Here is a 143,790-nt window from a genome sequence, read left to right on the forward strand (position 1 = left end):
CACACATATGTTCCCTTGCTATAGCAATGCTTGCTAGCCTCAGTAATCTGTTGTAATGTTTTTGGGAAGTTGCATGTTATTTCTTGCCAAAATGCCTATTTTCTCACCAAATGTAAAGAAATCTCTTACAGAAAAATGTGTAATTTTTCTCTGGACATGAAGTCAAGGTACTGAAGAATCAAAGAGCTTGGAGCTTCTAGACAAGGGTGTAACAGGGACACATGGACCAGGAGCCACATACTTAATCCTAAAGGAGCAGGCAGACATCCCTCATTACATGTCTGAACTTATGCTGTATATAAAAAAAGGTCTTTGTTTTCTCTGTCATGCAGAACTGTTATGTGGAGCCTCACAGTGTTGCTCTTGATCTCTGCTTGCTGTGTATCAGTGATCATGAAGTGCTGGACATCTCTGCCCTCCAGCAGCACCAAAGCTCCTCTTCATCTCCTACGTCACATATTTGGACTGTTTGGTGAAATTTGCACCACTGTGTCTTAGGGGACATGGGACTAGGGGTGGAACTTGATGGCAGGACCTCTCTGATGGTCCTAGCTCCAAGGTGACTGTTATCTTACATTTGTTTTCACAATCAGTATTTGTTTTATTACTCTTGTATTGTTAATTTTAGTAATTGTTTTTTGTACAGTAATGTTTCTAGTAGCCAAAAATATTTACTGATATAATCTGCAACTTATTGTATCTGTTGGAAAGGTCAACTGTGTGTGGATCAAGGGGTGGAAGTTAGTTATCCTGGCCGGAAGATCATTGTACATCGAGGAGTTAGTGATCCACAAAACAGCTGACCTGGGATGGTCCAAGCCTGTGCTGTGCTGTACAGTGTTGCACATACAGCCTGGTTTCCCCTCAGGCCATGCCACGCTGCACACGTTCCCTTGGCCACAGGATGAACTTATCCAGCTAATTGTAACAATGAGTCTGTCATCAGCTCCCACTCAGCACAGGCGATCACACCACCTGCATGGCCTTGCCTTCATCTACAAGTGCAGCAAGGAGTTCTCATGAGAATATCCTTTTTGTTTGACAGTAGAAATAATGAATAGAAATGTTTTCTTGTAGGAAAATCCCATAAGAGCTCAAAAAACCACAGTGTTGGGTAACCTTTCCACTGACATGATCTACATGGTGTGCCTTGCTGGAGACTCATCCAATGCTGCACAACTCAGGGCTCCTGGCATCTGGAGGGATGTGAAACTGTCTACACTATCCTCTTTTTTTATTACAGTGTTAGCTACAATAAATGTCATTTTAAGTGATACTTTGTAGAGTCTGAGTGCTTTTCTTACTGGGATCATAATGAACTGGCACATCCTGGTGCCAAAACATTCAGGTGTTTTTCCAGAAGCAAGTCCATAGTTTTAAAAAACATTAGATTAGCCACAATGATAATATTACATCTTCCATCTTTATGTGAATCAGATACAAACTGAGAAAAAAAATATTCCTGGAACCTTTAATGTCACTCATCCTGTAAAATGTTTTGTGCTCTTTTAAGGCCTCATTACTTCCTTGATCCCCTTCCAGAGGCCAATCAAATAGTATGTAGTTTTCTGTTCATCTTTATCATTTAATCAGTGGATTGGGACCTCATGCCTCCCTCTACTCTCAATGTATGAGTAATTTTTCCATCTGCTTGAGAAATGGAAGGCAGTGAAAGACAAAGAATTCCTTATAGCATGTATCGCTATAAGAGCTTTTTTTGTACATTAATTCATTCTTCATGAGTGATACATTACTCACATTCCCAGACAAAACTTAACATCCTGGTCCAAACAGAGGCCTGCATTCATCCAAGGTGCCCAAAAACACTTTCAGGAAGGGAAGGTTCATAGAAATACAAAGTGCATCACCACTGGCAGGCAATGGTTGGCTTCTCACAACAGAGCCATGATCCAGCAGACCGTGCTCTGCCATTTAGCAGAGGATGCAGGGTACTAGAGACACAGTCAACCTGTAACTGTGCAAGTGGGTTTTTTTCCTTCACAGAAAATCTATTGTGCTTTACAGACAAGAAGATTTGTTCCAGAATTTCTGCAAGGACTCTCCCAGGTCAATACCTGCTCCATCTATGGACTGCAGCAAGGATTTGGGTACTGGAATTTGGGGTGAGAGTCATATTTATATTTAGATTGTGAGTGCCAGATAAGCAAAGTCATGCATTGAAGGTTATGCACACACTGATGTGTCATAGGCACTACAATGGGTGCACAGTGATTTTCAGAGTTCCTCAGAGAACAATAAGAGTTCTTGCTTAATAAAAAATAAAACCTACTCAGTGACTACCACCTGCTCTCATGGTCTCACAACCTCTGCTGCCCCGTTCCAATGCGTATGTACTACCCTTGGTAAGAAGTGCCAGGAATGAATTTGCAATGGGTAACTTACTAAAGCCAAGGTCATTACATCCCCTACACAAATTAGACAAATTAATCTGGAAAAGTTTTTACAGACCTGCATCTCCCTGCACTCAGTTAGGAACTAAGAAGGCACACTAATTATGAGCAGATATTTTCAGGGCCTTATTTTGCTCCATCATATCCAAAATGGCTTTTCACATTTTTTTTGTGAATGGAGGCAGTAACAACTTTCCTTAGTTTGCACAAGCAAACATTCACTCTAAGCAAAATGAGAATTTCTCCCATCGTTTATCATATACTGCAGAATGAAATCCTTGGATGGTATTCTTGCATTTGATGACGCAAGTCTGTCCAATTTCTTGCACCACTCAGGTCAGGTCACTTACTCAGGTAATTTACAGGGGAATGGGATGTGTTTGGAGAATTTAGTTTATGACCAAAATGGCCAGCAATTGTCTGGACTTCAATTACCTTCAATGCTAGGGAAAAAGTCACTTCTTAAAAAAAAAAAAAAAAAAAAAAAAAGACAAAATGAAAGTATTTGTAACTAACTGACATCAGGAAGCAACAGTTTTGAAGGCTGTGATTGATGCCCTGAATAGCTACAGGAATGTCTTTGGCCATAAAATAGCATCATCTTCTGTAGTGTAAGCAATTAGTAGTATTATCTTTCATACCTTATCCCTGCCTCCAAGGAAAAAAAAATCAATGAAGGTCAACATTACAGTGAAAATCATACTTACTAATATGCTGAAAACTCAAAGGTAAACCAGACTGTAAAAGCCCAAAGTAATTCTAAGCAGCTAAGCTCAAACTACAGGCACTGCTGGGCAGTATGTCACATTTAAATTTATTTCCATACTTTGACACACTTCTCATGTTACAGTACCACACTTTTTATCCTCTTGTCAAAAACAAAGAGAAGAGTAAAGTCATTTGCTTCAATGACTAAAGAGAAAACTGTGGATTCACCACCACCAAACCTGGGCACTGTGCCCTTTCTGGGCAGCAACAGAGACCCAAAGGCAATACCTTGTGAAGGGAGAGCTATACAGGTAGGGAGAGGAGCATCTCAGACGCATCAGCTCAATGGAATCATAGAATCACAGAATTCTTTTGGATGGAAAAGTCCTCTAAGACCACCAAGTCCAACCACTGACCCAGAACTGCCAAACCCACCACTGAACCACATCCCCAAGTGCCACATACACTCGTCTCTTCAACACCTCCAGGGGTGGTGACTCCCTGGGCAGCCTCTTCCAGTGCTTGAACACCCCTTCCCTGAAAAAATTTGTCCTCATATCCAATCTAAACCTTCGCATCGTGGTCGACATTATACTTCTAGTATTGTGTCCAAAGCTGATGGGGTGGGGGGGTGTGTATGTGTGGAGAAAACGCAGACTCTCACACTTCCGTGGGGTTTTTGCCCATGATCGCTTGTTAGGGAACGACTAAAGGCCTGAATGCATAGTTTTGCCTTTAATTTTTATCGTAGCTATTAGCTACCAGTTCTCTTTGGTCCGGTGACAAAGTCCACCAAAATCCTCCAGCGCTCAGAACCGCGAAGTCCTCGCCCCGTCAAAGGGAGAAACTATTATTATTGTTGTCACTGTTATTATTATTTAAAATCAATACAGAAGTAGATAGGAAACGAGCAGAAAGCCCGGTTTCGGGGCGGGTCCGTGAGCGGTGAGTCACCGCCGCCCCACCCGCCCCGGCTCCGCGGGAGCGGAGGCCATTTGGGCGCTACCGGCCGCCGTAGGCGTAGCCACCGCCGCCGCTGCCGCCGCGCCCCGGCGAGGACGTGGCCGGGACAAACCGCTGCCTTGGTTTCTCCCGGGAGCGGGCGGGGAGATGTCGGGAGCCAGCGGTGCCGCGGCGCGGAGCCGGTTCGCGGTGGTGGGCGGCGGCATCGCGGGGGTCACCTGCGCCGAGAAGGTAAAAGGGGCCGGGGCCGCGCCACCCCCGCCGCGCGCGTGCGCACAAGACACCGCCCCCCCCCCCCCCTTTCCCGCCTTGCCCGCGAGCGCGAGCCCCCTCAGGGGCTGTCGGAATGTTGTCCCTGCGGGCGCCGACCCCGCTCGGCTCCAGGCGGGAATTGTCCCCGAGAAACCCGCGGTGGGGAGGCTCCCCGGCCCTGTGGCGGAACTTCGGGGCCCCCACCGGCCCCGTGCAGCATCCTGGGCCGGCCGTGCGCTGGTGGAACCGGGCTGCGCGGCTGACGGGACCGCCCGGGTGCCTGCGGTTACTTAATGCCCCTCACAGACTCACCTTGTGAGCTCTCGTAAAAACGGTTCACTAGAGTTACATAGTTACTGCGTGAGTATTCTCGTTTATACAGTTGTTCCATATTGTGGCCTACCTGCCACCCTCATTTTTTACAGATATTTTGTCTCAGTTGAAAAAAAGCCAAAAGCCAAACCTAGCCCCGGGGCTGCGGTGTTGTAGTATAATCGTATTTATCTGTCTAGAAGTACTTCTCAAGAGGTTCAAACTGTGCTACGAACAGCCCGATAGGGTTATTTTGAAGCAGCTTGCAATTGCTCCATAAAAAGCAGGCTAAAACTTCATAGGTGCAGAAAGCTGGCGTTCTGTGTGCTGGTCCAGAGCTCAGGGAGGTGCAGGAGCCCTGCAGGATTTATTCCTCATAGTCACAAAGGACTCTGCTGCAGCCAAGGTGAAGGCTGCTGTGCTGCTCTCCTTTTTATAAAAATACTGCTCAGTTTTTACTGCATCAGTTTTTTAAGGCCATACACCTGTGGAGCTTGTCCAGTTCTCTTCAGCTCCCTGTGAGCAAAACCTCTAAAAGTAAATTAGTCCTGTTTCTTGGTTTCAAGGTTCTTGATGTCTTTTAGGTAACAGTAACTGGAGGTAATTTTGTACCTGTAATGTGGAATGAAATGATGTGCGTATTAGTTCGGTGAAGAATATTTTATCTGCTAAAATACAGAGCAGTTTAAAGACTGTGTTTCGGATGTATCTGTTCTCTGGTGATGTCAGGGTCCCTCTGGATACCACCCCTTTCCTCTGGATCACATCCCTTCCCTCCAGTCAACAGCACTGCTTGGCTTGGGTTACCTGTAAACTTGCTGAGTTTAAAAGGGGAACTCTCTTTTTGGCTTGGGGCCTTAGAAGTCTTGTGTTACTTAGTAGCACCCTGAAGGTGAGAATCTGTTAAATAGCATTTAAAATACCCAGTAGAAATCAGCATTTCCTCTTTCAAAAACCTGTAAACAATTAGTCACTGCTGTGCAATAAGAAAAATGTGCGTCCAGCAACTGGGTGTCTCCAGACACCACATGATCACAGTCTGTTCCACAGGTTGGCCTTTGGAATACTGTGGGAATAAAGTAGTCCTTTACAACATGGCTGCAGTTCTTGAAGGTGTATTTGTGTGTGAATTAATTGAAATGCTGGGTCTCCAGATTCTCTTCATTTCCACAAACTTGAAGTCATATTTATTACAATGGGATTTTACAAGACTAAAGTAATGCATTAACACATATTACTTTTCACCAGTGGTTTTATTGTCTTAAAGTCAGAATCTGATGGTGACTCTCATCACTTTTCTGTTTCTTTACCAGCTGGCCACGGAATTCCCCTCAGAAGACATTTTTTTAATGACAGCTTCCCCAGTTATAAAAGCTGTAACTAATTTCAAACAGGTAAGAGAGACTTGATTTCTCTTATGGCAAGACCTCTTCAAAGTTTATATGCACAGATAATTTAGAACCCAGTTCTGAAAATGCCCATGACTTTGAAATTGTTTCCACGTTAATGGGATTGCAGTGGTGTCAGTAGGACTGATGAGCTATTTTATAGTGATTCAGAATCATTAGTAACTGGTGAGTATATTCACACCATTTGAGTAAAGGTTGAACTGGGTACTCACATGGTTGAAGTGTTTTCAGAGTTACTGAAGTTTTATTTCACTGCTTTAGAAGTGGGTGCTCCATTTTAAGCACTGAAATGGTGTCTTGGTCTTGCCCATGGTTCTCATGGTGTGTTTGAACCTGGGACAGAATCAGACTTCTGACAAAGTAGCAAAAGAAGACATAGCCTTCTGGGAAGTTTCCTGGAGGTTCATCTATGTCTCCAGCACTGGTGATTCAGTGACCTCTTTCTTGCTGGTTTGAAAAAGAAAATAAAATCCCTGTGTGATTCAGATTTCTGGCTAGTAGGTTCATTAGGCTAGTTTTGCAGAGGTACTCAGATCTTGGGAAACACTGCTCTCTTCCCCACTCTGAAGGAACTTAATCTCTACCCTTAGGGTTAAAATTCTCTGTGGTACTTTGACTCTTTAACCAGGAATACGCATGAGAATATTCTGTGTAGAAAAAGGAACTTTTAGCAGTAACATAACACGTTTTCAGGCAATACGGGCTTTACACTGTGAAAACTTCTTTACTGGAAATGAACATAACACATTCTGTTACCAGCTTTAGAAAAAGAGAGGGACAAATGGTCCATATTTTTAAACACCTGTCTTTTTCCTACAGGTCTCCAAAACACTTGAGGAATTTGATGTAGAAGAGCAACCAAGTTCCATATTGGAAAAACGATACCCCAATATTAAAGTTATACAGTCTGGAGTAAAACAACTGAAAAGTGATGAACACGTAAGCTAATATTTTCTTTTTATGTATTTTTTTCAAATTATTTGTATAAAAAATAATTTTGGAAGCAGTTGAGTGTTTGGGGTGAGAAAAATTCTGGGTGAGAACATTCTGGTTATCGAAGTGTTAAGTTAGCAAAATTAAAAGAAAATACTTCCTAACTTTAATTCACTTATTGCTTACACTGTTTTTCAAGTAGAAATATGTACAGGGGACCAAACTGTCCCATCAAAAATTACTTGTTAATTAAGAAGCTGTATCTTTTAGATTTAAATCTCTGACACCTTAGAGATACTGCATTGAATATCTGATTGGAATAGCAGGGAAAACAGCCAATGAAACCAATGCTGTCTGTCAATATAGGAATGTGAAAACTCCTGTAACCCTTGAGATGTTTCTTATTCCTAAATTACTGTTTCTTGCCACAAGAAACCAAAATGTTAACAACTTCGTGATACCAAAAAAAAAAAATAATTCTTGGAAGAACCAGCATTTCCACATTTTCTTCCTTTCTTTTAGCAGGAAATACATTGGAAGTATGAGCAGTGTACAGCATGTGCAGATCCTCGTTAGCATCTGTGTCAACATGTTATCTTTCACCTCAGAATTTATCAGAAACTCACATTCAGATCCAAAACTGGTTTTGCTCGCTTTAAATCTCAGAGATGTGGTTCCAGTTGGATTCTGATAATGTTCTGAATTTAATTATATTCTTACATGGTTATTGTAAGATGGTGTTTTAGCTCAGGTCTCTGTGGGTGTCAATAATTCATGTAATTGGAGGATCTTTTGCCCAAAACCTTTAAAAACTCTCTTTGTGCAAAACGACTATGGAGCTTCTGGTTTGTAAAACAACAAGTAAGGTCATAAAATAGTTGCATTTAAGATTTTATTTTTTCAGAATGACATAGCTTTAGTGCCTCCCCTTTTTCTTCAGCAAAGAACAGAACTTGCAGCAAAAACCAGAATTTCTAAACTGTGTCCCAGCCTGTGCCTGGTTAACACAGGCTGACTGCTGTTGAAATGTTTAGAATGAGATTCTTAATTGCTAGTATATAGTAATCTGCTTCTGTTACTGGGGCCAGGGGGACATTTGTCACACAGAAAACATAGTTTTCTTTTAGCACAGCTAGTGAGTACAAAGTGCCACCAAGTGGTTGGTTTTTCTTGGAGTGCCCTGTGTACTTGCCATTTTATTGGTCATATACTTAGGTCTGTGGTGAGTGTGCTCACACAAATAAATGTCACACAATCAGTGGCTGTATGAAGGCTTGCTCATTAAGAAGCCAGTTACAGCTTTTAATATGTGCAAATTACTCTGACATGAAGAAAAAAGAAAGCTGAAGTTCTCTTAGATGTCTTCATTTAGGGGAATTCTCTTAAATGAATTGGGTTTTCTTTTTTCTTAATTTTTAACAGAAAATTTTCACCGAAGATGGGAAGGAATACGTGTATGAAAAACTTTGCCTGTGTGCTGGAGCAAAACCAAAATTAATTTTTGAAGGAAACCCATATGTGTTAGGAATCCGGGATACTGACAGTGCACAGGTAAATGTGTTCTGGACTTAGAAGTGTTTAATGTGGTCCTGCATCTGGTGCAAAATGCTAAAAATCATTGTGGAGTAAAATGAAGAAACAGAAGATGATGTTTGTTATTATACATCCTTAAATAGGAACATTTTCAATAGCAGAAAAATAGCCTTATTAATACCACTTAATAAATTAATTAACCACTAAATTTGTTAAGTTTATAGATAGCTCATACACAGTATTTCTAACATGATAATATAGAATAAATTATATTCTTTCACCCTTCAGGCAGAATCCAATCTGAAAATATAAAGAGAAGTAGGCACCTGTAGAAACTTCCCTGGGAAGGTGTGTCTGGTTCTTACAGTGAAAAGCTACTGAAGGAACAGTAGGACAGAGAATAGAATCCAGGATACTTCTAAGAGCTCTGTCTAGTCAGCTTAAATGTAATTATTTAATTCCTGTCTCAGTTTGAGGCTTGTAAGGCCATATCAGTTACTTCATCCCTTCACAGGTTTCATGAGCTTCTGTTACAGATCTCAGCCTATGTGTGCAGCATTAGACTGAGAAAATCAAAATAAGACTAAGAGCAAGAAAACATTGAAAAGGGTATAATTCATTGGTGTGAAGGAACATGATCAAAGTTGTTATTGACATTTTTCCTTCCTTAATGCAGGCTTTTCAGAAGAATTTGGCTCAAGCTGAGAGAATAGTCGTGGTAGGAAATGGTGGGATTGCCCTTGAATTAGTGTAAGTAAACAACTAAGATTTTGAAAGATACATATTTAAACAAAATCTTCAACAATGCACCATTAATTCTAGTGAACATGAGTTTGGGAGATGGTTGACTTTCAAAATCGTAGCTCTTAAAGCATTTAGTAGCAAAACTGATTATTTTTTTCTCAGTATAGTGGTGCTTACTGTCACATAAAACAGTGGTGGTTAATGACACAATTAGGAAAGCTTCCAGAGAAGCTTTGACACACAGATATCAAGAATATGCAGTTCATGTTCCACAGAGTACAAATGAGATCCACATGCCTGGTTTTAGCAGGGGGCAGTCTGGCAAAAATGCCAGAACTTCTTTTACATTATGGGGAGCAGGAAATACTAAATAGTATTATTATTATTATAAATTTTACCTGCCTTCCCTTACCCTCTGCCCTGGTTCAGTCAAGGTTGTGCTGGTGAGAAAGTATGACCTGTCAACGTGAGGAGATTTTTTTTTTAATGGGTTCCTTATGTAAATATTTAGAAGTGGATTTGATAGGTTTAAAAGTCTTGAATCCCTTTAGTTCTGGCTTCTGGAAGGGAACTTGACACACTTCTAAACATGTTGATTTTCAGGTAGTCTGTCACTTTATCCCTTGTTTACATGTCCACAGGTATGAAATTCAAGGCTGTGAAGTCATCTGGGCTATCAAGGACAAAGCCATTGGGAACACTTTTTTTGATGCAGGAGCAGCTGAATTTCTCATTCCAAAGCTGACTGCTGAGGAACGAGAGACTCCAATCGAGTGTAAAAGAACCAAGTACACAGTGGAAGGTGTGGTGCTTTAGAATCCTGACACAGCAGCAGCAGCATTTGATGTTAGAGTCCTGAAATCAGTTAATTTAGTAATGTTTTGTGCAGTGGAAGTGCACATTTGCCAGCAAGCAGACATCAGTTTAAATATGAGTGATTAAGCTACAAAAAAGTGTGTACAGTGGGTCTCCAGAAGCTGCTGCAGTTGGGGGCTGGCTGGCTGATAGTGCAGGCACATAACAGGGGCGTGGTTGTTTCAGAGGCAGTGAAGTAATGAGAGGTATGAAGTTGAAAAGTGTTAAAAATACTGGAGTCTGATTTGTCTGCAAATTAATGTGTGTTTTTTTGGATATTACACGCTTTTCCCTTCCCTTTTGGCAGCCCAATGGTGTGTCTGTTAACTGAGAATCCTTGTTGTGAATTCTGTGGGCAAGCAAGTATGCACACTAAATCTGATATGTTCCATCTGTTTCCTTCAGGAAGCCAGGAAAAAGAAAGACCTACAGCAGCATCTGACAAACTGGGCAGTGCCTTAGGCCCCGACTGGCACGAGGGCTTACATCTTAAAGGGGCTAAAGAGGTGTGGAACAGTCTTGCTTACACACTCATTTGAATGTTGCTTTAACTGGATGAGGACAGAACACAAAATGTCACCTTCAGGGTTATTATAAAAATAAAAATAAAATGTACTCGAACCGGTTTTCCTGTAAGAAGTAAACAGCAAAATACATTAACGCAAATAAAGTAAAATTTTCTGCTTCAGGAAAAAGGTGGTTAGCTGGATCCACTGGCATAGTTTCAGCAAGTTACTCTTCAGACTGAAACATAAATGTTGGCTTGCATATTTCTGTAGGACTGGTGTCAATCCTAGCTTTGATCAGAAGCAGTGGTACTTCTGTTGTCCTGATTTTTATCTGCCACATACACATTTTCTTATGTGCAAAATAGAACAGTAGGATTGAACATCAGCCTCCCATCACAGCAGATAACAAAATGCAAAATCAGTAGTGGACATGGGCATTGTGAAGAGTTTCATGTTTGAAAAAAAAGTAAAAATCCTCACATTGCATATTTTTTATCCATTTTTTTATTTATTAATTTCTTAGCTGTTAGGTATGTCCATCTGTTTTACATTTTTAGAAATGACCTTTTAAAGGTGATCAGTCATAGATCCTACAGAAGTGGCTTTAGAAGACCAACTAAAGGATGTTTAGGATATTCAGCAGCTTAATTGGTGTTGGTTTGGCTGTTGAAGGCTGTGGAAATGTTTCTGTAGTGGAGAATAAAACAGTTCAAGGCCAGAATCCACAAAATAGTTCAAAAAACAGGGAACTCCACCTTCTGTCAGGTTGATGGAATAGAATATATGTTTTTACAGCTTTTACACCATAAACTTAATATTGTTAGCCAAATTTCACTCATGATAGAAAAATGAAGTATTTGGAATCCTGAAAAACAGAAAAGATGAATTTACTGTTTCTGTTCTGATAAGTTTTGAATTCTCTTCCTGTAAGCTCAGGGGAACTTGAATGTGTTTTCTGGCATGCCAGAAAAATCATGTGTCTGAAAAAGCAGGTAAATTGCCATTGGCTATGGTTAGACCTGTGCCAAAAAGAGGAAAAAGTGTGGGAACCTGGCTAACCTGTCATGCTTTAGGATGGGATATATGGTGAGGTTTTTTTCCAGTTTAGTAAAGTCAACTTAGGTGAAGGTATACTTGCTGTTAAAAATCTTCTTATTGCTAATGGTTATGTTTACAATTTTTCTTTAGTTTTCTCATAAAGTACATATTGAAATATTATGTGAAGTGAAGAACATACACTTACAGCAAGAATTTATACAACTGCAGAGGACTTCTTTGACTTTTCCTAAAGAAGAGAAAAATGTAGAACCAGATCAGGGTAAGTGCCAGTGCTGATTAAAAATAACCTGTTGAAGATAAAGCAGTGCTGGAGCATGTTTGATCTTGTTTGCAAGCAAATACAGATTTGGAACATAAAACCTTTATCTCTATAAATGGGGGTCTAGCAACTTACAGCATCAAATTGATGGGCTACAGTTAAATTACAAAACTTCATGGGTCAGACCCTTTTTCCATAAAATTTCACTGAAATCCTGTATGCAGAACATTCCCTCCCAGTCCAGTAAGGTCACATTTTAATAGTCTAGTTAAAACAGAGGGAAAAAAACCACCAACATTTTGTTTGAAAACTGAAGTAAACCTTGAAAGTAGAAGAAAATAGCCCTTGTTTCATGAATAATTCTGTCTATAAATTCCACTGAATGAAAATTAATATTTTAAATACATTTGAATAGCCAGTTACTTCCAGCATGAGATTCTAGGAAGTCAAATCTGATGTTTTTTGCTTTTGAGGCATCTCCTGTACATCTGTAAATTTACATGTAAAAGAATATTTGGCAATTGCATACTTCAGAGAACAGCCCAGAGGACACAGTATTATCTCCCTACAAATAAGGCCTTTGATTTAGGAAAATTCCAGAGTCTTAATAGTGGGAGTTGGAGCTAAGCTCCAAAATGGTTTTTTTTCCCTCTAATCCTGAGTGAAGGTAAGAAATGTTATACATAACCTCTGATTATTTTTTTTTAAATTTTTCCTTTTCTCTACCTAAGCAGTTATCTCGAAAGATTTTTTTTTTTTTCTTTTTATTTCACATCTTATTATGAGACATAATAAATAAAATAATTTCTGTTGGTTACATTCTCAGGGCAAAATTTTCCCCTTTTTCAGTGCTGTGGCCTGTATATGTGGAATTAACCAACGGAAAAATTTACGGATGCGATTTCATTGTCAGTGCAACTGGAGTAGTGCCAAATGTTAAACCATTCCTGGATGGCAATAATGTAAGTATACTGATTTCTTCTGGAGCTTAAGTTGCTTTTTAAGTAAGGTGATTGAAGCTTTATGCTTTTTTTATGTTTCTGTTCTGACATGAAATACAGATTGCTAAAGGTTTTGAATATTGTGCAGCATCTCAAAATAAGGTATGTTGATATTGAAACATCCAGCATTAGAAAAATGTATTTTATTTCTGGTCTTGGCTTATTATGTTGCTCCCCATCTGTATATACACAGTATATATCCAGTATAAGCTCTTAAACTAAGCCTATACAAATAGAGAAAAACACTTGTATAATTGGCTGATGTGGCAAAAAAGTAGAATAATTTTTGTGTTAATTCTGCAGCGTATTCTTATCTTAAAAATCTTAACATCTTCTCCTGGGAAGGAAGCAGTTATTTCCAGTATTCCTCATCTAGGACACTGAGCTATAGCAGTGCTCATATTCACCAAGGGAAGTCACACTGAATCAGCATCCAAATGTGGATGATTCCAGAGTTCGTAGCTGCCATGAGAATTTTCAGCCTTTGGATCATTCTCTGTCCGTGTTCAGTGTCCAGTTGAACCCCACCCAGCTGCTCACTGGGTCCCCACAGAGGGGAGGGGAAACAGAGGCACAGGAGTTAAAAGTGAGATTTCTCACTTTGAGATAAAGACAATTTAAGTAAAGCAAAAGCTGTGCACACAACCAAAAACATTTCATTCACTGTTTTCCATCATCAGGGAGATGTTCAGCCATTCCCAGGAAGGCAGGGTTTACAGCCACGACAGTTACTTCAGAAGACAAGTGCCATAATTATGAATGTCCCCCTTTCCTCCTCCTTCCCCCAGCTTCTCTTGCTGAGGACATCATGTGGCTTGGGGTCCCCCTTTGGTCAGTGGGGTCAGCTGCCCCAGCTGGTTCCAATCCCAATGTCTTGTGCAGCCCCAGCCTTAGAGCTGAGAGGGCAGCAGGAGAAACCAAAAAGGTCTTGGGTAAGCTCTGCTCAGCAACAGCTGAAACATCCCTGGGTTATTAACACTGTTCTCATCACAAATCCAAAAAATAGCCCCATACCAGCTACTACTAAGAAAATTATCCCAGACAAAACCAGTATGTTGGGGTGTTTAGTGGTTCCATCTGATTAGGAAGTAAAATGCTATGCTCTGATTAAAGCAGAAGAAAATGCTGAAAACATAGATCTGATGTTGACCCATGAGAGACTTCCAGGCCTGCATTATAAGGACAGATCAGGAATTAGGTTTTTTGCATTGGTATTTTCTCACCTTGGCAAAAATACAAAATGAAATCTTAAGACTGGGTGTCCCCGTAACACACGTAGCGTGATTTGAAATTTGGCAAGCTCTGTCACTTCCCTGCCTAGGTATGAGTAATAGTGTTTTAAAAACCTGTGCTGTGTTCTAAAAATAACCTTAATGCTCTGTGCCTTCTGTGGAGGTCTTGCCATTTGGGATAGTCTCATGTTAAATAATAAGGTAACAAAGGAGATGATCGCTTAATGGGGATGAATTGAATGACAGTTAAAATTATTACTTCTCTCATTGCTGACCTGTGCAAATACTTCAGTTTGCTGTAGGGGAAGATGGAGGACTCAAAGTAGATGAACACATGCACACGTCGGTGCCAGATGTGTACGCAGCTGGAGACATCTGCACGGCAGCCTGGGAGCCGAGCCCCGTGTGGCACCAGGTACATCCAACCCTACGAGTGTCTGAGACAGTCAGTCTGGCCCACAGAGCAAATCACACACTGTGACACACTCCCAGGAGGGAAAGTCTGGGCAAGTAGTTAATCCTGGGTGTGTTGATGACAGGCAACTTTATTGGGGTGGCAGGAAGCTGAGCTGTCCAGCCTTCCTGAGCATCCCAGGCAACTATCAGCAAGACAAGAGGGCATGGTCTCAAGTTGTGCCAGGGGAGGTTTAGGTTAGATATTAGGAAGAATTTCTTTACAGAGAGGGTGGTCAGACATTGGAATGGGCTGCCCAGGGAAGTGGTGGATTCTCCATCCCTGAAGATTTTTAAAAAGAGGCTGGATGTGGCACTCAGTGCCGTGGTCTAGTAACCGCAGCGGTAGTGGATCAAGGGTTGGACTTGATGATCTCTGAGGTCCCTTCCAACCCAACTGATTCTATGATCCCAGAAACACGCAGTGAGCACTGAGGAGAGCAGTGAGTGTCGGCCTGTGCGCAGCCACACGTGTCTTGTGATTGAAATCTTTCCAATTTTCTTCTCCAGATGAGACTGTGGACTCAGGCTCGGCAGATGGGATGGTATGCAGCAAAATGCATGGCAGCAGATACTGTGGGGGAATCTATTGAAATGGATTTCAGCTTTGAGCTGTTTGCTCATGTTACAAAATTTTTCAATTACAAGGTAAAGTAAATTCAGTCTAATGGTCTTAAACCACTGGGTAACACAGGTTGCTAGTTTATATTCACTTGTTAACACTGAGCAGGTGCTTTAATATTGACAAAACAGTTTTCTTTATGTGGTAATTAATGTTAGCTCATATTGTCTCCATTCACACTAACCTTGAGTGCAGAAACTGAAAAGAGCAAAGATCTTTACAGATACATTACAAATTGCAGTTGGTGAATGACAGCTGATCTGCCTTGTATCCCTGTGTATATTCTATTTCAGAAAGACTCTGCTTATGGATAAATTCAACACAGTTCAGCATGATAACTGGTTTACTATGGGGTTTTGTGTATGATATTTCAAGGTGAAGAGTTTTGAGTCTGTTGCAGGTTTTGTTGTGGGAGGGTCCCTAAGGACAAATTACGTCAGTCTTTTGAGGCCCAGAACTGCTGGCAGCAGAAATACTAAAAGCCACTGCAATGTTCTTATGATTGCTTTTCCTTTCTCCTTTTCCTTCTGTTAGGTGGTGGTTTTGGGGAAGTACAACGCTCAGGGCTTGGGCTCAGACCACGAACTGATGCTGAGATGTACCAAGGGACAGGAGTACGTGAAGGTTGTGATGCAGAACGGCCGAATGGTGGGAGCTGTGCTGATCGGTGAAACGGACTTGGAAGAAACCTTTGAAAACTTAATTTTAAATCAGATGGATCTTTCAGCCTATGGTGAAGATCTCCTGAATCCAGATGTCGATATAGAGGATTATTTTGATTGAACAAAACCTCATTTCCATTTTGTATAGTTTTGATACAGAGTAAAATTGTTTTCTCAGGATTACCAGAAGTGAGGGATAGACGCAATTCCCCATTAAGATTTTGTGTTGATCTTGTCAAAATACTGACTGGCAATTTAATCTGTGTAGAAGTGCAGCAACAAAAGCAAGTGGGTTGGTGTTGGCAAACACTTTGTCTAGATGAGCATATGAAAACAGGGCTGTAGCAGCCTCAGCAGCACACAGCGAAAGCCACGTTTTAAGATAGTGCTGCATTCACTGGAACGTGAGGGAGCCTTTTTAAAGGCAATATAAACATGTTAAATCCCATGCCTGCCTCATAGCTCCCTTCCCTAAACCACCCCTTCCACCTGCTGTGGTTACCAGAGCCCAGTTTCCCTATGGCTCATTTCTGGACATGTCCCTCAGCCCATGAGCTGCCACGGGAGCCAGGATGCCTTTATGTGAAGGTGTGGCCTTACCTGCCGAAAGCTCCTCTGGCCTTGGGCAGGCTGAGTCGTGGCCAGGGTCGGGAAAGCCTCTGCTTCCTCAAACCATGTGCTCAGGTGAATGTTTACAAGCAGTCAGGCAGCCTGTTGCCATCCCACTGGCACCACTCCACTGCTCACACCAGTGAGTACCTGCCACAGCTCTGTCCAGTTGGCTCAGATGAACAGTTTAGGATACAGGATGCTCAGAGCTCTCACCACCTGGAATATGGGCTGCAAATGCACAGCCAGATGGATGCCTTATCCTTTGTTGTTTTCTTTTTTCCCCCCATAAGTTTATTTTTCAAATAAATGTATTTACTGCTCAGCTAAGTACAGAACACGTTTTCCATGATGAGATGTCAAGTGAGAGCAGCTTTTTCACTGTTTTTCACTTCAGCTCTCCAGTTGTAGAGCTGCACTGGTGCATCCCATCCCGGCTCCAGTAGGTGGGCTGAGTGCACTCCCAGGAAGGATAACACAGCAGCACTGGCAGGGGTCACCTGCAGCAGTTTTCCCTGGAAGGAGCCTGTGGATCAGGCTGTGGTGTCCAGCTGAGGTGGTAGATGGTACAAGATGCCATTTTGAATGGCAGTCCCAGATCCTGATGGGATTCGTGACAGGCACTTTCTACATTTGCTTAATGAAAGTCTTCTTGGGCAACACAGGTCCTGGTCACTTCCTGCCTGCTCCTCTTTACCCCTGTCCTGCACATTGATTCCAGGAAGGAATTTTTGCAAGTATAGACTCCCACTTTGACTTGATATGATGGTAACTAAATTACAACTAGTGACAAAATATCTACTACTAAGTGTCCAGTGGGGGTTTAAGCTGTTTGTTTTCAGTAGTAACTGTGGCTGCATGTTTAGTTATGCAAGATGCACTTTAATAATAGTGATGTGGCTGGACAGACCTGCTTCAACCAAGCTCCTCCTTTTTTAGTTGCTAGGCTTAATTTAGTGCCTAGGTGATAAAGCCCAACAATTTAAGCTATGCTTAATGTCCTTTATAGATTTCATAGGGCCACCCAGGGACATGGGTTGTTTCATTCTAGCTTTTTGTTTGGTTCTGCACTTGCTACTTGGGACCTGCTCTTTATTTAGTGTCACACTGGGAACAGTTTATTGTACTCCACTAACTGCAAAGGTTTCAATACATATTGAGACTTCCCCCAGAAAAATCACTCTAAAGAGAATGACTCTTTTTAATTAAATTAATTCCAAGTTTTGCAAAGTTGAATGAAATACTGAGCTTTAGTCACTGTCAAGATTTAATCAGAAAAAAAAGATGAAGGACATGAATGATGTTTGGTTTATATTTAAGTTGTTATACATGTAAATGTTAGGGGATGGGGGGAGAACCAAAATGCAACCCCCTAGAACTTAACATTTATTAATGAGTTTGAACTTGCCTTTCTAATCTTTGGCTGCCAAGACCTTAAAAGTCAGTAAATAAATAAAACTGAATCTAGCACCCAACCTCGTGTGTGCTGAGCAATGCTTGCAGTCAGCAGGAGCTGGTGGATCTTTACCAGGCTGCCAGCACAGCCACTTGTTCCTGGAAACACTGATATTCAAAGGAAGGCAGCAGGGATGTATTTCTACAACTGGACAGTGGGCTGATAATCTTGTCCAGACTCAAAAGGTCACCTGAGCCAGGTGACCCTGAGAGTGGTGGTCAACAGTGCTGCATCCAGTTGGCGGCCTAGTGGTGTCCCCCAGGGATCAGTGTTGGGCCCAGTCCTGTTTAATATCTTTACTGATGAGTTAGATGAGGGGATTGAATCCACCATCAGCAAATTTGCAGATGACACTAAGCCATGGGGGAGTGTCAATCAGCTGGAAGGCAGGAGGGCTCTGCAGAGGGACCTGGATAGGTTAGAGAGTTGGGCTGACTCCAGCAGGATGAGGTTCAACGAGGCCAAGTGCTGCATCCTCCACCTTGGTCACAACAACCCCCTGCAGCCCTACAGGCTGGGCACAGAGTGGCTGGAGAACAGGCAGGCGGAAAGGGACGTGGGAGTTTGGATTGACAGGAAGCTGAACATGAGCCAGCAGTGTGCCCAGGGGGCCAAGAAGGCCAATGGCATCCTGGCCTGGATCAGGAACAGTGTGGCCAGCAGGTCCAAGGAAGTGATTCTTCCCCTGTACTCAGCACTGGTGAGGCCTCATATGGAGTGCTGTGTCCAGTTCTGGGCCCCTCAGTTCAGGAAGGATATTGAGGTGCTGGAGCAGGTCCAGAGAAGAGCAACAAGGCTGGGGAAGGGACTGGAGCACAAGTCCTATGAGGAGAGGCTGAGGGAGCTGGGGCTGTTCAGCCAGGAGAAGGCTCAGGGGGGACCTCATCACCCTCTACAGCTATGTGAAAGGAGGTTGTAGCCAGGTGGGGGTTGGTCTCTTCTCCCAGGCAACTATCAGTAAGACAAGAGGGCATGGCCTTAAGCTGTGCCAGGGGAGGTTTAGGTTAGACATTAGAAAGAAATTCTTTACAGAAGGGGTAATCAGGCATTGGAATGGGCTGCCCAGGGAAGTGGTGGATTCTCCATCCCTGGAGGTTTTTCAGATGAGACTGAATGTGGCACTTACTAGACCATGGCACTAACCATGGCGGTGGTGGATCAAGGGTTGGACTTCATGATCTCAGAGGTCCCTTCCAACCCAGCTAATTCTATGATTCTATGAAATATTTTTCCCTTCCCTGCTGGAATTTTTTTTCGATACTTGTTTCCCTGTTTGGTTTTTATTTAAAAAAAATGCAAAAAAAATTACTAAAGCACAAACTGAACTTACTGCATTGTCCATGGAGAAGTAAATGGGATTAGATCCTAAATGTAGTCTGTGAAACTCAGTCAATAACCACTGGTTGGTCAACTCCACCTGCCTCCAGCTTTGGCTTCTTTGCTTTTAAGTTTGACCCAGAGCCAGGCCGCTTGTGCTCCTGTAACTTCTTCCCCCCTGAATCCTGGACAGCCTTTGAAACAGTCTGAGCATTTTTGCTGCTTCCTTTTGAATTCGAAGGTTGAGATGATTTGACCTGTAAGTTATAAACAATTCTGTTAGAATTCTAACATTGTTTTCCTTCTTTTTCCACGTTCCCACACAACAGAGAAAATTCTTATGCAGTCTGTTTTAAATCCTGTTGATTGCATTGCTACAAAAATACTTTGAGCAGATACCAAACTATTGAAATAAGCTATAATGGAGCAGATATCTACATAGCAAATCAGTAGAGATATAAATACCTTGTGAACACTCTTCCTGTTTGTTATCCCCTCTATAGTGATGACGTGAGCCTCGTTTCTCAGCAGATGGGCTTTGGGTCCCACCTTCAGGTAGGATATTGTAGCGAATGCCGTGAAGCTGAAGTCTTCCCTGCATGAATTTTAATTCAGTGTTACAAGGGAAGGCTGGAGACAAATACAGGCTTGACCATGCAGGGGGAAAAAATCACAGAATCATTAAAAGGTTGGAAAAGACCTCTAAGATCATCAAGTCCAACCATCAGCCCAGCACCACCACTAAACCACATCCTTAAGTGCCACATCCACACATCCTGTGAACACTTCCAGCAATGGTGACTCCATCACTTCCCTGGGCATCCCATGTTCAATCTTGACAACCCTTTCCATGACAAAAGGGGCACATGAACCCTTCTGTTGAATGTTCCAAATACCAGCTTGGTTCTGGCTTTATTTATTCAAGTGGACAGTCAGTTAACTTGGAGCCAGTCTGGTCAACACTTAACATAATTCAGTTTGTGGACCTTTACACACACACTCAGATACCTCTTGGAAGACATGGAGGAAAATGAGGAAAAAAAGATGTAGTAAGTCATCTTCTGACTCTCTTAATAGTATAAAAAAAGTCAGCTGTACAAACAGATGCAAAAAAGAATTAAGACAACAATAAAATAAAAGGATTAAATATTTGATTTGTACATATTCTTGGAACTTGTAGAGAAGACAAAACACTGACAGGACTGTTATTTTCACTATGCTTAATTAACATTTCTGGGTACCACTTTCCACATTTGCCAGCCTGTCCTGACTTAGACTTTATGTGGGCAACCCCTTTTGCTTTCCTTATCCATGGAAGGTGAACGAGATCTATATAAACAGCAGACTTGTCCAAAATGAAGTCTGCTGCAGATTTAAAGGTTTAACCTGAATATAGAAGACCACAGCTTTTTAAAATTGCCCAAGATGCAGCACTGCAAATGTTCCTCCAATTTTTGAAGTGGAAATATAGCAATATGTGTGAAATTTTAAAAATACATTAAGTGCACCTGAAACAAAGGCTAAAAACAAGACTGTGGAATGTATCCATTAATGCTATACAGAAGTAACGAAAGAATAAAGAAAAAATGACTACTAGATGTTTAAAAAATTCAAAACAAACAAAACAAAACTAGTCATCTTACTTCAGATACTGCTGCAGCAGTAGATGGGCAATAATTCTCTCCAGTTCCTCTCGGGGGTGCTTTGGTGGAGTAACTTCAGCCACCCTGAACTTGGACACACCTTTCCCAGACCATGCATCAATTAGTTTCAGTGGGGTGAGTTTCTCACTCATGCTTTCAGCTTGCTCAAGTATCTTGATTAGATCCCTGCAGTATCCTGTTACATCCATCTTCTCACATGCTGCAGATAAAAGTGAAAGAATATTTAAATAGCAAGTTATCTATACTTATTTAGATACTATCTAAATAACTATAGATAGTAGTATATATGCATGTATATACTTTTATATATTTAGAGATAGATAAATACGTGTCTGCTGCATAATAGCAATGTTTTGGCTTGGTTTTTTTTTGTTTTAAAACTGTAACTTAACAAATAAAGCTGTAACTTTCCCCTCTGACCATTAGGATATATTTGTACTCACATCTGTCTTTCTACTTCATTATTGAAACTCCAATCTGGCAAACATTTCTACTTGTATTTAATGTTACAAACCACACAGATTATTTCAAAGAAGCATTTAGGAAGCACAGAACCTGCAAGGTGGCTACTATGTTACTCTACAGCTGGATCCCTTTTCCTCACCCACAGTGTTTATTATGATAAGATCAGAGAGCACAGAGGCAGTGAAGAATATAAGTGAGACATTTATTCTCTCAAGACACTTATGGACCAAATGAGACAGAAAAAAAGGTATTAATTACATTATAAAAATAAGCTTCACCAATAATTATTCTAAGCATCAACACATAATGATCACCCTTCTTGTGCATGATCAGATTATGGCACAGAATTACCCCAACTGCCTCCTCCAATACTAAGAATTAAGTACTGAAAAACGAGTACTGCTGCAAGGTTTCCTCAGACCTTGCTTATGTATCAAAAGGCCCTGGGGGTGAACCAGCAGTAAACAGGATATATTTCAACTATATTTCACCACCTGGCTCCTGTAAGCCTTAGGTACAAGCCAGTTCCGTACTCCTCCCAACCTCTGATCACAGTATAAATTTCAAATAAACCCCATTTCTAACTAGAAGATAACAAGACATTGTCACTTGCATGATTTTGCAGAACAGTTTTATTATATAATTAACTGTATAAAGAAAAAAAAAAGTTAAATTTTTGTCTACTTTACATCTCAAAACATTTAGATGGAAATTAAGTCTAGTTATGAGAATAGCTTTGAGTACAGAGTTGTTCCTAAGTTTTTTCAAGTGTTCATCACTTATATTATCCAAATCCTTTTTGCAACAGGTATGTGATATGTGCAAAATACCATCTCCTCATATTACAAATATAAACCTGGTCCTTAAAGAATTATAAGGTGGTTTTGTGTGTCCAGTTAGAGATGCCCAAGACCAATTTTCTCTTGGCACTACTTTCAGTTTCTAGCTTCTTATGGGCTTTCCTATGCCTAAACCACAGTGCTCACTTTATAAATGCAGCAAGAGATGTTTTGTGCATCTTTTGAGACTTTCAGCTTTCTGACAAGTACCAAAAATGACAATTAAAGCAAGAATGAGCTCCCTAACAACCTCAGGATGTTTGTGGCCAAAACAGCAAAAGAACTGATGTCCCAGAACCACGTTCTAATGAAACCATCCTCTTATCATGCAGCTGATCTTGTTTCAGCTTATCTTCCAACCTCCCTCTGTGCTTTCACTCTTATGATCCCAGCTTTTTTTCAAAGAGCACAGGCTGGACACACATTGTGCTGTTAGGGCTAACACAGAGCAAAGCCCTGAGTTAGTGTGCTCTGCTGTTCTGCACACCTGTCATGCACAGTCCTGACACAGGTACAATTCTGAGCACGTGGCATTGAAATCCTCAGGGATTTTACCAGGGAAATAGTGAGAGGATGTGCAAACTGTACCTTCTCAGAGCCTAAATATGAATAGTTTGGCATGCAGAAAGCAAGGGGCTCCTCCTCAAATAAACCTTTTACACCCCAACCCTAAAACAAAACCTGACTCCTACCAGAATCCTTTTTAAACAGGTAAGCCAATCTTCCCTTTGCCCCAGCTTACTTTTTGGGAACAGGGGAACAGGTGAGACTGAAGGATACCAAAGTGTTTGTCAGAAAACCACACCAGGAAGTATCCTGCTAAACACCCTGAACTTGGCAACACCAAGAGCTGAAACACATAACGAAATTTGCGCCTCGAAAACAGGGGGTATTATGAGCACAGTTCACAAAATTTGCTTATAGTTTTTCTAAACTAGATATATTTCTTTAAGCCATCTTTTCCCACGTTCTCTGTCTTTTACTCACCATTCTCTCTGCAGCAGTTATCACACATTCTGCTGCAGTTTGCAGAATCCCACACCTCATCAAAGTGATGGGCTATGAGCACCCGGCGACACCTGGGAGAGCAGAGAGGGACTGTGGAACCCAAGGGTTATATACCATGAAAATAGCAACAAGAGGGGCCCTTGGGACAGCTCATATCTCAAGACTGGCATGAAGAATTATCTCAGGAAAAAATCAGAAAACAAATAGTGCAACACAGTATTCCCTGTCAGTTATGCCAACAGGAATAATGAGCTAACACTGATGTAGAACAGTTTGGTTAAAGCAGAAAAGTATAATCTGCAATTTCAATAGAATGAAAAATCCTAAGAATATGAACTCATTCTTAGATTGAGGCTAACAAAGCCCACAACATGGATACAAGTGTTTTCCATGAAGTATTCCCAATAGCTCAGTGCAGTAGATAAAGCATTAAGCACATGTGGATTCCTATACGGCCATTAAACATTGGTACATTACAGTAAAAACCAAAGCATTCCAGTTTTTCCTCTGGATGGGATTTGAAATCCAAACAGTGTTGGTTGACAGGTATTTCACTTCTTCCAAAATTTTATCCTGAAGCTGGCAAGTTTGTTCTTGTGAGTGGTTTTGTTTGGTGATGGGTTGGGCTTTGGTTTTGTTTTGCCTTTTTTTTTCAAATGCCCTCTAAAGAACCTAACAAAAATAGACTATTTAAAGACTAAGCAACCAAGCCACCACAGTAACTTACTTGTTCATATTTTGGCAGTAAGATACCATATCATAGAGCTTCTCTTGCCCGACATTTTCCATCACTACCATTGAGCTGATCCTGAATATATCTCCAAAACCATAATACAAAATGCAGTCAGCTTTTTGGTCATCTCTACCTGCAATGCATTAAAATGAACACAAAATTAAAATCTCAACCAATTGCCCCTCAAGGTCCCTGAAAAGCTTTCTCCCATGTAGATTCAACTCTGCTTTTGAAAAAGCAACGATGCAGAAGATCAAAAAAAACAGAACACCACAAAACATTTTTTTAGCCATAACAGCTATTTATTTCTGCTATACACTGACCAATCCTTAAAATTCTCTGCTCCATACTCCCCATCCTACTTGTATTCTTGTGGCCACTGAAATTCATATGATGACTAGACATCATCTAGAGACAATTGGAGCAAATCACACATCCCAGTTTCTAGACATAGGAAAATAACTAAAAAATCATACATCCATTCTGGTAAGCCATTGATTGTCATAAAAATCAAGTAATTAAAAAGTGCTGAGTGAAAGGCTGGGTACCCAGTTACTCCTGGTTATACTGTAACCGAGGCCTGAGATCATGAATGCAGCTTATATTTGCTTTAAAGCCTCTTTACAGAGGCAGAGTGTCATTATACACTTTGAAACCTGTCTCAGAGACAAGAGACTTTGCACAAATGGCTGAAAAATTGAAGTACAATTTTACTGGTTTAATGGATGTAAATGGTGGCCTTGCAAGAGCCATTTCCCACCTGCACGTCCACTCTCTTGGTAGTAGTTCTCCATGGATTTGCTCATAGAATGATGAATTACAAACCTCACATCAGGTTTATCAATTCCCATGCCAAAAGCAACAGTTGCCACTACAACCTGAAAAAAAGAGATTAAGAAACCATCAGGGTATCAACACAATTTGTTTGAATGAGACATAAGTCCAAGAAAAGTATCTACTTAACCTGGATTTGATTTGCTGCCCATCCTTTATGAACTTTGGTTTTATATTTAGCATCCATGTTTGCATGGTAAGTCCCTGCCTTGATTCCCAGTTTCTGCAAACTCACAGTAACCTGCTCAGAATCCTTCTGAGAAAAACAGTAAACAATTCCTGCACAAAAGTGAAAGATCCATCATTGTCATGCCTTGAAAAAGCCAAACAATCCCCAATAGTTAAAAACAATTGTGAGAGTTTTATTAACTGAAAAATAATGCATAAAAAGGATTATACAGTCTTTGTGCCTATTCAGTCTGCAGTATTTGTATCCATGAAGGAAACCTCAATTATCAGCTTGGACTTGTAGGATAAAGAAGAAATATGGTTGTCAATCCACATAATCATGGAAGTGTTCCAGTAATGTTAATGGAGGACAATGCTTATGAAAGCTTATGTAAAGAGGTGCTGTTCCTCATGACATCTATGGCATCTCACCTGAGGTTTCAGATAAATCTGCTTTTTGTCATTAGTCAGTCTAGGCTAAGTCAGGGATTACACACAAGGCCATGATGATCTTGTGATCATCTTGGCACAGCTCCTTGGAAGCTGCTCATCACATCCACAGAGCTCACAGCAGAGACAGGGATAAACTGCTGCTCCAGAAAACCAGGTTCTGTTGCCTTTGCAAGATGTCCCTCCTCTGAATTTGCAATACATAATTCACTGATTACACCAAGTCCAATTTACACAGTTCTGCTTTCAACACAAATCAACCTATAACACCCACTGGGGGCACTAAATAATAGATGAATCTTATAATCAAATATGAAAAAGAAGCATCCAAGATACTAAGTCTCCTGACACAGATATTAAATTACACATGTACGATTGCTTTTATGATCTAAAAAATTCCTGTTATTCCTATCTATGTGAACATTGTTCTGTATACATCAACATTCTATTTCAATACTTCAGAAGATACAAGTAGGCAGTAAAGAGATTTAAACACCAATAAATGAGGAGAGAAACTGTTCAAGGTATGGATCTTACAAAATTTCATTTATTCTAATGCTGGATCTTTAATGTAATGTGAAGGTAGAATTTATTTCTTTACACATTTCAGGATCAGTTGAAAACATCCCAACATCTGTAATGTTCAAGATTATGAAAAATAATATGTGCACTTTTTTTGACATTTTTTACCTGACAGTCCTTTGTATCTTCCATTAATGGTTTTAACTATGTCCTCAATGAAATCTTCATTATTTGAAGGCTTATGCCGAACCTCAGAAGTAAAATACACACACATCAGAGTTCAAGTGGGCACACATTGTGTTAAACAATCCTGTTATTCTATTTCTTACAGTATGACAAACAAAAATATTCCACCATTTAACAAAAATTCTTTTTGTGTACACTCAGACTACAACTCAAAAGTCCATAGAAAAACAAATCCGTAAGTTTTCCTCATCATCAAGAAAAATAAATGAACCTGTGGCCAAACTGAAAATACAGCATGACACAACAACTTTTGCCATCAGGGGACATATTTTCCAGCAGGTTGCAGCAGTTTGAGCCTGCTGCCTGCCTCTCTCCTGTACACACTGCTGTCTGCTAAGCCTTGCTCACACAGACAGAGCAGCCCAAGTCCCTCAGCAGAGGACAGCAGGTTCAGCAACATGAAGCAATCAAATAACACCATCATTCACTAAAAAGCTGTTGATTATTAAAATCTAGTCTAAAAAAAATGTACTCTAAAACTCATCAGCTGTACCTTGCAGGAGGCAACACGACAGCAGTGCAGCTGAACAAAGACCTACCTCATAGTACAGGTTGGGCCGGTTGAAAGAGGCAGTAAAGGTAATGCACTTCTGAACATGCAAAATTTTCTGAGCATCCTTTAAAACATGATTTGTAGCTGTTGCTGTCAGTCCAATCAAGGGAGTATTGGGAAACTGTCTTTTCAAGATACCAAGAGACTTGTAGTCTAAGCAAGAAAAAAGAAAAAAACAAATGTGGAAATGAAGAGATTTCTCTCCACAAATCCAAATTTTAAAAAATGTATTTATGTAGATAGCATCCAGTGGGATAATACTGCAGTTACCAAAGTAGACGTCTTCTAATTCAATTTTACAGAATCACAGAATGGTTTAGGTTGGAAGGAACATGAAAAAGTATCTAGTTCCAACCCCCCTGCCATGGGCAAGGCACCTTCCACTAGACCAGGTTGCTCAGAGCCCCATCCAACCTGGACTTAAACACTTCCAGGGATGGGGCAGCCACAGCTTCTCTGGGCAACCTGTTCCAGTGCCTCACCACCCTCACAGTAAAGAATTTCTTCCTAATATCTAGTCTAAACCTACTCTCTGTCAGTTTGAAGCCATTCCCCCTTGTCCTGTCACTACATGTTCTGTAAATAGTCTCTCTCCATCTATCTTGTAGGTTCCCTTCAGGTACTGGAAGGTTGCAATTATCAGACAATTCAGAAGGCAAGATATCTGGAAATAAAAGTTCTTCAAGTCAGGAAAATGTGAGTGGCATCACAGTAACCAGCATTTGGGTTATTTTGCCAAACAGCTTTTGAGTAAACAGAGCTTTGCTAATAAATAAGCAATGTGGAATTTGGATACATAGACCAAACTGTAATAAGGAAAGATTTTAAAGGCTGAATACTGACAATTATTTGCTGCCTTAAAACAGAAATGCAGCCAGAGGTGCATATCCAAATGGCACATTGCCTGTCATGGCTCTTAGCTCTGACAACACCGTTTAGCAAAACTGCAAAGGTTGATTTTACAGTCCATATTGCTTCAAATCAGGTTTTCTTTCAAAGGCAAAGAAACAGTAACCAATAACAATATTCTACAGCTGCCAAGACAGGGAAGAGACTGAAGCACACTTTCTTCCCCTGCAAGTCAAGGGCATTTGTTTCCAATTGCTTTAGAGGTGGTTAAAATATATCTCATGTATTTACAAAGTGCTCTAACTCTGTCACCCAAAGTGCCAGGGAGCAGTGCACAGAATGATACTTTTTCATGTAGCAGTAGATAACTGTATTGTCCATATTAGAGACAGCAGCCAAAAACGTTGATTTTATGAAGCTCCAATTAAAGTGAAATGAATAAGGAGTTTTTCAGAACACTGACAGAAAAATCTAAGTTGAAATCATCCCTATTTGCACACACTTAGCTCCTGGGCAAGGATACAGTCATTTGTGAATTAAATTCCTTGAGCCAACAGAGGTCCTAGTGATAAGGAATTTACTCAACACATGAAGAAAGCAGCTTTATTTCAGGCCCAACTCATTATTTGTTGATGCCTGAATAACCCTGCAGACTGAGGAGCATACCAGGCCTGAAATCATGGCCCCACTGACTACAGCAATGGACCTCATCCACAGCAACACGAGCCAGACGCCCGGCCTGGTAAGCCTTCTCCAGCTTGGACATGAACATCTTGCTCTTTGCAATCTTCTCTGGGGTCACATATATGAGCTTCAGTTGTGAATTCCTGTTTAGCATTTCGCTGTGGACCCACTTCACGTGTTCCTGTTCAAAACAAAAGGAGACATCAGCGGGTAACAAACTGGGACAGCACGCTCAAGTTGCTTAGTGCTAAGCCTCTTATGAGGTGATTAGCAACTCAGAAGGGGTAATTAACAGAGACTGACAAACTGTTACACGGTATTTACCACTACTATAAGCCTCTGGAGAAGATCATTATATATAAAATGTTCATTTTAATACTTGGAAAATCTACGATGGAACTTTGAAAAGGCAGAGTATTGAATATTTGTCTTTGCTTCACCATGTGGTATCAGTATTTTCCCAGTAAACTGTAACACTTGGCAGTTGGGATAATTCTGTGCCATTATCTGATCATACAGTGGAAGCATGATCATCACAGAATGATAGAGTGGCCTGGGTTGGAAGGGACCTGAAAGATCACCTGGTTCCAACCCCCCTGCCATGATAATGTACCAAATATGCCAGTGGTACTACAAGTGTAAAATAATTTCTTGCACACAACCATGGTCTTTATTACTGAGTTTTCAAAGTGCTTTGCCTCAAAGTAGGCTTCAAGTTTGCATATTGCATCAAGCCACTGACTTAGCAAATCCAGTGTCACGTGCAAAGTTAATGATCCCAGCCTCCTGGTAGTCAGGAAAATATATTTCACTTTGAAAAGCAATTGACTAATAACAGACTGGGAAATAAGTTGCTTTTTGGCCTCTGGATCGAACAGCTTTCCATCCTAAAGAGAGATAAATAGTTATGTCAAAGCCTGCAGCGCTCATCATGTTACTAGTGGACAAAAATCACCTACTCCAAGTCTAGAAACCGAGTAAAAATTTACAACACACGTCAACCAAAGGTACTTCACATCCTCTAAACAGCCCCAAGAAACCTATTTATTCCATGGAAGCTGTTGGTGTACATGTTTGTTGATGTCATTAAAACAAGAACACAAGATGCTCACTCACGTTACCCATATCACAGCACCTTGCTGGCAAGATACTGTTGACAGAACAGCATTAGCTGGTAAATCTGTGTCATCCATTCAATATTCACAAGTAACACAGAGGTGAGACACCAGCACACACAGCACAAAAACCATGAAAACTTGGCAGTTAAACATACCTTGCTGCTTGAGGCATTTAATAAAGCTGCAGAAATACCAAGCTGTTCCAAAACCATGAGCTGATCTTCCATAAGAGATATCAAAGGACATATCACGAGTGTGAAACCTGTAACAATCAATCATTGTGCCAGCTGAACACTTCACATGTCACAAATATCTCCTCTAATACTTTTTACTAATGCATCAGCCCTGCTCTCAAGAAACTGCCAAATGTAAGCTTAAGCTTCACACACAGCAGCAGATTCCCCTCCAAAATAGCTGACAAGTGAGTGCCAGGTCACACTGGGATAATTCTTATTAAATGTCCATCACATGCACCTCCTCTTAGGATCTAGACCACCAACAACTGAGCTGCAACAAACAGAGTATAAAAATCAATATACAAAACAAAGCCAAGTTGGATATCTGAGTCATGAGGTAAATTTACCACAGAACTAAGCAGTGGTAGGTAATGGTAAATTTGGTCTTTGTAAAGAAATACAGTTCCATGCAATTGGATGGGTTATGTAAAAAAAAACAACAAACAACCAAAACCAAACCAACCAAAAAAAAACACAAAAAAAGCTTAAAAACTAGAACTGGATATTTATTTTTAAAAATTAATATCCCAAATAATCTGAAGCTCAAGCTTCAGAGTGGAAGAGACAAATAATAGATATCCATACTTTAATAATTTACAGTCTATGTACTGAACTAAAAAGGAAAGAAGGAAAAATAGTGACAAACTTTTTAAAAGTTCTTTCAGTGTTTAATAATAAAACATATTGAGTAGAATCTTGATAAAATACGTGCCTTGGAGATATGATTTAGATTTAAATAATTTAAAGCAGCTATTGCTCCTTCAGAGAAAATAAAGAGAGTAAAGCAAATATTTCTAGCAAATCTATCTCATGTAGTTGCTCTTTTTTCCCCCCATACTGTGATATCAGACACCAACATGGTGGTCATTTTCCAAATACCTATAAAAGAGAGAAAATAAATGCATTTCTTTATGTATGTCCTTTTTTTTTTCCTTACATACCATCAGAGCAGACAGCTGGTAACTGGTAGCAAAGGCTCTTGCCACCACCTGTAGGCATTACAAGAAATATATCCTTTCCTGCCATTGCAGCATTTACTGTTTCAAGTTGCAGTGACCTAAACTTCTGGAGTTTAAATTTGCCCTGCAGTGCAGTTTTTATCTTCTCAAACCATGGAAAATCTGTTAAAGGGAAAAAAACCACAACAATAAACATGTTTCATAAACAAGATGAAATAGAAGAAGGAAGGGTAATTTACAAATTCAATAATTAAATCAGGAAGCAACACAACTTTAAGTGCTAGGAAAGTGTTTAAAGATTCAATAATGGCACAGAAAAAGCCACACACAGCCTGAGTCCATTTGAACCAGTTTCTAGGGTGGACTTTTGGAAACTCTATAAAATGTAAACTCAGTCCACCCCCAGATCAAAGCTCTCGTTGCACATAAATGTGAACTAATGCAAAAAAAATCACAAGCAGATGAAGAACTTCAAAGTCCTAACGACCACGTTAACTCATTAGTCCAAAATTAACTGGAAATGAGAAGCCCACCCTGCAAATAAATCAAACCAGACCCTGAGCCCTGCAACAGTTGTCCAAATGCTTCCATCATACAAATGCAGCAATTACAAATAGTATAATGAAGGAGGGATGCATTTTTTTTCCATATATTCCATCAATAATAAGCATTTATTAAAAAGGTGGGGGGGGAAGTTTAATCTTCCCCAAAATAATCACTCCAATGTATTTTCTTCAATAAAGAGCTAAAGACTGCATTATTCAAAGAGATAATATTGTAAAAACTTAAATTTCAGATGCAGTGGTATGAACTATTTTCATACCATTAAAATTAAAATGCAGAAAAGCTGTGGGAACCCCAGGTTACACCACATGCAATACAAGAATTAAACTCTGGGACATTACAAAGAAGTTTACAAAGAGCACAGCCAAGATCCCAGGCCCTCTATACCCAAGAAAAGCTTCCTACTGACTTCCATGAGCTTTATACTGGGACTAAATTTAGCTACTGCTCTTATTCAACATGCACACAGCATGGGATTGCAAAGATGTTGGTTTTCAAAGCACAAGAGGAGAGAATTAGGCACAGAGCCACCCAAAACAAATAATTTGTTCAATAGCATCAATTTGCAATTATAAAGTATCAGTATTCTTACATATGCATAGCAGTTATCTCAAATATAGATAAATATGGATTAAACTACAAAATAATTTCATTTTAAAAAAAAGCAAAAAAAGCAAATACATACAACAGATACAGACATTTCCAAATTGCAACTGAAGTAAAAAAGGAGGGGAAAAATAATTAAAATATCTGAGTCAAATTTGGCAAGGCATAACGTGGTCAAGACCCACCAACTATCCAAGACGTCGTTTAATGTTGAACTTGAAAATACAGCACTTCTAAAAGGACAGCAGCCCTCAGACCACCATGGGGCACTTGCCTCTTGCACTAACTCCACCATACTAATGTATTCTACATTAATTTGGCAGTCAGCATCCACCTAATTTGCATTAATTTGGAACAACAGTGAAGCTGCATAACCCATGTCAAACACCACCAATGTTCTACCCACTCAAGCAGGAAAGAACTCAGAGTGCAAAACTGTTTTTCTCAAATCTTGAGACGATCCAGAGCAATTATTTTTAGAGCACAAAGTGGGGATGTAAGTATTGTGATACCACAGAATCACAGAATATTCTGAATTGGAAGGGACCCACAAGAATTGAGTCCAACTCTTAGCCCTGCAATATAATTTAAGTACACAGGCATTGCAATAAAAATTTACTCTAGGATTCTTAGAGCAAATCAAATCAAGTTGTGACTTTGCAACAAGGACAGAATAGAAGTAGTTGTGACAAGCCATTCTTGTAGTAATTCTGCCCAGAACTCAGATTAGTATTTAGAAATGTCCAATGAGTACAAACATTACCCCATGTAGGATAGCAGGTCACCCAGCTGATGAAAATTAAATAGGACAATATAATTATCCAAACAAAACTCTCTATGAATGCACTTTCCCCTACTGAATTAGTTTACCTCTCTGTTAAAATATTTGAATTTGACTCTGCAAACCTTTTTTGTTCCATGCCTCGGCTGAGGTTTCAGTGTCTTTACTTCCACCTGCCTCCAAGTCTCCTGAGGACTGTTTTATCAGATTCTTCACTCTCATCTTCTTTTGAATGAGTTCCTGCTGTTTATCCACAAGCTCCTGTATCTGCATCTCCACTGCTTGCAGCTCATTCTCAATGGAAACCAGCACCTCCTCTAGCACTGCAGGGAAAAGCAAGGTGAAGGCACAGCAGAGGTTTCAGTAACGTGCTAATCCCAGTTTTAAATTGCATTTAATTTGTTGGTTGAGAACAATCCCAACCTAAACATAAATAAAAAGCATCTGGAGAAACAGACAGCCTGACAGGGGCACTGAGAAGATGATAACATCTAACAGTGTACATGCCATGTAAAAATACCTGTCAAGGCTTTAAAACTTATTTCTTCTATTAGTAGGTCTTATATACACAGGTGTACTGTGAGTTATCATCTCTGATACACTGTATGAGAGATATGCAACACTATTATTGCCTGTGTTGACTAATAGAGAAAAAAAATAAAAATCCAGTTTCTCAAAAGCAGTGCCTCTCCAGAGAAACACCTGGAATTATTTTCTTTCCTGCAGCTGCATGTCAAGCAGTGGAAAGCACACTGCAGCCTGATATTAAAGCTGCAAGAGTTCCAATGAAGACAAGGATGAGGCCAATCCCAAGGTGAGCAACAACATGAGAACATTGTTAATAGAAAGCATTTACATGTGAGAAGCAGCATTAACCTCAGCAAGTTAAAGTCTTCTGGGTGTGGAAATAGGGACGTTTCAAAAAGCTACATTTCACACATCAAGATCTCCCTCCTATGCAGGACAAGAGGATCTACTGAACAACAAGGTTTGGATATGGAGAAAAAACACTTTTTTGAAGACAAGTCACCCTTCACATCTGAAAAAAGTGAGTAAATACTCCCTAAAGTCTTGGGTTACATAAGTGAATTTGCCTCTTTACATCCTATTACGCATCTGTGTGAATTACAGATTGCATTCTAGAATCCAGTCCTCAGGGTTTAAAAGAATAGCTAACACACACCCCTGAATGCCAAGCATGTATCACTATTTCAGAACCAGGTCAGAAAATCATAAGAAGAAATTACTTCCTCCCCCAACAACCCCCAAAATAAGAGATTTTGATCCAACCATAGGAGATATGATAACGTGCTTGTGGAAGCAAAAATGTATGATATGGAAAAAGATATCCTCATTTCAAATGGCACAAAATAGGGACATTTGTGGGACATTTGTCTTCCTAAATGCCCACTGTTACCTCAGCAGGAGTTAAAAGTATCTTAAAATATGAAGCAGGTTTTCAGAATATTGAAAACCAAGTAACTTCTTTGACAAGCTTGATTGTCATCATAGTATGGTTTGGTTTGGAAAGTACCTTAAAGACTATCTCATTCCAACCCCTAGCCATGGGCAGGGACACCCCCCACTAGACCAGGTTGTTCAGAGCTCCATCCAACCTGGCCTTGAATGTTTCCAGGGATGGGGCATTTTGTTTTAGTTTTTATTTAAGAAATAAAAGTTATCCAGTAAAAGAAATTTTTCCCTCAAATTTGAAGTATAATAGGATAGACCCCACAAACTCAGGAGACAGTGTCTGTTAGCTAAAAGAAAGCAAAATGAACATATTGAGTACTAAGTGTGGATTACCTGCAACAGCTGTCATCTTTGGAGATTAACAAATGTTATCCTTGGGAGACCTTATTTAACCAAGCAGCTGCTAACTAAGAAGAAAATAAAAATCAATACAATGCTGTATTTTGTAAGCAAACTTTCTAAACTTAGAACAAGTTTACTGCAAGATTTTCTTCATTAACATCGGTATTAACAGTTTAAGTACTGGTTCATTTAATCTCCTTACATAAACAAGCCCCATTAGATGACAACTGCTTTTTCCCTTCTGCAAAAGGGACAAACTCACAACCAATTCCCAAGAAAACAGCTTGACAGCCTTCTAAATGAATCCAAGTGATAAGTATCCAAGCCATAAATTTTCTGAGAGTCAGACACAGACCAGCCACTCACATACCTTTGACCCATCTTTTTATTTGTCTCTTCAAATACTATTTCACAGAAAAGCCTGAACAAATTATACTGATCCCCTTAAAGAAGCAGCCACCATAACACCTAGAGAATCTGCTAGGAGGATGGAGAAAGGTAGTTTGGTTCAGAGAAGGGGGATTAGTTTGTATTAGATCATCAGTGAAATTAACTTCAAATTCTATTTATTGGCTCATTTTTTGAACAACATTCTTTGTCATACCATATGGTAACAATATCAAACTTAAGAAATTTGATGTTCTCTCTGTTATTGAATTCTGAACTGTTATATATATGGAAGCCAAGGGGAGGTGAAAGGGAACAAATTCAGCAGATCCTCACTATCAGCTGATTCTACCATAACAAATATTTTACTGCAGTCCTATAAACGGGGAGAAAATACAGATTAAAGATAACACGTGAACAAAACACTGGCTTTGCCAGAAGAGGTTATGATTAAAAGTAAGTTAAAAGTTCCCACTTCAGAATGAAGTTGACTGTTGTATAACTCAGCAGTGTCCAGGTCACACACCAAATTTGAGCTACACAGTTCTGTCTTTATACCACCTGTCACTTGCACAAAGATATATGGAAACATCAGTGTCCCCAAAGTACAGAGCAAGCAGGGACATCCAGAAAAATCAGTAGGAGTGGCACAGACACACTGTAAAATGCATTACACTACTGCTATTGCCCCCAGTAAACATGAACCTCACAAGCATCACTGGGCTGAGAGCCCAGGAAACAAGAGCCATTTTCTTATCCAAGCAGTGGGAAGGGAATGAAACTATGGAAGTTTCCCTTTGTGCTGCTAAAGCTCCACAAGTCTTTGATTTAGTGCCTGTCTCTAAAAGCAGTAGCTCAGCATATCTTAGAATTCTGTACCGCCACTGCCAACAAAGACCCCTAAGTGCCAACTGACTCACCCTGAAAATTTAATATGAGGTCATAAAACTTAAGTTGAACTCAGAGCTTATACACCACAGTGGAGGAAAAGCAAGTGGGAGTATCTTGCCCATCTGGCAGATTTACCCCACTGTAAAAACAGCTCAGCTCCTGTGAATTCATCCCATTTCTAAAGAGCCCATGAGCAGGGAAGAGGCCTCTGAGCAGACACACAGTGGCCTGAGGCAGACAGGTAAGTCACCAGCATCACCTCCCACCCTGCACTGACAGAAAACAACATCCCAGCACTGGAAACTTTGTTACCCCTCCTTCATCCAGTCTCCACACCAAACCCCTCCTGCCCCAACCCTGAGAAGTGATGGTAACAGAGGGTTATCACACCCAGAACCCTGAAATTACACAAGCAGGATGTGTCACCTCAGCAGGAGTTCAGCCGGGTACAAAATCCCCCATACGGATATCTGGGAGGGCACCTTAAAAGAAAAACAAGAAGAAACTACTAAGAGGAGGGCACAAAAGAGCCAAAGCGACAGCAGGGAGGTGGAAATACAGGGATATTGGCAGAATCATGGAATCATGAAGGTTGGAAGAGACCTTTAAGACCACCCAGTCCAACCGTCCACCACTGTAACCCCTAAACCGCATCGCCCAGCGCCACATCCAGGGATGGCGACTCCATCGCCTCCCCCGGGAATACATTCCAATGCCTGAATAACCACACGGGCCGTCTCAGCCTTTCCCATCCCGAACATCAGCCGCGGGCACGGGGCCGGCACGGCCGGGCAGGGGAGCACCTGTTGGCGGGGCGGGAGAAAGGAAGGAAGGCAGGGATGGAGGGAGGGAGGCTGCCGGGGGAGGCAGGGAAGCACCTGCTCGGCAGGTGAGGGGCAGGGGAGAGCGGGATGGATGGAGGGAATGATGAACGGAGAGAGGGAGGGAGGGAGGATACCAGGGAGAAGCAGAGAAGCACTCGCTCATCGGGCGCAGGGTGGAGTAAGACGGATGGAGGGAAGGAGAGAGCGAAGGATGGAGGAAGGGACAGAGGCTGCCAGGGCCGGGCAGGCGGAGCAGGACCCTCCGCACCTCGCTGCCGCTTCCTCAGGCACGTCGGGTTTAGTCCTAGCCCGGGCCGACGCCGCTCAACCCACGAGTTAGTGCGGGGACACGCTCCCGTATCCCAGTCCCTTATCCCGGTCCTCTATCCCGGTCCCACCTGAGCCGCCCCAGGCCCCGCCCCTTCCGCCGCCACCGCCCCTCGGCCAATCACCGCGTGGCGCCGCGTCCGCGCGGCGATGCAAGGCGGCCGCTGATTGGCGGCGACCCTGCCCAATGGGCGGGCGCGTCTCACCCGGCGGGTGCGTGTTTCCGGAAGACGTGGCCGCTCCCGCCGATCCCGATCCCGCCGCTCCCGGTCCCGCTCGTCCCGCTCCCGCCGCCACCATGATCTCCCTGTCCGACACGCAGAGTAAGCTTTGCCGGCGGTGCCCGGCAGGGCTGGGGGCGGCGGGGCTGAGGGGGGTCACAGGGCCCGGCGGGCCCTTTGTGCGCGGCGGCGGCTCCGGGAGCGGATCCCGCTGATCCCACGGGCACCGCCGGGAACAGCGGCGGGGTGGGAATGATCCCGGGCCGGCGGGGCTCGCCCAGGCGCACCCCCGCGCTGTGGGAGCCGCGACCGTGCCGGGAGCTGGCAGGGAAGGCGGCGGGTGGAATGGGATGTGGGGATGCAGGGAAGGGCCGGGCCCTCCCCTCGGCAGGGCTCTGTCACCGGCGCTGCCGGCGTTTGTCGGGCTGCGAGCGCTGTGAGAGCCACAGGAGGTTTGGGTTGGAAGGGACCTTGAAGATCACCTCATTCCACCATCCTGCCGTGGGCACGGACACCTCCCGCTAGACCGGGTTGCTCAAAACTCCATCCAGCCTGGCTTTAAACAGTTCCAGGGATGGGGCAGCCACAGCTTCTCTGGGCAACCTTTGCCAGTGCCTCATCAGCCTCGCAATAAAGAATTCCATCGTCATATCAAGCCTAAATTTCCCCGCTTTCAGTTTGTACCCCTTGCTTCTTGTCTAGTCCCTGTAAATAGATGAATGAAAGCCGAGGGGTAAACAAAAGTATCACTTAGCTCGAGTCCTCCCGTGTGCCTCCCTGTGGGCGTCAGTGGTTTGGAAACAATTAGGTGCGAGTGGCTTCCCTGCATTTCTGGTGCTGTTATCACACCAGATGTTTGCAGGTGACACTGAGGGGGCTGTGAGGTGAGGACGAGACACTCAGTCTGGAGTGGGAAATAAAAACTGCTTGTATATGACTAGTTTTGTTTTCAGTGAATAGAAGTACTTGGAAATAGATATGCTTAAGGGGAAAGTACAAAGAAATTGAAGTAAAGAGGTTCATAAGTGTGCCCTTGCAACCAGGAGGACCAAAGGGATCCAGGGGTGCATTGGGAAGAGCGTGGCCAGCAGGTCGAGGGAGGTGATCCTGCCCCTCCACTCAGCCCTAGTGAGGCACATCTGGGGTGCTGTGTGAAGGTCTGGGCTCCTCAAGGCAAGAGGGAAATGGAGCTGCTGGAGAGGGTCCAGCAGAGGCCACAAAGGTGATGAGAGGTCTGGAGCATCTCTCTAATGAGGATGGACTGCGGGAGCTGGGCATGTTTAGTCAGGAGAAGGTTGACAGGAGATCTCATCAATGCACATAAATATCTCCAAGGCGGGTGCCAGAGGATGGTGCCAGGCCCTTTTCAGTGGTGCCCAGTGACAGGACAAGGAGCAATGGTCATAAACTAAACCATAAGAAGTTCCACCTCAATGTGAGGAAGAACATCTTTACACTGAGGGTGGTAGAGCCTGGCACAGGCTGCCCAGGGAGGGTGTGGAGTCTCCCTCCGTGGGGCCATTCCAAACCCACTTAGTCATGTTCCTGTGTCACCTGCTCCAGGTGACCCTGCCTTGGCAAGGAAGTTGATCTTCAGAGGTCCCTTCCACCCCTGATGATTGTGTGATGAGAGTTTAAGCTGCAAGGTAAAGGAGACTGTTAGGTTTTTGATTTAAATTAACATCTCATGCATGATGCATTTCTGGCCTGATTGCCACAAAAGGAAAGGAGTTTGCCTGATAAGCACCACAGCATCAGTTATGAAGGAGGGTGTGAAAAAATGTAGAAAAAAAAGTTAAAATAGCTAAGTTTGATAGCAGAATACTGGAAATGGAGGTACTGGAGTGCCAGTCAAGGCCAAAGATGAAGACAGGCAGCAAAGGTTAGCAGCATCCAGGGTCAGTGATTTCTTGAGAAACTTGAGTGCTGTGCTCTGTTAGTGGGATGGGTACTAACCCTTTGGGTTACTTTAGAGATTTTGGTTGAGTAAATCCATGTGGGCTTTGCTTTTGTTCATTCCCTAACCTGTCCAGAGTATTCATTGGGAAAAAAAAAAAAAAAAAGAAAAATATCTTCAGGAAGAGATTCACTGTTTCCTAGTTCCTCATTTGGGACCTTATCTAGTTCCAGTGCTGACAATGTAGGCGTTAACTGACAGAGCCAAGACAGTAAATAAAACTCTATGAAGTTTAGGGGGTTTTATGTGGTATTTTTTCACATTTTTTTCTGAAATTCTGAAGATTTTTCATCAGATGTTTTTAAACTCACTGCTGTCTTTAAAAATATAGAGTTAACCATAGAGTCACTGGTGGAGTAGTGTGTCAAATACCTGGAGAGAACCACTGCATTGGTTGATGCTTGGAAAATTAAATTTGCAGCTGCAGTCTGGGGCATAATTTTTAAACAATGTGTTGAATGGTGTTATAAACCACCAGTAACTGCAAAAGAATGCACTTAGTTTTTCTCCTAGCAAATTCAGTTTTCAATACTAAAAAATGCTGCTAGCAAAATGATAAACATCGAAACTTTTCATAATCTGTAAACTCCAGTAATTTTTTGTTTTCTGAGAGCCTGTAGTGCACATTTCCATGTTATTTTGTGCTCAAAAGGCAGAGAATGTGCATTGCCCGAACTTTCACAAGCAATGTAGCTTAATTTTAAGTCTTAATATTTACTAAGCTGTTTTGACACAGTGCTGCAGTTCTTTTGGATGGCTTATGGGATTTGTGCAGAAACATTGATGAAGTTTTGTTCATTCCTCTCATAATAATTAAAAATAAATTAAAAAAAAAACAGAGTAAATGCAACCTGGCTAGTTTATGTGTCTGCAGTTCTAGTCATTAAAATGTTGTATTTGACTAATGTGGGAAAGCTCTCCTGGCACAGGAGAAAGCATTTAAAAATAGTTTGCTCCCTCTATAAATATTCATAATCTGTTGTTGAAAAGATTTTGTACAAAATGCCAGCACTTCTTTTTTTTTTTTAATTCCTCTGAGAACATTAGTTGAATCTAATTCCACATTCTGAGATGAATCAAGTCAGTAATACCTTCTGCTGAGATATTAACAACAGAGAATAATAGTCCTGGACCATTCATCATCTTCCAGCAGTTATTTTGGGACAATGACAATGGTATTCTTTTTTTTTTTCCCTTTCCCTCCACCAACTAGAGAATATGGGTGGCTGCTAAAGTGAATCTGAATCCATTGTAGCAGAAGTGATTACAGAAGTGTCAGAGTGGTGATTGCAGCAGCTGTTGGGAGTTGGCCTTTGCCTCCCTGCCACATCCATACCTTGTGCTGTGTCTGCGGGAGGAACGAATGCTCACTTCCCATGGCTGCATATTTGTCTTTCTGGCAGCTGCTCATTCCTTTGAGTCCTGCCTCCAAGTGTTTCCCTTCCAGAATACAGGCTGTTTCTGCTCTTCTGAAGCAAAGAGTACTGGAGAAAAGGGCAGATTGCAATTGTTATATTGCCTTCAGTCAGCAGATCCGTTGAAAATAGACTTTGCAATTCTGTTTCTCATTGTAAACCAGTGCTGAGAACGTCTGCAGTAAATTGATTGTGGCAGGTTACTTAGTGGTTTTAATTGTGGGTTGTTAAAATGCTCATAGTAACACTTTAAAGTGGCATGAGATAATGTAGAGCTCCAGTTTTAACATCACGTACCCTGCAGCCTTGCTGAAAGCTGAGCCCTTGCAGGAGTCTGGGAAGTGGAACGTTGCTGTAACAAACCTCTTTGAGTTGTCTGGAAATTTATTTGCAATAACTAAATGGAAGTTCTGAAACAGGCAGAATGATCCTCCTTTGCTCCTGAGCTCTTCAAGCAACAGCAAACAGTCAACTCAATCTACAATTGCAGTCCAAAGTGTAATTAAAATATGTTTAGGTAGCTCTGACCAGCAGTAGCAGGGAAGGCTGTGACAGTGTGGGTGGGGGTTGTTTTGTGTTTCAGGATAGACTATGCAAAACTACTTGGAACTTTCAAATACATATATATACAGACACCCTGGGCTGCCAGCCTGTCTGTGGTATTAGGGCTGGTATAGAATTTATGTATTCTGAAGGTTTCTAAATTCTCTGGTCCCAGGGATAGCAATAATGTAAGGGTGAGTGCATGGGTAGATGCGAAGATATTTGCAGCCGTGTTGCTGCTGTTCCAGGTTTTTCTATCCCATTCAATCTGTGTGAGAGTCAAAAAGAAGGATTTAGAGGTTTAAAATTGAAAGCAGGATGTATTTCTAAGCATCATCTTCAAGATACCTTAGAGGCTATTGTCAAGTGGTAATTTTAATCATAGCTTCACACTTCTAGTCCAGTTTTTCACACAAACCTTCCATTCTACTCTCTTGCCTTCCCAGTATTTGTTGAGCAACTTTTACAAAACTCAAAGATCATAGAATTGTTTAGGTTAGAAAAAACCTTTAGGAGCACCAAGTCCAACTGTTAACCCAGCACTGCCCAGACCACCACAGTATAAGTCAAGACATTAACTGCAAAAGGTAGTTAAAAAAATCTGTATGTTAAGATCACATAAAATGAAACTGTTATGCAACACTAGTAGTCTAGAGATAATGCATCTTATCAAAATCTAATGTTTAGTTATGGAAAATGAAATAAGAAACATGAAAATGATAATTGAACATTAATCCCTCAATATTTCGTTTATCTACTAGTTTTGTGAAAACTGGCAACTGTCTGGAGACCCAGGCTAGTGTTTGATAGCTGTCAGCACAAGTGTAGCTTGGAAAAATCCCGCAGATTCATCTGAGTTGTGTTCCATCCAGAAACTGGGGGGAGTGGGACTGCTGTGCAAAGTTATGGGAGGTGGAATGTGAAGTCTCAGGAGGGTGGAAAAGAGCAGGGTACTTACCTTACTGGGTAAAGATAACGGGATAAGAACTGGAAACGGAAAACAAAGTTTTGTTGTCTCTTTACAAAACAGTCCTTTTCTCCACACTAGCAACAAATCAAAAGGGATGTCTTTGCCATATGAATGTATGCATGATTTTTGGTTGCATTCAATTTTAGTGTATAGTTCCAAATATGGACTTTTTTGATAAGCAGCTTCCAAAGATCTGTCTGGTTTTGAATTAATTGATGTCTACAAGACTTACTATATTTGTACCCTTGGGGAAGTGTTTAAATTTAAAATATCTTTAGATTGGACATCCTAAGTTTGTTCACAGTTTTTACACGTGACTTTTTCCTGGTATCATGTTTTGTTACATGCCTAAATTTGTTTCTTGTTTTCAGAGATTGGAATGGGACTAACAGGCTTTGGAGTGTTTTTCCTCTTCTTTGGAATGATACTCTTCTTTGACAAAGCTCTTTTGGCTATTGGAAATGTAAGTGCCTTCTCTGCAGTCCTTAGAATTAAATATGTGATATATTAAAGATAAACTAAAAATAGAACAGTCTGTTATCAGTTTGAAGCTGGATCACAAGAACTGCTGTGGTGAATTTGGATAAAGGAAGAGTTATGCTGGATGATGTGAGTGAATCATTTTTCCTGATTGAAGTCAGAACAGCTCACACTGATCTAAATATCATACCTTGGGTCAGGCCTGAGGGATGTTGGTTAGACAAGAAGCAGCTTGTTCCACAGTTGTTGTGCTGCTGCAAATGTGGTTTTTAGATTGGCTGTCATTACTGAGGTGCTTTTTTGTGATCTTGTAAGATAACTGTCAATTTTAAGTATATATTTGGATAAGAATAGTGATGTGTTCTCTGTGTGCTGGCAAATGTAGCTTTGCTGTGCTTTATAAGGAAAGAAAGAAGTATGAATTACTGGTAGTTTGGGTTTAGAAGAGCCTTCATAACAGAGAGATTTAATATCTTCAGCTTTTACCAAGTCAAAGTTGTTGCATAATGCAGCACAGAAAATAAATCCTAGGTCTGGTACACAGAATTCCCAATCCAAAGCAAATATAAAATGACAGGGTGTTTTCTGCATGTGATAATTAATCTCTGTGCCTCTGCTGTTCTCAGCTTCACCAGCCAGCCCAAGAACAGGCTGGTAGATGTTCACCCCCTCTTTTACTGATACCTAAAAGTCTGCAGGCAAAACTGATCGGGTTCATTCTGAGTCAAATACTGAGATTCACTGAAGGGAAATAAAAAATTGTGTATCTGACTCGGGGTGCATTAGCTGAAGCATTGCTATGAACCATCCATCGACTGTGTAGTGGAAGAGTAAAAAATAAAATAATGCTTATTTTTTTCTTCTCCTAATGTAAGGTGGAAATACAAGATCCTGTTTAGGGAAAATGATGAAAACATAGGTAGGAAGAGCCAAAGGCAGGCTATGTGGTAACCAAAGATAATGCAAGAAAAGGTACTGTATCCTTGCAGAAAGGTTCCTTTGGTTTTTTTTAAAGAAATTAGGAAGGGCAGGAGGTGATAAGAAAGTGATTTATTAAATAATATAAACTTAAACTTCATCTATAATCCTTAATAAAATCTGAGATACTACCACTTTCTGAGAAAAAGTGTTGCCTAGATTTGTACTTAAACGCTGAAGTAATTTCAAGTCCTGTTCCTGCAGGACACTACAAATAGTTCCAACTAGTTGGGACAACAGTGATAGTGTTCAGTCTATACTGGAACAAATAAACAGTAGAAAGACTCAATACAGTAAAAAAACCCAAAACACCTGAAAATGCTGTTCAGCTGTTTTCCTTTTTTGCCTTTGCACTACGAGTGGATCAGTCCAAGCTGTTGAAGATGTCAGTGCTACAGAACAGAGGTGCTTTTATGTTCTTAGTTTTTAGGAACCTTTCCTGACAGTGGTACTAAGCTTCAGCACCACTTGTGGTAATGGTTGTACTTATGTGACAGGACAGATGTAACTGCTGTCAGTAGGTCTTTTGTCTTGAGTGTGTTTGTCAGAGACCACAAAGGTAGACTCTTCACTTTTTAAGCAGCTGAGAGCTACAAATGCTGCAAGATGGACTTTACAAAAAGAAAATCAATAGTAAATTCATTCTCACCATCTGTCCTCTGGTATTAAAAGAATTGGCACAAGAAATGTAGTCTAATTTTGTAAAACATATATATATTTACATCCTAAACTTGGGGACATAATTAGCAATTTTCTTTCTTTGGTCTTTTCTAGGTTTTGTTTGTGGCTGGCTTGTCTTTTGTTATCGGTTTAGAAAGAACGTTTAGATTCTTCTTTCAAAAACACAAAATGAAAGCAACAGGCTTCTTCCTGGGTGGTGTGCTCATAGTTCTCATTGGTTGGCCTTTAATAGGAATGATCCTTGAAATTTATGGGTTCTTCCTATTATTCAGGTAAGTCCTGTTTCAAAATAACTTTCTGTGTTGGTGTATCTAGGAATAAATGTATTCATATAGTGCTTCTGTGTTACAGTTGACAAAGCAGCATCCTTTAAATGTTTGTTTTGACAGATTTTAAATAAAGTTGTTAATTTACATTTGCTAGAGGTGGAAAGTTGATAAATATTTTTCCAAGACTCAAATCTGCTAATGTTTGCAAGGCATATGCCAAACTGACTTTGTTCAGTTGATGTCTGACCAAAGAATTGTAAAGCTGGGAACTCAGATTGTTAGCAGTTCAAAGTTTAAATATTTCCTCATACAAAAAGCAGATACTTGGTATTTTTTTTTTTGGTGGAGAGCTTATTCTTTTCTTTAACAAATGTGGCAAAATACTTGGTTACTGCCATCCTTAGGTTTGTAACCATTTCATTACTAGGGCAGCCCAGTGCAAAGATGTTTTCTGTCATGTTTCATTACACTTGTGCCCTAATAGAGTCCAAACTGCTGGTTTGGTTAAGTGTCATCTCAACTGAGTTAAGGAAAAAATGGAAATTCTAATTTTTTTAACAGCAAACTTGATACATGTTGTAACTTTCACAATGTGTCATTTAAGTTCTTCATAAATGCAACTGTAATGGTGAAAGAATTTGACTTGTTACAACTGGCATACATATCTATATTTTTATCTTTATTTCCATGGTTGAACTTCCGTACTCACTACAGAAGTAAACAGGGAGGCTTTTAGTTGTTCTTGGACTTCTGTCCAGATGAAGACTGTTTCATTAGTGCTTATTGATTGAGTAACAGACCCTGGAATATTCAGCAACTGACTAAAAATACAGTTGCTGTTAACCAAAGTCAGACCACTGTTCTCATGGTATTCTTTTTGCACTCAGTAAAATTGTTTGCTAATCTTCTATTTAGTTTAGATTAATTTTTTTTAAAAAAAAAAAGTCTTAACTTGTCTCCTACTGAAGACAGTGGGATTTCAGAAAATGAATTTTGCGTGTTTAATATATGTTTCTTATTCTACTCTGTGTTACTCTGAATTCTATCACTGCAAGTCCTTTGATAATCACAGTATTTCACTGAATACATTGTCACTTCTTGCACGTAGCACTTGGGTTTAATCAGCCAGTACAAAGCAAGTAGAGTGTGTTTCCAACCAAACCCCCTCCTTTTAAAGGATCTCAAAAGAATTATAAATTACAATGTTGTCATGGTTTGAGATACCCCCAAAATCCAATTCCCTAGCTCCATTCCCCCTCCCACATCTCAACCCAATGTGAGATGGGTTTTTCCAGACAAAACACACCAGACTCAGAATGGGGGAAAGGGAATATATTACAATGACTGTACAAATAAATACTATAACACATTATACACATGATCACAACTATCTCTACCATGACATATAGTATTTACAATGGATCAGATCTCCTCTCCCCTCCAAATAAAAGTCCAGGAGGGAAAGAAGGACAGATCCCTTCCAGTCCCAAAGCAGGAATCTCTTCTAAGGCAGCAGGTCTCCTCATCTCATGCATGCAGCAGCTGTGGCTGGCTTTCTGCCAGCACTCACGAGGGAGGTATCCAAGCTCCCTCAGCTACCTTGACACAGGCAAAGGGGTCTTCCTCCGTGGGCTGTGTCACCCCAGACAAAGGTCGCTATCACCACGGTCATATCACGAAGCACAGGGGGTCTTCGTGACAGTCTGGTATCTCCAGGAGATTCAAGCTCCTTACAGGGCCTCTGTGCCCTGCCTCAGGCTGCCACCTTGGCAGCAGTGCGAGGGGGGAGCCAAGGTCAACCCCTCCACATTCCTCTCCGTCCCAGTCCAGCTTCCCAGGATGCTCTGAGCTTCTCAGCTCTTCTCTCTCTCTCTCTCTCTCTCTCTCTCTCTGGTGCTGCATGTCCAAAACTGCTCTCCAAAATAGGAGTTCATCTCCCTCTTTTTCTCAGAGGGATCAAAGGAGTTTTGGAGGGGTCTGGTATCAGTTCTTACCCCCAGAACTCTGTAGCTCAGCTGCTAGCTTCTGCTGCTTCTCCAGTTCAGGTCTTATCAGTTGGCTTTTAGCCAAAACCTCTGGATGCTGCGTCTCTGCTTTCTGCTCTGTCTCCGCTGCCCAGTTTGGAGAAAACATCTCCCGGCTTAACTACAGACACTTAGTCCAGTCTAACACTGTTCCAAGTCTCTGTAGCCCCCAACTGGGGCTGGGGGGCCCCAGAGGCCCCGAGGGGCTCTGGGCCCCTTTCCTCGTGGCTCCTACAACATGGCCACCTCACCTACCAACCAAACTACAACTCGTCTCTTCCATTTGCTTGTGATATGTTTACATTTCTGCAGGAGCACCCATTGGACAGAACTTCAAAACTTCCAGGGGTTTCCACCCCTTGGGGGTTACCACTTTTCTTAGCCTCTGGGGGGAAAACAAGATTCAAACCACTACAAATGTCTAGGCATGGAGGGTTATGGATTATCTAGTGGTGCTAGCCAGGGGCTACAGGGTAAAATAATGTTGGAGGGTTTATAAGAGGTCAATAGTTATCCCTAGTTCACTAGAACTATCCCTTACTCTGAAGAGTATCAACAAGGGATAGATAATTCCAGGTGGGAATGTTTATCTGATCTGGATTCAAAACATCTCAAGACCATTGGAGACCAGTGGTTGGACTGGATGACCTTCAAGGTCTCTTCCGACCTTAATGATTTTGATTCTACGACCATATTTTCTAGTGCTTAATAGTTGTTAGAATCTGAATCCCTTGCCTCAAGGTTGGCTGGTAACTACTTCAAACAAAGTTTTTTGTTTTCCTTCAGTCTTGTTCAGGTGTTTTCAGCAACTTGTTCCCTTCTGAAGAAATTACAAATGGAACCTTTCCTCGAGCATCATTTTATCCGATCCCTCAGGATCCTGTTGCTTGGTTGCATAACAGAAACTTCCCTGGCTAGTATGGGACAGTTTCTCTTGTAATCTAAGCTGCTTTTGGAGCCTTGTTCAGATTACAGGCACCCAGAGTTATGGCTAACAATATTATCCTTCCTGTACTGACTGTTCCTTCTTCTTGGCTACACCAGCTGTTTCTATCCGCTACAAGTGGTTTGTGTGCCCTGCATCACAATTTGCTGGGCCACTGAAACGATGCAATCTTCAAAACGAGAAAACCTCCAAGAAAAACTTTTTGGTATTGATATTACCCAACAAAATATTTTTAAGCAGTTTGGTGAAGAGGATGATGACTTGTCAACCTTCACTGTTTCGCTGTGACTGAGGTCTCACTGCACGTTAGTCCTTACTGTACACAGGGAATGTATCGCTCACCAAGGGGTCAGTGGGAATGCCACCTCCAGCTGAACTGCTGCAGTTGGCTGCAAACAGCTGACTCTGCCATAGGAAATTTGTTTTCCTGCTGCAGAGACAAAGTGGACCGTGCAGGGCCTGCACCATGACAGCTATGACAGGCACTATCCCCTGGCTCACGATTCAAACCTCTGACTTTTTATAATTTGGGAAATAAGTGAATATGCAACTCTGTCATGCTTCATTTTCTTCAGTTAATGTAAAGAGTACCAAATATACTTTTAATTACTCAGAACTAACTTCAGTTGTTTCTATATCGGGTCTTACAAGAATGTATTTCCTATAATGTAAAAAGGAATTATCTCAAAACATGTGTGGTAATTTTGAGGAATCATTTGGGAGCATCAGTTTTGTTGACATAAGTTGGGTATTCTCTCCTGAGTTATTTTTTCATGAGCTGACTGAGCGTTGCCAGCTATGAAGGAAATTAAGTCAGTTTAAAAATAAGGTGTTTCTTTCCTGGTTTTTCTCCTTTCTTTGCTGAATGTCTGTTGATATATTTGGTAAACTAGTGAGCTGCTAACAAGCTCCAAGATTAATTGGTTTAAAAACAGCTGTTATTTTTTCATGTTATAGCAATATGAGAATTGCTTAATTACAACAACTAATACAATCTTCTGGTATTTTACCTGAAGGGGGTTCTTTCCTGTGGTGGTTGGCTTTATTAGAAGAGTTCCAGTTCTTGGATATCTCTTGAATTTACCTGGTATAAGCTCGGTAAGTGTTCAGTACTTCATGCAACAATTGAAGCTTCTGCTGTGTTTTATTCCATTCATACAGTAGAAATGCATCAGAAATAAAGCAAATATAACTTTAGAGCAATGACTTTGAGTGCATTCCTGTATAGTTCTTGCTTGCACCACACAGATCACATTCATTCCCAGGGAGAGACTTCTAGATGTAAAAACAGAAGGACACATTTCAGAAGCTGCCTCTGCTTACGTGTTGTGAAGTGGGAGGAGCCCTGGACTGTGACCTGGAACTCTGGGTTTTTTTCTGCTTCACTCTTGGCCCTGGGTGACCAGATTGGCAAATCCTGCCACTGCCCTGTGCCTCTCCTTTTGCCCATAGGATGAAAAGGACAGTGTTCTTCTTTGTGCAGTGTTTGGATGTATTTATGAAAAGTGGCCTGTAAAAGCAAACAGTAGAGTACAGTGTTAAATTTCGGCTTGTAGGGCAAATCCAGAAACTCTCATGATGCATAATCATTCATCAGGTATATTTGTTAAGGTTTACTGCACCAGGCTACATCTTGCCATTACTACGATTCGTATTTTTTCAAATGGAGGTTTCCATTTTCTTAACAAAATAATCAGGGATTTGAAGACAATTAACTGGTGCCAGAGATGGTAATCTAGAGTGTTTCTGTCAACTACTTTTACTGTGCTAATTTCTGTATGTTTTAACACAAGCATTTTTAACTCTAGTTTTGAAAGCAACAGTTTCAATAGCTGCTACTAAAAATTAATAGGGGGAATTACTGAGATGGGTAGGCTGGTTTTTAAAAATGAGTGTTCAAGATCATCTGTTCCAGTCTCACAGTTAGGCCAAGTTCTGGCTCATAATTCATGATCAATTGAGTGTTTCATTTGTCAATTGATCTCTTTTAGTCATATTTAATTTGATCATAATGGGGTTAAATCTTGTTTTAAAAAGATAATTGTTAATGTTTTATTCAAAGCCTACGTAGGCTCAGAAGAGAATCCACAGTAATGGTCAGTTGAAATATCTTCCTTGGTCTACTAATGCATGTGTGGCTGAGACTGTATTGTTTTGTTTTAACCATTAAGCTGGCAGTGTTATCTGCATTTCTTCTTTTTCCTTTCTCATTCTGTTGCATCTTCATGTTGCACTGTTAATGTCCATATGAGACAAACGTGTCATGCAGAAACACAATTGCAATGTGAGATTTTTTAATTTTCACAAACCTAAACCATGAGACCTCGGTGAGTACTACTTGACTCTCATTTCCAGTCACATACTAACTGTGCAAGTAGCAAGTAATATTTGAGAGTAGCTTCACTGTACGTAAACTTCATCAGCTTAAAATCTTTTTGTCTCCATTTCTGCAGCTTGTAGATAAAGTTGGAGAGAGCAACAACATGGTATAATGACGAGAGGGCCGAAGACTGATTCTAAACTTACTGTATTATTTATAAAATCCTTTTGAAGAATACTCAGCACAAAGATTAAGTTGTGTACAAAGGAAAAAGCTTGTTACATTCTTTACATAACAGTTTAATTTAAAATGTATAGTCAACAAAATACATTAGAAAAGAAGCTCGGCAAGTGTGCTTCTAGGAAAGTAACTCCAGAGTTCAGGAAGTAAACTGAAGAGGTGAAAGTCATGGAATAACCCATGTTACAACTGCTCAAGACTATTTTTGTTGGTTTTGAAAAACATGCTAGAGGCAATGAACCCTTGTGGAATTAACGGTGCCTGTGCTTTACCTCCTTATTTTGAAGGTGCAGTAGAGCAAACAGGCCTACATTTTTAAGGGTGACCCAAACTTACCCAACCCTCTGCTTGCTATCCTCAGAGTGCAAAAAATCCAACAGGAAACTTCTTGTGTAACAAGAGATGCGTCTTTGCATGAAGGTTAAGATGACTATTCATCTATAAGTGTATTATGACAATTAAAAGGAAACCCTACGCAGTCCTGTTACAAACATTTTTGTAAATATGTGGCTGAAATAAAACATTGTTATCTTAATGTTTCAAAGCCAAATGTTAGTTGATTGTATTTGCCTTCCGTTTCGGAATATGCAAAAAGTCAATCTTTAATAACTTCGGTCTTAAATGCTGGTTCTGAACATGTAGAGCTCAGTAGGGAACTGTGGAAACTGGTTTGCATTCCCTCCAGGTTGTTCTCCGTGAGTCATGTTACATGTGCATCCAGAGGAGAATGTAGCCCCCCTTGTCAGTAACATGAAACCTGTGTAAGATATGCTTAGTTCACAAAAAAATGCATTAGGTTGAGGTGCTGATGTGAACCCTGTGAAATGTAACTTATCAGAATTTGGACCTTTGTTTTTAAACAGTTTGAAACTAAGGTTTCTTTGTTTACTCTGGAACTACACATTGACTTTATTTTTTACAGTAATAAAACGGAAACTTAAAGTTCTGTGTACGTGAGTCTCTGGGGAGAAAACTGAGCAACTGGGGCTGACTAAAGGTCGAGTGCCAATCTCCATATATTTGTAGCTTTTCACTTGGGTTGTCTTCAAATAACTTAAAACTTCTATCGGTCACAGCAACAGCGTTGCTGTTACAGAGGATTCTTGGCTAACCTGGAATAAATGTCCCCTACTAATGCACGGGTCATTGGAATGTTAACATGTTAACGTTGTGCACTTTCAATAGGTCATTGGAATGTTAACGTTGTGCACTTTCAATAGCTATGTAGTGTCCTCACCTAAGAAACCATGATTGCTCAGTGAATTGTATTTCTATAGGCCTTGGGAGTTTCTGTTGTTTCACTGTCTTTTCAAACTTAATCCTAAAACAAATTACCCCAAAGTAGTATTTCAAGTAGCTATGTAGCCTTACAGGTCTAATGACTGGTTTTTTGTTGGGTTTTTTTTTCTTTATTGTGCAGTTAAAATTGAAATTTTCCAAAATAACTTTAACTTAAAAAGAATCCTCGTATATCAACCCTTTTGAATGTTGCTCTGAAGTTTGTTTGTATGACATGTTTTATTTTCATTACAACCATATAAATGACTACAATCCACTATTGTCAATATTAAATTTGCTTCTTTCTCAAACAGGCACAAAATTATTCAGTAAAAAAAAAGAAAAAGCCGTTATATTTACAGTGACTGACATCTGAAAAAATCAGTGGGTTTATTCTATAAATAACCAAAAATGGCTATATTTGCCTGATGGCATGTGTGTTATAGTTTACAGACAGGACTAAATATGATTTGTGGGCTCTACCTCAAGAGATAAACCATTTTAGATAACCCAATTTTAACTGCTCCCGTAGATCTGTTGTGTGTTACAGTGACTACAGAATAACATTACAGCAGCTTAGCAAAGTCATCCTTTTTGTTCTGGTAGGGCACTAGTCTGTGCTGTGGGAACCAAGTGCTGCTTAAAGCAGACAGAGATCATGATCTACTTTAGAAGTCAGCTGGAAGTTTTGTTCTTGTCTCTCAAAAAATAATGTGATGGGAAAGGTGGATTGCACCACATGACTATGGAGCCCTGGCTGGCAGCAAATTGCTTGGTAAGCTGAAGTACCTTCATCGACAGGGAAGCTGATGATGTATTTCTGAGGTGATTAATGTGTTGCTGTGTATGATGTTTTAGCTCTCTGAAAATCCAGGATGTAGGCAGGTCATCTCACTTATATTTAAGTCATTGTTTGAAATCAAAAGTCAATTTTTTGTCACACGTGAACTGTTGTGAAAAGTGTCCGAGGGAACAGAATTGTTATGTTGAATTTAGCATAGTCTTTATCCCTCAAGGTAATGTTGTCTTTGAGACGGTTTTGCCAAGATAAATGTGGGTGGCAGCAAAGGTCAAAACAACTTAGCCTTAAAGTGTTTCTGTCCTTGTAAAAATATCTCTAACAGAAACATGCTTGGAACGTTTCCCCTTTTAAATGTAATTTATAATCGCTGCTTTAAAACTCATAAGGATGGATCTTATTCTGAGCAAATGAATACTGTAAATACCCTTGTCATACCTTGAATAAATGGGTACCTTTTTCTATAATTTGTCTTTGTGTCTCTTTACATGCACATTTGAAGAAAGTCTTTTGGTGAGTTTTCCTTTCCAAAAGGGAGGGGGGTGCATGCTGTTACTGCTTGGCTATCGTACACTGTTGTGACTTTTACAGTAAATAGTGTCTTGCATTAATCTTAAATGGAAAGGTTTTCTCTCTTTCTTACAATAAACCTTTTACTTAAACATGCCCCTAGTTTTTCGTGTTCCAGTTTTAAACACATCGCAACAAAATATGGAAGTTACGGTTATGTGGGAAATAGTTTCTTTATTAAACTACCTCCTTTCCGAGGAAAAAACTGTAAAACTTCAGGAGAAAAAGGGCATGTGTCTAGAACTTAGAGCAGACTTTCAGTTTAGTTCAAGGATATGACCATGAGTTCCCTGTATGCTAGAGAGTGACCTGATAAGCAGGTTTACCATTCCATGGTGCTCAGCAAACTTCCAGCCCACTGTTGAGCATCTTCAGAGGGAGCAGAACAGCAAAGCAAGGATTTTAACTGGTTGTTGAGGTGGTGTGTTGGTGTTATGTGCCAGTTAGTGCCCTAAAAACTTTGACTAAAGTTCCAGCCTCTCAACTAACCTTTACCAAAGTTGGTTCTATGGTAAGGATTCCAAAGAACTGGCACTTCCTAATATAAAAGAAAACAAATTCACAGCAATGTCTGGTTACATTTGTTAAACTGTGAGAGGTATAAGGTATAATTTTAATCTGTACATAGCCCATGGCCCATTCCTTTCAGTGACTAGAGGCCATTCATTAACGAGGAATACTTTGGCTTTGTTACTGCTCACGGTATGGTGCCACAGCAGTTTAGAGTCTCTGTCAAAAGCAACATAAAGAAAAGAATCTTGCCCCTGTGGCAGATGTCAAAATCAGTGTTTTATGGAATTAATTTAAATTTTTGATTCAGCAGGTTTCAAGGCACAGACTCATCTACTTGTTGCCTGTCTGGTTCTTTTCATTATCAGTCAGGCTGGAGAGTAGAGTCCATGTCCCTAAACCAAACGCGTCTCCCAGCTGTCTCTTCAGAGGTCACTGTCACTGCCAGCCCTTGGACTCCTGTCTCTGTCTAGCTGCCACATCCTGGCTTGCTTTGGCTGTTCAAATTGCCATTACCAGCTGTGACATCACTAGTGTGTCACTACCAGACTGATTTACCCAGCAGGATTTGTCCTTTGTAGCCCATTTTTTCCTAAGCTTTACCCCTCTGGTATTGATCTTGGCACGTTCAAGCATCTTTTAGAAGACTTGGATCACATGCTTAGCCCAACAAAGAGATTCTGCAGCTGCTGTAATCCCTTGCCAAGCCTAATTTCACCACAATTATATGCTAAAGCATCCTCCTCAAACATAAAAATTTACAGAAAAATGACAGGACTGACATGGAGTAATTTGGTGCAGAATTCATTATCTCAGATTAAGTGATAATTTGGGATATGGACCAATATCTGTTTATAGAAATGCACTTATGGGTTGGTTCAAAGTCATTAATGGTAGTTTAATTAATAGTTTACCCCCAGAGGTGTGCTTGCCAAAATCCATCTGTGCTCCTGTGTGCTTTGCAGCAGGTACCATTTTCCACTGAGAACGTGGTGGATCTCCTATAAAAATATATAAATTCAGGGTATCTAATAGAAGCATTGAGTTCCTGGCTGGTGATGGTCCTGCGGTCAGGGGTCTCCTGGCTGGTGATGGTCCTGCGGTCAGGGGTCTCCCTGCTGCCACCAGGAGGAGCCACGAGGAAGCGAAATTCCCAAGGTGAGGGCGGCGGGAGCGGCCACAGGACTTGGGGGGATCACCAGCTCCCTGTGAGCACCAGCACGGTACCAGCAAAGCCTGGGCAGGGGGTCATGGGGTGATGTCTCCTGCGCTCAAGGGGAAAACATACCTTTTATCGTCTTCGTCTGAATCAGCTGCACCACAAGCCAACAGCTCTTAGTCCTGTTGCAGGTAAGCGGGACCTGGGAAACAGCTTGAAAATTCCTGGCTGGTTTGTGGCTTCTGGAGCCTTTCTAAGCTTGACTTAATTTAGATCAGGGAACCTCAACATGGCTTTAAAGTACAAAGAGGATGTTGAGCTTTTTATAGAGAGCCGTCAGTGCCGGAACGCTGCGTGTCAGCCCCGCTCCGGGCTGGCAGGATTTGAGGCAGTCGGGTTGTACTTTGGAGATTGGGAAAGCAGGCTTTCCACTTGGCACAGCTCAGCTGCCTCACTGCCTCCTTTTTCTCCAGGCACTCCAAAGCTCCTCCAGTAACACCAGGGAAATCAAGATTTCACATTGATTTCTGCAATTTAATTCTACCGCTTTGAAATAAAAGGCGTTTTTGGCCCCAAATGTTTTACACCACCAAAACAAACAAAGAAAAAAAACAAAAACACAAAAAAACCCCACCAACCCCCTACATTAGGTCAATCTTCAAATATTGATTTAGTTTTCATACTGAAACCAAGCAGTTCTGCAGTGAGTCTTTCATGTGCCCTGGCTGAGTGGCTTTTATCATTAACTGTCTAACTTTGTGCATTCAGAGAAGGGCAAGAGAGCTGGGGAAGGGTCTGGAGCACAGGTCGTATAAGGAGCAGCTGAGGGAGCTGGAGGGAGCTCAGCCTGGAGAAAAGGAGCTCAGGGGTGACCTTGACACTCTCTACAACTGTCTGTGAAAGGAGGTTGTGGTGAGTTGGGGCTCAGCCTCTTTTCCTGGGTAACAAGTGACAGGACAAGAGGAAATGGCCTCGAATTGTGTCAGGGGAGGTTTAGGTTGGCTATTAGAATTCCTCACTGAAAGAGTTGTCAAGCTCTGGAACAGGCTACCTAGGGAAGTGGTGGAGTCACCATCCCTAGAAGTATTCAAAAAAGAGGTGAATGTGGCACTCAGGGAGGTTGTGGTGGACTTGGCAATGCTGGGTAATGGTTGGACTCAGTGATCTTAAAGGCCTTTTCCCTCCTAAACAGTTCTGTTATTCTACGAACTTGTGTGGAGAATTAGCCTCAGCTTGCTTCTTTCCCCCCTTAAAATAAAACCCAGAACAGCACAAAACATCAAATGTTTCCCCTCTCTCACTTTTTTGCCACTTTTCAAGCAGGCCTGGGTGGGGTACAAAGAAGTGACTTGGCAGTGACCTTCGGTGGGGAAAATGGGCTGGCAAGGAATCCTGGTGCTTCCCTTCAAATGTGAAGGAGTGGGTTGATTTTGATGAGAGCTCAGGATTCATTCACATGGTCCAGGTGGTAAAGCCTCAGACGGAGCCAGCTGGGGTGGGCTCCACTGCTGCTGCTCATGGCATCTCCCCGTGCCCCCTGTCACACCTCTGGTACACTTCAAGTGCCCTTTGAAGGCATTTAGAGGGAGTTTAAATGCCTTTTGAAGGCTTTGCTCTGTAGTGTGACTGACACTTCACCTTCTGTGACACAAAGGAAGCCCGGCCCAGCAGTGCTGAGGTGAGGAAGGTGTGGCCACACAGAACCTTCTGGAAGAGCCCCATGGGGAGGCAGATGAGAGGAGAGGAGAGATGAGGTGAGTAGCTGGAAGACAGAAGCCTAGAAGAAATGCTGGAAACAAACTCTGTTCTCCCTCTTGGGGTAGAAATAAGTGACACATTCACAAAATGCTTATTTAGGAAGAATGCATAAAGTGCTGTTTCCCTGAGAGGGTGGGAATGAAAGGGCAGGAGACAGTTGTGTTTATTTGGCTCCAATTACCCTCACACTTGCACAACTTTTCCTTTCAGCCTTTTTTTTTTAAGCATTTTCCTGGTTGTCAGATGTTGTGAGGCTGCCTCCCCTTTTATCTCTTCTCAACTCTCCTTTTTCAATGTTTCTTTCTGCGGGTGTAATTGTGCGGCCTGTACAGCTTTGTGAGGGTGCCAGCTGAGACGCTTCCTGCCCTTTAGCATCTACAGCAATCACTTCCGACTCCCGGGCTTTTTATCTGTGGTTTTTACACCCAGATCCCTCTCCTAATCCGTTTTACAGCAGAGCCCACACAGAGTGGAGTTGATGTACCCAAGGAGATGAAAACCGGCAAGAGGATGGAAACAAGCACCAGGAGAAAATGCAGCTCCAAAAAGATCTTGTTTATCTGGAAGTAGCATCCAGTGAAACTTTGCATCCCGCTCGAGCCTTTCCACAAGGTGATCTGTGCCTGTGACTACGAGACAGGCAATAGTGCCTTTATCTTTCTACAAAAGAATTTTAACTTTCCTCTCCTCTCCCAAAAGAGGACTAATAATTGCAACCATTGCTTGCTGTGTATATGGCTTATTATTTCAGCTTCTCTCATCATTCTGTTGTAGCCCCAAACAGAAGACTTTAAAGGACCTGTCCCTCCCTGAAGTAAAAACAATTTTAAAAATCATCTTCCCCTAATACTTTGTATGTAAATACACATACAATACTTACACTATATTTTTTTTCTGCTAGGAAATTTCTACAGCACCAAGCTGATTCTCATCCAAAGGTTTTACTTTTCCTCACTTTAAAAACTTTCCACAACTATGTTCCCAGTTCTGCAAGGCAGCTATATGGAAATTGTATCCTGCAATTACCTTCTTAATTGTTCTTGTGAGTTTTAGTTCTGTGGCTGAAATCAGACACAGGCTTTCCCTGAAGAATACTGTAGATGAAAGTTCATGTTTCCTTATTTTAAAGTTTGTGCCAGTGTGCTTACATGCAGTTGTAGAAAGTATGCAAGACTGTGTTTTAGTACAAAAGCTAAGCAGAAGCAAAGTATTTCAGAAAGATCAAAACATAACATTCTGATTTTTTTGAAAAGATACAATTTCTTTTAATAACTGTGGAACACATTTCAAGAGGACTTATATTACAAAGAGCTTTGAAAGTTTTAAAAGATCAGGAACAAAGTAAAACACAGATTTAGTTCAGAATTATACTTTTTGTTTGAATCAAAATTGGTTTCCCCACACTTTACTACACGAAGTTTTCATTCCATTTCAGAAGGAAAAAAAATTCTCAGAATGCCAACTTTATCTTAAATGGAAAACGTGGTTCCTACCTACCTTCAGCCAAGTTCTTTATGCAGACCAGGTTTGTGAGAGAAAACCCTGTGAAGTGTATCAAGAGGGGCTTCTGCCCTGGTGGAACTACGGAATTACAAGTTTCCTCTTTCAGAATTCCTCCTTTGGCCTTATTTTGTAGAGCCTTTTCATTTTCACAAGAGCAGTTCCTCATATTTCTGTGATTTAAAGGTGAGTTTACTCAGTTCTGGTTTGGATAATGTGCACAACACAAACTCTTCCCCTTGTGAATCCCTAGAACTTGTGGAAATACTTTGGACTTGGAGCATATAAATTACTTAAATCTCTCATATTTGTGAAAAATTTACTCATTAAAACTTCTAAAGTTTAACAATGCTGTAAAGTGTTCACAGAATTTTTGGTGTTAATGGAAAATGAAATGGTGTTGAAATGAACAATGGCTTGTTCTATGAAAATGAAATATTCAAACTGGAGAAAAGGTAAGTTCTTACTGATGGATCAGTACAACAGAGGGAAGGAGTAGAGGTAAAGATGCAATGCCCCTTGCCTTATAACTTCTGGAGTGTTACATAAAGAAGTGTAATAGATCGAGGTAATACAAACCAACACTGCAAAAATATGTCTGTATGGCACATTTACGAATGGCAACATCAGGTTTTCATATGTTGCAGCAAGATGCAAGTTTTAAGGTAAGTTCTGTAGCTTTTCTAAATTTTGTATCCCTTTTCTGGTTTTTAATTTGCAAGTCCAGGGGCAATTTGGCTCTGAATAAAATAAAAAGATCAACAAAAAATCTCTTTTTATTATATATCCTAGGTAACTTGGTGGTTTGGCTTTGCACAAATCCTCTGTAGGTCAGGAAATGTTTCTTCTTTCCCTTTCCTTTCCTTCTCCTACTCCTTAGTTTTGCCCAGGCCATGGATTCTGCTCTGTACCTCAGGAGTTTAAGGCAGTAATTTAAGGATAACTTGAAACGCATCTCTATGGTGGAGCATGTTGCAGAGAACTTCAAAAGAAAAAAAGCTAACAGCACAATACTGTTCAGCCTTACAAACTGAGCTCTGGAAGCAGTAAAACTGCACTCAAACAAGTTTTCTTCCAGAAGGATTCAGGATACTGAAGTGAGTCTGTAGAAAATGTGCAACCTGTAATAAGGAATGCAAAAAGATAAGTGGATAAATATCACATTGAAGGGCAGACTCAGCATGACTTTTCTGAAAAGAAATCCTGACCTGCCCATCTAGAAAGTTCTTTGAAGGATTCAATGAGCATGCAGGAGAGGTCCAATGGATACAATCTTCTTGGATTTCCAAAGGACTTGACAAAGTCTCTTACCAAAGGCTCGTAGAAAATAAGCCCCCACAAGAAAGGTGCTTTTATGGTTGCTCTCATTAATGGGTTTAAAGATAAGAAACAGAAGAGAGAGCTGAGAAAATGGAAAATGGAGCGAAATAGAGAAAGGACAAATTTGTCTGTGAGATTAAAGCCTTCAAGACAAGGGTGTTAAGCAATTCAGCCAAAATAGAGCTATTTGCAGAAGGACCTTGTGGAATTGAGTACACAGTTGTCAAAATAGCATATAAAAGTGCCAGTAAGTATAAAATTATGCAGATTGCAAAACAAACAAACAAACAAGCTAAATTTATATAAACAGGGGTTATGAATGACCTGTTACCCAGAAACATTGTAATTAAATAGTTTGTAAATATATCAGTTCAGTTTAGTAATCAGGAACAGTCAAATTAGGAAACAGAACTATAAGCATTGTGAAAAGAAATGGGGGGAAGGGTGGAAAGCAAATTAAACATAAATATGGTGACCTGCATTTTGAGATTTTTTTGTACTTTTATACCTTTTTTTTCCTAGATCAAGGACGATAAAGGTTATTGAACTCTTTTATAGTAAACCAAAAAGATTAAGATTCGTCATTAAGACTCAGCCATCAGATGAGGCTGACAGAGGATTCAACAGCAGTCTGTAGAATCACAAATGACATAGAGGGGATGAACTGATCTTTGTGTTTACAGTCTCACAGCATCAGGAAAATGGAGAATGATGTGAAACTTTCAAGTTGTGAGTTCAAAATAAAGCAAAAATTTTGCATTCTTCCACACAACAGAGCTAAATTGTGGAACTCATGAGCACAAGATCTTAGAGATACCAAATTTTACATGGCTTCAAGGAACAAATTAATAGAACAAAAATCCATGAGGAACTGTTCAGCCGAGAGAATTCATCTTTCAGGAAGCTGCTGTGGTACAAATCCCTTGAGGCTAAAAGAGCATATCAGGAAAGTACCCCATGTGCTTATTCTCTTCTGGAAACTCTTCTCTAGGCATTGTTATTGTGTACTGCCAGAGACAGGGTATTGAATTAAATGGACCCTTGGCCTGACCCAGCATGGTTTTTCCTACATTATGATTGAAATCTGAAGATAACTCACTGTGAACAGATTGAATTGCTCTCATGAGCACTGAGTAGCAGTGCTCTGATTATTAACTGTATCCATCTGATGCTTCTTTGCTGCCTTCTCTGTCTCCCCTTTTTTACTCCCGCTTTCCTCTCTCTTAAATAGCCACTAAAACACCACTGTTCACGTGAACTTGTGTTTTGGGTAGCATCGTTTACCTGTGTTTCTTTGAAATCCAAAACGATTGTAAATTCTTTAATTGTCACTTTCTTACCTGGCTGAAGAGTGGCAGGAACAAAAACCTGCTTATGCTTACGTAACCAATCTCTGGCACTATACAAGAGAGAATAATTCATGTACATCCTGCAAAGCAGAACTTGGCACTGCTGACAGCGTAGCAGGGAGATAAAACAGCTTTCTACAACTACTCTCAAGCAGATCAGAAGGAGAAAACCTTTACAAGAACAGTAGTAAAGGAAGAAAAGACTCAAACGTAAAATCAGTTACGATGAAAGCAGTAAGCACTTTGTGAACATTACACCGTGGCTACACTGGGATTTTCTCTTAAAAATTAATGATTTTATTGTATTATTGCTGTACACTTTCACTGGCAGCAGCATGTGTAGAACTAACAGAGCAGATCGGCCTCTGATGTTTATTCTTTTGTCTTCAGGTGCTGGTGACCTGCCTGGCAGGTATCTGCACACAGCAATCAGCGGTAGAGGCTCAATGTTGGCCAGCTGGGCTGTGAAGAGCTGTGAAGGTTCTGCCCAGCACGGACTGAGCACGGATCATCAGGAGAGGACCCAGAGCCCCTCTGTGAAACGTCAGCTGTCCCCAAACAAAACGGGTCGGGTGGGCCCCTCCTGTGTTGGGTGGCAGCGCTGGAGGACTCGGCACAAGCCGTGGAAGTAGCGGAGGATGGGGAAGGCAGCGGGAGAGCCCAAGGCTTGCTGACGATGGGAGGGGTAGCTGCGAGGTGTTGGTGTGTGTGCGCCAGACAGAGGAAATGACTCAGAGACAGCAAAGGATGAGTTTGGTAACGATTGTTACGGGAGAGAGGGCTGAGAGCGTGTTGCCCTCAGTACAATTCCCAGCAAAAGCACTTAATTACTGTCTCCGCTTGGCAGGAGCAGCGCACGGCGCGGGGCCATTTTAGGGACGGGATGACCCTGTGGAGAGGTGGGGGGCGGGAGGTCGGCTCCCCCCGGTGCTTCCCGAGGTGGGATGCGGGACGTGGGCTGTGCCCGTGCCCGCGGGAGGAGCGGGGCGGGGCGGCCCCCAGCCCCTCGCCCAGCTCCGGCAGCGCCCGCCGAGCGCGCCGCCCTCGCCCGCTGATGCAATCGGAGCCCGGCGGCGGCAGCAGACCCAGCCGCGCCAGCAGCTCCATCCCCGGCAGCAGGAGCCCCATCCCCGGCAGCAGCAGCAGCAGCAGCGGGTGGACCGCCCTGCTCCGAGCCCGCCCAGCGCCGCCGCTGCATCCGCGCCCGGGGATCTGAGATCCGCCGGCTCCATCCCGCCGAAATCCCGGCAGGAACATCCCCCCCCGCCAGCCAGCATGATCAAGGTAAGCGGAGCGGGTTTCCTGCCGAGATCCCCTCGTCCATCCGTCCGGCGGATGCGGAGCTTTTCCTTGGCAAATCGGTAGCTGATCGGTTTGTATTTACAGGTTTTAATGCTCCGGTTTGTTATTGGTGCTTTGCGAAGGGGGTTTCTGTCCCCCAAAGATGTATTGTTTGAGGTTCGGAGGCAGGATGTGTGTGATTGTACCTCTTTCCGTGCAGACAGCATGTGTGGAAAAGAGGTAATTCGGTGGAAGAGAAATAATGAGTCGGGATGGAGAAGGGGGGAAGGGAAGGTGTATAATTTCTTCTGGGGGGGATTTCTTTCTGTTTATTTGTAACAGAGGACTCTCAATTACTTAAAAGAAAACAACAAACCAGCAAAACAAACCTGCAAAGGGTATGGTCTCCTGGCAGACATCAAGGCTTTCCGTGTCTGTGAGTTTATTAAAGGTCTTATGCCTGCCGTTGTACTAAAATAGACTATGGGTAAAACCCAGTAACATGTGCTTAGAGGTTTTGAGTAATTTCACAACCAACTTTAAATAATGGAAGAGGAGTTGTCGGTAGCAAACAGTGATGTGGCAGATGAGCATTTGTGGGGACTATCCTTTTATAAATGTCATGTTTATTATGTTCTTCTGCTTAGTGAGGCTGATCTGGGGATTAAAAAGAAGTCTTCCTTGTCAAGGCAAAGGGCACGGAGATAGCACGGGTTCTTTTCAATTAGAGTGAGGGAACATCACAGCCAAGATACACCCTGTGGAACAGCTGCACTAAAAATAATTCTTGGGTTTTGAAAGAGGTCTGTGCTGGGCTGACTCTCAACTGCACAGCTGCAGCCTGATGCCAAAGTTAACAGCTGAGGAAAAAACAAGACTGAGTTATTTGCTTTCCTTGGGTAACTACAGCAGAAGGAATATGGGCACAACAGGTATGTGACTGGCAGGTGTCTGCCCAGCTCCTCTCTGCCGGTGATGGCAAGTGTTACTCACATCTCATCCTAGGGCTCACCAACATTGCTCTCCCTTGGGTGGCTCTGGCACTGGTGGAGGTGGCACTGATGGTGGCAGGGCTGGGACACGTGAGCCCCTGGAGAAGCCTCGGGAGGCTCTTGTAGCCCCATTCGCCCTCTCTGCAACTGGAGAGTGGCAGAAAACTGGTCTGAGACGTCCCCAGGCAGCTTCCACAGCCACAATACTCAGAATGAAGCATGTCAAGGAGTGAGGCAGACTGTGGTGTTCTGGATCACTTCTGATGTACCTGTTGTGTGCCTAGGAAAGAAAGCGTGATCCCGGTCTCCAGGGTGTTGTCCAGCACCTGGTAGGAATGCTCTGGCATGGCCTGACAAAAAACCCAAGCCATAGACCTACCAACCTGTCTGCTCAAAGCAGCACTGACGCCTCATTGGAATCTTCTCACCTGCACAAACCTAGCTTTCTATTTTTACTGTAGGAAACACAGAGGGAAGCAACAGCTACAGCAGTGAAAGTACACTCTTGCCACTTGGAAGTGATGTGGCCTTGGGCAAGTCAGCTCTGTCTGAGCCCTTTCCCCTTTATTTGCCTCCTCTGTTCAGACTGTCAGCTCTGCAGGGCTGTTGCTGTCACTGTGTGTTTGTAGAGCAAAGGTACAGAAAACTATGATTTGATTATCATATTTATGCAAAACCCGAGACATTTATAAAGGTATCAGTAGGCAACAACATTATTACACCTCTTTATCCCTTCATCTCTCCCTTCATCATTTCCTGCATTTAGTCACAACCCTCCATTTTTCCTTGGAATTGCTTGCAGCCCAACCACAACCTTCTCTTTCTGTTCTGTTTAAAGTAATGTTATGTATAAGGAATGAATTACGCCTCTGGTTTCTGCAGTCCTGCCTTGTCCACCTAATGCACTGATTGTTACTGACAGGCCTAGCACTCCTAGCACTGTGTGATCTAGTGGATATGCTGATTTTTCCCAAGGAAATTGAGCATTGAAATCTGCTGCAAAGTCATAGGTAAAAAAGAAGGTTGCAGTCATTAGATAGCTGGCATCCTGCTAAAATAATCCACAGGCCATATCCGTGGTAGAATTTGGTAGGTGAAAATAATTCAAATGGGTTTTATTAGTCATCAGTTTATCCCCGGGAAGATAGTGTTAAGAAAGGAGATAAATCAGTTCATTAATTGTGTAAACACTCAGGTGCTCTGAATTTATTCACCCATTTTAAAACAAATTATCTGATGTGGGCATGCTAAAGAACCAGAACAGACATCATTTTCTTTGCTTCCTTTTGCTATGCTATTTTCTTAAATGAATAATCATAGCTGAATGTATAAGGAACTGAAGGTTACAAGTAGGTTTTAGGGCAGGACCCTCAGGGTTAGAATGAAGGAAGTAAGGTGTAAATTCTCTCTGTAAAATTTGCACAATCAGCCTTCTGAGGCCACACATGAGGACTGGCACATTCAGCCAGTGACATGTTATGTACTTCATGGTGCTAGATAAGCTCATCAGAGGCTTCTATGACTTCAAGGCACTCAGTGCTGATTGTGGTTTTTGATAATAAATTGTGGCCATCCAGCTGCCACTATAGCTGTAATGGAGAGATCAAATGCCCAACCTTCATCTTAAATTTCTGAGTTTAGGTGGTAGTCGAGCATAAATCAAAGTATTATGTGATCTTAATTTGTTATTCACAGTCACTTACATGGTTGCAGCTTGAAACCTCTTATTCTTACATAGGATGAAGTGAATGGGGGCCCCCATTTGCCTTGTAAACAGCTTCATTGCTTTATGACTTTATACATTAAAGGGGCAGGTGATACCACATCGTGAAATAAAGCACCTGTTGCAGAAAGGCAATTTAGCAAGTGTAACCATATGTTGTTGCAGAGGAAAATCCAGTGCCATACTCATGGGAAGGCCTGATGTTGCCCTTCAGCGTGTATATCAAATGGTACGAAAGTTAAATGGGAACAGTTGAAACTGTCTTTGAAATGATCAAGAAGTTTCACCCATCTAGTTTTTTGTGCATTTTGGCCCATCGTCTATTACTCTTTTTGCAAGCTAATGTCATAATACCATTCCAACAGAGTTACTCATTTACTTCCCTGTGCAGTGTGTTCCAGGTTTTATTTTAGATTATACCTGAAGCATTAATGAAGGACAACATATGACTTCTCAGTAGGTACACAGCTACTGCTAATTCAGTTTGCCTATTAGAGCATTTCCCACACAATATTTGATTACTCCTAGTAAGCACAGAAAATTAATTGTTTTCCCCGGCGTACAAATAGGGTTTAATTCCACGAGGTTCTGATTGTATTAATTTCCGCTAGGATTTGGAGAGATCAGTACCACACAAGTCATGTCCTCTTGTTTAATTTCATTTAGACTGTTGTCTCGACAGTTATCACTTCTGTAATAAATGTTTGAATTTGCATTACCTTTTCTGAGAATGAGCTTTTTTAAAAACGTTGACACTGAGAGTCTGAGGCAACTGGGTGTGTGTAGTCTGGAAAAGAGGCTTTGGGGTGATGTAATAGCAGCCTTCCAAAATCTAGAGGAAAGTTACAGAGATGGGGCCAGGCTCAGCAGTGATGTGTTTTAGGAGGACAAGAGAAAATTACATAAATTAAAATTGAAAAGGCTCAGACTGGATATAAGGAAAACATTCTCCCCACAAGGACAGTCAGGCAGTGGGTTGCCAAGAGAGAATGTGCGGTCTCCTTTCCTGGGAATTTCAAGACCCAACTGGATAAAGCCTTGAGAAATCTGGTCTGAGCTTAGAGCTGACCTTGCCTTGAGCAGAAGGTTGAACTAAAGACCTCCTGAGGTCCCTTCCAGGCTGGATTTTCCTGTGGTCCTTGGATAAAAGCTTAGAAAGTGAAATATTTTGTTTTAAACTAGGTTTTAGTTTTTGTCACAGTGATGTGGATCAGTACATGTTTGTTCTGAGTCCCGACTGCTTGGCTTTTAACAATACAAAGAACTCTGTGTAAGGGTGGTCTTTAAAGTCACCACTGTAGGCAGATTTCTTTGCAGAAGGTACTTTCTTTAACGTGTCAGTATAGTAGCAGTATTTTCCTCTCTGTTGTCTTGAGGAAGTCCAGGTGCTTTACAGGAGAGGTTGAACTTTTTTTCTCATAATCAGAATACATCCTGACTTTGCTAAACTTGTTTTTCTCCTCATGTATTTTAAGAATAATTTTTTAAACATGAATTACTGTACCAGTAGGTGCTGCCCATGGAAAAGGAAGAGGTATGTCAGCACTCCTAGTGAAGTTACTAATATCAAGGGAAAGTTAAGGGGGTATCTCAGAGATTTAAACATTATTATAAAAACACCAACCTTAAGAAAAGTACTGCCTTAAAAAAAAAAAAAAAGGCTTCTTTTTGGTTTTGATTAAATTTTCAAAGTCTTCTTTTTACTTCTTTTCAATGCAACTGACTGCAAGTAAAATTCAGTTCATGGTTAGAATTCTTACAGCTTCTGTGAAGGTTCTGTCTGGCAGTTTTCACTCCTGTGATGTTTGATGTTAAATGTCCTAAACTGTGGAATTTTTCCTTTGATACGTGGAAAATGAAACACTGGAAAAACTGAATAAAAGAGGCGTTTTTGATTTTATATAATGTGGGCATGACTGCATCTCAAATGTAATATGTAACTTTACCATATAAAATTGCATATCCTACTGTTACAAAACTATGAATTAGCCAACTGCATATCATCATGCAAGTCATTAAAAATCACATAAAGTCCATCTAAAATCAGCAGTAATAGTATAACTTCTTTCTTATATCTTATAATTTCTAGTTAAAGTAGAGAGTCTCTCACCCTTCAATAAAATAAAAGACATTTTAAACCAAAACAGTAGGGGAAAGAAAACTTCATAGCAGATTTTAAGACTTGTGATATTCTCAACATATTTAGCAGGCTGGCTGTGAAGCAAGTTTCTTACCAGATGTATGATACAGGTTTTATTTCCCTGATTCTAAACTTTGAGGGAACAGGTGGAGAGGTTAAGTTTTTGCTCCTGGATGAATAGAAGCAGAAGTAATTTTTTTTAGTAGGATCTATTGTTAGTTTGTTATAAAGTGTATTTATGGATTATAAAGTATATTTATGGATTTGTAGTTCAGGAGTATAATGTATAAGAGTATAATGTGAGCCAAGTTTATTCCTTTCACAGCATGAAGTAGAAATTGTAGCATAGTGGCTACACAGGCACCATTTCTGTACAGCTGGATGTGTACATGCATGCAGAAAAAAATCATATTGTATTCATTTGCTCATATATTTGAGGCATTGATCCATCATGAGTATATAATCTGGGGGTTTTTTTAATATTTTTAATATTATCTTTTGCCTGTCAACACTTTTTCAGAGACAATTTTTGGCATTTACAGTTTTATTCTCTTCCTGATACCTGGAGATAGAAGTTCAGTAACATCAGCATTTTTTCCGGTTCTTCATTGATCTGAAGATCTAGCATTTACCATTGTTTCCTTTTGGATTTTCTTTTAAGGTGTTGTGCTGCAGCCAGCAATGTTTTTATTGTGTCAGTTGGGCAAAATATTTATTAGAACATACATGTAAAATGAATGCTCTGTCCTGCCGCTTCCAGATGAACTGGATTTCAACAGTGGACAAATCAGATACAATTCTAAACTGTTTTAGGCTGCTTCTGATTTGCTGAATACATTCAGATATGACAGAGATGCTCTAGTCAGGAGCGTTGATGTTCATGTGGATTGAAGCTGGACAAAACCCCTGGTTCATGGGGGTGTTACAAGTCATTTAGCAATTTAGATTTGTGGAGCTGATCTGGGCTGTTTGATCATTGGCACAGATGTGGAATTGTAGGAAGACAAGCCTACATTATTTGCCATAGACCTGTTTATCATCTTCATTACAGTGCCATTTCTTAGCCTGTCAAAGTTACCATTTTTCTAACAGAAACTGCATCACTCCTCATTTGTGGTGCTCTTTTACCAGGCTGTAATTTGGGCAAAGGGCCTCTCTCTTTACTTTGTGTTCTTAATGCTGACACCTTTGCAAATACCTGTGACCACACTTTTCCAAGGCCACTTTTAATGTGTTGGGTGATATTTTGCTCTCAAATTCCCTGGGCGGCATTCAGTTTGTTCTGGGCACTGTCAACAATTGATATGGGACTTCAGATGAAGGGCTTGCTCACAGGGTTTTTAGAAAAGACACAGAGTAACGCAGCTCCAAAATTTTGGAGTCTTATAATCCCTGGTTTTTCCCCTGCCTTAGAATTGTTAACACAGTTGAATACATACTAAGTAGGTGGAGTATCTGGTTTTGTCACTAATTTGAAACATTTTACCTCTTTTAAGAAGGAATCATCAAGAAAAGCAACTTCTTACAGGTGTTATCTTGGTGTTTGTCCGCATTCACTGGGGTGATGTGTGACACTGTACAGTGATGTTGTAGTTGTGCCCTGCTTTTCCTCGATTGTTAGTAAGCTTCCCTGGGATTATTTACATTTGCTTGGTGTGGTGGATTACGCTCCTTACCTTTTGTTGCACCCACTGACTGCAACCCAAAGACTGTAAAGCAAGGAAGTTCCTAGAATATTCTGAGCTGCACATCTGTCATGCAAATATGCTCCATCTCTGCTGTTGTTTGAACAAGAACATTATTAGACGTGCTGTCCACAGACAGGTCCCAAGGATTTTCTTTTGGGTTAGCTCTGTTCCTAGTGCCCCTTATATCAAGGGGAAAGCTTCAATTTCCTTTCTACTTTGTTGAATTGTGTCTATTTAAAACAAGGCAGTGTTTGAACACACAGCAAAAGATGCGTCACAAGGGTATAACCCAGGCTTTGGCAAAAGCTAGGGAGAGATCTCCCACTGCTTCAAACCTAACATGCCAGACTTAACACCTGCTGAATTCAGTATAGGTGGGTCTTCTGCAGCTTGTATGGGTCAGCTTGCATAGGTGAACAGCCAAACCCACATCAGTCACTTACATTTGTTCTTTTTCCCTGATAAGAACTGTAATGGATTGGATGTGTATGTCTCTCTAAGGAAAAGGAGCTATAGATTTAGTTCCTGGGGAGCTGCACGTGTCCCATTCTGGCACCTGTCACCTCCCAGTGAATTCCCCGAAGCAGCTGCTAGCCAGTGTGAGGTGTGGGATGGGACAACCTTTGCCTGAATTTCCTGTTTGTAGAAGGTACAGATGTTTCTACCTTCCTTTACTTAGGTTTTGTGACTGTAGAGCCAGGCTTCCAGGTATTACAGTGAGAAAATTAATTTAAAGCTTATAAACATTGAAGGTCTTGGTTCTTTATCTGGAACAAACAGTTCCAGCCCGCTATCAGAATCCAAGAGAACACAGTGTTTGCAACACCGCTAGACAAAGCTTGCTGTCTTTCCCATGTGGTTTGTTTTTTTTTCTACCCTACTTTGCACTATTTGATTAAAGAGACCTCCTAGATCTCTATGAGCCTTGAAAGCTCAAGATTGGGTCCTTCTACATCACTGTGGCCACATGTCCAGGCAGAACACACATCTGGGTGTACACAGTTTTGCCTGTAAGCAAAACCCAGGGGCTTTGCTCAGCCATTTGAGGAGACCAGCATAGCAAAGAAGCACGTTTGTTAGGAGTACTCCTCTGACTAGTGAAGCAGAGTGTACCTGCAGACCTGATTCAGATCCCAGGTTAGATAGCTGCTGCCATGCTCTATCAGCTTCATCTGTTGGACCCTTCACAGAAAAACCACCTGCTTGGGAAGCAGGGAACAGGGAATAACTGAACTGACAGCCAGCACACTACAGAAAGTCGTACTTCTTGTGCCTTTGCACCAGTGGCGCTTGATACTTGGTGATTAATTAAACAGGCCACATGAAGTTATCAGGGCAAGATGTGATACCAAACCAGCCTGTGTTGGCCCTTTGCAGACCAGCCACCACATGTGCAATTGCAGAGTGTTTTATTATACTTGATGTTATTCAAGAGACAGCTGTGTAAGTTACTCTTTTATCACCTCTAGTACGACTGTACACAGGACTTGTTGTGAAAAACAGTAACTCTTTCCTCCTCCAAAACCAGTCTTTCTTTTTCCTCCTCAGAGCTTTCGTTTTCAGTGTGCGATTCATCTTTGCTCAGCAAAGGTCTTATGTAAACCTTTATTCCAGTGCAAAATGGACTTAAATGGGACACGGTCTAAGCACTCTGAGAATAGCTACAAATGACCCCTTATACAGGCCAGTGATTCAGGCCTGACCCCGTATTTCTCCTGGTTCTGCTGTGGTTATGAGTGAGGTTGCAAACAGGACTATGTCCTTAAAAACAGGATTTTGTCTGCTAGCTCTTCTCTTTAAGCATGTCAGTTCTCATTTTGGAATCCATCCCTGTCTCTGCTGTGGTTTGGTTATGTGTTTTTTTTTTCCCCCCAGGAACCTATTTATTTGCAAACTGCAGAAGCTTTGGTCTCCTGCACTAAATTTTCTTGCTTCCAGTTCTAAACCCTCAGACAATGACTTTATTTGTTTCTGCTCTCTGTACCTTCATGTTATTTTCATTATCATTTGGTAACTGCATCAAGCCAATTGCCTTGGTCATCAGCTGCAGGATCTGTGTGGTTTCCACCATGAGGCAATTTCACAAACAAATTGTAAGCTATATTTTATGCATCTTTAAATCAGATCTGTTGTTTATCTCAACAGCTGATTCAGAATAAGAAATATAACCTGTGTAACTGAATCTTTGAGGAAAATAAGCAGATTAATTTTTATTATGCTTAGGCTCATCTTTGCTGGTATAGCAGTGCAGTTAAAAATGCATCCTGGTTAGTTTTACTATAAAATCTTAAAATGCTGATTTAGTACCTGGCATTATAGAATACATGGGCAAAGAGAAATGTTAGGGAAAATACAATGAAGAGAAGCTTCCTTGTGGTAAACAGCAAAGCCCTTTTACAGTGGTACAGAAAACTATGTAACAGTATTTATACCCTTTGTTTTTGACGGTTTGATGTAAAAGATCAAAGAGAACTGGGCCTAAACACAGTAAAACCATGGTGATTTTTCAGAATTTTCACTTACTTTGTTTGTGCAATCCCCATATCGCAGACCCATGAGACACTGTCTAGTTAGAAAACAGGTAGATGAATTTATAGGTCAACTAGATCCAGCTGGTGGCTTTAACATGTTTTTCTTTATGCCATTCTAGCAAACAATGCACTTGTTAAAAACCTAATTAATGCTAGAGCAGACAAACAAGCCAACAAAAGAGTCACTTAGAGGCACTGTTCATAGGAGTTAGAGATGGAAGAGCTCCATTAGGTCATCTGCCTCTTCCCCTAATTGTACGAGGCTGTTTTGCTTCATCAGAAGGGAAGAGCCAGTTAACTGTGAAGACAGAGGAAACAGCACCGGGGAGTGAGAGCAACAGGAGGGAAAACAAACAAGAACAGTGTGAACGGTGGGCTTAGAAATCAAGGTTAAAGCACACTGCATTTGTGAAGAGCATTTCTTTAGGGTACTTGCCTGTTTCTCTGAAGAAATAGGAAGGACAATTGTACGGATATGCAGGAAATGTATTAAGCCAAATTAGCTAATGCCTAAAGGGGCACCACACAGAGATTACAGCTGCTTTGTGTCCTGCATTGCATGGTAGGTTTTCAGTGTTTTTCTGTTGGGAAGGATCAGACTTTAGTCTCCATGTTGTATGGGTGTAAGTCACAGCTAATGCTGCAATTTTTTCTGGCAAAATAAGTTTAGCCTGAAGCTGAATAGATCCCTGCTCATATTCTCCTTAGAGTCAGTCACAACAAATTAATCTGTCTTCTGTTTCTAGTGAACTCTTTTATTTTAGCCTTCTTGATAATTAAGTTTACCAAGTACACAACCTTTTTGGATTTCAGAAGTAATCTTTCACCTTGCCTAGCTTTGTTATCTTCCAGATAAACCGATACAAGCTTTCTTGTACAACAGGTTAGGCATTACTGAACTAATTCAAATATTATTTTAAGCACCGAGTCAGAAAATTGACATTATTTCCAAGAGAGGTTTCTCACCTGAGTGCTGACTGAAATGACTTTTACATTGGCAACATTGTCTTGCATGTATTTAATTTCATGAACGCAACCTCCTCTTCTTTGACAGTTGTGATGTAGTTATAAATGTTACTAAATAGGAATCTTGGATGGGCTAGCTGAATATTTTCATTTCTTTGTGTTCTCTGTTTTAAGAATTTTCTAACCAATAAGTTAGAAAGTGCTCATATAACCTGAATTGCCTTTTATATAGACATAATAAAAACAGTGATGCTTGTTTTAAGAGGAGCTTATTTCAGTTTTATTCAAACTACTTAAATTGCTTTAAATTAAAGCAAATAAACTCTTCAAGCCAGAGCCACAGATAAGTGCCTGCACAGTCTTTGGGACTAATTTAATAATAGTCTATTTCAATTCAACCTTACTTTATGCAATGTAGTTTTCTTAGACAAAGGAACTCTTCTATGTTCTAAGCCCTGATGCCTTTGCTCTGATGCAAAATTATCACTAAGTAGTGTGGAAGCTTTCATTTTCTGCTGTGCTGGTTGCCTTTTATTTTCCCTTGTTTTGTACTGTTATTGCACTGCCTCACTGTTTAACCAACATTAGTGCCAGCTCAAGGTTGAATAAACAGCCACAATAAGGTGATAATGTCAAGCTGACAAGGCATCAGGGTGGATGTATAATAGGAAAAGTAGTCTTAAAAAGTGTATTGAAAGTGTAGAAATCAATACAAATTCTCGGGAACTCAGTTAAAAGCTACACACTGAAGCCACTTATAACAAATTGTCCTTTTATGTTTGGTTGGTTTTGGTTTTGTTCCCCCGCCCCCAGTGCTGATCTGTGCGTACCCGAGGTGTATCACTGTAGCTGCTCTTGATTTTGTGCTGCACACCTTCTGAATTCATGTTGAAGAGTGGCAAGCCAATGCTTGGAGAGTGCTCCACTCTAACCAAGATACCTCAAATGTCTCTGTTTGGCTTGATGAGTGGTTAGAAATATCCTTTAAGAATAAGTCATCTTGCTTCTTTCGTCTTGGTTTTGTAAAGAGCAGATTTAAAAGATATTGGTGGGTAAGTTGTGCTGCTCTGTCGTGTAAATGACCCAGCACAGTGAAGATACTTGGAGACACTTGCACGGTAACACACATATAGGTGGGTGTTCCTCTGCACATACCTGCAATATAAAGACAGAATTAAAAATATTTTTATATCATGCACCAACTTCCATGACAGCTGAGCTTAACATACCTGGCTACTGGATTCCATAAATGAGCTTCTTAAACTCTGGAAGTCTTTCACAAATGTCATTAAATAAATATATATTTTAGTTGATATTAAAAATAGTATTATAAGACTCGACCCTACAGCAATTTTTCAGAATTTCTCTCTGTCTGACAGTGTGTGGATTTTTTTTTTTTTAAAGCTGTGAACATCATTACTGTTTCATTTTATTTCAAGTTCATCTTTTATGTAGTGTGGCTGCCAACACGTATTAACATTTCTTTGGAAGAGATGAAAGCTGTTCTGAAGTCATGGTGGTGCTTTTATAAGACTGTAGCAACACACAGAATATATGGCATTTGTGCACGTTGGACTCTATTCTATACCTGGTCCAGAAAGGCAACTGTGATTTGGGTGGCTTTGAATGACAAAGTGCTGGTCATCACACCCCTCACTTGCCTTGCCTGTGGCAGTACTGTAGTGTGAGTTGGGCACTGAATTTATTCTGATCTGCTATATTCCTGCAATCTGATAAGTGTTCTAATTTCATTATCCTTCCAGTGCAAATTAAAGGATGAAATATTTCTTAGACACTTAGTAGCCAGAAGCAAGCATGGGGAAAAAGCAGTAAGACACTGTTTTAGCTTGGAGAAATGTCTCAGAAAGGACTTTCTTTATTGAAAATTGTCTCTCATATGACTTCAGAGGAAACTCCTGCTCCAGCTTTTCTGGGGCCTGATGACTGCTACAAGATAGTCCTGGTTTTAAGTTTCTCTGCATAGCAGGAGATGGAGTTGCCTTGGTAGAAGGAACTCTGTGCAGTCACAGCTGGGCATCTGTTGTTTATTCGCTTCTTTAGGCTCTCCTCCTCCGTGAATAGCCAATACTTGCCCAAAAAAGCACTGTCTGTGATTCTTTCATGGGCATGAGTTTGTGTTTTCAGATGTTCCCTGTCAGTGGTAGTTCTCTACCAGGGTAGTGGTGCTGTTGATGAAATTCTCACTCAGAGTGGAGGCATCGGAGCTGTCTGTGGGCTGACTTTGAAAAGCTGACTGGTGAAACCAACAAAGATGACTAAGGATTTTCTGAAGCTGCAGCTCTTGAGTTGTTTTGAAAAGTGGCCAAAATCATTTCCTAGCTGAAAGTGTGAATCCTGTAGAAATTATTGGCAGTGTATTTCTTTACTCCTGCCTTCTGCTAGGGAAAGTTTTCTGTTCCCCAGTAGTGAGAAGAGTTACCAAACAGGGAAAATTAATGAGCGTGGAACTGATCAAAGAATCAGTTTTCTTTGAAAAAGGTTGACAAAGCACATGGCACACAGAGGTAACTGCAAAACATGTTGGAGAACTGGAACCTTTTTTTTTTATTATTAATTAAATGATCTCGTGCACTACAGATAAAGAAATGCAGTTTGCAGCACAAGTTTATAGTGATGAAGTTTCTGATAATCTTCAGTTCTTGTTTCATTACTGAAGGTGAGCCAATGAGACAACGCTGTATCTAAAACCCAAGCACAGCAGTTTGACAAAGCATCTGTTGGAATTGCAGTTTATAGAACAGATAGTCCAGAATAAGAACAAAGAATTGGTGTCTCAAAAGCCACTAAATGTGAAGGCTCAGGACAAGTGAAGGCAGACTCATGTATTCTAGGAAACCTAGGGAGGACATGGGCCTATTTTTGTAGCAGAATGGTCTTTCAGCTTGAGGAAAAACTGATCTGACTGCATAGCAGAGGTAGAGAAGGTGTGCCAAAGACAGCAGCATAGCCAAGAGACAGTGATTGCAGGGTCATGATGCTAAAAGATGTTGAAAAGATGTGTGTCTAAGGCAGTTTGAAGACCAAATAGAGAAGCTGAATGTCCAGTTTTGGGAAACCTCTAGCAGAAGATGACAACTATTAAGCATAAAATATAGTAGAATTTCACAGTGATAAAATGACACATAACCCCCATTTTTTTTTAATAGTGTTTAATCTAGTGTAATGCTTTACACTTTTTTTTTCTCATACAGGCTTTACAGAATTGGTAAAATGAATGTTAATTTTCAGTATCTTTGAAGGAAAACTTTGAAATACTGTTCTATCTTCAATTTAGAAAAAGTGGTTACATATACCATAGCTCTACAACATGACATAGGAAATACATCATGCTTGTGTAAAACTGTCATGCTTGTGTAATTTCTTGGCAACTTAATACAGTCTTGAGTGACTTTTGAGAAGATGTTGACCCAGTGGCTTCAAATGTATCTTTAGGATAACATCATTGTTTTAATGGATGCAGTTTTAAATCTACCATGCTATTAAACACAAAGGGCAGATTTATGCTTGGCATATATCCCTTGGCAATGATGGCACTTAATCAGGGAGCAATTTTCCCTATTGCATTTAGCAGGTTTCAGATTTATAAGCCATGGAGCCATTAAAATATGACTCCATCAATTAGAAAGTAATTGTGTAATGTGTTTCTAGTGCCGAGGGATTAACTCAATTTAATCTCAATGCGGTTAACAAAGGCAGTTAGCTACTTGCTTTAAACATGAGTTAAATCTGTAAAACATAATGACTTCATGGAGAACAGGATTGGCCCCATGGCACACGCCCAAAAATTGGGCTGTTGACTTCACTCTGTTTAATGGGAACCTTGAACTGAAGGGCAACATGATTGAGCCCCCAGGGGCTGCTCCTGTAGGTGGTCTGTACTTGAAATTCATGTACTAGTTTGGTATCTTTAAAAAAGACCATAAAAGAGGATATTAAACTGTATCCAGCTTCTGTCCTCTCTGTGTTGATGCCAACACTTGCTTTAGGGCAACTTCATAAAGGAGAGATGGGAAGAAACTGAAGCATAATGGTTGAGCATTTGTCAGTATTTGCTGACATCAGTAATTATTATTAGAAAATCCAACTTGACATGCTAGATATTAGACAAAAGCCAGCAGTGGAACTGGAGCTCCTTGGGACATTCCTGTTCCACAGCTGGCAGTTCCCATCCGTGTTAGCTGGCAACCAGCACGCTCTCCATCCTAATTCGTTGCTCTGCAAAGAAAAATCAGGCTTAATTAATCTGCAGGATACTTAACTATTGTTAACTGATGGTGTCATGAAGGCCTTCTGGGGGTTTTACCACTGAATTTGGAAGTATTTGAGGAATTGCAGGGAAAGCAAGGACATACTATTATACAATGTCCCTGAGAGTCCCTCGGTTTGGATAACACTTTTTAGTCCTGCTAAGGTTTGACATGAATGCCAGTGAACACTCCATCAAAGTCTTGTCCTTCTGGAGTAGAAAACACTAAGCTTTCAAGCTAACCCCCCCCATATTTTTCAATAAAAGGAAAAGCGTATTGGTACATTTGTAAAGAGATTTGTGGTTTCTCTCAACAGATTCTCCTTTAGTGGGTAGGAAGGATCCTGTAGCCATGATTGCCTGTCTCTCTGTGTAGGGTTAAAAATAAAGAGAAACAGAAGGGTTAAAGCTGATGGTGAGAAGGCAGGAGGGATGCTGTGGGCTCCCTGGGGCCTTGGGAGGATGGGGAGAGGAAGTGAGATCTGCTGTGGCTGGGGGGGTTTGGCTTTTTCTTTTGTTGATAGCAAGCCTGCAGTCTGTTGAAGGCCCACTGAAGATACTGCTTTTTTTTTTTTTTTCCTATACCATATCCCCAAGATCTGCAGAAAGGGAAAAGAATAATGTAATTTGCCTTGGGTGTGTCATGTTTCAATGCCATGCCCATGCTCCCTGTGGTCCCAGCCCTGGCCACACAGTTTGGTGGCTACTCTCCCTGACGCAGCCATCCACCTGCATGCAGCCCTCCTTGTAGGGTGGGAGCTGCTCCCTGGTTAAGAACTTGAAGCAGGGATCTCACAGGCTGCCCATGAAGGGTTTCCTGTGCACCTTTCCTTCAGGGAATTATGCCTGTGACTTGGGACTTCCCACCTAAGATGCAGCAAGGGCAGGGTGGGAAGCAGCCACTAAGAGGTGAGCAGCCAGTGTAGGGTCAAAGTAGAGTTTTTCACCTGGAGGGTTGAAAGTCCCTTGCTGTCAGCCCTGGCAACAACATCCCTTAGTGTCTCTGTCTGTCATCCCTCTGTTGCTGAACAGAAGGATGCCTGGAACTAACACTCTTTTTTTTTTTTTTTTTGTTCCAGTTCCTTTCTAACATAGTCAGTGGCAAAAGCCTGAAATTCAACATAGTGTATAATTCAAAATATTCTCATTATTTATTCGTATAGGTGGGCATTCCTTATCACTGTCTCTGTTTAATTAAGGATGAAATAAAACCAATTCTTCCTTTTTCCTTTCACTCTGCCTACTCAGGCTTCTTTGAGAACAGGCAAAAGTGAATCTACTAGGTGGATACTCCAGTAGAGAAACTTGACTGATGAAATTGTGTAGAAGCACTATTTATTTAGCTTTGAATGAAAGACTTGTGATGTTGTCCATATCCTTCTGTGCTTCAGAGTGATAATCTGATCTAGGATGTTGTCTCTCCTAGAAAGCCCTGAAACAGAGTCGTGCAAAATAATGCAACTGAAGCATAACTAAAAACCTAGAGGGTGGAAAGTTGTGCTGGGAAACTACCACAAAGTTCTTGCTAATATAGTTACTGAAGATGAAGCTTGAATGGTCATTCAATTCAGTCTGTCCCTAAAATGAATTAACTGAATGTGTATCAACTTTTCTGCAATGAGCATTGAGTTTGATTTCCTCTGGTTTTATTTCTTCTAGGGCTGTCAGAATGAGTGCACGGGTGGAGGATGTTCAGGAGAAACAGCAAAGCATGTGACTGACTCTTTCAAGGTATGTTTTTTGTTAAAAGATGACTATCTGAAGCATTTCAGTGGATGGTGCCAGCCAGTATCCATAACATGGTAATGATTGTTGAGCAGGAGTTCAGAGCTACTGACACACTTGACTGTCAGAATTCTGTAAATAATTCTGTAAGTTGCATTTGCTGAACATATTTTCGATGTAGAAATTAAGAATGTTACAAGAAGAAGCCTATTATAGTTTCTGATACTAGCTAAAAGGTTAGTAGTAATTAAAATTAAAATGAGATAGGTGACTTTAATTTTACTCTTATCTGCTTCAAATGCAATAGAAATCAAGATTGATTTCCCTCATCAAGTTCTTTTTCCAAACAACATTTCTGTAGCACTCTATTATTTGTTAAACTTTGGCATTATGAATGGTGTTCAGAAGAAGGTTTTTTCCATCTGGTCCCAAAGTTACAGAGCTAAGGATCTCAGAAGGACTCCAAAGAACTCTGCAACTCTGCCACATTATGAGCACTCCACAAGCAAACAGAGCTATGATAATAAGGAATGCTGAGCAGCTGCCAGGAACTGACATGAAATTGCATCCCTCTCTTTTTATTTTAATCTTATGCTTAGAACTGAGCTCAGTTAAGATATCATTCTTTTCTTCTTCCTCCTTCCTGAATGCAGTGGAAGTAACTAAGAGCTCATTTTAAACACTGTATGGACACAGATGGCAAATTCCAGTTTTCTGTTGGAAATGTGAAGCCTGTCAGCACGTGTTCCTTTGAATTCTACACTGTGCTCATTTCTTTTTTTCCTGCCTTTTATACTTCTTTTGCCTTTATTCCTTACGTCACACATCTGTAATTCTTTCTCTCCCTCTCTTTCCCTGATTTACAGCCTTTAAAAAGCCTCATCTATATTTTGCAGACATAAAAGTAGTACCCAGAAAAAGGTGACCTCATTTGTGCTTTTTCAGCAGTCCCCTTCCTGTTATTTCTGACTATTGTCAGCAGTACCCAAAATGAAATTATAATTATACACTTTGTCATGTTCTTCCTTATTTTTTTGGGTGGTGTCACTGCTACACAGTTTTCTGAACTATGCTAAAGTAGTTAGTTCCCTTTCAGTTGTCAGACTTTAAGCAGAGAAGAAAAATAAATGCTGGAATAAAAGTTTTAAATTGGACTCCTTGGTAAGGTTTATACCAGTGTTGATGTCATTGAGAACAGCAAAGAATTCTTGAGAGTCCATGACTACAGAATTTCACCATATAGCAACATGCCACTTAATTTCTATTTCCTCATTTTCTCAGCCCTTCCCAGTTCTTCTCTTCCTCATTTCTTTGCATTGTGTCTCTCTGGCAATTCTACCAAAGGAGGAAAATTTAGGATGATTCAGAAAATGCTGACAAAACCAGGCATGCAGCCAGCTTTGAAACCCCAAGAGTTCACAAGTGAGGAGTGCAGGGTTTTGTGAATTCACCTTCAACAAATAGACAAGATAAATCTCAGCAGATTCATTCAATGGAATGTGCTATCTGAGAGCAAGAATTGCTTTATAGAGAGGAGACCCTTGTGTAACAACACTAAGCTCCTTCTTTCACTCTTTGAGGCAGTGCAGAAGAAAGATAAAGTGGCCACACTCTGGTAGTGTTTGGGTCATAGGTGAACTGGGCATAAACTAAAGCAGACTTAAGGCAGATTTAATTATACCAGCAGTCAAGTAAGTGCCTTACCAAAGCTCCAAATATCGGGTGGCACAAAGTTGGATTTAATCCAAGCTCTTTTCCATTGATACTTGTATGTCAGCCAGGAGGGCAAGTCATTGTAGTGGAAAGTCTGTGTGAGGGGAAAAATGTATTAGCAGGTGGGACAGATGGTCATAAAGGGAATAATGTTAGAAAAAAACAGCTGGCTCAGGCTGAAGTCTAATTTATAAGTCCATTCCTGCCTTATGGCTCTGTTTCTGAAGATTAGCTGCAGTCGCCAGAAGGGGGTAGAGATTTCTAGAAAATACCATACTGTGGAAGGTGTGCATATGAAAGTTAAGATGAGAATATAGGTACTGGTTGTAGTGTCATGCGCTATAATAATTATTTCCAGTCTTTTTAACTTCATTGTCAAATTAAGAAGAAAAACTTTATAAAAAAAGGAAGAACCAGCACCAGAAAATAACAAATTAAATAGCCTGGATTCGTTCTAAGAAAAATTTGCAAACATTTCTGTGGAAGACAGTTATGGTTAAAATTTCAGAAACTATAGCTAATAATATTCAAAGGAATCCAGTTGACCCATGGGGCTGACTGTCCTGAGGAAAGCTGCAATTCTGTGCCAGTAACCTAAATAATCCAAGATTGTGGGAATGTAGAAAACAGGGTATGGTTTTGGTTAAAGCTTACATAAAACATATTGTTTACAGTGGATCATGTCCAACGTTTGAGTGCCACATTAGAGTGAAGACATTTCTTCTTAGAATGCAGTGCTGTGCTCTTTAGGTGGGGTGAGCTTCCTTGAATTTTACTGCAGTTTCTGCCTGACTTGGAAAGGTGGACTCAGAAAGTCCCTAAACACTGGGAGGGAAGGAATGAATGTTACCTACAATTTCCAGCAGGCAGTGAGCCCCTCTGCTAGGTCAGAGTTGTCGCTTTCTTCATTTTAACTGCTACTAAACTACCTTAATTGCTACTGAAATACCTTAATTTGACTCAATTCTGCATTTAAAAATCTCATCCTGACAGGTCTGTGATTAACATTCAATGTATGGCATTTAGAGTTGACACGTGGCCGGTGATCTTGGAAGAGCTGAGAAACATTGACAGAAATAGTGATTATGCCAGAGTTTCCTGTATTGTAGAAAGTGTCAAATCTCCAGGATTTATCTACTCACCTCCTTCCATGAGAGTAAAATCCTTCTCCCTCCCTAAACTGCTGTATGCATGTACTTATATATTTGTTTATTTAAAAAACTGGTGGGGATTTGTGACCATAACCTAAGAAATTATCCTTGCAGTTTTTGCCTGTTGTCAGCATTGGAACTCTACAAGGGGAATATGAAACCACTTATAATGGAAAGTGCAGTCACCCTCTGTAGCACTGAACGTTTTTTGGAAAGTTGAATCAAGAAATGCATGTGTCTGGATTTGTTCTTATACTTGCATTCAGCAATACCGCAAAACAGCACACAGTTATGTCTAAGGCACTTAATTTTTGCGACTAAAAATCTGGTAATTTCTTTAATGCCTTCATTCTACCCATTGTCCTGTCACAAGACAGAAGGAATGTTGTTTGTATAATGTGGTGGTCTCTTTCCATATGTAACTGATTCGAAGAAACCCAATTGGATTTCAAAGTCAGAGCTAATTCTATGAATCTGTGATTGCCATTTCCTTCCCTCATGTTATCAATCCATTCCAGAAAGACAATTTTCTTTTTGTTTTAACCTTTTGTCATGGAATATGTTTTCTCTTTGGGACTGATACATGGAGTGCCTCAAGAAGATATTACCTACTTGTACTATGTTGCTCTGTGTTTCAGTGATCTGAAGCTACGGAAAATTAGTTTGGCATCTTAATGCTGCAAAGTTCAGTTCTTTTGTTTTAGTTTTTTAATGACCTGTTTAGTGTGGCAAAGTGGTGCTGACTTTCTAGGAAAAAGGACTAGTCTGCCATACCAAAGCAGAGCAGAGTAGCTGCAGTTTACAAGTGGATCTGGACTGACTTGCTCGTGTGAAGACTTGTGGCAGTAGAATGAGAAATGTGCAAGTGGAGCTTCTGTATCTGAATGGCTCCTCATGCTACTCTAAATAACTATGAGTGTTCCTCCAGACAGACTCAACCTTCCCAGGCTCCAGGCCAGTGGGATGTGAGCCCATACAGACTGGAAGCAGTACAGGCAGGTTAGTGCAGTGCTGTGCTCAAGCTGATGATCCCTGTTGGGATCTTGGACTTGCTAGACTGAGTACAGTGCTGTGGTAATATGTTTGCATGGCTTCCAGTTTGAAGCCAGCTCAAGTCTAGCTGTGAGAGATGCTGGATATAGTGAATTATCTATAATTATGTATTTTTAGTGTTTGTTTCTTGCATTGCTGTAATGCTTCAAAACCCAAGCTGTGAACTAGCTGACACTGTGCCAGATACTGCACAAATTAGAACATAAAGATTATTTCCACACTATAGGTATAACCTACAAAAAACCTCAACCAAAATGCCTGACAGTTTTTCCATAGAATCTAAAGCTGTAATAGCGTATTTTACACTAGAAAAAAACCCTGAAAATTTATTTCCAATGCAGGCATTTGTGGCTCAAACTGAGAGGTTGCCAATGCAAGTTTTACATTACTGTGATTTGTAACCATGTTTATACTAATGAAACTATATAATGGAATAATAGTGGGATATGGGGTTCCTTACTCTGGGAATTGGGAGAGGGACTAAGCCATTTTGAGATAATAGACAGTTTTAAACTTTATTTTAGAGAACTATTTTATGTGTGAAAGCGTTGCTGACAATAATAAATAAGCAATTCTCTAACCCTGTTTTCTTTAAAGAAGAAAACTGTTGCTTCACCAAATTTTTTTCCTTCTCCTCCAATGCAGAGATGAAAAATGTGTAAAATACAGAAGTTTGATTTTTGAAACATCTTTTTAAAATCTGAACTAATTGACTGCATCACACTGTCACATTAGCATGATGTGGTGAAAGTTCCACTCCTTGTAGAGTTCAGGAAGTACAAAGCAGTTTTCTTGTGATTTTATATGAGCAGCAGGTAAAGTTACTGACACGCTCAGAGCATATGGATCAAGGGAACACTGACATGTTTTTGGAATGAGAAAATACATGCATTATAGTTACCACATTATCTACAAGGCTGAGAAATATAAAGCAGTTTACGTGGTTTATATATTTTCAAACTCTTTCCAGCTTGTATCAAATTATAATTTTCTACTGACATCAATAAATTATTTACCTGCCAAAGCATAGGGGCACTCAGTGAGGCTTTTTTGTTGTGTTGAAGCTGTTAAATCCTCTGTGGGTTTAAGGTTTAGTTGGGACTGTTGGGAGAATGCCCTGCATTGTCATTTTAATTTCTCTATTAGACCCCATTTAAAATTTTGATTGATCAGATACAATATTTCCTTTATGTTGGATTGAATGGGGAAAAGTTTATTATAGAAGTTTACCAATATCTTGATGCTGTGATAAGCAGTATCTCCCCAAAATCTGTATATAGAAAATCTGCTTTTATATAAACTCTCTTGAAGCAGTAAAAGAAAGATGACCAATTGGATATCTGTATGTGTGTGTCTATAACATTACACAGTAAGGCATCTCCAATTATTTATCATCTTAGAACCTTAGGTCATCCAGTCCATTCTTCCACTGAAAATGGTTTATATATCTGCTACTCTCTCTGCAGTTATTAGGAAAGAATTTGAGATCTGTGGCAGCTCCTTTCAGCTTCAGCTTGATGGCAAGTGTTCTGTGTTTCTCTTCAAGTGGGTAATGTTCTTCAAATAGTCACAGGCTTTTAGGAAGTAGGTTTTCTAAGCTGTAGTACAGGAACTGATTGTTCCATTATCTGAAGCTGAAGGATTTGCAAATAAAGCTAATTGTCTTCAGCAAATAACAGGAGCTTTTAGTCAAGATAAAAGGAAATTGCTAGAAAAATAGCCAGGGGAGAGTTTGGCAGAGTTGATTTATGGCCCAAAGAAAGTGATGGTTTAACTTCTTTTCCACTAGGAGCTTAAGATATAGTTGGTGTCTGTAGAAGCACCGAAATAGCACTAGAATTCTGGAGATTCCATTTAGCTTGTATCATCTTCTGGATTTATTTTTCCCAAGGTGAAGAATTGTTTTTAAACACAAAGCTTAGTGACAGCCAGTGATTCCCAAAGCAAATTTATAAACTGACTCCAAAACTTATAAAATTCATAGTGTCCACACCTATTTCCAAGACTACTTAAATTTTAATGTCATTGTGGTATCAAGTCCCCAGTTTTGATATTAAATGTTTTCTTTGCTGAACACACAGGAATAGAAAGTACAATTTAGGAAGAGAATTTTGTCTTTCTTTTTTTTTTTTTTTTAATATATATATATAGTATTCTCTTGGCTTTTTTTTTTTGCTTTAGAAGTTATCTCTATATCCTAACTCTCCATGAACTACCAGCCTAGCGAACTGGAAGAGATTTATGTTAATCCCGTATTTAGTCCCCATTTCTAAGAAAGCACTGAGTGGAAGGAAATGGCAACTGTGGCAGTTTCAGTGGCAGATTAAACAATTAATTTCGTGGCAATTTGTGAGTTTACCTTCTTTCTACCAGTGTGAGAGAGAGAGATGGAAGAAGAGAAAAAGGTAGGTGTGGTTAACTGAATGTTTGAAATTATTCCCATAACCTCTATGTAAGAGACTATAAGATAAAAGCATTTTATATTTCCAGAAGGTTTTGAAATTCCATATGAAATTATGACTGCTGAATGCCTGCATTCCATGAATCCACTTCTTGGCATGTCTACAGGCTTATTAAAATCAGGGTAAGAAGATTTAATTGCAACTGCTCAGGACTTGGACATGTGAGATTATGATTCTATTCTCGGCTACTCCACATAACATGTTTGTGACTGCCCAGGCTACTTAGGAGAAATATTTCCAACTTGTTTGTCTGAAAGTTAGGTTTGCAATTCCTGTCCTCCTTCAACATGGCTACTTCTTTTCGAGAAGCTTAGATGTAAATACCTCATTTTTTGTTTCTCTTGCTTCATGTGAAATAGAAATGATGTTTCCCAAACCAGGAGACAATCGTGTCTTAAATCTTTGTGGACCAAATTTATAAGGTTTGTTTTTGTACAGCATTATTTTTACACCTAAAACATTGCACCGCTGTGCAAAGATGTGTTATCAGTGAAATGTCAGAGATCTCTTTATTCCAGTTTTGTGTCACAGGCCATTGTGAGCCCTCATCTTGTGTTAGACTCAAACCTTCTCCCAGGCAAACTCTTTCTAAAAATGGAACATTGTGTTTATGCTACAATGCAGAAATACAGTGGTTGTGAGGCAAGGAGCAGCACAGCATCAGGAATTGCATCAACCAAGCTGCCAGATCTTTTGAGAAGAAGCAGTATATATCCATAGTGAATCATGTGAATAAGGTACTTAGTTAATGTATTCCATTAGTGAAGAATGGTCCTAGTTGTTTTTTTACGGAAATGTTTGCACATGAGTCTGTGAGAGGACTTTCTGCTATTACAGAATTGCAGTCTGTGTTTCCCCATATGGAGTTGCTTTTTTCTTTCTAATCTAAAGCCCAGATATATCTACATTGCAGACATGACATGCAGTTCCATGGCCAAAGAGGATTTTTGTACAGCTGACTCTACCAGTGAGCTGCAGCAGTGTGTTTTTCAGACCAGTGCAATGATTGCATTAAAGCCTGCTCATACTTTCTGATCACCCCACTTAGTTAATTGGAATAGCTGTTAGCAAACAGAAGTGGTTTAAAGGACTGAAATGTGATAATGTGTCTAGTTTTTCTCCCTATGTTTAACAGACTTATCAGCCTCTTGGTGGTTTGAATTTTATAGAGGTAATCGTATTTGAAATATTTTATACAGTTTTTTGATAGACGAGATACACGACTGTTTTTCATATATCTGAAAATAACATTAACTGGAGTAGAGTAGATAACCTCATTAAAATCAAATAGATGCTTTCCTTAAGATTTCCTTAGTATGAGGTAGAAGGTTTCCTTAGGATCTGTAGGAACCCCATTTTTGCATCTTTGTTAACTTTAAGAACATGTCTTCTGAAACGTGTAAGTGGAGAAAGACTAATGAGTAAGGGAGAAAAACCCCCCAAACCTAACAATTATAAATCCATATAATTTTCCTGAAGTAGTAGAAATGGGTGAGGCTATAAAGATTCAGATAGTTTTGCCTCCCTTAGAATCCAAATTCCTACAAAGCTGGAGGAAGGGGTCTTGATTAACTTAAATGGGCTTTGAATCAAATCAGAGGGAAGTTGCACGGGCAGCATTTCAGCAACATATGGAAAAACTCTTAAAATTTAGTTAGTGCTATTGAAATAAATGATATTATGCATTATCTATCTGCTTGAGTGCTTTTTTAGGACAAAATAAGTTTCTTCAGTCCTTTATAGTCTAGCCTTACTGTAGCTTTCCAACATCTTTATTTCCTTTCTGGTATGTTTTGGGAGCTTCAGACTGTGTTTTCAGCTGTGCTGCTGCACTGTGTCCCCTTTTCATTCTCTAAGGCAAGAAGTTTATGTCAATTCCAGCCACTTATCTGTTGTCTTGTCAGAGCAGGTTTACTTCCCTGCCTACTGCTCCAGATCAAAGATTCCTGCATCAGAGTTGGGGCATCTGTCAGATCAGGGGAAAGGTTAAAGAAGCCAGCAGTATGCCGTGCTGCCCTTCTCTTCTTCCCAATGCTTGCAGAGTGTAGCAGTATTTCATTCTTTGGTTTGACAAGCATTTGATAAGTATCTGTTATGAATAGTTTAGGTTGGATGCCTTGCAGAGGATGGACTAGACAAAGTCCTTCCAGCCATGTTTTCTGTTGTTTCCATGACTGACTCGCAGCTGATGCAGAGCCTTGACTTACTTTTGCTTTGTCATTTGTTCTGTGGTTTATTACCCAGTGTACAGTCAGTCTGATGCAATGATTCCAGGCCCGAGTCCAATTACATGTGCTAACGTATTCTCAGATGAAGTCTCAGGGAAGCTTTATGCTGAAAAAATTCTGGATATTTTCCCTGAGGTTGCAGAAGACCTTTTTTTTTAATATTTTGTTTCTCTTGATTTTTTTTTTTTATAGTAGGAAAATTAGAGCTTTCTTCCTGTTCAGATCTTATTATATCTTGGCACAGTTTCCATTTTCAAGCCTCAGGCTCTGCTGTAAATTTGAAATAGTATTGATGACAAAGGGATTATAGGATAAATTACATTAACATTAATTTTATAACTACAAGTTAGCAATAGATTTCTAAGGATTTATTTGACTCTTTTTTATTCTGTTCTGAGTTGATAGAACTCTTAGTGTTCTTATTATTTTTATTATAGACTTAATTATTGGTATCAGAGCCATACAAGTGTAGCCTTATATGAAAAGTGATGGTCTCCGCCCCAGAAAACTAACAGTCTTTTCCAAAGAAAGAGGGATGGGAAAAGAAACAAACCACAGACCTTGGTTTACTCAAGGCCTGTAGGACATAAATATCCTCTTTTCTTACTGAAGTAAATGCTGCTGTGGTGTCAGCTAGTGATTAGTGGATAGAGCTGAGAGATAGTAAGTCAGACAAAGTAGACAAAAGTAACACCTGCTAGAACAGGGTGCAGTTGGTTTCATCTACTGTAGCAATATTCAGCATTTTTGTTTCTAAGACAAGGTCTGGGAACAGTTGCCCTAACACCACACATAGTCTTCATAACCTTTTCCTACTTTCTAGTTGCTCAGCCTGGCTCTGCTCAGATGCCACTGATGGACAAGGTGCTGTGTCACCCCTGATTCCTCTCAAGAGTTTTGCACAAGCTATTTTTCATGCAGTAGTAGTTATTAAGCATAATTCATGATATCAGGCTGCAGAAAACAGGTCCATGGCGTGGAAGGCTCTTCCTGGACCAATTTGCAATTTGCTGTGGGCTGCTCATAGTACCTGTTCTAGAGAACCAATTACATCCAACAGAGAGTAGCTTGAATCCTTCTGTATGAGACTGCTGGGCTGGAATATCTAATGGATGAGCTTCTCCAGCCAGATAAGATCACTGTTCAGGTCAGCAAGAAAATGGGTGCAATCCTCTGCCACCTGCAGCTGGACATCTGAGAAACAACACAGCTGAATTGGAGGAGAAAGTTGGTGTCTTGCTCATTGGCTGCAAGGCCAAAAAGAAGCTTCCTTAAGAAAAAAGAGGGTTTTGGCTTCCAAAGGTGAATCAACAAGCAACTTTGGTCAGCCTGCTATCCACAACCTCCCAAAATTTGCAGCACTGCCCAGCCCCAATGGGTTGCAGCTTCCCCAAGTCCAGTTGCCATGCTGTGGCAGCCAGGGCAGTGCCTGGATCAGGCATCCCAACTCAGTCAGAACAGGGAATGGAGTCCAGAGCAGGGAGCCCAAGGTGGCCCAGGTCTGGTGGCAGCCTCAGTATCACCCTGGGTGTGCTCCCACTGGACATGGTAGGATGTGCTCCCAGTGCCAGGGTGCTGGAGCCTGGCCCAGCCAGGGCACCCTGGGCAAGGCAGAGACTGTGTGGCAGATGGGGCTCAGACATGTGAACATCCCACGTGGGCAAAGCGCTGCTCTGGAGTGACATCCAAAGCATATTGAAGATCAGGATCCGTTCAATGTCCCATCATTGTTCCCACCACCTGTCTGCACAGGTCTGGTTCCTGACCTGTCAGGCACTCAGCCACAACTCACAGCAACCCCAGGCAACCCTCCAGCTGTGGGGAAGAGTGGCTGGAAAGCTGACTGATAGAAAAAGACCTGAGGGTGCTGGTCGACAGCAACCAAACGTGTGTGAACACCAGTGTGCCGAGAAGGCCGATGGCATCCTGGCTTGTGTCAGCAATAGTGCGGCCAGCAGGATTTGGGAAGTAGTCATCCCTCTGTACTCAGAACTGGTGAGGCTGTGCCATGAATCCTGCCTTGGGCCTCTCACTTCAAAAAAGACATTGAGGTGCTGGAGTGTGTCCATAGAAGAGCAACAGAGCTGGGGAGCAAAGTTCCCCATCACTGGTTCTCCTTGGCAGTGCAGACCTTTTCTCCTCAGCCTGTCATTTAGGAGGAGGCCAGGTAGAAGGTGCTCTGGGGCAAAAGTAGCTGCTCCATCAGAAAGAATGGCTTCCTTGGATAGAGATATGTGTGCTGGGGAGAGCCAAGAAGCAATAATGAGGGTGCCACAGCCATAAGGACTGAAAGGCAGGAAAGCATCTTGATCTCTGGAGCCCTCCTCAAAACCATTCTGTCTAGTCCCAGCCTCAATCTCTCCAGCTCCTCCCAGCTATGCTTTGTTACCTTTTCCCTTCACAGTAATTCCCCATGCTCTTTGTGATCTGTCTCCCTCTCCAAACTGGCTCCACTGCTGCAACCACATTTTGCTGTTCACAAGTGCAAGGGCAAAACAAGTTACTTGAATTTGTCCACGCTTCCGTGTTTGTTATTGCATCAGAAGGCCCTGATCTTTCCTAGGATATGCTTACAAACTCAGCATAAGTAATAAAAAATAATTGCTGCAGTTGCTTTGTGATCTTGAGTGAATCACCTTGACTGGAAGTCAGGGAGGTCGCTTCAGAATAGGCTACAGTCAGTCTCACTGAGTGGATGCTAATGTGTTGAGGATCTCTGCTAAAACTTGCTGCTATAGTGAAGTAATCTGTAAGCTATTTTACAGCTGAGACTGTCAGGTCTGCTTTTACTCAAGTAAGTGAGAGAAATGCCTGGCCCAGCACAGTGTTTAGAAAAATTTAGGTATGCCAAATGAGTTACACCTGTTAGAGCTGCCCAGCCTACTGCTTGTGGTCTAGTATTTTCAGTGCAGTGAAAATAGCTACAGCCAAGGGTCATTCGGGAAAGCATTGACAAAACTTGGTGGAAAGAGTAGGACAAAACATGTGTTTGCCTTCTGTACCTGCCTGAGACATTTGTCTGGGGTGAGAAAGGTAGGAATGGAGTAATGACAGTCACAGCTCTGGCCAGGGGCTGCTCTCAGCTCCAGATCCACTTAAGGGATAAGGCTGGGTAGAACAAGCCTTAAACTGACAGCTTGGCTAGAGGCACCGGGATGTCTTGTTGCAGCTTTGGTTAGAATTGACACTGGCCAGCACGTCACTTTTAATTCGACCCAGCTCATAATTGAAATGATCTGTTTTGATCAAATGATGAATTTTAGTTTCCAGAGGTCACATTATATCTTCTTTACTTGGGCTGGGTAAAGCTTTGCCCTGGAAGATGCTGCATTGGAGTCAGCAGGCACTTTTCAGATGAGGGGCTTTTCAAAGAAAGTGTGTCTGTGTGAGCCTCTGGTTGTTTGTAGGTGTACCATGAAAGCCTTGAAAATCAACATTATCCAACTGGCTTCCCACCACTCCCTATATAAGCAGGGCAATCTAATTCTTCCTATTCCTTACCAGAGTGCCTTTGGCTGGGCCATAGGTACATGCATCTTGTATGTGCTGCAACCTGGAGAGTTTGCAGGCCCGGAACTATGCCTTTGTCATTCTGCTTTAGGCAACAGGGGCCAAATAGCCTCTTCCCAATAGACCGTGTGCCTCATCCGCTTCTTTTTTACCTCCCTTACCCTTTTTGTTCTGCTTTTACTGGTTTTCCTTCCAGTTCAATGGTTTTTATTAGGCAGGAGCACCAGAAGGTGCTTGAGAACATGCTGGTAAACAAAGCAAGAAAAACATAAACCAGCTGAAACTTCCCCTGTGTGTTGGCAGTACAAACAGCAGAGATCTGGATGGGTGCTAATGCCAATCCCTAATGCATCCTTAACATGCTGCTTTCAGGGCTGGGGGAATGTTGGCAAAGGAAAAAAATAAATTGCTGTTTATAAAAGTCATAGGTAATACCAGGGGAGCATTGTGGTAATCTTTTAATGAGTGATATTAATGTAATAGGCACTGATACTTAATCAGTACCCCTGGTATTAGTCATCTGGCCTTGCTCTGCTCCCCTTGTGCAGGTTCTTTTGAGTGTTTGTTTTCCCTCCTGCTGGTGCTGCTTGACCAAGTGAAGTCAAAAGACTCTATGAGCCAGGCAAAGTGTTTTGTAGGGAGCCTTATTACTCAGGGACCTAGAAGAGGTTGAGGGTGGTGGTAATACTTTGTGCAAACCACACTGTAGGACAGAGTACTCCAAGGATGATCCTCCAACCCGTCCTCCCAGCGCATCACCCTCCATGGAAAAAAACACATTAAATGCATTGCATCACTTGATGGTGTCTTGACATGAAAAGCATTGTGATTTTGAAAGCTTTAGGTGTTTTTGTACACTGTTAACTTGCACTGCTTGGTAAAAAGAAGGAGAAAAAAGACATTACAATGGGTAAGGGGAAAGAGCCTTAAGAAAGTAATGTCCAAAAAAATCTTAAGTGCAGCTTCTGAGAGCTTAAGAGGATTATAAAGATGCGAGAAAAACTGCCTTTTTGCCTGTTGAATGATAGTTGCCCTACTGGTCTGAGCAGTTTAACCTATATTTGAGGTGTTATACAGGGTGCTCCTGCTGTTTGAAGGAATTGTTATGGGTGAAGTGCTGTACCTGACATGGTTAAATCAGGTGTTGGCACAATGGTTGAACAAAAGCAGGTTTCTCTAAATGATAAAGGAGGTAAGAAACAGTAGTTGGTCTCCTTGTTCAGAGTGTGCAGCTCCAGGAATCTCTGTGTTCTGGAAATCATTTGCTTCTTTTCTGAACAAGCATCATACCTCCTTCTCTACACTTTCTGCCTTCAAGTGACTCAACCTGAAATCCAGTGAGTGATTTCTGCTTGTGACTGCAGAAAGTCCCCAGTCCTTGGGGCTGAGAACTGAGTACTGTGGGCCACTGCTCTGAGCAGTCACTTGCAGCAGTGAGTGTTTGGCTGGCCTCTTGAACCCCACATCTCCAAATCTGGAGAAGTATCTTTGGTGGCAAAACAGGAGCCCAAATGCTCCCAAGTGAAAATGTTTCATCACTTGTGGCTGCAGCTTGCTGCTCCCTCCACGTGTGCTTGTGGGTCAGTAAGAATAGCGAGGTTAAAATCTTTCCCCATTCTCAAATAAAAGCTAATTGTTAACCCCGATGAGCTTAGCAAATGGTTTTGAAGTGTTGCCTTTCAACTAGATGTGCCTCCACCACTGAGGAAGTGGCAAACTGAGGCATAAAAGCAGGAATCAGCACACTGATGGGAGTTCTAGGGCATGAGACTCCATATGATAATTATGGCCCCCCGGGCCAGCTTATTGTAAAGACAATTATCCCAGTGAAAGTGAACTGAGGTGAGGAGGAAGCCTGGACTCCAGGGAGAGCCATTGATACCACTGGAAGAAGTTGTGATTGTGTGCAGAGAAAGCCCCACTGACATCTTGCTCCTGCATGAACTTTTTCCTGAGCTGAGTCTTGCATTGTGGATAATGGCAAACACTTCTCTGTGGCTTTTATTTTGATCCATGTTCTTCTGTGATGTCTTTTTTTCTAAAGCACGTGAAAGAGGTTGCCAGGTAAAATTAATTTTTATTTTCAGGACATCATTAGGTAGTGCTTTTCCCCTTGGAACATTTACTGTCAGAAGAATAAAGGGAAGAGTTAAGAAGAGTAATTGTTGTTTCATCAGATTATGTATTAGTTCAAAAAGGCTAATGCACTGTAATATCTAGACAAGCCCTATAATTGGAGAGAGTTTGAAACAGGCTTTTAGCCATTCATGTGCTCCTGCTCTAGGAGCACATCTAAGCCATTAAGCATAGGAAAAAAAAAAACAAAACAAACCTAAACCAAAACAACCAATCAATAAAAAACAGACTTTTATGCATTAAAGACATCTTGAAAATTAGGTTGTTTACAGAGGCAGGAGTACATGTGTTCTTTTTCAAAAACTTGGGACTGGTTTTGACTCATTTTACACAATGTGTGCTGGGTTTGAGAAGGCCAAGTCAGTGATATGTCTTGCAGAACTGCCTTTTTACTGCATTTGCAAATCATTCTAACAATAGTCTGAATTACTTATGTTCCAGTCTATTCTATATGCGCCCAACATGAAAGAGCAAGCTTTCACTTGGGGGTCTGTAATAAGGGTCAGTGCTTTCTGAGTCATGTTAGGACAGAAAATGGAGCTCTGATTATGATTCTTTGAATTCTTCCTTGCCTCTGACCAGCACAGTTTAAATGCTCAGGTGGCCTAGAAAGAGAATGGAGAGGGTGGATCAAATCTGCCCACTCTGTAGCCCTCTCTAGTTGTTTAGCCCATACCTGTGTATGAAAGAGGATCCTGCTTTCCTTCCTTGCCTGCTGTTCTTTAGGATGATTCACACCATAGAAGGCACCATAAAGAAAATTAACTCTATCTCAGACAAAACCAGCACAAATCCCTGTGGGTACATCTCTGCAGCTACAATCCCTCATGCAGGGAAACATTTAGCTTTTTTTTACTAATGGGATCTTTCTAGGAATGTAAGAATGTGAATGAACAAGTTGTGACACAGGTAATCTGCTGCCTGCTGGCTCTGATCTCACGTTGGTTTTCTATATTAATGGAAAGTTGGCACAACATCCCCTTAGTTGTGAGGGGGATTAATTTCTGGTGATCAGCTTATGTTCTGAGGTACAGCAACTGGGTGCTTCTGGAACTTGTACAGATGTGTTAACCTAAGTGTCCAAGAGATTTTCATCTGATGTCTGGTTTTGCACCTTGTACTGCTTCCCCAACTTAACAGAGTTTCAAAATACGCTACTTCTTCTGTAACAGCACTGTGTATATGTGTGTGTGCACAGTGTGAATACTTTGCCAGCTACTTTGAGGTTATCCGCCTGTAACCATCATGTCATTAAATGTCCCTACAGAGAAAATATCAAAGTTTGTCCATGTTCACTGATGCAGAATCATTTTTAATTCAGTCTGACTTAATTATTTTGATACGCTTCATTTTTGTCTCCATGTTCCTTCAGGCTTCCGACTTGATTATCACGCCAGCTACAACTTTCAAGCAAAAACCAGATCCCAGTGGTTTGGTATTTGGAACTGTGTTCACTGATAATATGCTGACAATTGAATGGTCCTTGGCTTCAGGATGGGAGAAACCCTATATTAAGCCACTGGAGAACCTTTCATTACATCCAGCCTCCTCATCTCTGCATTATGCTATAGAAGTAAGTAGTGAATTGATTTGGAAACCATTTTTTTGTTTTATTAGCTCTTGAAGCCACAGCTTTGTAACACGAGGACTATTACTGCCTTAAGTTTATTAGTATTGAGTTATGTTTTGTTTTGTTCACTGATGTTCTTCCAGAATAATTGCATTATTTACAACAGGGTTATGTTTTTGTTAGTACAACCCAGAAGCAGCTCTGGCCTGTGGATTCTAGCTCACTTAACATTCTGACGTAGTGAAGATGAGCCCTTTCCTGTGTGGTGACAAATTCATTTGAGAAAGCATTCTGTTTTACTGACAGTGGATGGGTCCAGTTACTCTCTCTGATGTAACTTAATGCAGCGCTGGATAAGACCATGAGAAATTCCAAGAGCAGTTTTAGTTTGGGGACTGAACCTGCACCTTGTGAAAGTTATTTTAAGCTGGTTTAAAGGTTGATAGGTTGGATTGCAGGACAGACTAGAGAGGTGCTTGTTTGAAACTCCGAAAAAGTCTGGAGAGCTCAGAACTGGATCTGATGCATTCAGAACATGTGGGTGCATTTAAGCAGAGAGTGTACAACAAGAAACTTTGGGAAGTGAAATGTTAAGTCGGAAGCCAGCGTGGTTAACAGTTTCCGTGCTTAGCTGCTTTCTGTCTAAAGCTGCCCTTTGTGTCTCCAAAGCAGCTTTGGCTGTACTCACACCTGTGTGGGAGCCTTGGTAGAGCACATATCCTGAAATGGAAACCCACTTCTCCACCCACTTCTCCTCCCACTTCTGGCTAGGTGGGAGTGTCTCCACTGAAGTGTGTGGAGTTGCTTGTGCTTCTTTCATTATTTCTTTTTTTATTTATTATTATTATTTTATTTTTTTATTTTAGCCTCCGGTATAAGGGAAAGATCAAGCTTTTCCCTGCTTGTTGTCCCTGAGCTCCTGCCTTCACTGTTTTTTTTGTGTTTACTGACTTTTTCCCCATCTAGTCACCAAGCCTTCAAAGGTCCTGTGTAAATTTAAACAGGCCCCTGTGACTAAGGCTGCAGCTCTTGATCTGCCCAAGAAGTAAGAAACCACGCTGGAGTCCCAAATCTATATTTCACTCTTAGTACCATATTGCTTTAATGCTTGGCCTCTGGCCCAGTCTAAAATCATTGCTAATATGAATATGCTCTTATTTTTTTCCATTTTTTTTTTTATTCTTTTATCCTTATTGCATCACGTTTCCTCTAGCCAAGAGGACAGACAGAGGAGAATCTGGTGTCATTGCTGTGGCTCAATGAATACACAGTGGGTATAATAAAAGTGATGAATTTGGCATTCCCTCCCCTTCCTCCTTGCCTTCCATGATGCAGTGTGATAATCTGGATCTGCTGAACTCCAGATCCAGCTCCCATGATGTACAGATGTCAGATAATATTGTTTTCACACCATTGTAGCAACCAACCATCAACCAACCACAACAATTGCTTTTATTCAAGTTAAGCATTTCTGGAACACATTACTATCTTCCCTTTTAATGAGTGAAAGGTTTTACCGAGCTCTGGAAGGTTAAAAGTATTTATTTTTGGAGAAAAATATTTAACATCTTGTGAAGGCTTTGTGTTTCAGTAATGATGTGATTCTTGCTTCTCTCAAACCATCAATCAGATCTTAGTAGTGGCATTCCTCCCTTTTCCCTCTCATTAAAAGTTCTGTGAATGTGTTTGGGAGAAGGGTGGGTGGGGTGGATAAAAGCAATACGAAAGTAGCATTCCAAAAATGTGGCATTAGTTAGTAACTGGCCCGATAAAAATTGTATCCAAGTATCATCCATATCACCAGCTATACCATCCTTTATTAAAGATATGATTTTTTTTCTTGTAGCTACAGTGTTTACCCTGGGAACAATTTCTTTTTCAAAACTACCTGTAAAGCTTTTAATAAAGCTGGCATTTCCATAGGAATAAGTTAAATTTTGGAGGTAAAAAGTTCTGGGGTTTAATTCTGGTTCTGCTACTTAGTTGGCACATAGCCTGAGGAAAATTGTCGGGATTCCTGCAACCCAGTTACAACCCAATTAAAATTTGTCATGTGGAAGGACCTAGCTCTGCCATGAGACTGCACGAAAGCTTTCTAAACACTGCGTTTCACTGACCCTTGAGGGAAGATATTACAGAATTTAATAATAATGAAACCTGGAGTATTCTACTACATTACTTGTACACAAACACAGGATTTTTTTTTTCCAAATAAAAAAGCTGCATGTGTACACTTCCAGCCACATGGGATGTAGTTCCAGCCACTTGTTGTACAACAGACAGAGGAGGAGAAGCCTGAGGAGACTGACAGCTGTTAAATTCATAGAACTTCAACTGAAATTCACATTTAAAGAAATGTTTTAGAAAATAAATTCTAAAAGTCTGAAGTCTTATCTATAAGCATAAGTGGCCTTTTAATACTTAATCTAAATAATACCTGTATATATATGTATATATTAGTGTGAGCTTATATCATACATGAGGGCTTTGTCTATAAGTATAACCAGAAATTATCGATCTGTAAAAATAACTATGGGTATTTATTTATCTGAAAATAACTATGGGTATTTTGTGGGCAAAAACTTTTGCTGGGATTAGGAGGTGCTGTAGGGCATTCTGCTGGGAGGGCATCGATTGTATAGGGGTTTCTGGTAAAATGGTGGTCAACACCAGTCATGTGGATTCTGCAGTCAGATAGGATAATTATGTTGAATTTACGTTTCCTGTAAAGTATATAAAGAAAACATTTTCATGCATTTTTCCTCTAGTGTAAGGCTGATGCATCCATCTCTCATGCAGGCTAAGCCCCCTTCCACAGCATCGGGATATATGGGGAAATAAGTGGCTAAGATCCTGCTACAATTACAGCAAGAACTTTTAACAGAATTCTCTTAGTTACCTTATCTTACACTTCCTACCGAAAATGTGTTTCAGACAGAGACCTAAAAACTATTAACATAAAATTCCCCTTTATGTAAGGGAGAATTCTGCTTTGGCTCTGTCGTAGGTATCAGTCAGGATGTAAGGGAGTTAAGTCAAACACATGTTACAAATTTTAATTGCTGTAACCAAACTATGGGGAAAAAAAAAAAGAGGTTATCATTAAGTTCCCTGACAGAGAAAGGCACACCTGAATTATAGAAAGGTCATCTTCATAATACAGATTTCATAATCCTATCTCACATGAGTGTATTGCCAGGATTCACTAGTTAGCATTTAGGTTTGAGTACTGTGAGCAGGACAAGTTAAGTTCTTTTATTTTCAGAGGGTGTTCTCTGCATTTGCACAGATCCCTGTGGGATGACAAGTCTCAATCACTATTTGGTTTCTTTTCTCTCTTTTTTCTGGTTTGGTAGTTGTTTGAAGGAATGAAGGCTTACCGAGGAGTGGATGGCAAAATCCGCCTGTTCCGGCCAACTCTCAACATGGACAGGATGGCACGGTCAGCAAGGAGGACAACTCTGCCAGTATGTAGCCAAGGCATCTTGCTCTCCATAAGTCAGAGCATATTTCCATTTTCAGAGTGCAAACCTCTGAAACTTTTCAGTAGTGTACTATTTATCAAACGCTCTATCTCTTCCATAGTCCAGTTAAACTTTGTTAACAGATCTTATTCAATGAAAGAAACTGTTTGACACGCTTTTTTTTAAAAAATCAATACAATGTTTTGCTTGCTTTGTTGTTTCCCTACCGTTTCAGATGTACAGTCTGCTTCTGAGGAATGGTGCAGGTATTTGCATGCAGACAGCTGATTAATCTGTTACAGTGTTAATGTTTTCCTTTTCTTCTTTCCACTCCAGTTAAGTGATTGAGCATTTGACTGCCTTCATTTTTGATCATGCCAGCAACTTAATACTGCTTTTAGCAGTTGTATCTTGGTCAGTGAATTTCCTCCTCGGCTTATTAGCTGTAAGATCTTGGGAACTTTGTAACAAACTGGGAGACTTGCTGGCCCCCTGGGGTTGTAACCCAAAGCACTCTTCGGCAGTGAAGTGAAGGTGTTGGCTGCACAGAGGTTTCTGTCCATGTGCTTTGGAGGCAAGAAGGGTCAATGGCTCCTTTTTAGTATCCCATGATGATACTTTGGACCAGAGGAGGACATGCAGGGTGCTATACAAAAATGCACAATGGCCAAGACCATGGTATCTTTAATTCTGTAAAGAATGAACTAAAGCAAGATGATGTATGTAGGTCCTATGAACCTCTGTGGGCTGTCACTGTTACATTAATTGATGAAGTGTTCCTTACAGCATCTGGATCTGTAAAGGCCATAGAATGTTCTGGCTATATTTCTCCATTTGCTTTTCTCCATTTGCTTTTCCTTCCCAGTCTTTTGACCAGAATGAGCTGTTAGAGTGCATCCTGAAGCTTGTGGAAGTGGAAAAGGAGTGGGTCCCATACTCAACCGCTGCCAGCCTGTACATCCGTCCTACCTTAATTGGAACTGAGGTGTGAAACGCTTTCTTCTCCCTCTTAACCTTTGTGTATTTAGGTATGAGAGAAAAGCCTCCATCCATAAAGGGAAGCATGCAGCAGTGAGTAGATGACAGGATTACAGTTCCGGGGCAGATTGGTTTTGTGTTTTTACTTTTGAGTTCCTCACCTGTAGCGCTACTGCATAAATTTAATGTTGACCACACTGCCACTTAGTGGGCACATCGGTTCAGAGCACAGAAAGTAAACTTGGATTAACTCCTCAGCGTGGGAACAGAAGAATTTACATTAACTTAGGGTTTGCACTGAAAGGATAGTTATTTGTGGTATGCTAATGTTTGCCTTTAAAAATCTAACAATCTGAAGAAAGCATGAGGGAACAGAAATTTGCTGTGTGCATTTTGTGAATTAAACCCATACCGCCATCCTGACCTTAGTGAGGTGATTTCAGAAGATTCTACCCAGTAAATTAAGATGGCTCTTCTGAGAGACACTTTTAACAGAACTGAGAACAAATTCTCATGTCAATTTGTTAGTGAACCCAGACAAACCTGGCCTTATAAGAGCTCCTTTGCTATATGGTATTACCCATGTGTACTCTCTGAGTTTCACATGGGTGTGAGTCAAACCTATCATGTTGATAAAGGGAATTAGAAACAGAGAGTTTATTTTAATGAAAACTTTGAGGGTGTTTGTTTGGTTTTTTTGTTGTTTTTTTTTTTTTTTTTAGCAGTAGGAAGAGAGAAACTTATCATGGTAGAGTGTAGGACAAGGCAGCTGAAGAACATAGGGTTCCAAACTAGGCAAGTTACTCTTTAGCAATATCCACGACTGTAAGTAGTTACCACACATTGCACGTTTCACGTGTGTTCTAGGATTCCATTAATTTAATACTTGTGAACTAGTTGCAGATTTTCAGATGGAAGGATCTCCATGCAGTGACTGTAAAGCACTGATATTAAACATTGAATTTCTCTCCCTTTTCTTGGAAATTCTTTCTCTGATGGGTTTTGTTTCAGGTTAGCCAACACATCTGGCCTTTCCACTATGTCGTATGTTGTTTCCAGATTTCATGTCCTACTAAGCTTTTATGAGTCAACACAATTAGAAACCAGGCAGCACAATCTTTGTAAAAGTCAGGAAAAGTATTGAGATCATGTAAAAGTCAGGAAAAGTATTGAGTTAATCAGTTAATCTTGTTAGAAGTCTTTCTGAAGGAGTAAGGTAGACAGAAATCAAAACAACCCTTTCAGTACCTGGGGAAGGCTTATTTGAATTTTCCAGTCATTCCAGTATTACAGTATTATTTTCCCTTCTACCTCCCAGTTTAGCTTCATGTGCTTTGTTTAGCTTTGGTCCTAAAGATTTAAGTTTAGTAACTTTTTCTCAGTGGAAACCAAGGATGAGCTTGTTCTTTTTACAAAACTGATTTCTGTGAGCGGAGAGAAAATAGTAACCCATTCAGTTGTACAGAAGATCCCAAGAATCATGGGCAACCAGCTCTATGTAGTCCTGCTTGAGCAGGAGGGTTGGACAAAATTACCTCCAGAGGTGCCTTCCAACATAATAATTTTGTGATTCTGTTGTCAGTCCCAAGCTTTACAGAATCATGAAGGTAAGCAGTCTCCTACCAGAGGCTTCAGACTTTATCCAGTACCAAACTTCACCTCCACCTTCAAGTACTGATGGTGATGACCTGCAGTATGAGAAGCCCCCCAGAGAGAAGGGGGAAAAAAAATCTGATACATTCCAGGTTATTTCCTGTGCTGTTGCGTGAACTATTTCCAGCAGGCAAATAATTTTAGTTGTCACACAGTCACTCACAATGCCAGCACTCGACTCTACCAATGCCAGTTCTAAGTGGCACTGGCTAATTCTCCTCACTAATGCAGCTGACAGTGGTTTCTCCACTGTTGTTATTGCTAGCAGTGGTTCTTGCCACTCCTTCCCCTAGAAGGCTTTGAAGGCTTCTGCTATGATTAATTCATGTAATTATATAGTACCTTGTTAAGCTAAATTCTGAATTCTCAAAAGGTTGGAACTCTTTGAGAAGGTTAGAATAATATACAGGTAAATGGAATGCTTTAAGTGAATGGTGACAGTCTATAAAATTAGGGTTGTTATGTTGCTTGGATGGGGGGAAGTTACATAAATATTTTCTCTTCATTGCAGCACTTTGCATTGTCCTGATAAAAGCTCTCATGCTGCAGTTCCACTGAAAGCAGTGTTTCAAAAGCACCTGATGTTTGGAGCATGCCACTGACTTTTGATTTGTTTACATTCCTTATTTTCAGCCTTCCCTTGGAGTGAAGAAGCCGACTAAAGCCCTCCTGTATGTCATACTGAGCCCTGTAGGCTCTTACTTTGCAGGTGGAAGCTTCAATCCAATATCCTTATGGGCGGATCCAAAATACGTAAGAGCCTGGAAAGGAGGAACAGGGGACTGCAAAATGGGAGGGTAAGAAAACATTGTTCTGCATTTCTCTACATAGCTCACAAAGCAGATTTGGGTTTTAGTGAAGTACCTAATCCAGCAGATGTAGAGACATTAAATGCAGTAGTTAAACAAACAATGTGCTACAACAAAGATTTCAAAATCGTACTTCACAAATATTATTTATACAATGCAGTTGCATGTTTTTGTTTGAATATTACTGCCAAGTTGATTTTTTTGCAGCACCTCAACCTAGGGAACTGGAGCTGGAAGGTGTCCATGTAATACTTTCGCTCTTCCCCTTGGTGCAGTTAACACTGAAGACATCAGTTTTGTGAAGCATCTTTCAGTACGGCATCCTGCTGCCAACTGGGCAGGGAGCAGCACTGGCTGCTGACCTCCTTCCTTGGCAGGCTGTCCCAACAAGCCACCTGCAGTTAGCAGAGGGAGTTTGGGGGTTTAAGGGAAAGAAGAGCCAATGGTCTGCGTTGACTTTAGCCTGGCAGTTTTCTGCTGAACTAGGCCTAAGCGCAGGTATTATTCAGTCGGATTTGCTCTGCAGGCAGCATTTTAGGAAAACATTTGCTCCTCAAGGATATGGAATTCATCAAGGTCCATTTGGAGCTCCTGAAGCTACTTGTTCTGTGAATGTCTTTTATTAGAAAAGAAATAACTGGCCTCTGTTGATATTTGTGCAGCAACAGATTCATCTGACATATATTACTCATCTGTTAATCTGAGATATATGAGATGAGGTAGATGATTTTTTTTCTTGGTTTTTTGTTTGGTTTTTTTTTTTAAGATATGAACTAGAGAGTAATTGTTGTTCTCTCTCCAGGATGCCAACTGCTAAATAAAGATAAATGCTTTCCTATGGTGTTTAATTGCAGTAATTAGAATGTCCAGAATATGGAACAAGAGGTATCCATTTTGGATGGATATCTTTGAGCTGTTGATGCTGTTCAGCCCTGCAAAGTTTTGGGGTTGTAGATACAAATGATCTAGTAAAATACTGGTAGAGTACTTCCAAAGAAAATGTCCCAGGGACAAGCAGTGACTGTGCAGTGTACTTGCTCATAAGGTAGATGTGCACAAAATCTTGCTTAAAAATGAGAAGATAGCCAATTAGATAGTCATAACTCTTTGCTCTTTCTTTTTGTTTCTGAAGGAATTATGGTTCTGCTATTTATGCCCAGCAAGAAGCCCTGGAGTTTGGCTGCCAGCAGGTTTTGTGGCTCTATGGAGAAGATCACCAAATAACTGAAGTTGGAACAATGAATCTGTTTCTCTACTGGATCAATGAGGATGGAGGTACAGTAACATAAAGCATGAAAACTTTAACAGAGTAGGCAGTTGGGACCATAATCCACGAAATGATTATTAGAATGCAGATCATAAACTGTTAAATTAAGATGATTTAACAAAAGAAGTCATTATTCTCTTCTGAAAACTAATAGGTGACTGTTAATTATATCACTGGGAAAGAGGAGATTCTGGAGCAGGTGTGAGTGCTGCCTGCTAATAACATACTCAACTGCAGGGCCAGTCCATGTGCTCAGAAGGGCAGAGTCTACCCATGCAGAAGGTCACACATCAGGCTTATTCTCTGGCCCAGCTTGATCTCTGAGGAGGTGTTGGCTTAGAAACAGCGCAGAGGTGCTAAAAGACAACTTGTGGCTGTGCATCTCTTCAAATTCTGTGGTTTTGAGCATGAGTGACTCCCATGTCACTTTTTGGCAAGTCAAATGTTCCCAAAGCATAGCCAGAAGTATTTCAGCATCCAGTTGATGAAGAAATGCTCTTTCTTCAAAGAATTTGAAGTTCTGTCCAGTGATGACAGAGAGAAACATGTCAGTAAATGTTCCAGATCACTAATGCTCAAATGATGCTTTCAAGACATACCATCATTCTTGAAGCTATTTTTACCTCTGAGCAATGTACATGCTGATTAGAAAACTAGTTAATAAGCTGCCAACTATTTAACATCTCGAAAACACCCATTGTGTATGCATATATTCAGAGCTTGAAAGGTGATAGCTGCACCTGATAACTAGTTTGGAAGACTATATGACTCTTCAAAGGACTGAGCCAATGTTCAGGCAAGTGAATAAAAGGATACCTCCTGACTTCCATGGATGCTGACCCTCCATGAATACGTTATTGAGTTTTTGCACGATGCAGCAGATGCAGGATTCAAACTCAGATTTCATTGTAGTGCCACGGGTACCCTTGAAAATTACCATTTTTCTGTGAGTGTTCAGTTGCAGAGCACAGAGGCAACATTCTGTGGGGACAGCAGTGTGCTTTGGATAGTGTAGGATAATAGGGATTCAGCTACCTGACTCCCAGCTCTGGTCTCATTGTTTGTCCTGCAAAATCTTTACCACTTTTTTTAAAAGGGGGATGATACTCCCTCAGTGTTGAATGAGTCCATGAAGTTTTGTGAATGAAACAGTAAATACTAGAAATTTTCTTGTCGTTATAGCAGCAGTAGATTTGTCAGTGTAGCTAGATGGCCAAATTTATGCCTTGTGCAACTTTGCTGGAGAGACATGAAAATAGATTTTGGCTTGTTCTGCCCAGGGAAAGGACACTGAAGCGGGGACATAATTAGAATTCAATGTTCTCATTGTGCTTAAACCAGGAATATGCTGGAATTATCCAGCTGCAGCACCGTACTGTTCCAAAGATCTGCCAATCACTGTGTTACCAGTGCACTAGTGAATGGTACTATTGTGAGGTGGCCGTAGCAAACAACTTGTAATTCATGCCACCCAAGCAGGCTGTGTGCTGGCAAACCTGCCCTCTCACAGGACAAGGCAGTATCCTCACTGGAGCACTTCCCTGTCCCCCGGTGTGTTGGGTAATGCTTAATTTAGGGGATCTTGGGCTGAGAATTGCTCCTGCTGCCAATGTGTGTCATCACATGCCTTACCTTTGGCTTTGCATCGGGGTTTAGAAAGCGCTTCTCGTTGTGTTCTGTCACTTCAGGAAGGACACTTACTTAGGCTGTGGTTTGGTTTTGTTATGCAAATGCTGCAGCTGAGAGAGAGATCAAACTGAGAGAGGCAAAAATTGCAGATCATCATGGAGAGGAAAATGCCTTTCTTTGTTCTGAGGTCACTGCTGAGTAGCCAGAACTGCTCTCCTTGGTTTATAACAAATGACAGACCCATCCCGGTAAAGCCTAGACCGGAGGACATCCATGCTTCCCATGGGAGTAGGCTTTTCTTGCAAGCCTTTGCTGTATATTTTCAGTTACAGCATTGTGACTAAACATGACCTGTTATCCTGGATGGCGAGAGGAGCCTGAAAAAACGTTTTATTTGTAACATCAAGGAGGGAGTAGAGAGGAATCCACTCAGTTTTTGGTAAAATAACATGACATGCTCTATGCAGTTCTTGCATTCCCACTGCTGCTCTGGCAGAGGCTTAGAATATGACCATACCTGGATATCTGCTGTTGCATAAATACAGGAGTATTTATTCATTTCATTCATCAAATCCTATTTACAGTTTATGTTCACTAAGTGAAAAATCTGTTTGCCCTACAGTCCCTTCCACCTACCTCTTCATAGCACGTAACTGTCCCAAGAAACTGTTGACACTGAAACTGAAACTCATTTCCTGCAACAATGTCAGTTCTTCTGCCTAAAATATAGGCTTGGCTTTATGGAACACCTCAAAATTTAAGTGTATGTCCAACATGAAGATGGCTAGCTATGAAATCTGTGTCCACTTTTGAAAAATTTAGTTTCTCCAGGTGATTTGGAACCATTTGTGCTCCACTTCTAGCTTTAATGTAAATACATTGTTAATTGCTTTCAGGCATTGCTTAATACTTTAGTGCTGCTATTAAAATGGTGATTAATAGTACCCACTTCAAAATTTCGTAAATTAAAAAATAGATGTGTGAAAAGATTCTCTGAAAGAGGTAAAATTTAATGTAAGTTTGCTTAGTGTTCTGTAGTCGGAAGGTTATTTGTGCTGCAGAAGTATCTTGTACAAGTAGACTACAAAGAAAATAAAGATTGTATCATCTGCTCTAGTAGAAAGCCATAGCAATGGCAGGAGGGAAGAGTAGCAAATTAATGAGATGGCAGACAAAGGAAAGGAGGAGAAAGTAATCTAGGAAAGCAAATTGACAGAGACACAAAGACAGAGTGACTGCATGAGAGAAGAGTAGAAGAAAAGCCTGATGGGAAATAAGAAGAAAGAAAGGTCCAGAACAAACTGGGAGAGGAAGTCACCTGTTAATAATAGTGAAAAAAGGTTTTTCTGGGTTTTTCTTGACCTTGAAGTTCACTTGGAATTTATCCTTTTGGTAAAATACGTGAATTTCTCAGTGTAGTTGTACTGTGACTAGTATTGAAGGCATCTCATGTTTGCAGTCTTGTCTGCTATATGTTCATAAATACAGTTGTGTAAAAAAAATTGAAGGTGTATAATATGCAAGACCTCATTTAAAAAATCCCCTTTAACACACTCTGACAGAATTCTATTGTTATAGCAAGCCCATACTGTGCCTGGTTTAATGGGGCACTGGGCTGATGGTGCTACTGCTGCAACAATGTAACAATAGCAGGAGAAGAGAAACCCTGACATTTTCCTTCAAATACCTTTCCTCCCCCCTTTCTGTGACTATACATTTTAAGGCTCCCAGTCCGTCAAAATAACTCAGAAGGCAAATGGAGTCTGTGAGCTCACAGTCTGGTTTCTGGGAGATGGACAAACTGATGTCATATGGAGCCTGGTTTGGCATTAATTCACAGAGAGGATGAGCTTTTGGCATGCCATGTTGGATAATGTTATCGTCTCTGCCGGGTACCAGGGGAGCAGATGTTCCCCGGGTGGTCCCAGGCTGGTATTTATCATATGTACACTTGACAAAATTTTACAGAGCAGGCTGTTTGAAACATTTTGAGACTTCCATGTCCTGTCTGCTCAGTGCTGTTTGGTGGCTGGTTTGGCCTGGCACCCTTTCAGACTAGCTCAAATTAATTAATATATGTTATTGAGCTTAAACAGGTCCTGGACAAGATCTGTGGCAACATCACCAAATAGAGAAGAGTAGTGACAATCTTTGGTATCAAAGTCCACAGTATTTGAAGTTTTCTGTTAAAGAAAGGAGTGCATTTGTATGTGACTGTGCCACAAACGCAGGACATCAGGTTTTCCATGTTCAGAATCAAGTGAACCCTGTGGCTCATGGAAAGTTTTAAAGTCCTCTTCTTTTGAGAGTTGTGCCAGAATTAGGGCCAGACATGCATCATAATTAGGAGTGATGCTGTGCAGGCTTTAAAGAAAGGAAAGCTGCTATTCTTGACTGTATGAGAAAGAAGAGATCACTGCTGTGCTTAGGAGTCTGGATAGGTTAGGGAATGGCACTATGGGTTAGTCAAACCAGAGCAGAACATACAGCCTGTCCTAGGGCAGCTTTTCTATACATTTTGGCATGGCAGTTCACGTCTATCACTTGTGTGTGTATGGATTCTCATAAAAGGAACAGGGAAGCATAGACAAGAAAAATTTCCAGTCCAAATGAATAAATCCAGGGCTGGCTGCATTAAAAAGTAATGGCTATTTCCTGACAAAATGGAAAGTTGAGTAGTGGATTCAATGACCAATTCCATTTAATTAACCTCCATTTCCCTATCCCACCCCAGCCCCAATGCCCACTCTCACACAGTGGGGAGAGCCCATGCTGTAGTCAGTCTGGAGCTGTGTGTGCTCTGGCTGACAGGCAGTGTTTGTACATGAAATTATCTGCCTGAGTGCTGAAAACAGAGTATTGAGCAGCTGAGCTCAACCTGGCTCCCACAGTCCAAGGACGAACACCGTGTTTTTCTCATCTACCCAGCTGCAACTTTTCACAGGACTTTTACAAATATTTTAAAGACAGCTTCTCCTTTGAGAGTGGTTCAAAAAGGCCTGGATTCATTGATCTTCTTGTGGTCCAGGGAGATGGGGACATAATAAAATCATGAAGATACATATCTTTTCCTTTTATGTGACCTAGGTAAAAAATAAGCAAAAAGCTTAATGGTTTGTGGATTTTATGAGAAGGGTAGGTTCCTTATAAGATCAAGAAAGAAAGTGAATTATCATTGGGGAAAGAAAATGGTTAGAAAAAAATATGAATAGTATTACTGAAAGACTGTGGATGTCTTGATTTCTCAGGGCAAACTTGAGACTGTCCTAAAAGTCTCTGTCTGAAAAAGAGTGAATGATCAGTGTTCTCTGATAATAGAAACCAGCAAATATTTTAAATGTTTATATTCCTTTCAAATGTTGAAATGTTAAACTCTGTTTACAATGAAAGAGATAGTTTAAAATGAAAAAGAGTAACTATAATTTGCTGCAAAGATCAGATGGAAGAACAAAGTCTACCTACAAACTTGTGTTGTAGCTCAAGTTTTTAGCAAGTATGAATTATTTACCAAGTGTGGATTACCATTTATCTGCCATCTAACATAACATTAGTTATGTTAGATGAATATTTACCTAATGTTGTTTTTCAAAAGGAAACAAGAAGCACAAGCTAAAAACCCAAACTAGTTGAAGAACTTGAATCGTTCTTCTTGTTGGAATTTTCTTAGGACTGCTCTAATTTGTAAAGAGAGAATTAGGAGGGGAAAAATGATGTCTAACCTACTGCAAAAGATCATTAAGGAAGTCTCTCAAAGAGGCTTGGCAAGGTTTACAGTGCTTTACTGATTCAGTAGATGGATTTCAAAATTTTTGGTAAATGTTTCATGTTACTGCCATGAAGTAGGTATACTAAATCCCATGTTCCTAAATTAAATAAAGCAGTTCAGGGAAAGTCATGATCTGCCCTGGGATTATTAGATGTGGCTTTCCCTCTACTTCTCTCTTCAGAATTTGAAGACTGAACCATTAGATGGTTTCCAATAGTTATACAGTGAACCCATAAGGCACTAAGGAATAAAACCTGCTGCTAGGCATTAGCCATGTATATATTGATGTATGAAATCTGTTTTTCCCCACCCACTGAAGTGTACTCAAAAGGTTCCAAACACTGAACAACTGTTTATTTGAATGGATTTTCTGTAATTTGTCTTCTTACTGAACTCTGGTATAAACTGCATCTTACTGGGTACCACAGAATTATGGAATATGCTGAATTTAAAGGGACCCACATGTTTGGTGTAGTATCAGTAAACATGCTTTTCTGTCACTTTGGTTGTTTTTTAAACTAGTGTTTCTATTTCTTCTGTGTTCAACAGAAAATGAACTGGCAACCCCGCCTTTAGATGGCATCATCCTTCCAGGAGTGACAAGGCAAAGCATTTTGGATCTGGCACGCAGTTGGGTGAGTGTTTTGGCCTTGGCAGTGATAGTTTCAAATAACCATGTTATAATGTCAACAGAAACAAACATTTCTGGGGCTCAGTACCTTAAAGTTCAAGTGATCTGGTTAAATCATGGAATCATAGAATAATCTGGGTTCATAGAATCACAGAATGACCTGGGTTGAAAGAGACCTTAGAAGATCATCTTGTTCCACCTTCTTGCCGTGGGCAGGGACACCTTCCACTGGACCAGGTTGCTCAGAGCCCCACCCAACCCAGCCTTGGAAAGGACATTTAAAGGCATCTATTCCAACCTCCCTGCAATGAGTAGTGACATCTTCAACCAGATCAAATGGCTCAGAGTGATATCCAACCTGTCTGAAAATCTACTTCCAAGGTCCCTCTGGATGACATCCCTTCCCTCCGGTGTCACAACCGCGCCACAAAGCCTGGTGTTGCTGTCAAACTTGCTGAGGGTGCACTCAGTCCCTTAATCTAAATGGGAACTAAGGGCATGCAAATTCATAGAATACTCAGAACAACATCAGGATACCCACACCTGTCACACAGAACAATACCAATCTTGTTAAAGTAGCTGCGTGTAGTATTTAACATGAAAATTCTCATTAAATCCACCGGTACCAGCAACTTAAAGCAAGGAAACAAAGAATTACCATGCATGACCATAGCTATACTTCAGTCATCAGCACACTATTTCTCCACTTAGTTCTCATGCTTCCAGCCTTGTTTCCACTAACTAGCATGCAGCCTAGCTAGCCACAGCCTTGAAGTCATCTGTCTGCTTCCAGTTCCTGTTCTGTACTGTAGCCATCCAAGAACTTATTTGGACACTTGGGACTACCTCATATCTTGAAATGCAGCAATCTGTTCACTCTGCCTCTACAGTATTCAAAGCTTTTACTGTGTCTTGGGTAAAAATAAGGGCTCATCAAGCCCAGTATCCTGTCTCCTGATTTTGGCCAGGCTTATGTTTAGGGTGGAACAGCAGGAATAACGCAGGCATGTGTGATACTTTCTCCCCAGTATTAACTCAGCTTCCAACCACGTGTATCTGAAAGACTTCCAGAAATAGAGTTCACAGTTATACCACTTAAACCTAACTTGCACTGAGGAGTGCTGGGCATATATTTCATGGTGCATGTGTGCCTCTGATGAGCTGCCCTGAATTTTTATGTATCTTTATTTGTATTGGTACTCCCCAAGTGCAGACATGCATGCACACTTGTCAGTCCCACCTCCCTTACAAGACAGACTGACATTTCTAGTTGATAGGGCTTTTTTTGTGAGATGCCAGATTCTCACCTTAGTCCACTTAAATAATCTACTCTCACAAAGGCTGTTCTCTTCTTCCTGACATCCACTGCCTAACCTGTTTGAAACTCTGCTTACATGGTGTCCCTCCCTCTCTCTCTCCAAATACTGTCCTGTCCAGAGCTAATCATATCTTCTGCCATCATAAGCATCTCTGTTTCATGTTAAAAAGCTTGCATATAAAAAAAGGGCTAAGCTTTAGTTTGGTCTGATAGGACAATAATGTCCCTATAAACCCACAAAATAAAAATTTCGAATTTTGATGTTTATTTTTTTTCTTTTAAACATATCCCCTCAATCAGTTGCAATGCATTCTTCAACACTTGTAGGAGGTAAAACACTTCCAGTGTTAAGACTGTTCAATGTGAATTGCTTTACTCATGCCTGCAGTACAGTTAATTTTTGTATGTGATAACTCTGTGCAGGCTACAGTGTGAAATTTCACTAGGGATTAAAAAAATATATCACATCTAGATGGCCTTGCAGGTGGAATTAACAGAATGTATTTTGCTTGGGAATCAGTGATTCTGAGAGTGGGATGCAAAGGCTCTCTTGATATAATTAATTTTTGTACAAGCTCAAGCGTGTTAGAGACCATGAGTAGTGAGATCCTGTGTCACGTAACAAATGAAAAATTCTTTGATGTTACTCCCTAGTGTGATACAAATATTCTGTACTAAAACAGAGGGAAGTGTCACTTAATCAGCAGCATTGTGTCCTTCGTTGAAGGTTGTTCTTTTGATTAAAGTCTATTTTGTGTGATACTGTGGGATTTGAAAATATCACAAAATCAGAGTCAAAACCTGACTGATTGCCACTAGGCTAATAGTTCTATTAAAGATGTTTCAGCGTGGAAAACAAAAATGCAAACATTTTTAAGCTTTTTACAATTTTTATGGTGGATTGTTCTTGTGCAGGGAGAATTCAAAGTATCTGAGCGATACATCACCATGAGTGATCTGACAGCTGCCTTGGAAGAAGACAGAGTAAAGGAGATGTTTGGTGCTGGAACAGCTTGCATTGTATGTCCTATCTCTAAAATTTTGTATAAGGGCAAGGTAAGAAAATGTCTCTTTTTTTTTTCCTTCCTTTCTTCTTTCTTCAGAATTTTATTATAATTAATTGCAGCTGAAGCAAAAAACAAGGGAGATAGAAAAGGAGTGTTGCCTGGAAAGATGAACAGTGTTTCCCAAGTGAGTTACTGGTGTGTTGTCAGAAGAGAACTTTCCCTCTTGTTTTCTAGATTTTTTTGTAATAGTTAAAAACATAAAATTTCAATTCCATGGAAAATGAAAAAAAAAACAAACCAAAAATTCCCACCTCCAAGGTTGTTTGCAAATACAGAAAAATACATTCTCCCATGTTTTTTTTATCGAACATTTTTTTCCAAAGCTAAGGCACCTGGGAAAGGTGAGCAGAGGAAAGACTTTGACAGGAAACCTAATTTCTGGGCCACTGCTGTGTTTCTTCCTCAAGCTTATCTCTTCTTCACCCCTCATCTCAGCTCTGATGGAAGAGCTGTTTCAGGAGGGTGCACAACTGCTTCCACCTACTATGGACATATGGGAGATTTCTCCTGCACAGGTGGAACTCCACAGAGATTCAGGCTGTTCAGCTGACTTGATGCTATTTAGCCAGCACAGAGTTAGTTCAGAAGGCTGGGGGTTTGCAGTTGTATATAGGGATGTGCTTTGTTCCATTAAATGTGGTGAGTAGAGTAATTGGCTGTTAGGTGATACTTCTTGAATTAATAAGCTAGAATAAATGTATTGATACTATCTGATGCTAAGAGAATATCAGAGACATCAAGGTGCCAAGTGATAAGTTCTGTAAATGTAAGTGTTGTATTTCTACACGATATATTTTGAAATTAAATACTGCATATAATGTTACTACTCTTGCCTACACAATACTCCCTCTGTTTTGGACAAATCTTTTGGAAGGCTTAGATTAGCCTCCATTTAAAAACAGCATAACAGTTGAACTAATCTAACTTTTCACTGCTTCAGCGTGCCCTCCTATAAAGAAAACCCATTTCAACAACCTTTGGCTACTTGTAAAGAGGGCTAGACAGCATGATAAATATTTATTAAAATTGTTGGCAACCATAAGGCACCCATATGTATGGTTATTATTTCATGTTACTCTCTTTTTCTCTCCCCCCTTTCCTGCTCCTTTATTCCATGTCAGCATTTGCACATTCCAACTATGGAGAATGGGCCTGAGTTAACAACTCGTTTCCTGAATAAGCTGAGTGATATCCAGGTAAAGTGTTTCCTCTTCTATAACCAGATAAAATAATAAAAGGTGAACATTTGAAAGCATTGGAAAATAATCTTTTTGGTAATGGTGCTATAGAAAGCATTATATAATAATATAGACTGTTTCATTTAGTGTGATTATTCTATCAATATTGTTCTCTTTTCTTTGAGAAAATATAATAGGGATGAAGTGTAATAGAGTTTTTCCCTGTTCATCTTGGAAGCTGGATACGAGTTGCAAGATATTACTGTTATCAGTGAAATCTAGTACTATTGTTATAGGTTCCTTTTTAAGGGGAAAAAATAGGATTATGAAGCATCTTAACCATGATCACAAATGAGTACAGTCTAATCAGTAAAGGGATGGGTGAAGCAGCAAACAGTCACTGAATGCAGCCAACTGTTCACTGTTTCTCCTTCTCAGCATCTTTCCAATCACACAGTCACTTCTTGTTCTTAAAACAGTTCCTTTCTCTGTGATTTGCTAAACATCACAGTCTATTTGGAGTCTGTGCTTTATCTCCATGTCTGGGCACAGGAGCCAATACCATTTCAGGTAAAGTCAATGATCAACATGTGATGGCCCTTCTTATTTTAGTTGCCTGTTTTCTCTTCCCTATTTAGTGTAGTTTATGGGGCTCTTGAAGACCACCTACTTGTAGAAGTAGGTCTTAACAAGTTACAAGCCCCTTCATTTAAGATCCAATAGCAGTTGCTTGGCAGTACTGTCAGGATTTCTTCAAATTAAGGCTTATGATTTCCATTCCACATTCTTAGCTTTTGGCTCAGGATGCTAGATTTGCCACTAAATTTTTTAAGTTCTTACCAGTAATTCTGTAATATGTGTCATTCTCCCTTGCCCAATAGATAGTGATTTGCTTAAGACAAATTTATCCATCCTCTTCCCTGAGGTTTCCTCCATTCCCTCCCTAATCACACAATCACAGAACAGATCAGGCTGGAAGGGACCACAGTGGGTCATCTGGTCCAACCTCCCTGCTAAAGCAGGGCCATCCTAGAGGACATTGTACAGAATTGCATCCAGACAGTTCTTGTATTTCTCCAGTGAAGGAGACTCCACAACCTTCCTGGAGAACCTATTCCAGTGCACAGTCACCTCCACAATAAAGAAGTTCTTCCTCATATTTGGGTGGAATTTTCTGTATATTAGTTTCTGCCCATTGCCTCTTGTCTTGTCACTCTGGTTTTCCATCACCAACGAAGGCTCAGGAGGAGGCTGAAAAAGTGTAGATTATTACTAAACATTATTTTTCTTTGACCTTCACAACTGTGCATATGGACCTTTTTGCTTTCAACTGTGTACATACCCTGTGTTCATTAGTTACATGCCAAGACTAAACTCATTACTCCTGGATTATTATGCATATATTTACTTCTGAGTTCTTGTCCCAAGTCCTCCTTGGGCTCATATCCAAATGGACCCCAGGATGTCATGTAGAAAACAGTGCTGCAACAGACAAAATGCAGTATCTAATATTCTTAAAATGTCAGGGGAGTTCTCAGGATCTTTGACCAAGATCTTTTATATTTTCTATCAAGAGGGCTAAAATAAAAGATCTCTTTGCAGTATCACTGGACTATTGTCATATCATTTGGACAGTTTGAGGCTGTTCTTCCAAAGAATTTTCAAGATCTGAAGAATAAATTTCAAAGGAAATTACAGCCAAACACGGCTTTGGTCTCTGTGCTGTTGCCTGAACTAGGGCAACGTATCCATTTCATATTGAACAACAGACATTTGTAAAAAAGTAAAAATTCTCAGCACCACCACTGTCCTGCATGTGAACCGCTGACCAGGAGATGCAGGGCTCCTTATCCAGTATTATTATACCAATTCCCTTGAGTACAATGCATGCTTTTTTAACAGTTTCATACTCTCTTCATTATTGTGTTTCCAAGTCTGTTTTCATGCTGCTTATTGTTCTTTCACAAGTCTGCTGTGTTCAACAGGATTTCTTTGGGTGTGAACAGCTGTTCAGTGGAACTAGAGCTGGAGTGACAAATTAGAAACTCATGGGCAGAACTGATTCCATTTCTCATGCCAGTTGAGAGAGACAGTGGTAGAACTGCAATACGCATTTCCCTTCCCATCACTGAGTAGATATCATGATCACTAAAGGTTGATAAAGACTTCGGATTAAATCAATTACATTGTAAAAAATAATGGTGTGTTTATGAATTAGTCATAGTAAACTGTCTTCTATAATTGCTTGAGTTAGAAGATTTAGGGATGAGATCATTTTCTCTGGGAATATACTCACTGAAATACCACTTGGATGTTTCTGTGGGTTTTCATCCATGCTTTGAGAATAAACAAGCTCTTGCTATACCCTTTAAAACATAGATTAAGATGCAACTTGAAAGGGTTGGACAGTAAATAAGATATGTTCATTATGCTACATGATAGAAAATACATTTAAACACTGCAATCAAGACAGCAGTGAACAGATATTTAGTCAATCCCGTGTCTTTTTCAAAGTTGCAGAATTTAAATGGATAGGCCACTGGAAAACAACCAAAAAGGAGAATGAATGTGTTAAGTTTTACAAAGCAAGACCTGGGGGTGATGGGCAGTGTAAGAGGGATGGGATTGACAAGCCTGAAGTCAAAAAGTCTTTGACAGAATTAGAAAAGGATGCTAAACCTGCTTTTATTTCCAGAATGAAAACATCTTGATTGTGGTATCATATTTCATTTCCTCTTTAGTTCTGGAAGCAGGTGCAAAATGTAGTTAAATGGCAACCCAGACCAGTCCCTGCAACTTCTTGTCAGCATCAGAGCATTACATGATACTACTACCTAAAACCAACAAAATTTACAAATAATCCCCTGGCCTCTGCCTGCTCTCTGGTTTGGAGGACGTGGGGATGCCACCTTTTCCCTGAGAGGCAGTGATATGAAGGTCAAAGACATCTCTTTTTTCTGTCTTTGCCCCCAACAGAATTGCCTCTCATGAAGGTAATTTAGTGTTTTGTGGTTAAACTAACAACACATCTGCTTTGCCTTGGTTATAATTCCCAAGGCAACCACACTGACTACTGGGAATATAAGGTGAAAATCCTTTGAACAAGTGGTTTGTGCAAGGTCCTGTGTAGCACCTGACCAGTGTTAATCAACCACATTGCAGACTGAAGAACAGGAGCAGCAGAATTAGTAATGAAAAGTAGACGTGACACATATGAAGGTCATGCAGAGGCTTTACCTGCTGGATTAAAGAGTAAAATACAAGCACAGTGAACACCACTTCTTTGGGGATCTAGAAGTGTGTTTTTTCTGGCTCATCCTGATTTGGAGCTGTTGTCTTCTCCCTGTCCCTTTATCTCCTCTCCTGACGATGTAGAACCTGGATTGGAGGAGTTCCTTTCATCCACTCTGGATAAATTATCATTGAATGATCTTTTCAGCCTACATAAAGCTTTTAAAATCAATCTTTATTTCTTGTTTGAAAGTGTTTTTAAGCTCCCTGAACTTAGTACTATGAGAGAAAGGACTCCCAACTCATGTCTGCCTCTAGTCTGTCCACCACTGTTTTATTTCCTTAGCTGAGCCCTGTGTGTGTTTTGGGGTCTCTCTGGAGCATTGTTTACAGGACTGGTGACAGAGCTTTAGAACATGCAGCCAGCTTAGCAATTAGAAGTGCTGCCTAATGACTATATCCTTCCCTGGAAGGATACAACTCCACACCATAGGTTGCCTTCATTTCTACCTGGTGATCCTGTTGGTTTGTGTATGGAAAGATGACTTGTTTTATTTTGGATTACAATTCTCTCCAATTGTACTCTCTGATATTTGTGATGCTTTTATTTCACATTCAGTCAGAATGTTATAATAAAAAGCCACCTTGAAAATAAAAAGAAATAAAAAAAACAGTTTGTTTATTGGAGCTTGAACAGGGGCTTACTTAGGAGAGAATTAGTGAGCAGACCTCAGGGAATAACTGGATTAAACTGATGGAAGAGAAGCAGGAGTGTTCTGTATCATCTCTAGTGAGTATCAGTATTGCCCCTTCCTAGTCAGCCTGCTGGAATATGGTTTTAGCTTCAAGCTACTTTTAGGCTGTGCTCAAATCAAAAACAGAAGTAAAGGCATAAGAAATAGTATAAACTACTATCAGAATAGTGAATATGAATCTTTCTGAGGACAGACCTAAGAATGTATCATAACTGTACACTGTTTCTTTTAACTTCTATTCTTAAACTCCATTTTTGCTTTGTTTCAGTATGGAAGAGAAGACAGCGACTGGGCGGTGCTGGTGTCATGAAGGTGGATGAGTTCAGACCCTCCAGATAGAACAGACACAAATAATGACAACTTCTGTAGCTGCCAGTGCGTAGCATAGTTTAAGTATCAATTTGCTCCCCAGGATGATTGTTTCCACAATCCGGCAAATGTGAACACAATCATTTTGATTTCTACTGTAATCTCCTTGGTAGAAGCCTGTCTTCTTGGTAGAGGTGCTAAATGTTAGCAATAGAACTTTCCTAATGGTTTCCTTAGTGCCTCCTTATGTACAGTCTGAAAACTTGTAAAATGCTCTTCAACTGCTCTTCAGTTTGGTTTGTTTAGCTGCCATCACCAGCAGAACACGTCGTGTGACACGAGGACGTCGCCTGTTTGCTGCCTGCAGGGTTCTGTTGGCATTATCCTGCCTTTTGCTCTGTGTTTGGGAAACAAATACATTTAGCCATATGCTCTTTCCTTTCATAGTCTGCTTGTATGGGAGATTCCTGAGTTTGCACAGCCCTCCAGATCCCCTCATGCATACTCTGTGGAATAACTCTGTCCTTTGGGCCAAAACTCTCTAACTCGGTCTAAGCCTGCAATATGGTCCCTGCTGGCCTATTGCCTTTCCCTCTGTGGGGATATGCAGTGGCTGCTCGGGCAGTGCATACCTCTCTAATAGTTGAATACATTCCTCCAGACATGATTTGAAGGGCATGGTCAGGCCCTGCTGAGGCAAAAGTTCCCCTTTGTTAGGCCTAGAACGGAGCTGGGAATTGTGGGCACAGTGTTGCCTTCCAGCAGAATGTCTAGAAAATAAGATTAGACAACTGTGGCTGTGAAAATTCAACCACTCTTCACAGCAACCCAGACTTTGGATTAAGGAATTTCTTTCATCATCCAATCACACAATTTAGACCAGCAAAATGTTTTTCTTGTCCCCTTCACCTCTCACTGTGAAACGTATCCAGTCTCCATTGACATACGTGTACTGTAGAAGGGCCTTCCTATTAAGGAACAAGCAATGTTGTCAACAAGCAAATGTCTAGCACAAGAAGGAAAAAGCTTTCATTCAAAACTCTGATGTCATCCTGTTTAAGCACATCATTCCCCATTTAACGCTGCTGTCTCACATGCAGTCTTGATACTTTGGAAGCAATACAGAGCATGTAGCCCCTAGTTAGGGAAATAACTTCTGCAAATGTTCACTAACAATCATTCTGTAATATTTATTAGCTTTCTCCTTTTGCACACAGCTTTGTTGAACAGCTTTAAGATCTCTCTTGCCAAAAAGGATCACCATGTTCTGTATCAATGTTCCAAAGTGCTACTTCAGTGTAAAACTGGTGGAACTTTATTGACACTTTATTGGAGTCCTATAAGAAGCAAAAGTGAAACATTTCTTGTCCTAGTTTGCAGTAGAGATGCTCAAGTATTAAGGGAAACATTTAGCACTTTATTTTTTTAAGAACCAACAGTATCTCTCCCATGATTTGTAAGTCCATTGTAGTTACTGGTATTTGTTAACATAGTTTAAAAAGGCAAAATATAATTTATAATAGACCATCCATGCCTTATGCAACTGTTAAAGAATAGCCTTATGGCTTTCCTGTTCATTTTTGGTCTGGTTTTAAAGACAGCCCTTCCTTAGCCATTTCTTTCTTTTGCTCCCTCAAATCATGACTTTTCCTACCTTTCACTGCGGTCCGATCTGATCTTTCAATGAAGAACAGTTGAAGGTTCTCTCTGACACTGTAATCATTGTTAAAATTTGTTGAATAGTTTTTTCTTTAGACAACAACTGTAAGCACAAAATGGTGTTTCACTTACAGTAGCAATAGTGTTGTGTGACTGTATTTCTGACCATTTGAATCTGTACCATGTGCTGGTCTTCGTTCAGTATCTTACTGTGTACTACAAGCTGCTGGTAGTCTTTCCTTTTTTTTTAATTACATGGCTGGAAAAATTACATGAGGAATGTGTCAAGATGCAACATGGGGTAGTAAGTTTTATCTGATGAGACCAGTATCGTAACAAAAGAGTGCCTTTAACTAGAGCGTGGCATGGAGCTCTCTACAAGATTATGTAATGAGAAACCACATGTGGCTTCCTTTTAACTGAACTATCTAATCTGTCCCTTATGTTCATCTTAGATTTAGCAGCAAAAGGAAAAGTGAAAATATCTGTCTTCAGTGGTTGTACAATACTTTAACATCTCAAGGGGAAGTTAGGGTTGACAGATACTGTCTACCAAAAATCCCCGTGAAGGCCTCAGTGTACCAGCAGTAATCTATTCAGTAGGCAGAATGAATAAGGACCAGACAGAAGAATTATTTTACTGCAGTGTAAACCTGAAAGTTGTATAAACCTCTTCTTAAACTCTTTGCAAGTAATTTAATGTGAAGAAACCAGGCGGTTTCATTTGTTGTGGTTTGCACACTTTCTTGCACTGACCAGGGAGACACCTTTCCTTTCACTACACATTTTGAGCTGATGGAGACTTCAAAATTATGAGAATTGAAACTGGAATGACCCATAGAAATGCATGGTCTTTTCTTGCAGGGAAGAAAAAAACATGTAGTGTGTGTATGTTAACTGTTGTCTTGAAGACCTTGGTTAATTGCTTTACTCTGGCTGTGTCAACTCAAAGTTGTGCTTGTTTCCAAATGGCATCCAGGGGAATAGGTTCTAGATTTTAAAATGTAAAACCTAAATCAGGGAGCTGACAGCTCAGTATAGTACAGGAAATTCTTCTGGTGTTGCATGCTGTCCTACTCTGAATTCTGCCACTGCTTTTTTATCCCGTTATCCAAAGGAAAGAAAAAATATGTGTAAGTAATAGAGAGTATTTGGTACTGCATTCTCCCTGGTTTTGCTTGTAAAATTTAGGAGGGAACTGTGGTATTCCCTGAGCTAATAATAGATTGTAAAAGAACATCTGCACATCTTTTCTCCATGTGCCCTATTTGTTTAATTGCAACAGATTTACATAGAAAGAGTATGGTACATCATAACTAGGTAATTATCCATTCTTCATCACTTAGTTATGGTTCTGGTAATTGATCATTTAAGACATAAGATAGTCTAACATTAGGAGAATTTGAGACTGTTCAAAAAAGATCAACAAATTAATATTGTTGTGTGATATTTGCATAATTGGCTGCAATTATTTAATGTTTAATTGGGTTGATCAAATGAGATTCAGCCTTTCACATGCTTATGTTTTACAAACACTGGTACTTTAAAAGGATAATAATGAATTCTAATTTTCATATGTTCTTTCTTCTTCCCTTCATTCTTTTGATTATTATTTTCAGTATTGAGCATGTCCTTAATTTTCAGTTTGGTGAGCATGATTCATGCATAAGAAAGAAGTCTGTCAAATAAGAGAATTTTCAGGAAACTGGCATGTCATACGAGCTGTTCTGGTGCCAAGAGTTATGGCTTCAGCAACTGGTATTACCTAACTAGATTCTTAACTGGAATGAGGGCAAATTCACTGAGAATTTACAGTGACAGACCCAGGTGGGAATGTTAATAAAGGTTCCTAGACTAGAAAATCTGTTCAGTCCATAGCAGTTCAAAGCAAACATGGTTTTTCTGGGATATAGAAGGGAAGTCTGGTAAGACAAAAGGAAGGTAGTGAGATACCTCTGCTCAGCCATTGTTTACACCTGTTCAAATGTCTCAAGCCAAAAAGCAGTTGTCCTCCACTCCTCCTCTTTGTACATAAACTCTTCTTTGGGTTTGCCAAATTCAACGTAGAGATACCATACACTCTGTACACTTATTTTATACTTTTTTATCCTCAGGCGTGAAGACTGTTAATTTGGAAAAATGTGATTTTTGAAATTAATTTGGAATGGAAGTTATTTGAAATGTCTGTCTAATACATGGTATTCCAAGGAGTTAGACAGAAAAACAGCTGGGACTGATTTCACAGCTGCCTAATTAGAGGAGGAACCCTCTTGAATTCATTGGCCTCTCCTCTCCAGAACAATCTGTATAATCTCAACAGATTTCATAGTGCGAACTGTCTGTTGGTAGTGCCTTGCTATGGAGTAGAATAAAAGAGGTGGTAGCACAGCCTGCCAGACCATGGCACGTTGCCTGGGATCCACTCTGGTGGGTTTTCATGTTCTCGTGTCAGGCTTGTACCCTGAGAGGTGGGCAGGTGTAAATGGTGGCTGAGCGTGTCCCGGGGTGGGCTCTTCCTTGCTGTCTTTCTCTCCCTTCCACGTGGACTTGCAACCCCTTTTCCCCAATCTTCTGTCATCATGCCACTGAGTCTCATACCTAAAAGTGACCATCTGCATTCTTTTTCTTTTAGCAATTATGGCAGTTAAAAAAAAAAGGGAAAAAAAGGCGTTTTGTTCGTATTCCAGGTGTTGAGGGATCAGAATTGTGCTTTACCACCCATATAATGCCTGAACAGACTGCTACTGACTTTGCGACCCTGGACAAGTTATCTAACCTCTTTGTAAGTGTAGAGTAGTAGTACTACCAGTGGTTTTGCTTTTAAATCTAATCCAAACATTTGCATAAAAAGTTATTTTATTACAGATCAAATAAGCTTTCCAGACAAAGTTTTTTAAGCAGTGAGAGAGATGCCATGTAGAGTCCAGTATTTCAAGGACTACTTTAGATTAGAACCATTTTGATCATGGAGGAGAAAAATGTTATCTGAATTAGAAACACATTAAAGATTTGCTGCATGAACCCATAAATGAGTAAGAGGTGTAGTTCAGAATACAAAGTAGCATATAGAAAGATCCTGACAAGAAAATTCACCTCAAACAGGGCTATCCTATTTAAAAATGATGCTTGAAGGAAGGATTATACCCCTCAGTGTAAAGTCATTAGCATGAGACCGTTTTAGAGGTGCACTTAGTCAAGTAGCACCAAGAGACCTCTTTGTCAGTCTTGACAACAGATTTTCTGAACAGCAATTTGGAAGTGTGGAAGAACTGTGTTTTACTGTATTTTGTCACTATTCTCAAGATTTGGAAAAACAATTCACAGGTCCTAAATCATTCAAGCTAAGTAACTTCTTAATAGGTATTTGTATTTTTAGCCATAAGAGCAGCAGAATTGCACTGTTGAAAAATACTTTTGTAGCAGTCCTCCTGTCCAGGCCTTGCTTTGAGCATGATGCTTTGTAGGAATTCCAGGATATTTTCCCTGACTGTGCAAAATCTGAGTGCCATCTACAGCACACTTGGCAAATATATCCCCAGCTCCATAAACAAAACTAGCTTGGTCATTACCTTGAGGTAGAACAATCAGGTTACATTAGGATTTAGCAGGTTAGGAACAATATTGAACCAGAACAGTCAAGTATTAGATCTGGAATAAAGTTTTGGAATTACTAGCTCAGATAAAATTCTCATTAATCACACTAGCAAGGTTAACCACACCCCAATATACTAAAAATAATATTATTATGTTCACTAGTAATAACAGCATGGCCATATTCTCATCCCTCTCTCTGAACATGAATTTATACTGTTTGCTTATCTTGAAAGTTAATTTATTGTATCTGATTTTTGCCACAATGCTGAATTTTCATGCCATGGTTTAAAAAAAGACTCTTAAATTTCATGTTCATAGAAAGATCTTAATGAGGATTTAAGACCTTGATGTAGAATTTTTAAGTCTTTAAAATGCCTGCTGGGTAATGTTAAGGTAGAAACAGAGAAGACAACTTTGTGGAAGTATTTAACTACAGTGTTCAAAGTGGTTTTACAACACTGGTCATTTTTGGTTTTTACCAAAGAGGTATGCAGGGAACAATAGGTAAAATAAGTGTATTGCTTGTTTTTCTAAGCAAGAGTTGGGAAAGTTTCTTAAGAGCTGGTTCTCTTAATAACACTGATTCTTTATAGTTTTTGATTCTGTCAGGCTTAGAGCAGTCATTTCAGGGTGAGATGCAGGAGCTCAGAAGCTATCTCAGGAGGTACTGTTGGGCAGAAACAGAATTTCTTTCCTTTTATGATCAAAGTGATCGAAAGATGAACATGGAATCTTTGAAATTTTGCACCTTTTTATAAAAACTTTGCTTTTCATTTTAGAAGTCTTATACAGTGTTGCTGAACTATTATCTTACACTATCATATCTCAGTACCTAATAGGAAGAAAGCAAGCATTCTTATTCTTTATGTAATCACCTTCTTTCTGTATGCCAAATTCCCTCTTCACAATGATTTGGTTGCCACTAGAATCGTGACCACTTCAGGTGAAACAACAGGGTTTTTTTCTCTACTGCACCCTACTAGTGCACTCCTCTGGGGCTTTAGTAAACAGTAAGTGCTTGCAGCAAATGCCAGAACAAAAGGTAAAGTGAAAAGTCTTCTGTTTCCACAACAGGTGTGCCAGGAGTGAGAGTAAAAATAGTCAGTGAACGCCGGAGGCCAGAAGAACGTCATTACCATTCTTGTTCAGTCCAGTCTTGTTTGCCCAGGTATACCAAAAATCTAGCAGGATAGTAGATGCTCTTACTCAGTTGCTTAAATACCTACATCTGTGCCTACATTTTCATAACTTGGGCCCTCACATCTCAACTGAAACCTGCAAACACACTTTTATATGTAATAAAACAGTAAAACATTAGGTCAAAACAAACACGTAATGCTCCGGATCGTCTAACAGGTCAGTGGCCTATTCTCTTCCCATAATTCGTATTAATTTTCTAAATAATTGTTGACTAGAACTGCAAGTAGGAGATAAATGCAGGAGTTAACACTATTTCATAGTTGAGGACCTTGACAAAGAGCGGATCTATTCCCTCTGTCTCCAGGGAGAGGGCTTGGCCACTAAGTAGAGAGTGACAGAACGAAAATAGTTCTTTGCCATAATGGAGACCAGTAAGAGTTTTTTTTCTGAAGCTATTTACAAACAATTTCTGTCGAGGCAGAAATTTGGAAAGACAGATGTCCTGATCTACTTGACCTTTGAGGCATTTAGAAGGGTGCAGTAGTAGTTATCGAAGTTGTAGCATATAAGCAGTGGGAAATTAGCAACTTACAAAGGGAGAAGTAAACACCTCTGAAGGGTCTCTGTTTCCTCCAATGTTAAAAGTTAAGTGGGTATTTTACAAGGATCTGAAGCATATAAAAGCAGTAAAGGACAGATGTGCGAAAAAGTACTGGATAAACTAAAGGAAACTCTACCTCATTCTCCTCTAAAGGTTTTGTAGAAGCACAATTAAGCGCTCCTAATGGCATTGTTACGTACCGACCATCTGGCATGAGAGAAGCACTATATTTGTATGTCTATAAATCCTGTAATAACTGTATTTTGCTGGCAGTAGAATCAGTCTATACTATTTGCAGTTTTCCTCATCAAATCTGTAATTATGCAATGTTTCTGTCTCCAATAAAGGAATATAATGGGCACCTGTTTGTGACGTTATGAAATCATCACTCTTGACAACAGCTAAGCATTATTATCCCATAGATGGGAGCATCTATGAAACACATGCTTGAAGGCTGGATTAAAAGAAAAAGAGTTTCTGAATGAAGTGGGGCATGTAAGAACAGCAAAGCAAGACTCAAGTGGCAGACATGCACCTATCCTGCCAAGCCTGGAGGCTGAGCCAGTTGTCTCACTTACAGTAAAATGCTGGACAAATTAAGCAGCAAAACCACCTACCTGCTAACCATGTTGTCATGAAGCAGTTTTTAATATGGTAGGACTGTGTTGCTGTGACTGAATACAGCTCCCATTCTAAGGGTTTGGGGGCGATGAACTCAGGGGAGAGAAGAACACCAGAAAACAGCTTTATATTTTGAGCACTTACTTTACAGGGCAATTTTAAACAGTCATTACTCTAAAATACGTCAACCAATGGGAAGCCCTTTGAAGATGGAAAGCACTGAAAAGTGTCATTAAAATCCTGACGTTTGCCATGTGTGGTGGTTGTGTTTACCAAAAATCTTGACGTATTCCTGCTTTTCAGTGCAGGCAATACTGTGATTAAAGGTAGTACTGATCCATGCTGTGGTAAAGTAAACATCAGGGTACATTTTCCACCTGGTTTGGTTCTCAGTGACCAGGAAAGCTGGCATGGATACAGCACACTTTAAAGAAGCTGTAGATAGGTAAGTACTAAGTTATTAATTACTGCTGGGAGAATGAACCCAATATGTCAGAATCAGGCTTTATTCCTGTGTTTTGGCCTCTCCACTTTCATCCTAAGGGAACCTTTCTTAACTGTAATTCTAGCTTGAGTTCCAGCTTTTAAAACTCACTAGTAATAAAAAACTGAGGACTTATCCTACAAGGTGCTGAGTGGGTTTCAGAGACAGACCTGTGCCTTTTAGCTAAATTTAAAAAGACCTCTTTTTTCTTTTTTTCATTTGAAACATCTCAGTAGCTGGCAGTAGCTCTGCCCAAGAAAGCACTTGGATTATCACCACCAGCACTGTGCTCTTGGGGATGGAGAGTACCAATTTTCAGGGCTCTGATCTGGGATACAAACTCTTGTGAAGATGTGACAAAAAAAGTCAGTTTTAAAAGAATATAAGAGGAGGACAAAGTAGAAGGAAAATAACCGGCATTGTGCACATATAAACAGGGCAAGGAAACAAACGTTGGGGATTCCAACATAGGCAGTCAATATTAGAATTAAAAATGCCAGTTTTGAGGGCATATTAACTGAAGTGTTGAGTATCAGTTTTTCTTCTTCATTTATTTTTGCTGTGTTCTGATATTGTGGCATCATAGTGGTGATTTTAACAGCTGTTAAAGAATTGCCTTGTTGCCAAAAGGAGCAAAATTTTCTGTAGTGGCACCTTTGTTCTTGATGCTTCACCAGTGACGAACTTGCAAAAGAAGATACAACAATGTAGAAATAGTCTACTTCTCTCTCTCCCGAGGGAATGATTTCTATTGCCAGCTAAGAGAATGTTTGTCCTGCTTCACCTCCAGGTGATGTTATATTGTATCTGTACAAATTTGGGATATTAAATTCTGAGCCTTGCCAATACCAGGTTATGTAACAAGACAAATCAGTTCATCTTAACTCACGTCAGTTCTTGTGGGTCATTCAAAGAAACTATGTTTTGAAATTATTTCAGAACGACCACTGTTTTATACATTTTTTTTCCCTCCATTTCGTGCAAGACATAATTCTTTTAGAATTCTGAGTAGACCAGCTGTCTTCAGCACACAGCTTGTATTCAAGGAACCCTTGGAGTCTGCCTAAAGGCAGATGTAGGCAAAGCCCTGGTCTAGACAGGGCCTGTGAAGCTGAAGCCGTGGCCTGAAACAGAAATTTTGTGCTTCACAGGATTGTTATGTGTGAGGGAGGTGATTTTATACCTGTCCTTTATAAATGTTCAAATTAAATATGTTCTAGGAGGCTACCACTACCAGAAACACCATCACCTGATGAAATCCATCTGGTGTGCCACCCCTAGACTGAAAGTAAAGGCTGTGATTTACTTGCCATTTAGGTGAAGTTTACATAGATGATCACCAAGCAGAGACAGTGGAAACTTCAAATTCAACTGGTATTAGCTCAGATCCTAACTTCAGATGACTTTTATGCTCTGAGTATGATGAAGAAAACACCTCCACTCTTCTTACTTCCAGCTGCTCTATCACTGACCTCCCCTTTGTGGCACTTCTGGCACTAGAGCAGTTGCAGAGTAACCAGATCACCACTTGACCACAGGAAGCCAAAAGCATATGCCCAGGAAGAGCAGGACTGCTCTCTTACCCTCAGAAGGATTTCTAAGGAGCTGAAGCCAGTTAAGAAGTCACGCCTGTGTGAAATGTCAGGGTTTGAAAGTCTCCCGGGTGCTACCACACTTATTACGGCTCTTAAACTTTTATGCAGCAGACCTCTATTAAGTCATTGCTGAATTCTGGGTTCATTTTTATTTTTACCTTCCTTTAGCTCATACAAACCTCGTGCCTGAGCAAAACGTGTCATATCTGCTTTACTGTGAAGTCCCAGGTTGGAAAAGAAAGGAACTTCTAAAGATTTTCTATCTTCATCACGAGAGCATGGCTGAAAACTAATTAAAACCAAGTTAGTGAAAAATACTCCCATCTTTTTTGGAAATCTTCGTGCTTTCAAATTTGCAGGAAAGTGCCACACATCAGCCTACTGTCCCAATATCTTTTACCTCTAGGGATGGGATTCTGTCCTTCCCATTGCTCTGGATCCTACCAGCGAAGACTCACATTGCTTATAAATGTAATATAATTTCCTTCCTCCATTGCAGAGTCTGTCCTTATTTGTTTATGGAAAGAACAGAAAATCTGAGAGGTTTGTTAGTTGTTTATATTCCTGTAATGAAAATGCACTTCCACAAATGCAACCTCTAAGCATAACTTGTAGCACAGGTTCCCTTTACCACTCACTCCTTTTGCAGGTGAAATGTTTTTATGGCTCTTGAGGAAAAAACTGTTGAGTCTGATCTAAATTCAAGGTTAGAAACACTCCCTAATCTCTCCTGCCAGTCACTTTTTTACAGAGGTTTCTCCCTCTGAAGGAGTAGGTCAGTAACTCAGCTGTGGGGACAGACCCCAGCTGTCCTCAACTTGTTGTAATCAAAATGTTTACTTCGTTGTCAGGAGGCAGCAATCTTCACAGCCTGGCAAAGTCATTATTAGGCTCCTGAAGCTGAGAAAAGAGTTGGTTATCCAAGGCACGTTGCCTTACTAAGAGAAATTACATTTTCTTTTCTGCTATTTTTGTGTCTTCTTTTACCATCGCTGACTGTGTTGGGCTGGGAAGTGCTCATAGCTGCTGTCAGGTGAGTCACTAATCCAAAGAGCTTCAGATTTCTCAATGGCAGTGCCAAGGACTTTTCAGACTGCTGAGCTTGTAGCCTCTGTGTGTCTTAAGGTGGAGAGCAGAGAAAGTTAGTGTTGTGTATGTTTTTCTGAAGGAGCAAGGAAACACTGTTTTGAGAGTGTAGGGTTTGCTTGCCTGGCACACTTGAGGAAACCTGAGTGAAGAACTTGCCTTTTGCTATTTGGTCCCATCACATTCCTGAAATGAGACTTCTTTTTAACAACTCCACAGGTTGAATATATACTATTACCTAACTTGATTGCCTGTATTTTTGGTGTCATGGGAATAATCTTGTGAGACCCCAAATGCTGCACTTGTTTTCCCTCCTGTAATATAATTTCCAGAGAGGCAAAGGACAATTTTTTTTTTTTTTTTTTACTTCAGGCAAATATGACTGCAGTCTACCAGCCTGGGCAGAGGCTCATTTAACAGTATGTGCATGAAAGCTTTGTAGCTGATATTGGCATTATCCATGTGAACCACAACCAATCAGCACATTTTTTGGATCAGATGGCTTCTCTGTTTTCGAAAGATAAATGTTGTTGAGTTTCTGCCTTTAAACTTCTCACCTCTGCCAGGGTGAATCTTAAGAGCTTGATTGTACCTGTTAGTGCTGTTTAAGGCTCAGAGTCCCTCAGAAGGGTTCCCTTTGTTAGTCTACACACCACTACACCCAAGTAGCACAAAGGAGAACTCCTTATTTCACATTTCATTTCACATTCCAACAACAAAACCAACATTTGTACTATTTCCCTATTTTTACATATGTGTAATATTGGAAAGTTTTTTCAGTACCAAGATAACACAACTCAAAAGTTAAGATAGATGTCAAGAAGGCCAAATTTCAGGCTGACAAAAGGGAAATTCCCCCAATTTTACAGGATAAGATGATATTAGAACACCAACTTTATTTTCTGAACACGTACATATCTCTGCCAAGCCTCACAGCCTCTTTGTGGCAACTTTTTCCTGGAAAGAGAAAGTAGCATGAACAAGGCTTTATTATCTGTTACTGCAATTTAAGCAGCATGAAGGAAAGCCAATGTTTGACTCAGTGAAACTCTCATCAAGTTATATATGAAGTTCAGGGTAAAATTCATTTGCTGTGGAGTTGTTTAACCTGGGGTTTTTTTCTGTGATAAAATACATATTATCGGGAAGAGTAATTTTGCTTTTGTGTAGAGCTAGTAGCTAGAAAGTGTATGGTTTTCATTTTAAAAATGAAAAGTAATTTTTCAGGGAAAAAAAAAGATTATGACCCACAGATCATCAGTATTCAGCCAAGTATATTTTAACAATTACTGTTTCATTCAATCATAAGATGATCAGTTTGAGATCTTTCACTGAAAGATCTGAAAATCTGAAAATCAAACTGCAATTACAGTAAATTGCCAAAACCGTGTTGGCTTGTAACAGGTTTATTTTTAAAAGATGCTGCTTCTCTTGGTGTGCATAATATGCACTTCTCCACAGTGCATAGGATAAGTTTATCAGATAAGTGATTTCCATTAGGGAAAAATTATAAGCAATCTGGAAAGGAAGAAAAAGATTAGCAGTTAGTTTTGATCAATCCCTTTCTGTGCCTTTGAGCGAGGCAGGTAACTCTCCTAGCTCCTATTTTCCAGCTGTAAAATGTGGGTAAAAGTTCCCAGCAAACCGAGTGACTCCTGTGAGGGTTAATGCATGACAGGCTGTGTGATCAATGAGCAATGGAGGGCCATATGGACCTGAAGACATTCCACCATGGCTGCCTTCTCCACATTAATTTGTAATAGCAGGCTTATTCTTTCAATTAAACCCTACCATCGCATTTCTGCCAAGTTCAGTGTTGCTTCCAGTTTCAGTGAAACTTCACAAGCTGGAACATTGCCTACAGCTGACAGTGACATTTAAATGCAAGAAAAATCAAGCTTATGCATGGCCAAACCTTCTATAATTCCAGGCCCTGTCAGCCTATGGTATGGGTTCTGGTTTAAACAAATAAACACCCAGCTCATTTTCACCTAACCTTGGAAGAGCTTGCACTGCCTTAATGTTCTGCTCTGAATCCCAGGTGATATCTTCTGGGATCATGAGTGCAAAAGCAAATTAATTATACCAATACCAGGCACCTGGGCACAGTGCTATGTTTTTGCATAAGAGTGCCTGGCCAATTTAAGCCCTTCTTCTTTGTGCATGGGGACCAAACACAACTCGATCCTCAGGGGAAGGAGGCAAGTTGCAATAAGAAGAACTTTGGAGACTGTACCAGAAAGTCAGGTTTCTGTGCCTACGTGTCTAGTGGCCATAATTTTTGCACATGCATTTTTCCTAATTGGGGACCAGCTGTTTTGCAAGTACAAAGTTCTTTTATGTTACTAACCAGCACAGAGTAAAAGAATCCACACTGGTGAGACTTGAAGCATTTACTGTGTTTATCTTTGTGACCTTGACTCAAGCCCACACAGCCAGGGAAGCCCCCAGCCACTTGTGGAAAAAACAACACGTAGGTTATTGCTTTGGAGAGAAAAGATGAACTTGAGCTGCAGTTCAGTGGCTTATCCAAAATCTTCCAGCTCCAAAACTGCCTGGCTGCATGTGCAGCTGTGTGTTAGTGAAGAATTGAGCACTGTGGCCTCTTGCCATGTGGTCAGGCTGACTCTGCTCACTGTACCTGCAGGAGAGTCCTGTCCACAGGGAGGTTATTCTGGAGCTGCCTTCTTGCTCGTTTATGTAGCACCACGTGTATTTAACTGACCAGATAATCTTTGGGGGGTACAAGATGTGGTAAGGTGGCTGAGACACAGAGCGAGACCCATGTTTTGCCTCTTCCTTCCTGATCACAAGTGAACTATTTTTGCTGCTTAAACGCACTATGTAATGCTGGTTTAAAAGAAAAAGATAAATAAAAAGAACCAAAAAGATTTTTCCGTGACCTCCACTGTGGAAGTAAGAGCTGACATCTGCCCTGGAGCCACTGCAGTCAGCATCTATTACATTCATGTCTGTATCTTGTCCCCACTTTGACTTTTCCAGGTTAATGCGATTTTTGAATGCCTGAACTGCAGGAACATTCATTCCCTGATAAAACACAGAGCTCCCAACTTTTCTTCATTTAGGTTGTGCCTAAAACCCGCCTTGTCTCCACCAATCATGACCCCATGATTTCCACAGGCAGAATGACTCCAGGTTGTTTATCACAAATCTGACTTTCTAAGCAAGTTATTCTTTTAACTTGAAATGCCTGATTGGATCTTTCTTCCTACCTGAAGAAAGAGGTCCATCAAGGGATATGTGCAGTTCTCCCCTCCCCGGAAATCGCACAGAATGCAAGAAGTGTTGTTGTTTTTCATGCACAAAGGAAAAAAAAAACCCTAACCTTGCATATTTTCAGTTCACAACAGCTTCCTCTGGGTAAACACAACACTGCAAAGAGAACAGTAAAGCCTCTGTGAGGAAACAATGGGTTTTTAGACCTGCTGTGCATAATCAACCTCCAACCCTGCCTACAACCTAAGTGGGATATACTGTGCTTTTAGGTCTGCGCTTAGGGGCATTTCATCAGTGCAGACCCAGGGCTGCAGATCTGCAAGTGAAGCTGCATTTGGTGTTTGTACAGTAAGACCATACCTGGCCACGGCCCCACACAGGAAAAGTTGTACAAGGAAAAGCACTTTTTTTTTTTTTTTTGCTAGAACAACGGAGTCATTTGGGGCTTCGCTTGGCACAGCTATGCTGGGGAAATCACAATTTACCATGCTCCTAGTTGGCACTGCTGTTAGCAGAAGTTTGGAACGGAGTCCTAGTCTCACAGGACTCTCATAGCTCAGGAAGAACAGATTGCCTTTAAACTTACTGATCCCAGGCGACTCGGGTCTTTGGTGTTTTCTTGACAGCCCTGGGAGCTTGTGTGAGCTAGAACAGGCTTTTACAGAGCTTTTGTAATGTACCATGATTTGTTTTAAACTAGAATATCCTTCCTTCATCTGTAACTGCTTCTACCCCATTACTTTCTGGAGCAGATTTGAGTACTGCTTTCTCCAGAAGGTAATTTGTAATCATCTTTACTTTAACTCATAACCACTTATTTATCTGAGATAAGAAGTTTGCTAATAGTTTGGGAAATTGGATCTTTTTCCAGTTACCTTCCCAGCTTCAAATATGGTACAGGAAAAAAACAGGTCAACCCTCCAAACAAAAAACATCCTTCCTTTCTGCTGCCATCCAGCACCCTGTTCTTTAAAAAATAAAAAGAAAGCAAACCCAAATATAGAGAACAGAGGTAGAGAGTGCATTTCAGCATGAAACCTTCTATATCAGTCCTGCCAAGAAACACAACAGTATTAATTAATTTTGTACTTATTTAAAAGCTTTAGTACTATGTTTGGTCCAAACCAAACAAAAACCGAAATAAAATTTCTCTTATGCTGAAATAATGTACAAAGGGGAGCATTTGGGACAGTCTACCTAAGAGCGGACCACAGCCATCATCATCTTAATCCCATGGGCTCTACTTTACAAGTTTAGTTTCTTACATCACATTCTCTACTTTTCCATTTGTACTCTCCAGGTGATTACCAGTAGTATTCAGACTTGTAGCAAAGTAATTCTTAATTCTTTGCTATTTGAATTTCAGCCTGATATTGACTTTTCAGCCTTCATGCTGGCCTGTCCAGTGACATTCTGCTGGTGGGAGGATTCCTTTGGTAGGCACAGGGTAGTTTTACTGCTCCTGAACCCTCTGTGCTTCTCTTCCAAGGGGGTGATGGGTTGGCCAAGTGTCTTTGTACCCTGGCTGTACCTACCATGTGCCAGAGCTGAGTGAGTGTGAAAGTGTCCTGTCAGGCACACCCTCCTCTGCTTCAGTTTCTCTTCATCCCATTCTAGAGACTTTGTACAAGGACCAAACCACTGCTGATTTCTTGAGTAGAAGTAGCAGCCACAAACAGATTTGGACAAATCTTCCCCCACTGTCTGTCTTACTTTGTCCTTTATATTGCTCTAAATCAGACCTGGCCAGTGGATGGGTCAGATCTGGTCCATAATAAAGTTTTAGTCTCCTCTCCTTCTGGCACAGCTGGCAGCACAACCTGATTGCTGCCACTGCTCTAAGGCTCTGGGAACAGGGATAGAGACAGGGATAAAACAGAGAGTCAAAGTCAAAGTTGTCAGGACAGGCTCAGCAGCAGAGCCATGTGAGCCAGGCTGTGTTCTCCTAACACATAATGGGAAATGAAAGTGATCTCCAGCTTCTGGGCAGCAGTGAAAAATCATCTGGGCTACAGTGTGTTAAACTGAGGGAATGGCAGAGTCTCAGGGAGAGCAGATCTGAATTTGAAGTATTTAATTCTCATTTTGATTTCTTGTCCACCCTTCTGTTGCATTGTGAGGAAAAATAGTTGTTATTCTTTTACAAGAAGCATGCTGACTATACGGTTTATGTTGACTTCTTGGAATCAGTAGTAAAGTCTAACCCAAAATCATGAGCCAGGTCTTAGAACCCTCCAAGATAGCCTTAAAAATCCCAAGCATATTTTGCAAAATAAACCAAACATTTGGATCTCTCTTCCTTGGCTTTTCCGTTTTTAAACTGCCTGATACACATATTCCACCTTTCCTCTCTGTCATATGTGCTAAAAAATAATGTTTAAAAATACTTTTTTCTGTCAACAGCATGTAGAGCTTTAAAGAAAAAAAAAGGCATCAGGTATTATGGAGCTTGCAACAAAACACAGACAGCTGTTTACACTGTATCAGGTATTTTTTCTAACAGCTTGAAGATGTCCCAGCTTTATGGCTAAAGACACTCTGAAGTGGTGTTGGTCATCTTTTTTTTTGCCATCTTTTACCTCTCCTTTTCTCAGGAGTCCTTGTAGCCATAGCTCTTGGACATCAGAGTTAGAAAACATGCTTCTGGTCTTTGCAGCTTGTGTATAGCAGCACTTTGGTTTAAGAAGTGTTTTCAGATCTCCATCCATCAGTCCTACTAGCTTTGTTCTCATCACAAACAGTCTTTACATTTTTTGTGGAAAAGATTGCAATATCAGTAGTTGCTTCAGAGAGAAGCAGATTAACAGCATTATCATCTGGTGCCAAGATGTCATGCAACCGACACACATCTCTTCAGATACATTCAAATGTTATATACAGGGCTGTGAAAATACAGCTTTTGCTCCTGTCATGGAGATCTACCCACCCTACTCTCTAATCTTTGTATCTCGATAGGATTTTCAGGATTCCTGTCTCATTAGGGATATGCATTTGTAAATGATTTAATCCCATGCAGGTAAAAGTCCCAAGACCTTTGGCAAGAAAATAACCTTCAGCTTCATTAATGTCTCTTCAGAAACATATTCCTCTCCCCACCAGCTGGCGATGCTCACCACTAGTCTCCTCATCATCAGTCCTCAAATTCTTGAGGAGTTCTTCAGATCAGCTGAGCCTGGGGGGATGCCTCTTGCCTTGAATATTACTCCCTTCTCTCACATCATTTGCTCACAGTTGGAAAGGGGGGACTGGCCAGTGTTGCCAAGGGACTACAAACTGTGAATAAAGATGCTGGCTTTATAGTTTGCCTGTGTTAGCTATAAATACCAGAGAGAGATTATTGCCATAATATTTCAGGACAAACTTAAATTACATAATTTTGCAAATATTACAGGAAAGCTGGTTGAATAAATTAGCTAGGGGGACATCCCAAACTTAATAGATGTATTTTCTGGAAAACTGCAAGGCTTTAACCACCCATCCCAAGTAGAAAAGTTTCTGGTGGTCATGGGGATGGTGCTGCTGGATTGCAGGAATCCTGCAGCTAAGGCTCCCTTCGGGAAAGGGTTGCTTTCGCATCCTCACCAAAACAGCCTTTCATTAGTTAGCAATAGATGGCGCTCAGTTTCCACTTGTCCGACGCCGTCAGGCAGAAAATGTATTTGAAGTAATTAGGGCTGCGAGATAACACTTAAAAGGGTTACTGCTGAAGTTGATGAAAGTGTGTGGGCATGGAGAGGCAGGAGCGCCAAGATGCTTCACCAGCTGGAGAAGTCTTAGGTGAGATAGTCTGGCTGCCAGAACAGGCTGCCAAGATAGTCAGAGGGAAGGAGCCAGGAACTGGAGAACGATTTGCAAATTCTTGAGAACAGCTATCGCGATCCCCGAGCTGGCTGGGTCAGGTAATGCCTGTCATTATCAGCGATTGAGGATCCCAGGCCAGACGTGTTAAAATTCCGCTAGAGATTCTCAGTCTAGTTGGTGGTTTGTCACAAACTCCCCTCGTCCTGGGATTAACCCATTCCCCAGTGCAGCGGATATGCTTGAGCTGTGTCATTTGGAGCGAGGATGGTCTGGCAGGACCAGAGCAAAAGGCTTCAACAGCTTCCTGACAGTCCTACTGGCTCATCACCCCGTGGCTCTTGGTGCTTCCAGGTGTGGGGAGCAGACATAGTCATTTCTCACATTAAGCAGAAGGGACAGGGAAGAGTCTTCTTTGCTGAATTTTGTGTTTGTTTTTGGTGGCAGTAGGGAGTGCGTTCGCAGCACAGGGCTCAGTGCTCGCAGTTTTCATTGCACTGGCTTTTTCTTTTGTGTGATAGCTCAGCACCCCGGGGGTGACAGGTACATGTGAGGAAAAGGACAGGACAGCTTATTGCAATAGCGAATCACTCTTGTGCATGCTGTGGAAATTATAAGAGGAGAGGCTCTCCTGCTGGGAGTCGGAGCACAGCTGGTGCCATATGGCCTTCTCCATGCTGCTCCCTTATCTATCCTCACCTGGCCACGCCAAGCAGCTGCCTGTAGTCCCGTCATGGATTTCTTAATGCTGTGCAGTCTGCCCTAAAGCAGGACCCTGCCTGAGATCCCTGATTTTAAGGTACAGACATGGAGTTCCTGAGACAGGTGTGGAGTGTGTTTGCCATCAGATGGGGGTGTGTGTATCCCATGCTTGGCAGTTGTGGGTACCAGTAGCCCTCAAACGCTTTGCCAAAATGAGATACATCATGAAAATTGTTGAGAAACTTGTTTTCTTAAAGAGTTTCCCCACACACATACAGATGCACCTAAATGTAACTTAAAGGGCCTTTTTATTTCCATCATGGAAAAATCTCTCTCTGCATTTCCCAGAAGACTTCTCCTCAGAGCTGCTTTGCATAATGGAGTGAGCTAAGTTGGAGTGTTTTGTGGATGATGGCTGCACTGTGCATGCTTTGTAGTACACTGGCTTCTTTATTAGGTGAGCAGGAGCTGGCATTGCTGGAGCCAACACAAGTAAGGATGTGCAGGAAGAAAAGGAGTAGCCCACAAAATGAAATCCTGAGCAAGGATGTGAATCAGGTATGGAAGATACAGAAGATACAGAAACACAGTGTCAAAGCAAGGGACACGGGCAAACTTTGCTCAGAGACACATCATGTGAAAATTAAAAGCAAAATGGAAATCTTGTATCAACTTTGCAAAATCTTTGAAATTTATAAAATCTGACCCTACATCCAGTAGCTCATCAGGAAGAACCAGACTATGACTTGCTTTGTGTGAGGAAAGGCATCCAGGTTTGTGAGGCTCACCTCTGGACTCTCATTCCTGCATCCTCCAAGTCAAGTGAATGTTGCAGGACCTAATAATCCTTTTCTGAAATAATGCCTGTTGTTTTGGAATATGACTGTTCACCAGTCTGGCACCATTAAAGCAAAATGTAGTGGATTCAATGCTTGAAATACAGAGCCTAGAAGTTTAAACGTAGAAGCTCTTCTGCCCCTCTCCTTGCCTCTTATCCCCCAACAGAGCTTTCCACCCAGGACTTCAGTTCTCTCTCCCTGTTCCTCTAGCAGAGCTCATCTTACAACAGTGATGTGAAAAGGATTGGTTCCATCCCTGCTCAAAGATCTAATGAGAGGTGGTATTGGTGTTATTATTATTACTGCTGTTACTGCTGCTGCTGCAATGGTATCTCTCTGCAGTACTCTGAAAATGAAAACATTGCCATAGAATAAAGTTAAAGACAGCTAAAGGAGTCCTCCTGCCACCAAGCCCCTGATTCTTACTTGTGCTTGCAAACCTGTCTTCTAGCAACGCTTGGAAAGGGCTGCCTGTCCTTTTTGGCAAAAAACTTAAGAGCCCCGATGCCAAAGGCTCTTAAAGGCTCTTCAGTGGCAGAGTTTTGCTTATAAAGACACCAGGAAGGCTGCGGTGCTTATCTAACATTCTAAGATTTTCTGATGCTCAGCTGGTGTCAAACATAGGCCATTTCACTTTGGTTCATCAGCCTGTGGCTTCGAGAGCTCTGCTGCAGGGTTTGGAAAGGCTCTTCACACTGTCAGCTCGTGCTGTTCTGAGGGGAGAAGAGGTGGCTCGTGTCACCAAGCAGCAGGACACTCCTCTGCTTTTTTATATGGCCAGACAACGAATGTACAGAGCAGAGCCTCAGACCCATAAATCCGGTGTAATTAAAACTGTTAACTGTTAAAAGTACTCCAAGCAAAAAGGCTCTGAAAGAAATATATATAAAAAAAAATAACCACAGAGTTTTCAGTTGCTGCTAAATGAAGCAATAAATGCACATACAGTCAGTGATGAATCCTAATTATTATTCTGAACTTCTGCCTTATTGGTAACATACACTGGCTGGTGAGCGCAACAAGCTGCAAGAGGCAGAAGGGATTCTCCAGTGTCTCCCTTATTCCAGAAGGTGTTGCTATTATACAGCTCTGTTACAGACTCACAAAGTCATGTAGAAAGCAGGGTGGAATAAAATGTGGTAAGGCTGGATAAAAAAAAAAAAAAATGTAAACCATACTAAGTATATAGAATTCAGTCACAAGGATTTCTATTATGCAGGGAAAAGAGAGCCTTTAGTGTAGTATGTGTCCACAGTATAAATAGTTTGGCAAAATGTAAACACCAAATATTTCCACCAGAGATCTTTGCAACCTCACATACAGTAGCTCTACTTTCCTTTTTCATTAAGGACTTCTTTTAATAAAGAAGCTTTTGTGGACTGAATTGGGAAAAATAGCAGCCACCTGTAACTTTTTTTTAAAGCCTAACAGTACATACAGTACATCTATCAAAAGCAGAGGAATTTGAAACCTGTAGACTTTTTAAAGAAGCAAGTTCCACACATGATATAAAACAAATGCCATGTGTGCACCAAGCCAAGCAAATTAACAAAAGGGCAGGGGCACTTCCAATATTGCTTAAATAACTCAGGCTTAATAATGGGCTCTTTTCACACAAGCTCACAAAAGCTGAAATGTGTTTAAGAAGAAAAACATGCATTTTTATTGTATTGTGTGGCAAGGACCCTGATTTTGTTCTTTTTTTATTTTTCATTAAAAGCCATTAGCCTAAGCACATGAATTCTCTATGGGGTTTTTGCCAGTGAATGTTGCACCTTGGTGTAGAGCTGTTCTCTGTGGATAAAGGGGAGAGACTGGTTTCCCTGGACTGTTGTGTATTGCTGGCCTGTCAGAAGTACTCTCTTGAGGTCCCTTCCCCCCTGATAGGCATCACAGAATTCCCCTGAGTGTTGCTTTGTTTTCTATCAGTGTTCAGAGGGAAGCCAAGTGTTGTGTGGGTACAGAGAACAATGCAGTGCAGAGGCTGGTTTGCAGAGAGGTAGAACTTACTTCATTACTGCTACAGCCAGGTTGGTGTCTTTGGACACTCAACAGTTCTGTGTGTAAAACTGTGAAATGTTCCCAAAGGTAGCACCTTTAGGTCAGGGTGAATGTATTCAGTTAAATTCTTCTTCAGAGCTCACAGGTCTCTTATTTTTCACAGCCCTAGATAATTTACAGAACACTTAACGTGACCTTTCTGCTCCAGCTCTTGGTGGCTGGTGTGCTCATGGTGAACCATGGTGGTGTTTTACAGAGATTTAGAGTCATTAGAGTTTCCTTAAAAAGGGAAAAAATATTTATAACATGATCATACTTATGTCTTTCAGTTCAGTGAAGAGTGACAAAGAGACAGGACAAAAAGATACCAAAAAAATGACTCATGCAGGAAATTTAAAATTACGCTTTGGTTGATAAAAACAGTCCTTTGTGTAGAACAGTTAGGCCTCATCTTCATTGGCTTTGAATAAGCAATACAATATGTCACACATTGCTTTTCCTGTTGGCCTCCATTTAAACTTCTCGGTTTCCTGCGGCCACATCAACATTAAAAGATTTTGTGCATAAGACATTTGCCATCCTTCTATACAAAAAACAAAAGACTTCTACCACAAACCCACTAGAGATGAACTTGAGCTCTCCTCTGTCCCTGTGATACAGAACCCTCTCTGATTACAACATTGAAAAATCACTGTCTTCTGACTCCAGCCCTGTCTGAGTGGGTACAGCCTGAGATTGAGGACTGAGATATCGCCGTGCCAATGCTACACTTGCCAGGTATCTGGAGCTGTTGATGGCTTGCTCTGTGTCTCAGGTGTTACAGAGGCTTCTGCACCAACTGCTTGAATGCAATTGGCATTCAAGACATTCCAGAAATTCTCCAGAAATTCTCCAGGTGACATTTTGTCAATGCCAGGGGCCAAAGGTGTGAACAAGAGCCATCTGCACCCACTAGAGACTGTATCATGGTAGGGGAACCTTGAGAATCAGACAGGTTTTATTGTGGTCCCTTTGTGATTCCATAATATCAGCCAAGATTTTCCCTCTAGTTAAAAGTGCTTTGCAATCATTAACAAATAACTCTATGATAAAAGATTTTGTTTCCTTTTGGAAAACACAGAAATATGTCAGAGAAGCTGAGATGACCAAGAATCACAAAGTCACACCAAGGGTGTGAATAGAAATGATTAGTTCTCAGTTCCTCTTTTTCCAGCCATGGTTTTTTGTTGTAATTTATTGTTAGTAGTCTCCTATTGTCTTGCCATGAAATTAGATACAGCTTTTTGAGACAAGGGCATCACCTTTCTTTTTGCCTGTTACAGGCCTCACTAATTGTTACCTCTAGGGACATAATGAGTATCATGAGTATTACTCTTGGACTTTCAGCTGCTCTGCTATGTGATTTCAGTCAGCTTGAATTAGAGCCTGAACCTCAATTCAGCTTTAAATGCAATGGTTCAGATGTACAACCATGTCATCCTGGATCCACAAGCTGCTGTGTATCAGCTGAGAGATGGCAGGTTGGATGCTGAGGCCTGATGCTGTACCAATTCCTCAGTCAGTTTGGTCTCAGTACTGGTTACTTCAGAAAAATGTGTCTCCATGTACAGGCTACAATGGCATTTCCAGCTTGCCTGAAGTGCAGCTGTGACTAGTATGCTCTGCTATCATACTAAAAAGTGACTTATTTTTGTTAAGTATTTTTGATGTACAAATATTTGTCAAACTAAATAGCTTAGTGAAATATATGTGTTTGCACATCAGCCAACATAACTAAAGGGAACAAGCCATTATCTTTTTTTCTTTCTTCACCTTTTCCACTTTGAGTAGTATTGGGTTTTTTGATCCAGCTGTGGGTAGATTGTCATTATACAACTCAAGAAGCAAGATACCAGACTTTGGAACAAAGTGCTTCAGCTCTGAAACAGCTTATGCTGTTTCAACCAGTGGCCCTGAAGTAGGGCTGGTTGAAATTTGGTTGATTTTCCACATTTATTTATTTGTAATTTTTTAATCACTTTTTACAACAAACAACAAAGAAAAAAAGACGTATTTTTCGATTTACTCAGAAATAAGTGTTCCCCAGCCTCTCCCCATGTTCTTATTTTTTAGTACAATAAGGAAAAAAAAAAGAAAGAAAAGAAAGGAAAAGGAGGAAATCAAAGAGTTAACAGAACTGCTTTAAACTGAAGACTCTTTAAAGAGCAGAACAGTTATTTGCAAAATACTCCAATTTTTAAACAAAAGATGGTGGGATTTTTTTAAATACCAAAACAGCCTTCAGGACAAAATGTTACAACCACCTTTACTCAACTGCTATCTACATTGGTGCTCTTTTCCCTGACCTGGCTCTGCCATAACAAAGTATAAAACCATCTTTAGTGAATGTGGAGTCCCCTCTCGTATCTGGCTGCTTTTTTGACCTGGCGTGTGGTCTGATTAAAGATGAGACAGCTGAAAATAATGACTGCCACAAAGTGACAGTAACCCCTTTCTGATCTCGGGAGGCCCCTCAGCTCTCCTGGGCAGGCAAGTCCATCCTCAAAAACAAATGGTCTGGGTATTTCAAAGGCCTCTTCTGGGCAACTGTCAATACATCAGTTGGATTTCAAAACAACCCCTGATCTACCTGTAGCAACAAAAATGGACCCTCTTGAATATCCCAGGAACAGAGCAATCCCTGATCTCTGGTTTGACCAGCACAGGTCACTGTTGTCTATGTGCAGCCTGTGTCTGGTGAGGAAGCTTGTTATGCCACCAGCTGTAGAAGCCAAAGGAAAACAATTGCATCACACAGGGATTTTTTTTTTTTTTTCTACCATGCAGGAAAGGGCAGGCTATGCAGCACTCATCAAGCTGCAATCTGTAAGGTTTTGTTTTGTTGTTCAGTGCTGAGCAATGTGGTCAGACACCAGCACTCAGCCACTGAACTCCATGTGTCCCAGTGCCGGCTGTTTGTGGCCTCTGTGTCTGTCTGCTGATCAGTGATTTGAGATTCTGTGCTTTATTGCTCTCAAGGCAATCTAGATTTTATCAGAGCTCCTCTAGGGCTCTTCCCTTGACTGTTTCAGACATAACCCTCACAGACAGAGGGGAGAGTCATATCACCTTTCCTCCTTTACCCCACATCCTTGTGGCACTTGTAGCAGGGCCAGCTTGTTGTTGCTCTCCCTAGCATCAAGAAGCATTCTGGCTGTGTGAGCTTTTCTTGTGGCAAGGAGGGAGGAAGGGAAACCAGAAGGAAATTCATCTATGATTTTCAATAAACAGACAAATTTCGCTGGGAAAATGGCCCTTACATGGTTTGCTGGCTGGATTCAACAGCAGGGGGGCCCACAGTTAATGAGCTCTGCCTTTGCCACTGGGTTTTACAGCAGCTGGAGCCACGTCCCAGGGGAGGCACAGATGATTCAGCTGCTGGACAAACAAGGAATTAACACAATAATATTAGGCAAGAAATATCACCAGGAGCTCCTACTTTTTTGCCCTCTCCCCTTCCTCCCCTTATGTAAGGCTGTGTTAAAAAAGAGACCTTGGCTTATGGTTTAGAGAGAAACGTTTGACATATTGAGATGGATAATTTGGGCTAGTGTTAGGGCTGCCTTTGGCCAGGGAACAGTTGGGAAGGAGACAGTGGAGCCCCCTCAGCTGTGCTGGGTGCTCATGCATGGCCAGAAGTCCTGCCCACCTCCAGCTTTTTTGGCATACCAGGCCAGAGAGAGCTTACTGTGTGTAACCATAGCAGCATTCTGGGGGCAGCCCAAGGAGGAGTGTACATTTGCTCCTTGTGTGCTCTGAGACCTGAAGAGAACAGGTTGGGGGGGATGGTCATGTGTGCCACAGCATCACCTCATCCCAATGGGGAGAAATCCTTCCTGAGCCTGAGGGAGAGCCCCGTGGGAAGTGGCTCCTCCTCCCTGCTGTCTCGACCCTCGCCCCTTCACAAGCAGTGGCTGAAAATCTGCTCAAGGCCAAAACAGTGTTAGTGGGAGGCTGAAAAACGTGCCAATGCACGATCCCTTTGCTGGCTTTCAGGTTCTCAGTGCACCAGGGATCCATACTGCTCTTTGAATTGAGCTGACCCTGAAAAACTTCTTTGGCTGGTAAATGAAGTGAAGAATATCTCAACCTGCCTACTTAGGAAAAAGGCACAAGAGGGACACCTGGCATTCCTCGCTTTCCTTCTCAGTCCTGACAAGTAAACAACTGATGAAATATCTACATATTGTCTCTCCTTATGTGATCCAACATGCCACAGGATCTGCTTTTTACCTGAATTATGAAATGGCCACCCCAGGGAGAGAGATTTTACTGAGGAAGCAACATAAGATGGGGATCCCACTGACACAGATTAGGGAGCACCTCCAGCATCAGTCCCTTTACATTCAGGTCCAATGTGAAGCACCTGCACTGGACTGAAGCCCTTCCTCATTCAGTTGCTACTGGCATGCTAAAAAATACTTATATACCACCATGGATAAGAGAAATGTGCAGGATATTCATACAGACAAACATAAGCCATAGCACAGTGGTCTTTAAAACAATCAAGTTATTCTTCCTCCTGACCAAGGTGATACAAAGAGAAGTGGATTGCTATTGTTATACAATTAAAAATGCCCAGGCAGCACTCAGATGAAATTCTATGCTGGATATGGTCTGTATTTTCATAGATCAGCCCACCATATCAACCAAGAATAGGATGCTGGGCATTTGAATGACATGCATTGCCCTCACAATTGGAAGGAAATTATTTGTGATCATAGTTGTCCTTCACTATTCCTTAGTGTTATTTAATGCTCCCATTTCAATAATGCCCTGAGGCTTTGATTAAAAACTGGCAATGAATAGAGTGCAGTCAAACTGCTCTTGCTCTTATTGCAGTTGTACACTGTCACTGGAGAAAACACCTTTCCCTCAGATACTCTCCTTCTGCAGGTCTTCCTTTCCTTTTCCTAGTCAGCAGGCGTATTGGCAGCTTTCCCTTTGAGGAGTGGGATGTGCTTCCTGGACATTTATCCATCACCTCTTACATATCAGTCACAGTATTTATTTTTGATTTGCATGTGCTTTTGGAGATGCAAAATGCTGAACATATGCTGACTGCTATGGGTGGCATAAAGTAGATGGGGAAAATGATGTTGTTCTTTGTCTAGAATTTCACAAATGTTAAAACCTGCAACATGTTATTTACATTTCATTCGTGTTCTGTAATACCATTAAGAACAGATATCTATCTTGGGACTTACTACATCGCTTTGGTTTACTGTCCTTGTCACATCCACTATGTTTTGTATGTTTTATAGTTGCCATGTCCATTTGTTCTGTCCAGCCACTGATCTTGACATGAAATGTTCCAAACCTTGATGCTTACTCTTTACCCAGTAGATGCCCTGGTAGAATGTGGATAGCAATAATCCTAGTGACCTCCTGCAATTTCTGTATAGCAAAACTTTGCTTAATCCAGTCAGTAAAAAACCCTAACAAACCCAGTACAAGTAATCAGAAGGTATTTTAAAAGTAGTAAAGCTTGACGCAACCTACCTGAGCTTGACCACTTGAATGAGAGAGGGGATCTCTTTGAGTATCAGTCTTTTCCTCGTGGAAATTGTCAGGCAATTGCTCTACTTCAGATGGAAAGAAATTGAACAACTAGTCTTGGTCAGTTGTTCATCTGGGCTTCAGGACTGGCAAAATTGGAGGTATAACTTGTCTGAGCCAAGAAATTAGAACAGATTCAGTTCCTTCCCCAGAACTCACTGGTTCTCTTAACTGAGGTTGTTAACCTGTCCTTTGTCCTCCATGGCCTACTGTTAAATTAAAGCAGGATGCAAGAAATACACCAATACCAGTGTCATATCAACTAGTGAATGTTATTCTAATGCAGCCCACTAGTCTTGACATTTAAATAGTCAAAGGAATTGATCTTTCTACCACTACAGATAAACATATGATATTCAGTGTCCTTAGGGACAAAAACACCTGGCATTAAAAATCTGAAGAAAAGAAAAATGTTATAAAAGCATCCAGATTAGGGAAAGAGGAAAATTTGATGGAACATGCAGGGCAAAGCGTTTAAAATAGAAAACAAATAAGGAGATTGGGAATATCAATTGTAATTCTAAGAGAAAAATAACTGGGGTGTTTGTTATTGTTCACTCACTCCTAACAAAAATAACTATTTCTCAGTTGATTAGAGCATGGTGTTAATAACACCAAAGTTGTGGGTTCCATCCTCATATGGGCCATTCACTTAAGAACTGGACTCAATGATCCTCGTGGGTCCCTTCAACTCAGAATAATCTGTGAAACTGCACAGAAGCCCTCTTGATTTGTAAAAATGGTTTGTTTAATTTACAAGGCATTTGTGAAGCACATGATCACTATGGAGTTATAATGCTCACAAACACCACCTGTTGAAGAAACTAAGTGTTAATATTTCCTAATTTCACAGGGAGAAATAGATAACGAGAAGATTAGACTCAGACTAGAGACTGAAGCATTTCTGCTTCCTGTGCCTTTGTCTGCAGGTGTTAATCCATGACATGAAGATGTCCTTTCCCCTACAGAAAATATAGGATGCAAAAAAATTCCAGAAAAGTAATTGATGACAGCTCAAAGAAAAAATATACAGATGCTGCAAAAAGTAAGTAGTTACACTCCAGTATTTTCCATATTTTGCTTTCCTCATCAATAGTGATCCAATCCCACAAATGTATGCAATGTTTTGATACAGTATGATGTCTTTTTTTAGTTTCTTGACTCCTGAGAAAAGTCTGGGATCTTAGCAGGAACTAATTTTTCTTTGGTTTTGTGGGGTTTTTGTTTGTTTGTTTGCTCCCATGTAACACATTAAAGCTAACTAACTTGTTGAAAACTGTTTTGAAACTCAAGAAGTCAAATGGTTAACTGAATTATGCAGGTCAAGGGGCTTCTCTCCTCACATATTAGTTAGGAACTTACAGCTGCTGTGAATACGTGAACAGATCTGATCCTGTAATATTTAGTTGCTTACTTTGTTGTGAGTGATTGTTCAGTGTGAAGTGTGGTGAAAACTCAGGTCTTCTGTCTTCTCTGAGCTTTGCTAGGATGGGTACTGGATGGTCCTCCTCCCCCCTGGTAATTATTCAGTGTCA

The 143,790-nt window shown here is 40.8% G+C and overlaps 4 protein-coding genes across 14 annotated transcripts; 3 read left to right on the top strand and 1 right to left on the bottom strand.

The window, feature by feature from the left end:
* Window positions 1–4,214: 4,214 nt before the first annotated feature.
* On the top strand, window positions 4,215–18,001 carry PYROXD1 (pyridine nucleotide-disulphide oxidoreductase domain 1). 5 transcript variants are annotated; one of them, XM_027660214.1, is made up of 12 exons: window positions 4,215–4,313; window positions 5,960–6,040; window positions 6,875–6,994; window positions 8,411–8,539; window positions 9,198–9,271; window positions 9,907–10,067; window positions 10,526–10,626; window positions 11,818–11,947; window positions 12,797–12,909; window positions 14,473–14,595; window positions 15,144–15,281; window positions 15,790–18,001. In XM_027660214.1, the coding sequence occupies exons 1-12, from the start codon at window positions 4,230–4,232 to the stop codon at window positions 16,036–16,038; spliced, it is 1,503 nt and encodes a 500-aa protein (XP_027516015.1). In that variant the 5' UTR covers window positions 4,215–4,229; the 3' UTR covers window positions 16,039–18,001. The 5 variants fall into 5 exon arrangements, with proteins under 5 accessions (XP_027516015.1, XP_027516024.1, XP_027516032.1 ...); XM_027660223.1 differs by lacking the exon at window positions 4,215–4,313 and adding an exon at window positions 4,574–5,052; XM_027660231.1 differs by lacking the exon at window positions 4,215–4,313 and adding an exon at window positions 4,575–4,888.
* RECQL (RecQ like helicase) lies at window positions 16,651–36,908 on the bottom strand. Of its 5 annotated transcripts, none has more exons than XR_003530416.1 (17): window positions 36,894–36,908; window positions 36,098–36,153; window positions 34,385–34,454; window positions 32,704–32,901; window positions 30,610–30,789; window positions 29,588–29,694; window positions 28,297–28,495; window positions 26,768–26,934; window positions 26,151–26,232; window positions 24,973–25,121; window positions 24,769–24,886; window positions 24,003–24,141; window positions 23,255–23,346; window positions 20,943–21,162; window positions 19,765–19,894; window positions 19,313–19,556; window positions 16,651–16,757 (listed from the first exon to the last, which is right to left on the bottom strand). XR_003530416.1 is itself a non-coding variant. In XM_027660187.1 (16 exons), the coding sequence occupies exons 3-16, from the start codon at window positions 34,398–34,400 to the stop codon at window positions 19,368–19,370; spliced, it is 1,986 nt and encodes a 661-aa protein (XP_027515988.1). In that variant the 5' UTR covers window positions 34,401–34,454; window positions 36,098–36,153; window positions 36,630–36,905; the 3' UTR covers window positions 19,210–19,367. The 5 variants fall into 5 exon arrangements, 1 of the variants encoding a protein (XP_027515988.1); XR_003530417.1 differs by having other exon boundaries at window positions 36,098–36,141; window positions 36,630–36,905; XR_003530414.1 differs by having other exon boundaries at window positions 36,630–36,905.
* Window positions 36,909–37,029: 121 nt separating this feature from the next.
* GOLT1B (golgi transport 1B) lies at window positions 37,030–52,410 on the top strand. Of its 3 annotated transcripts, XR_003531333.1 has the most exons (6): window positions 37,030–37,145; window positions 42,300–42,391; window positions 44,161–44,339; window positions 48,323–48,404; window positions 49,760–51,008; window positions 51,052–52,410. XR_003531333.1 is itself a non-coding variant. In XM_027665825.1 (5 exons), exons 1-5 carry the CDS (start codon window positions 37,121–37,123, stop codon window positions 49,796–49,798), a joined length of 417 nt encoding a protein of 138 aa, XP_027521626.1. In that variant the 5' UTR covers window positions 37,030–37,120; the 3' UTR covers window positions 49,799–52,410. The 3 variants fall into 3 exon arrangements, 2 of the variants coding, with proteins under 2 accessions (XP_027521626.1, XP_027521640.1); XM_027665825.1 differs by having other exon boundaries at window positions 49,760–52,410; XM_027665839.1 differs by lacking the exons at window positions 49,760–51,008; window positions 51,052–52,410 and adding an exon at window positions 49,369–49,737.
* An 8,829-nt stretch (window positions 52,411–61,239) lies between these two features.
* BCAT1 (branched chain amino acid transaminase 1) lies at window positions 61,240–120,347 on the top strand. Its single transcript, XM_027662321.1, has 11 exons — window positions 61,240–61,393; window positions 77,357–77,428; window positions 93,048–93,248; window positions 96,602–96,712; window positions 97,575–97,694; window positions 99,974–100,137; window positions 101,282–101,424; window positions 107,361–107,446; window positions 109,676–109,816; window positions 110,949–111,023; window positions 115,260–120,347. Exons 1-11 carry the CDS (start codon window positions 61,385–61,387, stop codon window positions 115,299–115,301), a joined length of 1,164 nt encoding a protein of 387 aa, XP_027518122.1. The 5' UTR covers window positions 61,240–61,384; the 3' UTR covers window positions 115,302–120,347.
* Window positions 120,348–143,790: the final 23,443 nt, after the last annotated feature.

Source organism: Corapipo altera, unplaced genomic scaffold (genome assembly GCF_003945725.1).
Source record: "Corapipo altera isolate COAL_440 unplaced genomic scaffold, ASM394572v1 1, whole genome shotgun sequence".
In the NCBI taxonomy this organism is placed as follows: Eukaryota; Metazoa; Chordata; class Aves; order Passeriformes; family Pipridae; genus Corapipo; species Corapipo altera.

Bases quoted from the DNA above. Each gene is read 5' to 3' on its own strand.
- PYROXD1 (XM_027660214.1), top strand. From the start codon at position 4,230: ATGTCGGGAGCCAGCGGTGCCGCGGCGCGGAGCCGGTTCGCGGTGGTG. The intron at 6,995-8,410 runs GTAAGCTAATAT...AATTTTTAACAG, and splicing joins AACTGAAAAGTGATGAACAC to AAAATTTTCACCGAAGATGG. The intron at 10,627-11,817 runs GTGTGGAACAGT...ATTTTTCTTTAG, and splicing joins ATCTTAAAGGGGCTAAAGAG to TTTTCTCATAAAGTACATAT.
- RECQL (XM_027660187.1), bottom strand. The intron at 30,790-32,703 runs GTTTGCAGAGTC...TCCCTTTAACAG, and splicing joins CGAGGCATGGAACAAAAAAG to ATTTTCCATGGTTTGAGAAG. The intron at 29,695-30,609 runs GTATGTAAGGAA...TGATTGTTACAG, and splicing joins ACCAGCTGTCTGCTCTGATG to GTTTCACACTCGTGATATGT.
- GOLT1B (XM_027665825.1), top strand. From the start codon at position 37,121: ATGATCTCCCTGTCCGACACGCAGA. The intron at 37,146-42,299 runs GTAAGCTTTGCC...TCTTGTTTTCAG, and splicing joins CTCCCTGTCCGACACGCAGA to AGATTGGAATGGGACTAACA. The intron at 44,340-48,322 runs GTAAGTCCTGTT...TTTTACCTGAAG, and splicing joins GGGTTCTTCCTATTATTCAG to GGGGTTCTTTCCTGTGGTGG.
- BCAT1 (XM_027662321.1), top strand. The intron at 77,429-93,047 runs GTATGTTTTTTG...ATGTTCCTTCAG, and splicing joins ATGTGACTGACTCTTTCAAG to GCTTCCGACTTGATTATCAC. The intron at 107,447-109,675 runs GTGAGTGTTTTG...GTTCTTGTGCAG, and splicing joins TGGATCTGGCACGCAGTTGG to GGAGAATTCAAAGTATCTGA.